At 30.8% G+C, this 124,035-nt stretch overlaps 1 protein-coding gene across 4 annotated transcripts; it reads right to left on the bottom strand.

Annotated features, from left to right (window-relative positions):
• Window positions 1-11,361: 11,361 nt before the first annotated feature.
• Window positions 11,362-120,282, bottom strand: LOC145326952 (band 7 protein AGAP004871-like). 4 transcript variants are annotated; one of them, XM_080170404.1, is made up of 13 exons: window positions 120,198-120,282; window positions 84,424-84,517; window positions 83,920-83,961; window positions 83,413-83,488; window positions 74,090-74,199; window positions 67,018-67,048; window positions 64,668-64,783; window positions 53,234-53,287; window positions 51,911-52,060; window positions 47,229-47,363; window positions 45,366-45,452; window positions 29,550-29,649; window positions 11,362-12,787 (listed from the first exon to the last, which is right to left on the bottom strand). In XM_080170404.1, the coding sequence occupies exons 2-13, from the start codon at window positions 84,472-84,474 to the stop codon at window positions 12,783-12,785; spliced, it is 957 nt and encodes a 318-aa protein (XP_080026530.1). In that variant the 5' UTR covers window positions 84,475-84,517; window positions 120,198-120,282; the 3' UTR covers window positions 11,362-12,782. The 4 variants fall into 4 exon arrangements, with proteins under 4 accessions (XP_080026530.1, XP_080026528.1, XP_080026526.1 ...); XM_080170402.1 differs by lacking the exon at window positions 45,366-45,452 and adding an exon at window positions 45,228-45,314; XM_080170400.1 differs by lacking the exons at window positions 45,366-45,452; window positions 64,668-64,783 and adding exons at window positions 45,228-45,314; window positions 64,489-64,604.
• Window positions 120,283-124,035: the final 3,753 nt, after the last annotated feature.

The following is a 124,035-nucleotide window of genomic DNA, read 5'->3' as shown; positions in this document are numbered from 1 at the left end:
ACCCAAAGTTTTATACTGGTACCCAAAATTTTATACTGGTACCCAAAGTTTTATACTGGTACCCAAAGTTTTATACTAGTACCCAAAATTATATACTAGTACTCAAATTTTATTCTGGTATCCAAAGTTTTATTCTAGTACCCAAAGTTTTATAGTAGTAATCAAAGTTTTATACTGGTACCCAAAGTTTTTATACAGGTACCCAAAGTTTTAGACTAGTACTCAAATTTTATTCTGGTACCCAAAGTTTTAAACTTGTACCAAAAGTTTTATACTAGAACCCAAAGTTTTATACTGGTACCCAAAGTTTTATACTGGTACCCAAAGTTTTAAACTGGTACCCAAAGTTTTATACTGGTACTAAAAATTTATACTGGTACCCAAAGTTTTTTACTGGTACCCAAAGTTTTATACTGGTACCCAAAGTTTTATACAGTTACCCAAATTTTATACTTGTACCCAAATCTTATACTGGTACCCAAAGTTTTATACTGGTACCCAAAGTTTTATACTGGTACCCAAAGTTTTATACTGGTACCCAAAATTTTATACTAATACCTAAAATTTTGTTTTAATATTGGTACTCAAAGTTTTATACTGGTACCTTAAGTTTTATACGAGTACCCAAAGTTTTATACTGGTACCCAAATTTTATATTGGTACCCAAAGTTTTATACTGATACCCAAAGTTTTATACTGGTACCCAAAATTTTATACTAATAGCCAAAAATTTATTCTGGTACCCAAAGTTTTATACTGGTACCCAAAGTTTTATACTAATAGACAAAAATTGATTCTGATACCCAAAGTTTTATACTGGTACCCAAAGTTTTATACAAGTTTTTTAGCAGTAGGAATTTATTTCAACATCTTTAGTTATGATGCAGTACAAAGCCTATCAACTCCCAGACGACGAGCCGATGCGCTACATGTTGAGCCACGGTCGAGGGTTTCTATGACATTAACTCAAGGTCCAACAACCCTGGATAACTAAGGGGAATTATATCTTTCCTTTGCGCCTGTTCATGTTGCACACCTAGCACCTAGGAACTATTTAATGTCTTCAGTTATAACGCAGTGTCTGCGCGAGATTCGAACCTATTACATCCCTGATGACAAGCAGATGCGCTACTTGTTGAACCTTGGGGAACCAATTCTTTCCTTTTCTGTATTAGTTTATGTGACATCTATCCAGCAACCAACTTTTTTTATTGAACTATCTGCCTGAAAGTTTTATGGTAATGAGTTACGCCTGTTTATGAGCCAAGGAAATCCTCCTACTCCAACTTTACATGTTGCACACCTGCCATAGCAGCAGTAAGAACCATTTAATGTCTTCAGTTATAACGCAGTGTCTGGCCGAGATTCGAACCTATTACCTCCCTGATGACAAGCAGATGCGCTTCTTGTTGAACCTTGGATAATTAAGGGGAACCAATTCTTTCCAATTTAAGTGACATCTATCCAGCAACCAACTACCTGCCAGAAAGTCCTATGGTAATGAGTTACGCCTGTTTACGAGCCAAGGAAATCCTCATACTCTAACTTTACATGTTGCATACCTGGCATAGCTGCAGTAGGAACCATTTAACGTCTTCAGTTTTCACGCAGTGTCTGGCCAAGATTCGAACCTATTACCTCCATGATGACAAGCAGATGCGCTACATGTTGAGCCATGGTACGCAGGTTAAATTTGTCTTAAAAATAATCGTCTTTAAAATACTTATCATATGTACACTTGCAATAAATGTATTTGTCATAAAAACTTACCTCTTATGAAAAATGTTTTTTTTACGAAAGTGCTTTTTATTACAATTATTCATGGGTATAATTTTTATGACTAACTTTTTATGTCACATAATCTTAATGACAATGTAGTTATGAAGTTATTACAAAAAATACTAAACAATAGGTACTGGAAAAAGAAGAACTGAATTAAAATAATTTTTTGGGGGGTAGGGTGATTTTTATTGGGTGGGGAGGGCCGGGGCGAGTAAATCCCATTTTTAATTTTGGGGTGATGTTTAATTTTTTTTCTAAGGCAATTTTTTTCTGGTAGTGTGATGGTACCCTCCCCCAAAATAGTTGTAAACCTTCCCAGTACCTATAAGAAACTACCCTGAATAGGAGCACCATATCGGTTTAGTAGTTAGCGAGATCCTGTAGTACAAACATATAGACAGACAAACAAACAGACATCATAATACTTAATGATCTAAAAATAAGACAAATTTTCATTTTGAAATATTGGAGCTCTGATAGCTTTTTGGTACGGTAACAGCTTTGAACCATCTATCATCCGGGTTCGAATCCCAGAAGAAAAAAAAATTTGGGGGGATGAAGGGTGACTTTTATTATTTTTTTATGGGAAAATAGGGGGGAGTTTGGTTGAGCACCCACCAGTTTTAATTTTAGTTTTTTAAAAAATTCAAAAACTTGGAAAAGGCAATTTAAAAAGTTTTCATTAGTTCAGTAGTTATCGAATTCTTAATCTACAGACAAAATAACTCTCCATACTTTATACAAGGTTTTAGAAATAATCATATGTAATTCTTGGTGGAATTGAACAGAAAACCTTTCTTACACATTATGGTGCACTAACCCTTAGAACATAGGTGTAAAGCAATTTTATATTAAAATTTAGTTAATAATATTACAAATAAAGTAAGTTTACCTAGAACAAATCTCCTCTAATCTTTTTTTACACATTATATCCACCCTCCTTTTAAAATTTTTTTTCAACTTGAGAGGAAAATAACTAAATATAAATGAGAGGAAACAAAAATTATTGTCCATTGTCCCAATGTCCATAGCAGAATAAAAGAATACTAGTGGCTGCGCCCCTAAAACCTCTAGGAATACTTAAGGGAAGCAAAAATAATTTATTTTGAGGGTCATCTTTTTTTGGGAGGGAAAAGATACATTTCCCCCAAAAAATTATAAACTTTCCCTGGATCAATAAGAAGCTTCACATTACCATTTTATATAATAGAATATGTGGATATATTAAAAAAAAGAAAATTTGCTAATAAAATTATGGACCTCATTTATTGGCAAGTTCATTTATATATCCCATAAGAGGGGAGAGATGGATTAAAGGGGGTGTATGGGGGTTATTGTTATTTTAGCCAGCTGAGATTATTTCTTTATCAGAGTACATGAAAATATGGACAACATCAAAGTAATAATATATCGATTCATGTATTGCTTATAAATTCAGAAATTGTATAACATAATGATAAAGATAAAGAAACATTTTTTTTATAATAATTGCAGTTTCGAAAATAAAATCAATTTTAGTAAGCATCTTTGTAAAATAAACAAAATTGGATGATATATAATAATCATTTAACTATTTCAATCTATCGAGTACATAAAGATTATGTAGATTTTTTTGCATATTATACAGGACAATTTATTGCATTTTACAGACCTTTTTTTAACCAACTTTAAAAAGTAAAATACATCGCTGTTTAAATTTTTTTTGTTAGAAAACATATTAGGATAATTTGTGTTCAAAATAAACACACACACACACCCTCCCCCCTCCCCAAATCTTAATTTAATTATTTTCATTAATTTAAAAATACTATGAAAAATGAAATATGTATAAATCTTTTTTTTTTGCATAACTTTTTCAGTGTCTCTCATCAACCACAAAGTATTAAATACATTTAAAATTGAAGAAATATCTAAGTAGTAGAAGCTTAATTATATAGAACAAGTATTGCGTACCTAAACGGAAAAATGATAGAGAAGCTACTATATAACTTGAGTATCACAAAAATTGATTGCCCCCTGTGAGGTTTGAACTCACGGTCCCTAGTTTACAAGACGAGTGCTCTACCATTGAGCTAAATAGACCACTTGTACAAGAAAAAAAATTTAAGATAATACAAATTCATAGTGAATATTAAGTAAATTCTGAAAAATTTGTATCTTTTAAAAACAATAAAATTAGGCAAACGTACGTCAGTAGGGCAGTTACCCTATAAATAGTATTCAATAATATTCATAAGTATCAACGTTCAAAAACGTATTGCTCCTGGTGAAATTCGAACTTATAACCCCGGCATAACAGTGTAGAAGAACCGTGCGCTAACTGATTGCACCACTGGAGCTCTTACATTACAGGTTCAAACTTTTTGTAGTTGTTCGAGATGGTAGTTTCTATGTTGTAATTTTAAAAAAAACTTAAGATAAAATTTTTATAAAAGAATATAAAAAAATTTAAAAGTATAACATTTACAAAAAATTATTTTTTGGCGATGGAAATATCTGACCCCCACCCCAAAATTAGCTCAAAACCATCCAATGTCAATATATATATAACTAGCGGCTACACCCCTAGAGGCCTCTAGGGGGCACTTGAGGAAGAGAGAGAGTCAAATTTAATAACCCAATTTCTTATTTTAAATTTTTAAAGAAAAGTAAAAAAAAAATTTTTTTGGGGTGGGGGAATTTTTTTTTTTAGGGGGGGGGGCCTCCCCCCCTCATTTTTAATTTTAGTTTAAAAAATTTTTAAAAAATTTTCTTTTTTTGAGGGGGGGGGGATTTTTAATTTTTTGGGGGGTTGGGGGTGTCCCACCCCCAAAAAAATAGTTATAAACCTTCCCAGGACCTATGAGAAGCTACCCTGTTAAGGAGAACCCGATCGGTTCAGCGGTTAGAGAGATCCTTCGGTACAGACACACAGATACACAGACACACAGACATCCTGTTACTTTAGTAAAAGGATTCCTGAGAAGGACAACATTGTCAGTTCAGTGGTTGCTGAGATCTTAAGCTTCAGACAGACAAAATTAAATAAAAATTAAGCCCCGCGGCTGAATTGACGGCTGAGGCTTGTACTAATTTAGCACCTGCGGCTGCGGCTGGGGCTTACAATATCTCAGCCGCGGGGCTGTGTCAAAGCTGCGGCTGAATTTAAAAAATTAAGCTGCGGCTGAGGCTGCGGCTTACAAATATCAAGCCGCGCGGCTGCGGCTGCGGCATAATCATAACTTTGAAGCTGCGGCTGAGGCTTTCTTGAAGCCGCGCGGCTGAGTGCGGCTGCGGCTTCAAATTATTAACAGCCGCGCGGCTGAGTGTGGCTGAGGCTTATCCAACTATAAGCCGCGCGGCTGATTGCGGCTGAGGCTTAGAGGGGCGTTGGCTGAATGAGGCTTAGTGCGGCTGAGGCTTAATGTGGCTGAATTGGAGTTTTGTGGCTGAGGCTTACAGTGGCTGAGGCTTACAGTGGCTGAATGCGGCTGAGGCTTACAGTGGCTTATGTTTTCTTTAAGCCGCGCGGCTGCGACTAAGGCTGAGGCTTATTGGGTGGCTGAGGAAGCCGCGCGGCTGATTTTGAGGCTTCTCGTAAGCCGCGCGGCTGATGGTGGCTGAGGCTGAGGCTGCGGCTGCGGCTTCCGAACCCTGATATAATGTTTGTGTCAATTTAAATAATTTCCAGTATGTCTTAGAGACCGACTAATATCCGCCGGATTAGAACTGGTTCTGGCCATCCTGAATAATTTTGTATTGTATCGTATTACAGACAATTTCTACAAACAATAAAATGAAAAATCCTAAAATTATAAATGTTGTCTTCAGCCCCTCGGGGCTAATATAACTTTTCATTATAATATCTGCGGAATGTTGTCTATAATACGATGCGATAATAAATACATATTACTAAATGATCCATATAAATTACTAGTCCCTCTGTTTTTTTTTCTATAAAGATCCTAATATAGCATTTAACAAGAACAATTACATTCATAATTGGCTAAAAAAAAAAGCTGACACAAACTTTGTTATAAAAAGAACAGTTAAATATTATTCAGTAAGCTAAAAACAATCATAAGAATTTTTACTACTTATTTTCAATTAATCACTACCATTTTTGCTGATAAAACATTAAATTATCTACTTTTAAACTTTTAAAAATCTGTCAACTATCAAAGAAGATTGTACGTACATATCTTATTTTATGTTATAATAGTAACTTTATATAAGATTGATTATATTATGCTTAATTATAACATATTCTAAAGAAAATGCTTTTAGAATCTTAAATTTATTTGTTTATATCAAAATATTGTAAATTATTGTTTATTAATTTTTTAAAATAACTACTTATTATAGCCCACTTAACATTGATAAAAATTACTAAAATTTGGAACATTTAAAAAAACATTGACAAAACCTAAATTATTATTGTGTTAAAATCATAAGATCTTGAAAATTGAATATTTTTGGTTTTTATCAATGTTAAGTGGGACATCAGAAGCTCTAAAGAATATGTATTTTGCACTTATATAATTTACTACGCTGGACGTTGTTATCCTTGTTTTTCAACTATGATCTTTTTTGGACGGGGGACAATATTTGCAATTTGGAATCGCGAAAATATTACTTTTTAGAAGCATATCTCTAAAATAATTACTCTAAAGCTAACTATAGGCCTTAGGATGATTTTAGACTAATGGACAAAAAAATTTAACAAAATTTCACGATTCTAATTACAAAATATTTATCCCTAAATTAGACAAATCAATATTATTTAAAATAAATCCGTCCATTAATTAAATTTAAATATTGTTATTGTAAATATGATTTCACTATTATAAGCATTTCAATTCTAAAATAAATACACTGCCTAAAATTATATTAGGAAATAAATAAATTAATCTTTTGTGTGTTCTTCTTGTGTTATGACTTTATGAAGAAACAGCAACTCACTACTATGCACAGTTAGGACTTCTCAGGCAAAGATCGTGCAATCAAAGGGTAGTTTTTCTGATGGATGTTACTTAACCTAATATCCTTGGGTGTAGAGTATCGCATCCCATAACACGCGGATTATGATCTGGATTCTCTAGATGATCACTTAAATCGAAGAAGAATCCCGCCCTTATGAGGTAATGGTAAAAATCCTCCCTCAAAATATTTTATAATTCTCTATAATGCGATGCAATACATGCATTGTCAGTATGGCTCAGATCCGCTTCTAAATCCAGCAGACATTAATAGGTTTCAAAGATACTTTAGTAAAAAGGAAGCAATAATGTTCTAGCCGTTATTGAGATCTTTTGGTACAAGCATAAGGATAGACAAACAATTATTTTGCCTTTTAAAGGTGCATTTGCTCCTAGACTCCTTAAAATGGAGCATTATTAACCCATCTCCATTACATAATTGAAGATTTTTAATAGCCCTCCTGATCAGAGTTAATTAAGAGCAGTTTGACTTTAGTGTGGCGTTTAATAGTACACACAATTGCGTTATTGTTATCATTTATTATCTATGAATTATTTTTTAGCTTTGATTTCAAAAATAGGGTTTTTAGTTTCATTTTGTAGGAATACAGAGATATGCAAATGGAAAAATGATTATTTTTTTCTACAAATTATCAGTAGAAAACTCTTAATATATCGTTAGCCATTTTCCCCTCCCTCCCTGATTATATAGTATTGTGTTACATTAAGCTCATTATAGAATTCGGATATTTTAATTTTGAAAAATAAATAGATAATCTATAACTTGGGAAAAGGAAATATGTTAGAGATTTTTATTTATTAAAATAATGTTTTTTGTTGAACTGACTGAGGATGCCTGACTTAAAGCCATTATAATTTTCTGAATGGCATTAGCATTGAAAGTATTTGTAGCCTGTTGTTGCTACGCTACATATGGATTTATTTGTCTTAGACTGATTACGTTACATCTCTTATTCTTGAAGCTATGAGCTGACTTTTTTCAATAAATAATAAACTTTAAATTCATGGCCATTGTTAAAAGCGAGGTATTTCTTCATTTAAGGCCCGTTTCTTATATTTAATATATGTATTACCCTTGATAACCTATCAAACACAAAAATCCGTCAAACTGAAAAATAATTTTTTGGCATTTGAAAACTCTGCTTATATTTAGTCAAATGATTCAATCTAATATGATAAAATTTCATAAAGCTAAGTTTTATCGTAATAAATTCATTTATTTATTGCTGACTTAGTATACAAATGAAATGAAAAAAATAACGGCCATTTCGTACTAAAATGTGTACACTTTTTATCTAATAATTTGATTGACTTTTTTACACTCTGTTTATATATAATAGGAATCTAGTCCTTATATATTTATTTCATAATTGTTTTATGTCATAAGATAATTTGCTAGGATAGATTAAGGATATACGGTTGGTTTTTAGAATAACATCGAAGTTTATTGTCTGAAATACTATGCAATAAATATTCATTTGTTTTAGTTTTTATAAATTTTCACGCAACCTCTTTTTCTTAAAAATAAACAGCAAACTGAAACTTATCTATAATACAAAGTAGAACGATGTCTGTCTGTCTGTCTGGTATCTCGCTAACCACTGAACCGATCGGGTTCTCCTTAACAGGGTACTTCTTATAGGTCCTGGAAAGGTTTATAACTTTTTTGAGGGAGGGTACCACTACTCTCCCAAGAGAAATCACCAAAAAAAAATTTTATGTAGAGACTTGAACGCAACAGAGACATTTAAAGTGCCACTAGAGGCCTCTAGGGGCATAGCCGCTAGTTTAAAATAAAGAAAAAATAGAGAATATTGTTAGATCTATATATGAAGGCTAAATTACACGTAGAATTTAATACTGACAGACAAACAAGCACACTCGTCGATAGATGGTGTTAGTTATTTTTTTAGCTAATTGCAAAAATGTCCGCAGGGCGGCGTTTTATTTTTATTATTTTTTGTTGATTTTTCTGGGGAGGGTGGTGGTACCCTCCCCCAAAATAGTTATAAACCTTCCCGGGACCTATGAGAAGCTACCCTGTTAAAGAGAACCCCATCCCCTCCCCTCCTACTGGATTAACGAACTGACCAATAAGCAGGTTCCATGTTAGCAAGCTAAATTGACGAAAATTTCCCCCCTCATCCATTAATACTTACATATATATATTAGAATCTTGTGAAGATTAATAAATTATCTATTTTTCTTTCTCTCTGTATCTTAAGGAGTAAATAACTAATTAATTATCACTGATAGTGGTTAATTAATCAATTAATGTATTTCCAATGTTAATTAACAGCGCAGACTCTTTATACCTAAGGTTTGTACGTTTATAGATTGTTAGAGAAATTCAGAGTATACGTTTATTTATGCACTATTATATGTTTGTGGGTTGGGTAAGGGGGAGTTGTGGATTTTTCTTTGAGGGGGTGTCTTAACCAACAACAAATGGCCTTTGTTTTTTTATTGTCCCCATTTTCTGCCTAACGGTTAATTTTATTTTACTTTTTATCCAGACTTCATTTATTGTGTAACTCTATTCTGTTTATATTTTCATGTTTGATTTATTGAGCTTGGTCTTCTTATTCTTGTTGTTTGTATCTAATAAAACTTACACATGAATGGATGTAGAATATACGTGAATGTTATGACAGGGGAATAATTATTGTTAATTTAGGTTGCTAATAAGGGCATTACTGAATGGTAAGTTCGTTCATTCAGAAGGTGGGAATGGGATAAAGGGGTTGGGTGGGGTAGATAAAGCCAGCTACGAGTATCACTTTATTAGAGTTCATGATAATCTGGTGTAAGATCCAAGTAATAATTAATCCATTTACACATGACCTCTACAATTAGTTATTTATCACTAATTATTATCAGGGACTCAAAGGAATAAGACAATGGCCGATAAATTCATGTACATTCCCTATGATGGTACATAAAATTACCCCTTCTATAGAATACAATAAGTGTTTGAAACGAGACAGCGTTAAGTGGCACCAAACAGACGTCAAACAATAAAGTTGGCCAACGAGAAGCCAGTATACACTGTAATTGACCAATGGTAAAATTTATACTGGCCTCTCATTGGTTATGACGTATGACGTCATTTTTATTGCCTCTTTACGCTGTCTCGTTTAAATGTTTTGTGAACCAACCAACGAAAATTTAATAAAAAGTCCCCAAAGTTTTGAAGCCAACAAATAAGAAAACCTTTATATAAAACATTGGGGACCAGTGTAATAAAAACCCCAATGTCCCCTCCCCCTTTGAAAAATCAGTATACTAGATGTATATAGATATGAGTAATTTTCGCAAAATAATCAGCCTTCTATTATAAATTCACGTTTACCCCAAAATGTTTCTGACCTACTGAAGGACATAACAAATTAAGCCTTACTACAAAAATGAAGGAGAAAGTTTTTATGGACACTTTTGATAATAACATAATTGAATATCAGCGGCGGAAAAGTTTTGGGTTTTACACCAAAACTATTAAGACAAAACATAAAAATAACAAGGATATTGTGTCCATAAGTAGCGCAGCAATAACAAAATTGATATATTATTCATTTGATGTTGTACCAGATTTTGTGTACTCTGATGAAGTAACAATTGCAGCTAGCTAAAATTACGATTCCTTTACCTTATACCGTCCAACCTACTGGATGAACTAACTGACCAATAAATGCGGTCAATAATAGCCAGCTAAACTGACGGCAAATTTCCCCTATCAGAAAATTCACTTATATCCTATAACCATGAATAACAAGCTAAATAGGCATTTCTAAATCTAAAAAGATGAGAACAGGAATTTTCAATGTAAAGACTATTTATCTACATAGTTGTGTGCATAAGGTTTTTGTAAGTTGGATGGAAAACCTTGAGGCTGAGGGGGTGAATAAAGGGGAAGGTGGGTCTTCCAAATTTCAATTTCATGTGGGAAGTTGACTCCCCTTTCTACATCCTTCATTGCCGGAATGATATGACCGTCATGTACCCTAATCATAGAGAAGCTTCGCTAATAAAAATAAAAGTCATAGAAAAATAATTTGATTTGTTGGGAACAACTTTCATTTTACAATAAGTGAAGCTGCTCATAGCTTTTATTTCTCTTTCTTTGTTTATTGAATTATTGAAAAAAAATTTCACATATAGACACCAACCTTGTCGTTTAATCAAGTTTGATTCGCCCCTTTGACTGTTACTGTAACAGTAAAATGAAGAAAGCATGGCATTTATTTGTCGTTGGACGAAAAGGAAAAAGTTTCAAGTGATGCATCTCTATAATAAAGTTTAAAAGTGACCATACCAGGAATCCCCTTTTTGAGAAAAATATAATATATTAAATATTTTATTAAATTATAATTTTCTTTCTTTTGTACGACTGTTTGATTTAATAAGCGTTGCTTTTAATGGATGCTAATGGAGGCTTTTAGGCGCGACTGCCGAGCCCTGCAAAAATGTATTCCAAAAAGCATGTTAATATTAAAGTCAATATAAACCCTTAAACTTTCGATAAAAAAATTACATTTTTAATGTGACCTTTACGGACTTGATTACTTGTAGAATAGCAGCGCTACTAAAAATAAATTAATAATGATATATCAATAATTTTATTATTATTTACTGAAAAAAATGTGCTTACAATATTATGATAAAATCAAATATTTCAAATAGTATTTATTATACATTTCTAATACAAAATTCAATAATGTAAATAAATCTAATATTGATATAATTTCTTAGAAATAAAAGTTATGAAATCAACATACTTTTTTTATTCAATTTAAAACAAAAATAAGAATTAATTAACAGATTGTATAAGAAAAAATATTGTACCATTAAAATTGTTTTTAAATATTTTTATTCAATATCATTGAGACTAAAAAAGTAAATACAAATATTTATTGCAGATATTTCAATTTTATTATGGCAGTTTAGTTTGGAAGGGTTTAAAGTCAGATAATCATGGATAGGACAATGAATAATGAATCTTTCCCAAAATATGATTATCAGAACTAGTTGGGGGAAAAAAGAGCAGGGGGGGGGGGGTTGGTAAAGAATAAAATAATTTTGTATTTTTTGTATTCTTCCTTTTTCATAGATAATTCTAGGTTACTAAAAGCAAAAACTATTTTATTAAGTTTTAGGAAAGATTATTATGTAAACAAATATCCTCTCTCTCAAGTGGCTAAAGGAAAAATGTATTCCATATCTGTTAGAATTTTTTTTTATCTTTTAGGTTTGGTTAAATATGGTACAGAAAAAAACGTCTTACTGTTCTGTAATACAGAATTTATAAATAAAACTGTTTTATTTAATTGAAGAAAAATAAAGAAACTTATTTTACAATTCCTTACAACAAACAAATTATTTTAAGCTTAATAATATTCTTAATAAAAAAGATATGATTTTTAATTATAAAATAATGATTTTGATTAAATTGATTTAGTCTAAAACATTTAATTAATCAATTAGCTATCTAGAAATTTTACATTATTATCAAAAAGATTTATTTGATATTTAATACTTAGATACTTCTATTTATTTTTAAAATTTCACTACATAAATTCATAATTTTACACACATTTATAGATATTTAAATATTGTCCTAAATTTAATCTTTTTTCATAAAAAGATAAATGCTAGACCAAAATGTATTGATTCTAAGGCTGTTTACAAAATTTTCTAGCATTTTAAATCAGCCTGCAATTCAAAATCTTTTTAATATAATTTACTTCAGAAAGTCACATAAAATTTTCAGAAAAAAATTGAGATAAAATTTTGAAAACAATTTCCCTATATTATAACAAAACAAGTTTATAATGATAAAAATGCTTCTTAGTACGAAGCTTATATTTCTAGCCAAAAAAAGGCTTTAAATTGTAACAACTGTCTTTTTTCGAAGATATTCTTTAAGATATTGGAAGATTTTTTATTCCAATTTTTTCAACTCCACATTATGAAACTAAAGCAACCAGTGCACTCGTTCTTTTCTTCTATATTCTGTCATTCAGCTTAGCCTGAATTAAAAAAAGAAACAATTAGTAATCTTTTCATGTCCACTGCATCCCCACTACCTGTTTAATGCCTAAGGAAAAAATATTTTTAGACATTAAGGAAACCTTAACGCTAAAAAGTATGCTTGTTGTCTAAATTGAATGTTAGAAAAACCGCCAAATTACAGAACTTGTTAATTATAACGCTTAAAACAAGGATAATCTAATTCATAAGTAGAACAGCTATAAAACAAACACATATAGAGAAGGTGCGCTACCTAGAATAAAAAATTGATAGTTAATATTTTATTGGTATATTTCTTTTCAAGATGCACTCAGAAATATGCAACTTGTAAAAGTAAAAAGGATGAAAATCTCCATAACTAGCAAAGCACAAAAATCATGCATTCACCAATGGACAAAGAAAGTTATTGAATGCCAGTTCATCGTTCAGTGCAGTGGCGTGCCAAAGAGGGATGTGTAAATACCCCCCTTAAAATCAATATAGGAAAGGCTTGACTTTCCCTTTTTTCACCCCTATGCTTTCACACTCCCGTAGTGAATCGCTGTGCAAAACACTGCCTTCAACATTAAATCAATTCAACTCGCTTGAAATGACGAACTTATCCTTTTATATAAAGAAGAAAGCTTTTTTTTGTCTGTGTCAAAGGATCTCGCCAACCACTGAATCAATATTTTTCTCCTTTGCAGGGAAGCTTCTTATAAGTCCAGGGAAGGTTTTATACTATTTCTGAGAGGGGTATCTCAACCTTTCCAATAAAAATTACCCTATTCCCCCCCCCCAAAAAAAAAGAAATTGTATTAGCCTTACTTTATAAAACTCAAATTTACAATTGGGTGGGGGTCGACTTTTCCACCCTCCCAGCTTGAGTGCACCTAGAGGCTTCTGGGAGCATACCCACTAGCACAATTATATAGAAGCTTTGATAGTAATGCTAGTAATTTTAAAGAATGTATTCAACACGTGTAAAAGTTGATTTTGCTGATAAAATAACTTTTTAGTAGAATTTACTTTTTATCCTTTTCCAATATTCTAAAATTTTACATTTTTTTTTGCATATAGTAAAATGTAAAAAGCTTCAAGTGGCCATTTTACATGTTTTTATCTATCTATTCAAAGTAGCAAAGCTACTAAATATGTATTCTTTTATGGTTTGTCATGTGGTCTGTCATACTGTAATTTTGTAATACAAATGAAACGTATAATTTTGACTCAACACACTAGGGGCGTAGTAACTCAATGGTAACGCACTGAGTTACGGTAGTGAGAGTTCGAGTTCAACCCTTTGGCTGTGTAATAAGGGGGATTATTGAGTAGTTCGGATACTCAATAGTCACGTATATACCATTACCCAAAGCTCCTCTGCGGAGGGCGTAATTCAAAACGGTGACTTAATTTGGGATACCTGACATACTAGGCTATTTGTCCTTGTGGTCGCTTTTATCTATCAATCATTCTTACTTTCAATATTTTAAAATTCAGCCAAATTTTGATATCAAATTTATGCTATACAAAAAGATATTAAAACAAAAATGACAATAAATAGATAGACAGGTAATAGGGTCTGTCATTTAAGCATAGATGTTTCTGTTTAGCTAGAAAAGTTAAATATAGATTGACAGTTAGGTAGCTAGTTGTTTTTAGATAAATATAGAAAAAAATACAGTAAATAGTTTTAGTTGCTTAGTTAGCTGTGATAAATATAGATAGAAAGTGCAGTATTTTATTGTATTTTTCTAGATAGCAAGGATAACTATAGAACTATATTTAGGTAGATATTTGAATCTGTTTAGCTAGCAAAGATAAATATAGAAAGATAGTTGGGTAGTTTGTTGTACCTGTTTAGCTAGCAAAGATTAATATAGATAGATAGTCATGAAGTGAGTTGTATCTGTTTAGCTAGCAAAGATTAATATAGATTGGTACTCAGCCAGTCGGTTTTAATTGTCTAGCTAGCACAGATAAATATAGAAAGATAGTTAGGTTAGTTTTTCTACCCAGAACAGATAAATTTAGATGGGATTGTTTATCAATCTATCCCAACTTAAAATGATATAACTCTATTGACCTTAGATAAGAAAGTGAAACAAAAATCCTTTCTGAAGTTATAAAATTCTTAGTATCACAATAAAGTTTCAATATTTATTAGTCTATCAATGTGCTGTATTAGTAGTATATAATATGTCTTTAGAACCTGATAGAGATGAACTCTTTAAGATTTTTAATGAAAACTTTTATATTTATACAAAATAGATAAATTTATCTAGGTTTTCAAAATAATTTTTAGTAAACAATTTAGAAATAGATGAAACTTTACTTAGTTGTGCTATTGATGTTTATCTATACTAGAAATAAGAATAATAAAGGATAAAACATTTAATGTATAACCCCAATTATGATAAACAAAACTTCAAACTATTAATGCTAAAGTTACATACACAGCTGGTATTTGCAACTTTATCAAGATTTAATTAAACCCATAACAACTTTAAGCCAACGAATGCGAGTGGGAGTGGTATAATTTTGAATCCTATGTTGCTTCCTCCTCCTTTGTTTAATCATCATTTTTTATGCTAAATTGTTAAAACACTGGAAAAGTTTAAAATTTGAAATCCTTTTGAAACTGAGAAAAAGAACTTAAGATTGCCAAAATATAATGAAATCAATCTTAATGTTTTCACTAACATAGATAGATATTTAGCAATTTGAATTAATTTAAAGTATTTAGTTTGTTTTCTAATTTTAACCCTTTTCTTTTAAATGTGATCGTTAACAGCAAAGCTTTACTATATTTGAAGTATGTACGTTAGTGCAAGCATGCATCTTCTCTCTCAGATGTACCCACAACTGAAGTAATTGGAAGAAAAAAAATCTTTAAATGTTCTTTCTATCTGTCACCAAATATATCATTTAGATTTGTATCGCTTATTGACTATCCTTTATAAATAAAAAATAAAATAGTAGATATAACTTCAGTTTCAAGCAAAAGATTTCGAAAATATCTGGTCTGATTAGGATATGCTTTCTAGGGAAGCTTTATACATGTCATGGGATGGTTTGAAGCCATTACCAAGGCTTTTCCCTATGAAAGCACCTAGATGCTAAGCAAAGCCGCTAGTAATAGATAACATAAATAAATATTGCACATATCATTTTTGTTTTAAGAAAAAAAAATATTTTTGTATGCATTTTATCCTATAGCATCAATATAGGTTTTTGTAGAAGCATAAATATTCTACAAATTTTTTAGTCAGTCATAATGCATATCGCATATTATTCATTGTATATATTCGCTTAATAGATTATTAAGGTTAAAACATTGCAGATCTTTGGTAGAAATTTTAAAAATCCGTCAACAAACAAGAATGTTTTGTTATTAACCCACAATATACATGACAATAAATCTAAATAGTAAGGTTTGTTCGTAAACATTAAGTGAGGGGATAAAGTGGCTCAAAATAATCTGACGTCATAAAAATATGGGATGAAGAGAGGAGGAGTGGGAAAGAAAACCCCTGAAAAAGGGATGGATAATCCCTCATTTTTATGACGTCACAGGCTGATTTTTTGAGCCACTTTGTCCCCTAACTTACAAACCACTGAACCAATTGTCTTTTCAGTTTTATGGAAGTTTGACATTAAACCCTGGATGCTTTTAGGCTATTTAATGTTTAATTTATAATTCAATATCTTAGGATGTTTACATTATAATTTACAGCCCTAGATGTTATTGGCACAGCCTATAATTTAGTAACACAGTATTTCAGCTAAAAAAAGATGAGTAAACTGTTATACATAAAAATTAGACGTTCTTGTTTTGTTGTTATTTTTGTCATATATACAATAATAGGATGTAACCTACTTTTTCTTCTTTCCTTATGTATGTTTTTTTTTTACATATTTTTGTATAATATATTCATAAAAATATAAATATTAAAAAACTAACAATATTTTGCATCCAAATAGAAAAACAGGGAATTTATATCCATAAGTATCACAGCAATAACAAGCTGATAATTTGTTACAGAATTGCACTCAATTTCAAGCAGTTTGTGTAAAAAGCATGGCTCGGCAGTCGCGCATCAGCATAAAGGAAATCAACCTTTTACAATTCTAAAAATCAGCTGGAAGTCTATATACTACCCAAATATGACAATCCCTCCTTAAAAATATATTCTAAGCATCCAAAAGGGTTTAAATTTGAGGCTTAGTCCCGGCTGACGCGCGGCTGCCGAGCCCTGATAAAAAACAAGGTATTTTAAGGATAAGACAATGGACAATAAATTAATGTACATCCGTTCCAATGATTATAAATATCAGACCTGGACGTTTTATCAAATATTAATTTATGTTTTTAGGTGAGAATAAAAAGTATTTTGTTTATTCTCTTTTTCATCTGTCAGTCAGAAAATGCACTTTTTCAAACGAAAGAGAAAAAGTAATAGGTTTAAACAAAAAAAAAATTTAAATGTAAATTTATCTAGTAAGAACTTTTTTAGAGGGTTCCAGTACCGATTAATATCCGCAGGATTAGAACCAGTTCTAAGCCATACTGAAAATCATGTATATTATCGTATCATATCCAGTTTTCTACAAATAATGAAATAAAAGTCATAATATTGAAACCAGTTTTTTTTTCTTTTATATATCCGCAGAAAGCTGTTTATGATACAATGCGGTAAATAACTATTCTATTATCATTCGTGAGTCAAGAACTTAAGGTAACCCTGTCAAAAAAATAATGCACACTCACAATAAATGATTTGGGAGATGTTTCATTACAAACCTTTTATCTTAAATATTTATGCTACCAGATTGACAAATTATGTTTGACACATTAATTAGGCGCAGAACTGATACCTCAATCCGTGAACAAGATATGCAACAAAAGAAAAGTGAAAGAAAACATATTCAAATAAAAACATAAGATAAGTATTAGGAAAAATAATTAGACATTTTAGTAAAATTTATGGAATTAAGCCACCCTCCACTTCAAATTAAATTTTTCAGGGGTTCTCCATGTAAAACTTGAATAATAACCTAAAACTATCCTATAAACAGCTACATAGAACAGGGAGACTAATTAGTTTAGCTCTACACGAGACCCTAAAAAAGAATACATACATCTAGCTAGCTTAGAATATTAGTATATCAGCCTAAGACTTTTTTGTTGTTGAAAAGAATACAAAATATCTTTTACACATTTAAATTTTGACCTTTATGCAAGCACAGCATTAGATAATATTTAAAGCAGGTTTTGTTTCTGTTAGAAGTGTAGAAGTTTGGCCTATTTTTAATAGTTATGTTTTTTTTGGTGTGGCAAAGCTATTCTAAAAGATTTGGCTGCATCACATAGGATGTAACTTTATCTTTCTTGTTTATTGGTGGATTTTAAAATAATTAATCAATGTCCCTAAAATTGAATTGGTCTATGGTTTTTCAAAATCAAATAAGATTAATTCATATCTAATTTTTTAATAGCCTTAAACCATCTCTGGATCAATAGAAGGCTTCCTAATATGAGCATAACTTATTTGGTATAGCTATTAAATTAGCTTATGCTAAAAATTACAATTATTAAGTTTTTTTGTTTCTTTGATAAGATCTTGTTAACCACTGAAACGATTGATTTCTCCGTTTTAGGTTTTGTAATTCCTGGAAATTTTCTGCCCTCTCCTTCCCTTTCGAATTAAGGGCTTCTATGTGCCTGAGGCTAGGCGCAGCCGTTAGTTCAAATTATATAATGTCTTTGATAATGTATAATTCCTAGAATTTTGTATTTTTGGTTTAAGTAGAAATTTACAAGACTTATATGTCTAGTAAATCAACATATAAGATATATTAGATTCTTTTGTTATGAAGAAAGTAGTTGGATGCTTGTATGTATGTGTGTTAAATTTTTCAAAATTGGTTGGTTTTTATTATTGGATTAAATCAAAGTGCTTAGACTGAGATATTAGTGGCATATCACTTTTAAAATATTTTTTCTTAAAATAAAAATACTTGCACGAAAGAATGACTTATCCAACATGGAAAATATAGAATTGTCCCTCTATTCTAAAACCTGTTGTACTTAGAGCTTCATTATATTCATATTAGCAATTTTATTGAAACTTTTTGATTTATTTGTCTGTCTGTCTCCAGGGACAGATACAGACATTAAAACATTTAATTCTCATTTAATTTTAATTCTTATTACACTTGTCCCAAAAATTTTATAACGCTTTCTTATTGGCTTAGAAACTTTGGGGAATAAAGTAAATTTTTATTGGTTGGTTAATTAAGTTGAATATTCAAACCGTTTCAACCACTAATTTTAATATACCACAAGGGTAATTTTGTATATCATTATTGGGGATGTACATTAATTTATCATTCATTGTCATATCACTTTAGATTCATGTTTAGTTCTTGGTTTTTTTAGGGAAATTTAACTTTTTAAAGATTTTATTAAGATTTTACCGAATTATTATACAATTTACAAAATTAATGATTAAAATTTATGAGAAAAAAAAGAATTTTAAAATCATGTTAGTCTATGTTTTAGGGTCTGTGCGTTCATTAAGATCTTTGAACGGCTATACGTATAGATATTGATACTAAAAGAAAACTATATGTTGGTTTAAAGCTTTTAACATGTAATAAACACCCAGAAACGTACAAGCCTTTCCAAGTTTTATAAGAAATTTAAATTACATAAAAACAATTTGGCCAGCTAACTCAACTTACTTATTAAGTGATCTTCTTTTTTACCTCGTAACACTATTATTAAACTTCCTATCGACATTAATGTCCTTGTCCTTATACTATTGAAGTAACAGGAAGTTAGTCTGTCTATCTCTGTGTAGCAAAAGATATCACCAACCCCTGAACCGATATGATTATATTTTCCAGTGAAGATTTATATTGGTTCAGGAAAGGTATATAACTATATTGGGGTAGGGTAACCTAACACTTCCAAGAAAAATCACCCCTAGAAAAAATGCATCCCCCAAAATTTAAGTTGAAAGTGGAGGACAATCCCCCCCATTTATGTGCGTAGCCACTTAGGGATATAAAGGAATAAGACAATGGCCGATAAACAGCCCATTGTCCCCTCTCTCTCTTGTACCTGCTAGCTTCATCATAAGATGAATATTTCTTTAAATTCTAAGAAATCTACACATTACACATTAAAAATTTAAATTTCCTTTGGTGCGGCTTACAATTTAAGTGGAATTAATTTTCAATGGCTTCCATTCCCTGCTAGGGTTATATAGTACACAAAGAAAAATAATGCTAGTCATTTTCTTTTCTGCCACTTGAAAATTGCAGTTTGATTTTGCACTATAGCAGGCTGCAATTGTTATCATCAATTATTAACGGTCGCCCCCCCATCCAGTTTTTTCTATCTTATTTTCTGTGTGTGAAAGATAAAGAGCCCAAACTGCTTGACTTTTTAAGTGTGGGTATGAGACATAACTGAGAGTTGAAATTTTTTGAATATCTCCATCCTGGCGGGCACAGGATGCCAGCAAACCTGGCAGGGTCATCCAGGTAAAGAGCAAAAATATTTTTTTTGACTTAAACAAAGCATTTCATCTTACCAAAAATCCTCTAGTAGTACATCCTCATATTAAATACAAGTGTTCAAGTTAATTTTAGGTTCCAGGTATGATCCTGCAGGTCCTGATCCTCCAGGTCTCCAGAAATCTTAAAAAGGCTCCTGTGGCCGCAATTTTTGACTTAGAGACTCCAAATTTCAAACTTAAGCTTATCTTACATGTTAACATAATGTATTAAAATTTCATAAAGATCCACCGCCGTTCTCCCGCCGACCGCCGACTGCGGCGGCTGGCAGCTGCCAAGTACAGCTGCGGCCGCTGAAATTATATTTTAATATTTCAAATATAAAATTTACATAAAGATAAACATTTTCTGCTAAAAAATTTTTATTCTAGCTTCAAAAATAAAAAAATTACAGCCGTTTGAAATTTATAAGTAAACAAGGATGACAACATCCATAAGTAGCGAAGCACAAAAAATTGTGGATAGGAATACGTATAAGTAGATTTAAAGTGTATTTATTAAAGTCAAGAATAGATTTATTGGAGAAAATAAACACGAAACCTTGTTTTATTTTGTATGATGAAGACGGTTAAAGTAAATTACATACTAGATGCACATATCAATGGGAAAAATATTTTGAAACTGTTAATGCAAAAAAGTTTTAGAATTTTTAAAAGATATGGGGAAATATGTCAAACATATAAAAATAGCCAAAAAAACCTGCTAAAAGGCAGTTTGGCTGCCATTGTTTATTTTCTTAAAACGCCAGAAATTTGATTTTAATATCTTTAACTGAAAACTTTTTGAAAATTGGACCATAAACACCAAAGATATGGGGGAAAATCTGAAAAATATAAAAATAGCCAAAAACCTGCAAAAAGGCAGTCTGACCATCATTGTTGTTTTCTTCAAACGACAGGAAATTTAATTTTGATATCTTTAACTGAAAACTTTTTGAAAATTGGACCATAAACACCAAAGATATGGGGAAAATCTGAAAAATATAAAAATAGCCAAAAACCTGCAAAAAGGCAGTCTGACCATCATTGTTGTTTTCTTCAAACGACAGGAAATTTAATTTTGATATCTTTAACTCAAAAATTTTGAAAATCGGGCCATAAACACCAAAGATATGGGGGAAAATCTGAAAAATATAAAAATAGCCAAAAACCTGCAAAAAGGCAGTCTGACCGTCATTGTTGTTTTCTTAAAATGACGGGAAATTTAATTTTGATATCTTTAACTGAAAAAATTTTGAAAATCGGACCATAAACACCAAAGATATGGGTAAAATTTGGAAAATATAAAAATAACCTAAAACCTGCTAAAAAGCAGTCTGACCGCTATTGATGATTAAAGGGACTGTGAACGTAAATTTTTCTCATCTTAATATTAAATCTTAACATTATCTCATTCATAATATCTCACAGATAGAGCAAAAAGCGCTTTTGTTTGCTTAAAAAACGGCTTTTTCCGACGATTTTTATAAGGTACGGGGAAAGGAAGAAATTTTCCGTATTATATAAAATGTGCATTAAATTGCTTTTTTCTCCCATTATAGCTAAAATTAAACTTTTTCACATAGTTCTAGATTTTTCCTAACAGTTAAGCTGACTTTTAACATAATCCTTGCTTTAATCCAATGTATAGTTACTTAGAAATTGATAAAATAAGCAATATTTTTTTATTGAAAACCAAATACAATAACAAAGCCAGAAACAGGTTTTTTATTAGTATCCAATTAACTTTAAATGGCCCATCTCTCGCCCACCTTTAATTACAAATTTGTAAATAATAAAGACGCAATATTTCTTTATAAACAGTCTGATAAAAGTGTAAACTAATTCTCCAAAGTGGGTTATTTATTGTTCAACACAATAAAAAAGGATATTATTATTTTATATAACCTATGAGATTCAACCCTTTGTAGACAGTGAGGTATTTTTTTGGTCAATAATACGAATTTAAAATATGTCTTTATTACCTAATTACTACGTTATAAAAAAACGAATTGGCAATTTTATAGCATAAAATAAATCCTTAACAGTAAGTAAATTGTTTCAACTATATATGACAAGTTAAATATCCCTACAAACATTATAAGAAACAAAAACGTTCAGATTTTCCCTGTTTTTTCCATTTTCCCTCTCAAAATACCATAAAATCAAGGCATTATTTCTGGATATTTTTGTGAATAGGACATTTTTGGTTGATCAGTGTAGTGAAATGTGCTTAGTAAATGTTAAGATTTGATAATCAGATGAGAAATTTTTACGTTCACACTCCCTTTAAGAGTTAATTGTGCTTCTTAATAATGGGAATGTTGTCAAAAAATTTCAGCTCTCTATCTTTTATATGAGCCGAGAAAATCACGTTTCCCCCAATTCATTAATTACGGACGGACGGACGGACGGACAGACGGACGGACGGACAGACGGACGGACGGACAGACGGACGGACAGACGGACGGACGGACATTGTGAATTATAGAGTAGCTTCGCTACTAAAAAGGATCTAAAAACAGAGGTTGTCAAATAAAAGGGTGAAGGAAGCGAAAATTGACCTTGACTTACTTAAGGTCGGAAATTCATCATAACACAGGGGACTAGCCCTCTAGCTCTAATAGAAACTGAGATAATAGGGGGGGGGCGTTCAACGCCCCCCCCCCCCACCCCGACTGATTAAGGTGCGGCAAGGGGCCCGACTGTAAGGGTTTAAGAATCACAAAACCTTTTAAAAATGTATGATGGTCTTTTTAAGCATGAAGCTAATAAGAAAAACGTTAAAATCAATATTCGTTTTAGCACCCCAACCAACAGTAAGTCTTTATAAGACTTGATCAAAATATGTAGAATAATGACTATTTTAATCACTAAAAATTCCACCCGCTTATCTTGAACAGAAGTTCAAAAACTTTAAAAACTAGGAATCGATCTAGCACCACAACTAATAAAGGTATCGTAACAAAACTTGATGGAAATATGTAGAGTTTAAACTTATTCAATCCCTGAAAATTCCAGCCATTCATCTTGAACAGGAATAGAGAAAAATGCAAAAACGTAAAAACTAGGAATCGATCTAGCACCCTAATTAATAGACAAGGATATTATATGACAGGGGAAAATTATATTTAATTTAGTTTGCTGACATGTAACTCGTTTATTGGCCAATTCCTTTATCCAGTAGGAGGGGAGGGGACAGGGTAAAGTGAGTGGAAGGGAGAATCTTTTTTTAAAGTCCGCTACAATTTTCATTTCATTAGATAACATGAAAATCTGGTGTAAGAACCAAGTAATAATAAATCCTATAGAAGAAATGACTTTAGGTCATATGATAAGTAAGGTTAAAACCTTACTTTAGTAAGTTCTATAGTCTTCTGTTTAAATAAATAACACCATATTATCTGGCTATTTGAGTTAGTTATTCTACAGTCATATTAAAAGATTTTAGTCTAAAGAAATAGACTTTCATGTAAAATATCCCTTTTCATAGATATCAGGGATTTAGGGAAATGTTAATTGAATTTAATAGTATAATTTTTATGTTATAGATGCATTTGTAATAGTTTTTTTTTTATCGATTATGTATTTTAGTACATATTATCACATTGTATTTATTATAATAATATACTATCTATGTAATCTTTTATGCCCCTTAATTTAATTACCCTTGATTCCACAAAATCTGGTAATGTAGTAAACATGTCTTATTGCGGGATTAAGAGTAGTGGAAATAAAGAAAAATAGTAAACTAATAAGTGGAAGGTAAGTTATCCCTTGTTCCCTGAGAATTAATGTGCATGTGTATGTTGTGTATGTGTTCCTAGATTATTAGTATCCCTTATTCCCTGAGAATTAATGTGCATGTGTATGTTGTGTATGTGTTCCTAGATTATTAGTATCCCTTATTCCCTGAGAATTAATGTGCATGTGTATGTTGTGTATGTGTTCCTAGATTATTAGTATCCCTTATTCCCTGAGAATTAATGTGCATGTGTATGTTGTGTATGTGTTCCTAGATTACACTCGGCAAATAATTTACCCATTACTTCACAGTGAAATTTTCCCAGATTTTTTATGAAAAAAATAAGAAAATTGTATGAAAAAAAAAATATTTTTTTTTATGTAATAAACTATCTTACATAAATATACTCATTTTAAATGCCTCTATTATCTGTTTGAATGTCTCCCTTTATTGAAGTATAAAGAGGAAAGTATTTTTCTGAATAAATTTTATTAAAACTTCTACTTTTTTTCCACTGATAATATTTGTTTGTTTGTTTACTCTGTTGATTTGTATGATAGATATGATAGATTAATATTTGTGCAGATTTACCTATATAGTACATATTATAATAGATAGATATATGGATAGATATAGATATATAGATGAGTAGATAGATAGTTATATAGTTACATTTATTAGTAAGTGCACATTTACCTTTATAGTATTGTTTACAATTTAGTTTTGTATATATCTTTGGACGGTTTTAGGCTATCACTGGCCTTTACCGACCCTCCCTAAAGGCCAGGGGTGATTAAACTAGAATTACATATAAAACATATATTATAGATAGATAGATAGATAGTTGGATAGATGTGATAGATTAATATGTTGAGATTTACCTTTATATTATAAATACATAAATAGATAGATAGATATATATATGGATAGATAGATAGTAGAATAGATGTGATACATTGATATGTGCATTTACCTTTAGCGTACATATAAATAGATAGATAGATATATGGCTAGATATATAGTTGCATTGAAGGATGGACAGTTACATATTATACTTGTAGATTTTTTTTCTTCAGATTTACCTTTATGGTATATATAGATAGATAGACATATTAATATCAATCTCTCTATCTATCAACATGTAAATAGATGGATAGAAAGATAAATAGATTTAAAGATATATGGATATAGATATACTGCAGATTTTACTTTTAGACTTTTATGTGAAAGGGTTAATATAAGTACACTTAGAGTATAAGAAACTAAATATTAGATATAGAGAATAAATCATCTTTTTTTAATAGAATTGAAAATGAGAAAATAAGAAACAAGGATGACAACATCTATATGCATCATAAAATAAATGGTAAAATTCATAATGAATCTTTAGACAAAATTTAAGAAGCCTATCTAATAAAGCGGCCTAGATAATCCCAATTCCCTTACAGATTTAAGTTATTAATCTCTTTTCCTAATAACTCTATAAATATAAAGGGAAGTACTCATAAGAAAGGAAATCAAAGAGGGTGAGTTTTCATCAAAGGGATTCAGGAATAGGTCTTCAGGAGAGAAATGAATACATCCTTTAAAACCTATAGTTTTCTATGATAGAAAGACAGTATCAACAATATAACTATCCATTTATAGTTATCTATGATAGATAGACAGTATCAACAATATAACTATCTATTTATAGTTATCTATGATAGATAGACAGTATCAACAATATAACTATCTATTTATAGTTATCTATGATAGATAGACAGTATCAACAATATAACTATCCATTTATAGTTATCTATGATAGATAGACAGTATCAACAATATAACTATCTATTTATAGTTATCTATGATAGATAGACAGTATCAACAATATAACTATCCATCTATAGTTATCTATGATAGATAGACAGTATCAACAATATAACTATCTATTTATAGTTTTCTATGATAGAAAGACAGTATCAACAATATAACTATCCATTTATAGTTATCTATGATAGATAGACAGTATCAACAATATAACTATCTATTTATAGTTATCTATGATAGATAGACAGTATCAACAATATAACTATCTATTTATAGTTATCTATGATAGATAGACAGTATCAACAATATAACTATCCATTTATAGTTATCTATGATAGATAGACAGTATCAACAATATAACTATCTATTTATAGTTATCTATGATAGATAGACAGTATCAACAATATAACTATCCATCTATAGTTATCTATGATAGATAGACAGTATCAACAATATAACTATCTATTTATAGTTATCTATGATAGATAGACAGTATCAACAATATAACTATCCATTTATAGTTATCTATGATAGATAGACAGTATCAACAATATAACTATCTATTTATAGTTATCTATGATAGATAGACAGTATCAACAATATAACTATCCATCTATAGTTATCTATGATAGATAGACAGTATCAACAATATAACTATCTATTTATAGTTATCTATGATAGATAGACAGTATCAACAATATAACTATCCATCTATAGTTATCTATGATAGATAGACAGTATCAACAATATAACTATCTATTTATAGTTATCTATGATAGATAGACAGTATCAACAATATAACTATCTATTTATAGTTATCTATGATAGATAGACAGTATCAACAATATAACTATCTATTTATAGTTATCTATGATAGATAGACAGTATCAACAATATAACTATCTATTTATAGTTATCTATGATAGATAGACAGTATCAACAATATAACTATCTATTTATAGTTATCTATGATAGATAGACAGTATCAACAATATAACTATCTATTTATAGTTATCTATGATAAATAGACAGTATCAACAATATAACTATCTATTTATAGTTATCTATGATAGATAGACAGTATCAACAATATAACTATCTATTTATAGTTATCTATGATAGATAGACAGTATCAACAATATAACTATCTATTTATAGTTATCTATGATAGATAGACAGTATCAACAATATAACTATCTATTTATAGTTATCTATAATAGATAGACAGTATCAACAATATAACTATCTATTTATAGTTATCTATGATAGATAGACAGTATCAACAATATAACTATCTATCTATAGTAATCTATGATAGATTGAAAAATCCAACTACATGGCTATCAATCTATAGTAATCTATGACAGATAGAAAAATCCAACTACATGGCTATTAATCTATAGTAATCTATGACAGATAGAAAAAAAACAAGTATATGGCTATCCATCTAATTTTATCTATAGATAGAAAGATGAACAATATTACTATCTATATTTAGTAATCTATGACAGAATAAGCTTATAAATAGCATCTATTAAAGAAGCGAAATCCCATCTACATGGTTATTCTTCTGTAGTTATATATGATAAATAGATAGCATAAACAACTATATTATCTATCTATAGTCATCTATGATAGATGGGAAAATCTAGTTCATGGCTATACAATACATCTATACTTGTTGTCTTTGATAGATAGCAAAACAAGCTACATTGCTATCTATCATTTCTATCTATAGTAATCTATGACAGATAGAAAACCATGTACATGGCTTTCTATCTAATTCTATAGTCAACTATGATAGATTGACAAACCAGCTACATGGCTACCCATCTATAGTTGTCTATAAAGCTTGATTATAAAATATCTATCTATTCAGTTATTAATGAGGGTAACTAAATGAGTAACCCCTCCCCCTAATTATATATGCATTTTCATAACATTTACTTTTATACTATCAACTTCTTGCCTAGATATGCATTTTTAGTAGCGAAACTACTCTATAATTCGAAATGTCCGTCCGTCCGTCTGTTAGAGACAAAATGGGGTAAATATGATTTTTTAAAACAATATTTTGGATGTTTATCAATTCCTCGTCTATGGTCTAATCCAAAAAATCCATGATAGATAGATAAAAGAAGAAATATGAAATCATTTTGGATAAACAGACTGAAAGAAGACAAACAAGGAAATAAATAAATAAATACCCAAATGGTTTTTAAATGTATTCTCATATAAAAGTAACAGTATTTCTGTCTGTATGTGTGTACCGAAGGATTTCGCTAACCGTGGAACAAATATGGTTCTCCTTTACAGTCTAGCTGCAAAGGTTTATAGGGGAGGGTAACACCATCCTCCTAAGAAAAATCTACAAAGAAGATGTTTGCACTTAATCTTTTAAAAAATAAAATAAAAGACGGGGTCGAATCCAACCCAAAAGTACCCCTAGAGGATTCTCGGAGAGTAGCCGTTGCTAGATAGATACACTGAAGGAAGACAGATAGGGAATATTTATATGGGCAATCAGGGAAACAATTAAATGATTTCATCATTTAGATGGATAGAGGTAATTAGACACGGATATGTTTGAGGAAAAATAAAAATAGCAAGGACGTTCAGACTTCTTGCTTTGGGGACAGGGTAAAAAGTGTCAATATAGGGGGGGAGGGGGGTAATTTAACATTTGGAGCATTAAATTGTGCACGAAGCACGATAAACATTGTTCACTCCAGAGTAAAGTTTACATGGATTTGGGGTAATACCCCTCCCTAAAGTTTTGTGTGTAAAAATATCCAAAACCGCTACTCGACTTATAAATAAATACTTCAAAGTTTTTATAACCTCCCCTCGAATGTTTTGGGGATACCTAGGCCCCTTAAAAATGTTATTCATAATTGTACGAAGCCTAATTTAACGTCTATTATTCTATACCTTTATCCCGTAATTATTAATTGATGTATATGGTTTTTTTTTCTCCAAATATTTGTTTGTAATTCATCTCTTTCTCCCTGGGAGTGAAAGGGGGAAATAATAGGGAATTAATGAGGGGAGGAAGAGTTAGGCACAAGTCAAAAACAGAGAGAGAGAGAGAGATATGGGGAGAGAGTTAATGTAAGAGAGAAAGAAAAGAAAGATTTTGAAAGATAATTCAGTATAAAAATAATAGGAAATATAAGAAGAAAGTGGAAAGAGAGAGAGAGACAGAGAGACAGACAGAGAGACAGAGAGAGAGAAATCAAGAGATAGAGAAAGAGAGAGATTTAAATTCAATGGTAATATGCTCTGATTAAAACAAGGATGATAACATATAGTAAAGAGAAGCTCAAAAATGGACTAACGTTGCAATGTTTGGGTTATGATTAAAGAGTATTTCTGACATCTAATTGATAAAACAATTATAAAGTAAGAATCAACCAAATTTTGACTTTTATTTGAGCAAACTTTAAATGGAAAATTTTAATAATTTGAATCTCTTTGACGAATAACGTAATTAATTTGGAACGTTTACAATCGTATCAATAAATAAAAGGAAAGATAGAAAATTGAACATAAACAAAGATATCAAATAGATATCTTACCTCTGGATACCATTTTGGAAATGATATCTGAAAGATATACATTATTATAGGAAGAAAGAAAGGTATAAAAAGGATATCTTACCTCTGGATACCATTTTGGAAATGATATCTATAGGAACAGGGAAGACAATTGTGCTGTTGTTCTCAGCTGAAATACTGCTCAGTGTCTGGAGATATCTCAACTAAAATAATTATATATGTCAGGAGTATGATATTAATACTAGTTCTCAGCTGTAATACTGCTCAGTGTCTGGAGATATCTCAACTAAAATAATTATATATGTCAGGAGTATGATATTAATACTAGTTCTCAGCTGTAATACTGCTCAGTGTCTGGAGATATCTCAACTAAAATAATTATATATGTCAGGAGTATGATATTAATACTAGTTCTCAGCTGAAATACTGCTCAGTGTCTGGAGATATCTCAACTAAAATAATTATATATGTCAGGAGTATGATATTAATACTAGTTCTCAGCTGTAATACTATACAGAGTGTGTAGATATCTCAACTAAAATAATTATATATGTCAGGAGTATGATATTAATACTAGTTCTCAGCTGTAATACTATACAGAGTATGTAGACATCTCAACTAAAATAATTATATATGTCAGGAGTATGATATTAATACTAGTTCTCAGCTGTAATACTATACAGAGTATGTAGATATCTCAACTAAAATAATTATATATGTCAGGAGTATGATATTAATACTAGTTCTCAGCTGTAATACTATACAGAGTGTGTAGATATCTCAACTAAAATAATTATATATGTCAGGAGTATGATATTAATACTAGTTCTCAGCTGTAATACTATACAGAGTATGTAGATATCTCAACTAAAATAATTATATATGTCAGGAGTATGATATTAATACTAGTTCTCAGCTGTAATACTATACAGAGTGTGTAGACATCTCAACTAAAATAATTATATATGTCAGGAGTATGATATTAATACTAGTTCTCAGCTGTAATACTATACAGAGTGTGTAGATATCTCAACTAAAATAATTATATATGTCAGGAGTATGATATTAATACTAGTTCTCAGCTGTAATACTATACAGAGTATGTAGACATCTCAAATAAAATAATTATATATGTCAGGAGTATGACTTTAATTCTCAATCCTAACTGAAGTTCAAAACACTATAATTGTCTTTTAAAAATGTAAATATTATACTTAAGCCATAGGTATCAAGAATACAAAGAACAGATGGCAAAAAGGCGTGTAATCAAAGAGTTGAATGTAGGATATTCATTAGGTTGCTTAAAATTTTAGATTTCTTTTTGTACATGCTATTAAATAAGACAGAATTTCAACGCAGGAAGTAAGGGAGGGGACAATGGATCGAATATTCAATCTTTAGGAGTCTCAGGCTTTGGGGACTGGCTTAAAGGGAATGTGCAAGAATTTAGCAGTTTCTGACTGAGTTTGGGGACTTGCGCAAGAAATGCCGTTACTCGCTATGTTAGTTTTGAATATATATAGTTTTGCAGACAGAGAGTAGTTCAAATATAAATACACGGTCCCCCTCCCATACTATATTTCACTCCCTTCATCCCCACTTCCTTTTTAAAAGTAGACGAGAAAGGGAAATGGAGAAGGGAGGTGGGGGAAATAAACAGGATAAAAAGGGGCAGGAAGGCGTGCGGGTCATATACTTGCCCATCCAGCTACACGCCTGCCTGCCCCTTTTTTCCGTGTTCACAACACTGGCCCCCAAATCTCTTTTCTCTTTCCCTGTCATCTGAAGAGATCCAGGGAGATATTTCTAGTAATTAATTACCGAATGGTTATGTCAGTCTGTAATACTGGTAATCTTATTTTCAAATGATTGCTTTTTTTCTTGGAACTTTTTTCTTAGTTTATGGTTTTCTAGATTTAATCAACAATCACTTTACAATTTCCACCATATTTTCGGGATTATTCTGGTTTTCATGGCCTTTCTTCAAAAACACTCAAATTGAATTAATTGCCCATTGTCCCCTCCCTTACTCCCTGATTTCAACGGCTATTATTCAAGATATAATGCTGGTACTTTTCTTGAAGATTCCTCTGACAACATTGTATAATATGTTTATATATTTGCCTTTATATGAAGCTCGATAAAGTGTCCAAAAAATGAACCTTGTGATGTTATAAAAGGGAGAGATATGAGGAGAGGTGGGAAAAGGAACCCCTTAAAAAGAGATGGATCTATTGACGTCACACGGCTTGTTTTTTAAGACTAGAGTCTCCCATTTTTATATATTCATCTTCCTATTCTGTTATCCATCTATCTATTTATCTTATATCTATTATATCTAACAAATGTCTTTCTGCCTATCTAAGTTGTATTTTTGTCAATCTATTCATTATATATCTATCTTTTTCATCTATCTATCTATCTATATGTCCATCTATGTATCTATATGTCCATCTATCTATAAAACGGGACTCTATCAATCATGCCTAGCACACACCCCACTCAACAAAATTAAATAAAAAAGTTTTTTTTTCTCCTAACCAAAATGTTCATGTGGATAGAATTATGGATAGATATGTATTTTTCATATTCTAAATATAGATATTTATTTAGATTGATTGATTGATTGACTATATTTACAATGTTGTTCATAGACTATTTCTGATAGTAAGGGAGGGAAATCATAAAATTATTTTCAAAATTTTTTCTATACATTTTTCTCATACATAAAAATTTACTCAAGCTTGGTTATTTGGTTCAGATTAACAACGGCGGCCAAGTCTTCCAATAAGTAATTCATTGATATACCTAAGTAATTTCCTTATAATTTTGCATATATATTTATTTATTGTTGATTATCTTATCCCTTAAGGTAACTGCATTCATATCGTTAAAGAAGAAAGTACAGAATGACATAGAAGGACAGAAGGACAGATAGACAGACGGACATACGATCACTTGTAAAGAAGCTTCGTTCCTGAGAGAGAAAAAGAATTTTTTTTTTCTACTAATGAAAATATAATATTATCGTAGAAACATACTTTTGGCATACAGACTGAAAACACTTCAAATAACTGGCAGATTTTACATATATTTATTTCGGTAAATTTTGAATTTCAACAACAAGTGATTTGTTAAGAATAAAATAAGGTTCTTTAATTATCTTAATCAAATTTATTAAAAAGATTTATAAAAGTTACAAATATCGTTCATCAGTGCATATGTCCGCCCATCTTTATGATAGTAAATTTTAGTGGAAAACATGATTTTCTCGGCTGCTAGTTAATCTTTGTGGATATCCGACCGACAAATTCACATTAAAAATCTGCAAAAATCCTATGTTAATAACACTTTTATGATTTTATTTAATTTTGTATGTGATTTTGGAGGATTTTTCACAAAAACAATTTTGCCTCACCAGCGAGCACGGCGACTCAATTTTTTTAAAGAATCCATCTCAGCTCAATGTCCCCTACTCCCTGGTTTAATAGCCTTAACACTTTTTTTCACTGATGAGGTGATGGGGAATAATTGTAATTGTCCTCTTCAGTTTGATTTCATTACAACACCTCTTCAACACAGAAAAAGAGTTAGCAGCGTAGCTCTTTTATTCAAATGTCAGTCCGTAAGTTAGTAAGTGCTAATTTCGGCTATTTCCATGACTAATAAACATTTGCCTTATACAACTTGCTTCCAATGTTTTTTTTTGTTTAGGCTTTTGTTTGGATTCTAATTTGATTATTGATTCAAATTTGGATTAATAGTAACTTTTTATTCATTAATGTGTCACAACTTTTGTAAATTTTGTAAAAGGCTTAACAACATGGATAAATATGAGTTTTTTTTTAAATCTCTTCTTATACATTTAGTTTTGGTTGAATGCTAGTATTCCTACAAATGTGTATAACACGAATATTAGCTAATCATATTAGCAATTTTATTAAATGTTGACTTTTTCCTTGGTGTTGGAAAAAAACAGCAAACCTTAAGTATGTAATTTTAATTATTGAGTTATTAGTGTAAAACAATAGATATGGAAGGGGTAGAATAAGTGGTTGTCGCCACCCTGAGAATCCTGTGCCGACTTTCAATTGGGTCTTTGAAAATCAACCAATAGTGTCGGGAATTTTAACACAGCAAAGTCGCTACAAAAGAGCATAAATCAATTTGCTAGCAGACAGAAAAGGTCCCCAAAAGGGAGATCCAGGTAGTTGTCAGGTGATACATCTATATTTATACATTTATTTTTGAGTTTCATAAAAACATAGGTTGCAGCATTTTAGTAACACCCACACTTGAAACATTTTCTGAACAAGATAATTTTGGCAAAGTATATCTCTTCAAAAATATTCCTGTCACTTAGAAAACAGGAGATTGCAATTGACAGTGAAAAAAAACACAATAGCAAAACATCTGAATATCTATTTATTTTTAAAATCATATCCCCTATTCTTATCTTTACGACCTATTCTAGCTACCTGGCTACTCCTCTATACTTATCTTTACGACCTAATCTAGCTACCTGGCTATTTCTCTATATTTATCTTTACGACCCAAGCTAACCACCTGGCTATTCCTCTATAATTATCTTTACGACCTAATCTAGCTACCTGGCTATTTCTCTATATTTATCTTTACGACCCAAGCTAACCACCTGGCTACTCCTCTATACTTATCTTTACGACCTAATCTAGCTACCTGGCTATTTCTCTATAATTATCTTTACGACCCAAGCTAACCACCTGGCTATTCCTCTATAATTATCTTTACGACCTATTCTAGCTACCTGGCTACTCCTCTATACTTATCTTTACGACCTAATCTAGCTACCTGGCTATTTCTCTATATTTATCTTTACGACCCAAGCTAACCACCTGGCTATTCCTCTATAATTATCTTTACGACCTAATCTAGCTACCTGGCTATTTCTCTATATTTATCTTTACGACCCAAGCTAACCACCTGGCTACTCCTCTATACTTATCTTTACGACCTAATCTAGCTACCTGGCTATTTCTCTATAATTATCTTTACGACCCAAGCTAACCACCTGGCTATTCCTCTATAATTATCTTTACGACCTATTCTAGCTACCTGGCTACTCCTCTATACTTATCTTTACGACCTAATCTAGCTACCTGGCTATTTCTCTATATTTATCTTTACGACCTAATCTAGCTACCTGACTATTCCTTTATAGTTATCTGAACATGTGAGCTAGCTACCTGATCATTTCTACATATTTATCTATGCCAGCTAAGCTGGCCAGTTAGACAAAAAATAACTAGGAGACTATCTATCTATAGTTATCTGAGCTATCTAGACATAACCAACTACATGACTTTCCATCTATATTTATCTATGTTAGGTAGACATAACCAACTTCCTGACTATCCATCTATATTTATCCATGGCCCTACTCTGATTATATTAGCCTAGGTTGAGTCATAAAGTGGCAAATAACGAATAATGGGGCACAGAGGTGGAGAGCCGTACTAATGAATAAAATATGTGGATATATTGACAGGAAAAATTTTGTCCTTAACTTATGTTGCTAATATGGACCTCATTTATTGGTAATTTCGTTCATCAAGTCTATCCAAGTAATAATATATGGATTTCTATAATTGTAATCGTGAAACGTTTTTTTTGTTACTTTCTTTTGCTCAAGTCTAAACAGACAGAAGGTAAATCATCATCTGAAGGAAAACTATTTAACCTAAATTTTTGCTAACTTTTTCTTGAAAATATTATTTTTAATTATACATTATTTATATAATAATGGTTACATACTTATAATATGCTGACAAAAATGAATTAAGATGAACCATCCCTTACTCCTGAGTCTAAAACATGTTCTCAATCAATAGTAGCTGTTTATGGGATATTACTGAACATGTATATACATATAAATTTACATGCTTCTATAGAAAATAAAATGTATCAGGTTCCTAAACACTGCCAAATAAGTTGATAAGAGGAAAAGGCATACAAGGGGAGAAATAAAGGTTTGAAATAAATATAATGGTAAGAGGTACTATACTATTCAGCTGGTACATAGGGATAAGACAATCAAGATACATTTTCTTCCCAATTTTATAATCATTTCTGTAAATCTACATTATTGGTGAAAAAAATCCCTATATGTACTATATAGACTTTGTCTATAGTTTATGAAGATACGTGCATTAAGATTTTGTATACGGCTTAAAGTATTCAATGATAAGCTTAATATTAATCTAGAACAGGTTTTAGGCTATTTGGTAATAAAAGTCAATTGTCCTAAGTGACATTTAAAAAATTAGGGGGAATAGACATCAATCTTCATTCTTAACCATAGTACCCCCAAAACAAAATTTCACATAATAATTACTGGGGGGAGGATTAATTAAGCGTCCATTGTCTTTTCCCTGGTATTTATGTGGACAATAGAGACAAGTTTTACAATGAGATCACTCGTAAAATTATTATTTATGGAATCACCAGGGATCTCAAAGGATAAGAAAATTTATAATAGATTGATTATACATATTATTACTCAGTGTAACCTATTCTGTAGATTAAAAATATTGATTTAAAAATTCTTACATTTTTGGTTTAAACTAACCAATCACCAAAGGCGTTTTTTGGGATAGGCGTTTTTGAGATGGGCGTTTTTTGAGATAGGCGTTTTCTGAGATGGGCGTTTTTGAGATAGGCGTTTTTTGAGATGACCCATAACGATTTTACAAAAAAAACCTAAAGTTTTTAAGTTAACGTTTCAGAGAACCTATAAATAAAACTTTGGGTACCAGTGTAATTAACAGTCCAATGTACCCTCCCTTCTTTTAAATCACTGATAGGAGAGATGTAAAAGAACAAGGATGACAACATCCATAAAAGCGAAGCACTGAAACGATAGGACAAACGGACACTAACACTTGTAAAGTGTCAGAACTGAATAATCAGAATATAAATGTATAAATGTCGAAGCAAAATTGTAAGTAAAATTGTTGAAAAACTGCTTGATACAGAATAATGTTTATTGACAATCTAACATTTTTAGGACTTGATTACAGAGTTGATTCGCTTATAATATTGTACTTTAATGTCCCAGGAATCAGTATACCAAAATCAGATCAATCGGTTAATTAGATCACATGAAAATTTGTTGTTAAAAAAGAAAAAAAAATCAACATGTTTAAAATGGACGTACGGACATTCTGGTAATAATTATAGAGTTGCTACGCTTTCTAAATCGTAACTAACTACTACAGGAATCACCATGCAAAGTTTGAAATCAATAGGACAATTCTAACATGCCTAAATTAGCAAAAAAAAGTTATCTGTTCCGGACGGACGGACGGACCGACGTACGGACAGACCGAGCATAATTATAGAAAAGCTTCGCTTTTAAAAATAAGGTTGATTAATTCCATAAGAAGCGCAGCAGTAGTAGTTAACAATAGCTTATAAACTGTTATCTCAAAATTTGTTAATATTAATAAAACTTTAATGTTCATTATACTGGTCCTTGCTTTTTGTATAACACGTTTTTTTTACATTTGTACCTTGGGTACTTTAAAAAAAATAATTGTAATCTACAGCTGGTAAAATTTAGTTTATCATCATTTGGGATGTACACCAATTCATCGTTTATTTTAATTATCCCCTAAAATCATTGGTCATTTTAGAAAAATAAGGTTGACAACATCCATAAAAGCAAAGCTCTGAAATGGAAGGACAAACGAACATTTACACTTGTAGAGTGTCAGGACTGAATAAACTGAATATTAATGCATAAGTCTATACAAAGTTATAAGTAAATCTGTTGCAAAACTGATTAAATACACAATACTGTTTAATGACACAATTACGTTTTAGGACTTGATTATAAAGATGCTTCGCCTACAACATTGTACCATGTTGTAATAGGAATCAGTATTTTAAAAATCAGATGATTAGGATAATATTAATATGCAAAAATTTGTTGTCAAAAAATTTAAAATTGAGCCTGATTTATATGGACGTACATACTTTCTGGTAACGAGTATAGAGTTGCTGCGCTTTCTAATTCGTACCTAACTGAAATCTACAATACAATCATAACCTGTTTAAATTAACGAAAAGAGCTAACCGTAACGAACGGACGGACCTACCCTAATTATAGAAAAGTTTGGCTTTTAAAAATCATGAGAACTTATTCAAAAGAAAAATCGTCATACATTATTTGATTAATCAAATTTACTTAATATTTACCCATGGTAAAAACTGAAAGTTGTGCTATAATAATAAAAGGTTAATTTGGGAGAATCACTCAAGTCTTTTGTGGATAACAAAATCACTTTTCCTATATAATTAAGTTAATGTACATTAAACATTCATACATTATTACATATAGGTTAGGTTAGGTTATAGGCAAGAGGCCGAGCGCCCGCGGCTAGGCAGGCCAGGGGGCCGAGCTCTGCGGCCATGACCTTCTAGCATTACAATTTTTTGTAAACGTTGGTCTTTTGTAGAGTTGGTCTTATGTAGCAGTTGGTCTTTTGTAGGCGTTGGTCTTTTGTAGAGTTGGTCTTTTGTAGCAACGCCATTAGAATGCTTATATAAAAATTTCTAATTAGTAATTATCCTTCCTAATTTATATATCTTATTTATCTACCTATCTATGTTCCCCTTCTGTCTATCATACTTTATACCTTTTACTCTAACAATTCAAAATAATTATTACTCGTACTATATAAACTGTTAAAAATACAAGCAAATTTAAGATTATAGAATTATTCTGTATAATATTAGAAACCTTATTATTATATGCATACTTTTAATGGTGTCAAATCACTTCCCATATTAGTAACTAGCACATTTGAAAAAAAGACTCAATGGCAATGGCAAATTATTTTTTTAAAATTCTACTTCAGGATAAGATTTAAGATGGTGGAGGAGGGAGTTAGTATGAATAAGATGTATTTAAAACCTTTTTAAGGTCCATGTATCCTGTGTTAGTAATTTGACAAAGAAAAGTTAATTACATCCAATGCAGTGGTAGAAAAAATACAAAATTAATTATAGTTTAGATCATAAGAATTATTAGGAGAGGATTTTTTCCGTATTCATTCGAATCCGGTGGATAGGAACCGGTTCTCATCCATACGAAAAAACTATGTCTAGCATCGAATTATATCCAGCTTTCTACGAATATAAAAATGTACAATCACAAGATTAACACCAGTTTTTTAAGCCGGTGCCTTCGGCACCTCGGGGCTAAAAAAACTGGTTTTAATCTTATAATTGTACAATTACATTCTATATCCGCGGAAAGCCGTTTAAAATACGATTCGAGAAATAACTATTAATACCAATTTATCTATCCTTAAATTCTTAACACTATTGACTTAACTTGGTCAAAAAAGTTAACTCTTTTCCGCAGTGGATATAACTTAAAATAGGGGGAATCATTAATGTATCCTCTATTTACCTATCACTGTTTCTATATTTGCTTCACAGGCTAGCCGCATGATTAGAGCACACTATGTATAGGTTCTGCAGGGTTAGAGACCCATGCAGTTGTTATGCATAGAGAAAATAAAACAGGTATCTAAAGGGGTACGCCAATAGCCAATAAATTGATGCACAGTATACTCCCCCAATGATGATACACAAATTTACCCCTTGATAAGATTTGAAACCTTTGGACACTCAACATAATGAACCAACAAATCAAAATTTAAAAAAAACTCAAGGTTGTCAAGCCAGGTTGTCAACAAGAAAACATATTTTTATAATACTTATAGGACTAGTGTAATAAACAGGCCAATGTCACCTCCTTCCCTGGATAAAACGACCCTCCCCTGAAATCAAATTATTTTAAAATTAAGGGAGGAGTTGAATTTCTGGGCTCATATACAATACTAGATGATTCTGTTTTTTTCTCCGAAAATTGTTTACATCAAAAAATGAAATACAAACAAATTCCTGTCCATCTAGCTCAATTAATCTTAAATTAATAAAAGGTTGTAAGCCTCACCAATTCATAACTTGAAGTCTTTACATATCCTCTTATCCATAATAAGACTGTTATAATAACTTGGTCAAGAAAAGTTAAGTCTTTGGCGCAGTAAAAAGTAAAAACTTGTTTATAAGTCAAAACAAAACAACACCAAAAAACAAAAGGAGGCAATAAATAGTTTGTTTTCGGTCCATCCATCTCTTATGTATCTATTCAATTAACCTATTTGTACATTTATCTATCTTTCTATCTATCTATATCGCATAATATTCTTCTGTTTAAAATATTAAACGGTATCACTAGGTTTTATTTCATTGTTTTATTCACAATTTTCCAATTTTTCCTCTATTTTTTTTACAACAAATACAACTGAATTGCTTCAGAATAAAGAGATTGTGCCAATTACAATGTAATCTAAGAAATAAAAATATATTTTCCAGTATGACTTCGAAACTGATTGATATCCGGTGGATTAAAACCAGTTCTTAGTCATACTGAAAAATCATGTATAGCATCGAATTACAGAAAATACCCTACAAATATTAAAATAAAATAAAAATAATACCCTACCAAAACTGATTTATCTTATAAGTTTTCATTTTACTATCAGCGGAACGCTGTCTATAATATGATGCGATAAATAACTATTCTATCATCTATCTGATTTATTTTGTATCCATTATTTATCCTGTATCCATGAAGATATCAAGTACCTGGTAACTGACATGTTAAGAAATCTGGCTCAAATTTATGCCCCCATCAACCCAGGATAATTGTCAAGGGCGTGCTCATACATTTCATTTTCTGGGTGGGGGGGGGGGGGTGAAATAAAAACCATTGATCCTCCACTGAGAGGAGGATGTCTATTGTACAACCTTCCATATAATAAGTTATAACACGCAGGGAAGGGGGGTAGAACTCACCATGGAATTTATCATAGGGGAGGGGGGAGGGGGTTGCTATACCTAGCACACCCCCCCCCCTTAATGTGCACGCCTATGACAGCAACCCAGGATAATTGTAGAAATCACAACCCTTTTATTTCTTTATACACACAAAATATGCATAAGCGGAGTATTTAGGTCAATTCAATATATACAGGATTAAATAGTTTTTTTTATTGCATCGTATTATAGAAAGCTATCTTTGGATATTAAATTGAAGCCTCTCGGTATAATTTTATCATTTTTATCCTGATATTCGTGAAAATTTTCTGTAATTCAATGCTATATATGATTTTTCAGTATGGTTTAAAGCCGGTTCTAATTCAGAGGATATTATTCGGTTTCGAAGCAATACTGGAAAACAAAGTTCCTATTAGTAGTATAACTATAATATAGCTAGGGTTTATCATTCCGTCCGTTTAAAGGTTGTCACTAAATAGACAATAAATACTATAATTTACAAAGTACAACTCTCTTCATGAGCTATTGACACTTTATCTACATTTCGCTATCTAATTTCATCGTTCATATATTTTTCTGTGATCCGAAAGAACACGAATTATCCGAAAGTAAATACAATCCTTTCTACATATTTCCTATATTTATGCATTTCTAAGATTTTTTTATAAAACTATTTAAAGTTAGGTTTAAATCAGGTAAAAACTAGGTATGAGTAAATAAAATATATATAATATCGTCAGTTCCTAGGAAGGATGGGGACATTGGATTGAAAACTATATAGGTACCCAAAGTTTTGTGATCATAATTTCTTATTCCTTAGCTTAAAAACTTTGGTTACTTTTTAAAAATCTTGATTTTTTGGTTCAAACCAATAGTGTTTAGTAGTGTTAAGATATTTTGATCTACAGAAGATGTAATATATTTATCATCATTGGGAATAAACATGAATTGGTCGTCCATTGTCTTATTTCTTAACATACTTTCTAGTTTCCCAACCTATATGTAAATTTAACTTGTAATGAATGTCGATTTTTGTGCAACGGCTATTAAAAATAATTTGAAATACAGTTGGGACTGGGAGAAAAAATGTCCTCTAATCGTTTTATCATTTTCTTAAATAAGGCATGAAATGCGTTTTTAGTAGCGAAGCCCTGCTTTAATTATCATGTGTTAGTTTGTCATTATGTATACTTAAACATGGATAATATTACTCAAAGGGGACAATACATACAGACTCAAGCAAGGTGATGCTAGGGATGAGGCCACTAGTATTCTATCCTATAAAGAAGTAAGAGATTTTTGTATGAAGCTTAGGATCTCAATAACTACTGAACCGATTGGGTTCTCTATTTTAAGTGAACTTCAAATAGGTCCTGTGATGGTTTTAGGATATTTTATTTTCAGATTTAAGTCTTGGGGTAGTTTTAAGCTATTATTAGATATAATTCTTTTAAAAACAGAGCCCAGGATGATAGGGGTAGCCGCTAGTATTAAGTCATAGAAAAAATTTAGTAAACATGTTTAAAAACTAATAGGATAACATTAGGAAAGCAGTAAAAAAAACAAATTTACTATTGAAATATAAATATGCTTACATTTGTATTTCCTATCAGGCTGGGACAAGGGATAGTGCAAATCATTTAATTCAATTAATATCCAACATTTTTGCAGGAAGGAGAAAATTTATCAAATTAATCATCTTCTACCAAAATAATCTTAACTTCTCAACTACTTCACAAACAATAATTTTAAGGAAGAATAATTTTTAATGAATTATCTTTATTATTGTGTGTGTCTGTCGGTATAAAAGTAATAGGTTGTCTATCCAAATATCTGTGTGTGTGTTTGTATGTGTGTGTGTGTGTGTATGCGTACCAAAGAATCCCGCTAATCGCAGAACTGATATGTTTCTTTATTGAAGTGTAGCTTCTCATAGGTCCTGTAAAGGTTTAAAACTATTTTGGAGGAGGGTACCTCCAACCTCCCAAGAGAAAACACCCCCAGAAAAAAAATACCACTACTTTTTTATAATTTTTCTTTCGAAACCAAAATTCAAAGTGGTATGTGGGCGACTTTCTCCCTCATGTGCCCCTAGAAATATTGGTATAAATAGAAATTAATAGACAGAAAGACAGATTTGATAAAGTTTACAGAATATTGTTTGAGTAACTAGTTAATAGCTGGATATTAGAGGATAATGTATCTCAACAAAAAAACTATTTTGTATACAGAATTATAGTCAGCAAATATACATTGATTCAGACAAAATGAATTATTTTTATAAAAAGACACAAATTTTAACCAAATAAGCCCTAAACTAATTTTTAAAGAGGCTATGAACTAATTAATCTAACCCATTAAATTTATGAACCTGTTTTTTGCATTTTGAAGCTTATGTTTAAGGATACAAATTTTCAATTTTATCCCAAAAATTACTTCTTTTTCATAATCTAAAAAAATTAAAACATCGTCCATTGCCATACCTCTTTAAACCTAGGAGTTACATAATTTCAAACATAATTTCATTTTCTAATTCGAATAATTTCAATTTAGGTTTGTTGGAAATAGTCAGCTAGATAGATAGATAGAAAAATAAAAGCAAAATAACAAGTAGAAATAAAGCCAACTGATAAATAGATAGAAAAGTAGAAAGAAAAAGAAAATAGACAAATAGATAGATAATTGATAGGTAAGTAAAAAGAAGAAAAAATATATGCAGCTTTACTTAAAGAGTTATAAATAAGCCAATAAAAAATAAAAACTATATAAAAAGATAGGAACTAGAAAGAATATATAAATAGAGAGATTTCCATAAACAAATCAAAATGGAAGGCATTTTTACGTTACAAAAAAAGATAAATTAAAATGTAAAGCTGACTTGTAGAGTAGCTTTGTTTTTTAAAAATTAAGATTTTTTTATTTAATTAATTTGTTTTATATTCAAAATCAAAATAAAGTAAAAACTAAAATTTTACTTTCTTAGTCTTTTATCGCATCGTATTAGTTCTGCGGATAGTAAAAAATATAACAATAACTCATGTATTGTTGGCCCAAGATTTTTAATGAGGGTTAGTTTTTTTATACTTGTCGATTTTATTTATTCTTGATAGTGGACAATTTATTGCCACGTCTCGCGGTCGTAGCGGTTATGCGTCATATTTGAAGGGAGACGCAAATTTCAGATCTCGTTTTCGCTGATTTTTCTTCATAAGATAAAAGCGATGATTGCAATATTATTTAATTCGCTATAATATAATTAAAGATAATTTTTTCTCAAATCGCGAAATCATGGATCTGAAATTTTCGTCACCCCCCAACCTGAAAGTGGGGAAGAGAATAAGGGAGGGGGTAGAACCGTTTATAATAATGTTTTTGTTTTCTTGACTTTAAATTATTTAATTTATTGAAGACAACCAACCCTTTGATTGCAAAACTTTGGATGGAAATTCTTTCGGTGCATGGAAATGGGATTTGCTTGTTTTTTGTTTTTTTTTTCTTAACTAGAATGTCTTGAAGTTTCAATTTTGTAGTTTTTAACATTTTTCTAATGACATCATTTGACCAAACCTTCCACCTCCTAAAAACGGTATAACTAAATTTTTATGAAAATAAAAAATATTTTGAAGCTGGCAACTGTTTGATAAAATTGTCCCAAACTTGATCTAACATTTCCCTTTTAACTCATGAACTAGCTGAAAAAAATAATTCTTCAAAGTTTCCAAATTATCTGGGTGTTTCTGTTATTAAGCAAAATATAAAAAAGTACAATGTCATAATTATTAGGCATTAGGTAAGATAAAACCTAATAGACCTTTGTCTAAAAGTCCTAACTGTGCATGGTATCTCATCAACAAGCGGCCACTACAGGCCTCTAGGGGCATTTTAGGTGGGGGATGGAGAGAAAAGTCGACCCCCCATCTTTAAATAAAACATGTGAACCAAACCATTCTATTTAAAAAATATTCCTGAACATTTTAAAGAAGGTTTTTACATATTTTTCAAAGTTTACAAATTTTTGTTGCAGGGTTTGATTCACACTTTAAACTTTGTCTTTGATGCAGTCAGGAGCGGGAAAATCATTCTGTCAGTTAAATCATTCAATATTTGTGTTCAGAGGTCTAAAGGGATAAGACAATGGCCCATCCCTAATGATAAAAAACAAAAAATTACTACTTAGTGGTTGAAACGATTGGACACTCAACATAATGAAACAACCATTCAAAATTCAATAAAATTCCAAAGATTATTAAGCCAACGAATAAGAAATGATTATTTTAAAATTTAGGGGACAAGTGTTATAAACAGCTCAATGTCCCCCTTCTCCTTGTCTTTAAAAAGTCACGTAAACAGATGTAAAACAAGGCCAATAATATTCATATTTAGTGCAGTAATAAGTACAGTAAGAAAATTATACTTCAAAATTATTTGTCAAGAAACAAGATGCATATTAAAAATTAAAAGATTAAAATTGTTTAATATATGTTACTGTCCTTTGATGCAGTATTTAAAGGCTATTTAATGTCATAAAAGTTTTAAAGTATCTATCTATCTATTCATCTTTCTATTCTGTGTTGATCTTTCCTGTAATAAAAGGTAGTAGGGTTTTTTTGGTTTATTAGGATTTTGTTAAACACTGAACCGATTGAGTTCTCTTTTTAGAAAAGCAGTTTACAGGTTTAATTCCTTTTTTTTATATTTATCTCTTGGAATTATTTATGGAAATTTGTCTTCACAAGGTTATTTTTTTCAAACACTTCAAATGAGTGCTTTTATTTTATCTGTTGTACAGATTCATAAATTCTGTTTTTTTTTCTTGAACGTCGGGGCGTAGCAAAAAATATTGAACAATTTTTGGCGCGAAATGTTCACCCTTTGCATAAAAATTTACCTGGAGAGCCGCTGGACTGTCAATAATAACCTCGGCAGCGTGTCTCAACGCGCGGCTAGCTTTATGCTCACCTTCGGCGGCAATAACCTGAATAGAAACCGGTTTTTAGTCGGCTGTAAGAACAGAAGTCGAACCAACCTGCAAGGCGGCGGGACTGTCGGCAATGACCTCGGCGGCGTTGCGCAGGGCGCGGCTAGCCTTGTGCTCACCCTCCGCGGCTATTACCTAAAGAGAAACTGGTTTATTATTTGGCGGCTGACAGAGTTCGCTAAAGACTCCCGTTGTGTCTTAATAAACCTAAAATAGAACGAGTAAGATTTACATCAAATAAAATCTACTTTAGAATTTACAATAAAACAAGAATGTATACGGCCATAACAAACAAAGATTAAAAAGAAAGAACAACAATGCTCAATAGATTATTTAAATTTTTTAAAACAGTATAGTTGAATAATACAGTAATATGCCTTTATCATTAGACTATAAAAGTTTTAAAGATTTTTAATCAATATAATAGATTTGAAATCTGCATAAAATTTTAAGGATTTTTTATAAAATTCGTTTTTTATATAATTCTTTATTTAAAGGCGCAAATACGATTTAAGTTAATAAATTTTGACCAATAGGATAGCTGGATTGGAAACTACCTACGCTCTAATTGGTTGAATGATGTACGTCACTTAAGCTTCTCCAATCAGAGCGCAGATAGTTTTCAATCCACCAATCACAGATCTCAAAATTATTTAACTTAATTTGTATTTGCGCCTTTAAATAAAGAATTATATAAAAAACTAATTTTATAAAAAATCCTTAAAATTTTATGCAGATTTCAAATCTATTATATTGATTAAAAATCTTTCCAACTTTTATAGTCTATTTATCATCTTGTAAAGACTGTGAAGTAAGTCAGGGAGTAAGGGAGGGGACAATTGATCGAATATTCAATTTTTAGGAGTCTCAGACTTTGGGTACTGGCTTAAAGGGAATGTGCAAGAATTTAGCAGTTTCTGACTGACTTTGGGTACTAGCGCCTAAAGAAAATTAAAGGAAGCCTGCAAGAAATACCACGCTTTAACTGCTAAAAGACTGCCACAAGTAGACCAAATACCCCAAATTTGAAGCCTTCAGCTTCTATAACAAAAAAGTTCTAGGCATTTTAAAATGACATTTTATGTACAATGAAAATTTTGAAAGAATTGCAATGCTCATGTTGAAAACTTTGAAATTAAACTACGTGGCCTAGAAACAAAATTATAAGCTTATTTTTGTCATAAATTTAGGTTTCCAGTAACTTATTATTTTTTTACAATAAAAATTCCCATTTTTATAGTCCAAATCATTAAAAAAAATTAAGTTTTACTTGCGTTGTACCAAATGTACTGTAGCCAATCAGAAGGCTGAATCAGCTTAACAACCAATCACAGCTAAGCTTGTATTAGTTTACCCCTTTGTTTCCGCTATGATTTTCGTTTAAAAATGCAATTTAAATCGAATTTTTTTCACAGATTTTGACTATGAAATGTGGTGGTTTTATTGTAAAAATGTAATCAGTTACAGGCAATCTAAGTTTCTGACAAAAATAAGGTTATAATTTTATGTCTAGGCAACGTAATTTAATATTGTTTTTTCTTTTATGAGCATTGGAAATCTTTCAAAAATTCCATTGTACATAAAATGCTATTTTGAAATGCCTAGAACTTTTTTGTTATTGAAGCTGAAGGCTTAAAATTTGGGGTATTGGGTTTTCTTGTGGCAGTCTTTCAGCAGTTAAAGCGTGTTATTTCTTGCAGGCGTCCTTTAATCTTTCATATATAAAAACAGACATACAAAGTGTAGGCTAAACTTTATAGAACATGCTCTGTGATTTAAAACAAACATAATTAATATAATCACTTTTAAAATATGATTTTAAATATTTGGAAAAAAGATGTTACTTTTTACTAGAATAACATGTTGCATGGTCTTCAGACATAACAAATTCTTTAAATATATATTACTAACCTTAGCTCTAGCCTCTCTAGCAGCTTCAGCCTCAGCAGCCATGGCTCTCTGTAGCTGTTCAGGAACTCTGACATCCTTGACCTCTACTCTCTCAACCTGGACTCCCCAAGGCTCTGTTGCTTCATCTAGAGTTGCCTGAATAAAAACAAATGTATGAAAACTGCTAAATTGAATGATAACTTTGTCTATGACACCTGCCTTTCTAAAAAGTTATAAGAAAGATGAAATAATGAGGAGCTCTCGAAGAAAACTCTGCACTGATGAGATTATGTTGAATGTTATACGTTCATTGTCTTTATTTGTGTAAATATAATGTAAATAACTACCTATCTATCTTCTTTACACCAATTTTGATATCCTACTTTCATATTAAGAAAGTTTAAAAAAAACCTAAAGTAATATTTCATTGTAACATGTCCTAATTTGTGTAAAATAAATACTTAACTATCCATCCATATAACTACCTAACTAACTATCTAGTTTTTTCTATACCAAATGGGCTATCTAAATAAATTACAATTTCTTCTGTACAATGTATTTTTTGTAACCTTTATGCCACTAAAGATGCTATCTAAAGTAATGTTTAGCCATTCTACAAATCAATGTTTTATTATAACATTAGAACCAACAATCCCTGTAACTACTTAACTCACTATCTCTCTCTCTATACCAATTGTGCTATCGAAAAAATTACTACTCCTTCTATTGGATGTTTCTATATATCTTTCAATACCAATTGGGGTAAATAAATAAATTACAAGAAATTTAAGCACTTCTGTTTAATGTTTTATTGTAACATGTCTTAATTTGTAAAAAACAAATACTTACCTATGTCTAACCTTCCATATAAGTACCTAACTTACTATGTTTCTTTCTATACCAATTGGGCTATCTAAATAAATTACAAGTCCTACTTTAGATGTTTTTCTGTAAAAGATAATTTTTCCAATTATATATAAAAAAGTTAAAACCCTAATATTAATATTTCATTGTAACATGTCTTGATTTGTATAAAAAAAAATACCTACCTAAGCATCTATGTAACTACCTAACTAACTATCTAATTTTCTATACCAATTGGGCTATCTAAATAAATTACAAGTCCCTCTATAGAATGTTTTATAGTAAATGACCTTATTCATGTAATCTTGCTGGTTGCCAATAAGAAATCAGCCACTTATACAACAAACAAAAAGAAAAGTATTTTCTAACAAAAGCTGAAATATTTTACATTCATATTTTAGCCCAAATGAATGTTTTTTTCTAATATGACTTTAATAAGAGTTTTGTTATAGTATATTTCAAAGAAGGATTTTCAATGTTTAAGAATCTTTATATTTTTTCATATACATTTTAGTCAATAACTGCAATAGGATGAAATTTGATATTTCTATCAAAAGTACCTTTTTTGGTGATATTTAAGATATACTTGCTTTTGTAATTCTTATGCGTCTTTTCGTTGTATAGGTAGGTTAGGTCATTAGAGTTGTTTAATTTGTTATAGCAGCCAATGTTTAGCTTTTGACATTTGCTAGGGTTAGTGATACAACGAGAGTAGGATTTAAAGTGTTGGAAAAAATGCATACCATGCTATAATTACAATTTTTTTATCAATTTTGAATGACAACCTCATCATAATAAATTTACCCCACAAATGACAGGACAAAGGGATTGGTAAATGAACGATTAAGTGATCTTCACAAATATCAAGGTGTTAAATGATACCTCTGTTTGATTAAAGCATATTTGTAGGGAAAATTTTATATTAATTAATTTTTTGATATCGTTATTGTCCATACTTCTCTGTGCAAATGGCTTTGTAATAAATTTGATTCCGTCAATGAATAGTAATACTGTCGTCATTTATACTGACAAGGGACATATTTTAACCAAATTAATTTTGTAATTTTAGTTTGTATTGTGTAACAAGATTGAACAATAGTATACTAATGGATTTATTATTACTTAGATCTTGCACCAGATTATCATGTACTCTAATAAAGTGAAACTTGTAAAAAATAACTATAAAATAACAACCCCCCCCCCCCCCCCCCTCCTCCTACTCCACCTTCTTTACCTCATCTTCTCACCACCTACTAGATTAATAAAATGCCCAATAAGTGATGTCCATATTAGCAACCTAAAATGACAACAAGTTCTCTCCTGTTATAAAATCCACGTATAATCTATATCAATTAGTATACTAGTTAACAGATTAAATTATACTTGGGACTTAGGTTAGGATATTTTCTGATAGATTTTGAACAAACTTCACGCAAATCTATAGAAACTAGTGATGGCAATCCGTCGAATTTTTGGGCCGGATTCGGATTCCGGCCCAAATTCATTTGGGGGGGGGGTTATCACCCATTTACCCCCCCTTGGACGTCTATGGGAGGACAGATAGACAGACAGACATCGTTTTACTTTGTATTATAGATTTTGCTTCGCTACTTAAATATAAGAACAAGAAACCAATAATGAAAAGTTGCTCTTAAAGAAAATAACCTCGTTTGAAAGAGACAAAAATGTCATGACTTTTCTTGTTAAGATCCTGGGACAATTTCCATTCCAATCTAAATGAATCTGGAAAACCTCTTAAAGAAAGGTATACTATATGATCTTTGTCCAGGTTAACTTTAGAGGACAGGCACAATGAAGATAGTTAAATTTGATGTATCTGAACCTGATTAACCTCAAAATTAGACAGGCACATGGTAAATCCTTTTTTCCGATTATATATATAGAATAAGCACGCTACAAAGTTCTTAATTTATTTTACCTGAAATTAAAAACCTGATACACTGAAAAACCTTGAATTATCAGCCAGGAGGAGGTTGCTACTCTTACTATTAATGTTAACCCATATAGTGTGCTTACTTGCTATCGGGAAGGTATAAGGTTCAAGTCTAGTCCACACCGTGTCATACTAAAAACGTAAAAAATGGTATCCACCAGTGCAATTTGACAAGTAACACTAATATTGAGAGAAGGGAGAATGCCTTGGCCCATAAACAGGCCCAACTCCTTAGCATGCACAGTTAGGACATACAGATAAAGGTCGTGCTATAAAAGGGTTAATTGTCTGTTAGATGTTACTTAACGTAAAATCCATGGGTGTTAGAATCTCGTATTTAATTACAAGAGGATGATGTTCTGGTTTCTCTAGATAATCACATAAAATCAAGGATAGGGTTTACTATTAATGTTCACGTGCCTGACATAGCAGCAATAAAACCAATTTTTATTTGACTAGCATTACCCTAAAGACAAGAAAAAAAATAGGGGTTGGGAATTTTGTTATTTTTCCGTAGTCAGAGAAACTGCCAATGATTTTGAGTGATAAGTAAGGTTAAAAAGCCTGTGAAAAGTTTTAATAACACCAATTATAAGCTCACACAAACTTTTTATGCTCACATCAACCTACCAAAGTTAATAAATGTCAAAGAGGAAGGTTGTCTAATTGTTTGTCTGTTACTTAAGTTCTCTAAAGCTATACCAATTCATGATTATTTTTAATAATCAGTAATTCAGTAATGCGAGTAAGGTCCATAGTTTTAGGTTTATTGATAAGCCTAATCTAAATCTTTGAAAATGTAATTTTGTTTGGCTCCAATGATGGATGGTTGAATAAAAAATGTCTTATTTGTCCTATTTATCTAAAAATAAACCAAACAAAATTGGATTAGCCTCCTATAATCAACTAACTAATAAAATATATACTATTATTTTTGTACATTTTTGTGAGAACATAAAAAGTTTTTTTTTACTTGTATAAGTTTTGTCCGTGTCATCCAGTGACTGTAAGAACACTTTTTATGTAGGCTTATGTAAATAATGATTATTAGGGCTCGACAGCCGCGATCAGCGAGCAATAAACTGCGGATAAATTAACGCTTAACAAATATTTAAATAAGCTGGATCAGAAAAAAGCAAAAGATTTTTAATGATCTGAATATACCATAAGATTTTTTGATATTTCACCATAATACCTGATAATGCCAATGCTTAAATTTATCTTTAAGGTGTCTGCCATAACTACTTTTTGTTAAAGTCATAAACTGGAAGTAAATATTGAATGATGATGCACAAAAATTATTCTTTCTGTAGATTACAATTAAGGGTTGACACGTTTTGACCCTTTATGAACCAGTCAGTTAAAATTCAACAAATGTCCCCAAAGTTCTTGATCCAACGAATAAGAAAATGTTATTAAAAAATTTTGGGGACTAGTGCAATAAACAGCCCAATGTTCCCTCCTCCCTGGGGTACAAGTGTCATGTTTTTATTGAAATAGTAAAAGTGGTAGAAATTCGATAAGTAAACAACAAGTATATGATAATCCAAAGAAGATTTTCTGTATTTTGATTAATTAATTGATTATCTTCAATCGCAAATGTACCTTGAACTGAATTGTTATACCTAAATCTATACTGTATTCGAAAGAGTAAGGAAAGTATAAAAATAGCATATATCCAAACTTAAAATTATTAGATATAAGAATTCAATAGCTTAAAACCTTCAAGGCACCTAAAAAAAGCTTCTATAAATTAAAGAACTCAATAAGTTGAGTAGTTATCGAAATACTAGGCTAATATCCAAATAATTCCTATTACGTTAGGATAATAAGAACAACTTCTGTTTGTCTGCCGTTATAATATTTGATGATTTAGAGACATTACCTGCATTTCCTGGGCTATAGACTCTCTCTCGCTCAGAATATCTCCCAAGTTACGGGTACCAAGAACGTTTCTGAGGGTGGTAGCGGCCAACAGCCGCGCTGAGCCGCCATAATCGTCCACATTTGCGACGGCAGATGTCGCGTCTTTTACCTAAATAGATAGATGGATAATTGGATATACAAAATGGATAGAAAGACAGTTATTTACTTGGTAGCTGCACTCTTTTTCCAGCTAAACCCGCTGCAAAATTGAATAACCTATTATTTAATCCTAGTTTTTTTCTTTTACTTCAAAATTATGTGTTTTTACATTGTTGTAAAAATTACAGAATTTATTTATATCCTCAATAATTATACACAAAACTACCCCTTCTGTAGATTACAAATATTAGTGGAGTCGTTTGAACTCGTTTAAAATTCATTAAAAGTCCCCAAAGTTGTTAAGATACCAAATAAGAAAACATTACAATAAAACATTGGGGATTAGTGTAATAAACAGCCAAATGTCTTCTCCCTCCCTGTCTATTAGATTTACTTTCTTTTTACATGTTTATTATAATGCTATATTTTATTGATTTAAATACATAAAAGGAGGCCTTTAAATTGCTTATTTTTAAATCTATGAAGTTTGGATATGTTAGGGGACAGACAGACAAACATACTTTTACTTGTTATTTTTTATTTGCTGTTTCTACGGGACACAATTATTGACAGTGTGGAAAGAAACTGCAATTCTCGTAGCCGCCAATAGGTCAACTAGGACATTCCGGAGAAAATAGGTAGATATATAGATTGATGGGTAGATGAAAAGATTGATAGATAGATGGATATTTTGGTAGATGAATAGATTGGTTGTTGTATAAATGGATATTTTGGTATATGAATAGATTGGTTGTTGTATAAATGGATATTTTGGTAGATGTATACATGAATAGATAAATTGATAGAGAGATTGATGTAAATATGAATAAATGGATAGTTTAATAGTGATGGATAGATGATTGAAAGATGGAAAGATTGATTGATAGATGAATATATAGGTAGATAGATTGATTGATAGATAGAGAGATTGATGGGAGATATTGTTAGATGGGTAGTTGAATGGATTGTTGGGTGCATAAATTAAAAGATGGATAGATAGACGAAAAAATGAAAAGACTGGTTGATTGAAAGATGGATGTAGAGTCTGATATAAATAGTAATTGACATATATTGAAATTTTAAACATCTGCCTATAGGACCTATTCAAATAAAATGTCATTAAGTATATACACAACACCCCACCTAAAGAGAAGCTTATCAATTTAAACAAAAACAAACTTACTTTATAGTACATAATAGCATTTACAAACACCGTCACGCTGTCTTTTGTCAGGATCTGAAAAAAATATAACGAAATTAGATTTTTAAAAATATTTTCTACTTTTCAAGGACTAAGTTAGTTTCAGCTATTCTTTTTTGATTTGTTTTTTGGGGGTGAAATCTTAAAAATGAATTTTTTAAAGTAAAGAGTTAAAGACATTTATACAAAAGAAAACAATCAAAATAAGTTAAAAGCGCTGAATCTATCTTATTTCTTTGGTGCTGTTTAGCTTATCATGAAGTAAACTAGATATTTATCATTTATCTATAATATACCATTTTTAATACAATATTCAAAATTTATATATATGTATTTTGAAGTATATTTATTTTAAAAGCGAAGTTTTTTAATAAGGCAGTGTCTTTGGCCATTTGTTCTAAACTTTGTTAAAATCATCTTTTCACTTTTGTGCCGTTAATACAAATTTCTATTAAAATATTATCTTTAAAGCATTTTCTTGTAACTCTTTAAACATTAACAAAAAGTCATAATTTAAACACATTGATTTTAAAACCAGACGGAATTTTAAAACCACTATTCCTAATGTTAATGTCCAATTTTAAAAGCGAAGCTTTTCTATAATTAGGGTCGGTCCATCCGTCCGTCCGAGACAGATAGCTTTTTTTCTCGTTAATTTAGGCATGTTAGAATTGTCCTATCGATTTTAAACTTTGCATGGTGATTCCTGTAGTAGTTAGGTACGATTTAGAAAGCGTAGAAACTCTATAATCATTGACAACAAATTTTATGTGTTATAATTATCCGTTTGATCTGATTTTTGGTATAATGATTTCTGAGACAACAAAGTACAATATTATAAGCGAAGCAACTTTATAATCAAGTCCTAAAACGTAAGTATGTCCATAAACATTGTCCTGTATCAAGCAGTTTTTCAACAAATGTACTGATAATTTTGCTTCGACACTTATACTTTTATGTTCTGATTATTCATTTCTGACACTATACAAGTGTTAATGTACGTTTGTCCTACCATTTCAGTGCTTCGCTTTTATGGATGTTGTCATCCTTGTTTTTGTTCATCTTCGCCTTTATGGATGTTTTAATCCTTTATTCTTTATCAAATACAAGATTAAATAACGCTCACAGTTTCAAAACAAGAAAAAAATATAAATAAATAAAAGAAGAAAAAGGGTAAACAATTCAAAAAGGATTCTAAGGCAAACCTAGAACTGTACAAATAATTAAATTCAGTTAAATGACCCAATACAAAACAAAACTAATGGGGGTATTTTTGGCATTTTCATTTTTTTCAGAGGGTTGGAAGGGGGGAGGTGGGTAACACGGGTGGGTAACACCCCAACCACGCCTCCCCCTTATTATAGGTCGTCCTTGGTTCCAATATTTCCTAAACTGATTTCAGTCCAAATTGAGTTTATGAGTTGGGGATTTTTATATTCAAAGGATAGAAAACAACTTTGTCTGTAAAGGTTGCTTTGTAATTTTCAATTATTTTAAATCTTTACGATTTCTATGTATTATGTTTTATTTTATAGTAGAAATGTCCAATAAGATCTTAATTACAATTTCGTAGAAGCTTTCTATTAGTATTAGGTTTTTAGTATTATAACAACTTTTAATAATGTAAAAATTAAGAAAACTTATGGTTTAACTTCTGGATTTAATCCCTAAAATATACACTTTATTTCCAAGACTATGAACAAAATTGTTCTGATTTTGATGTATATGTTATCATTTAAAAAAAAAAAAATAATGAATGTCCAGTATGAAGTATTCTAGCTGCACCCCCTCCCCACCCTCCCCCCCCAGTTCTCAACTCCAAACTTTTTTTCTATAAAAGCAATTCACTGTTAACTTTCAATATCTGTCACTATTTGCCTTTTATAATCCACATAATACTGCAAAAATAAGTTCCTTTAAACACGGTTTTTTTACTGGTCGAAAGATGGAAATTAAGCTTTTCATATTGCCTATAAAAATGACGTCATACTGGCCTATCTTTGGTCAATTATAATGTATACTGGCCTGTCATTGGTAATTTAGTCTGTGTATTGGCCTTTAACTGGTCATTTGTATTGTATGACGATAATCTTTATTATAAACTGGTTCTCTTTTGTTTACTAAACAGTTAAATTGCATTTTTAAAAGGTAATTTAATAAAATCATTATGTTATAAAAAAGTGTATTTGTTACATTATAAAATATCTTCACATTAAAAGAGAGACAAGCAAATAAATATAATATCATAATAATAAATATATAAAATATGTCCAATATTTTTATATTTAGCTTTTATATGTTCAACATTTTTTAGGAGCAAAAATATATCCTATTATATAAAGTAGTAAGGTTTTTGTATGAAGTTTAAGATTTAGATAACTACTGAACTGATTAAGTTCTTTTTCATTGAGAAGCTTCACATAGATCACAAGATGGTTTTAGGCTATTCAGATTTTATTTTTAATCCTTGGAATGGTTTAGGCTATTTTTCTGTCCCACCTAGATTCTAGGGGCGCATCCCCTAGTTGAATACTAAAGTTGAATTAAGATTCATGTGTCCAGTAAGATCTTTAAAAATGCTTTACAAATCATAAAGTTGAATTAAGATTCATGTGTCCAGTAAGATCTTTAAAAATGCTTTACAAATCATAAGGTGACATGTCATTGCGTTTTAACTAGAAAAGTTAAAAATTCTACATACTGCTGCCATGTCAGGTGTGTAACAGTAAGGGAAATGCTTTGGTCAAAAACAGTCTCTAATCATTACCATTCACAGTTTAAATTTTCACACAAATGTCGTGCAATTAACGGGTTCCTTGTCTGTAGGGCGTTTGGTCTTAAAACTATACATTTTATCATCAAGATTTGGTTTAGAGATACACCAAAAAAGTATACAACAAAAAGTTATCCAGATTTATCATGCCATCAACAATCACTTTTATAATTTATAGAAAGAACAAGGACAATTATGACTATTGGTAGCGCTGCAATCAAATTCTAACACAGTATTTTTGAAGGCTGAATAGCCATCAAATAGGTGTTGCTTCATAAGGCCTATACTCATAAGACTTACACTAACAAGACCTACACTCACAAGACCTATACTAACAAGACCTACACTAACAAGACCTACACTCACAAGACCTACACTAACAAGACCTACACTCACAAGACCTATACTAACAAGACCTATACTAACAAGACCTACACTCACAAGACCTATACTAACAAGACCTACACTCACAAGACCTATACTAACAAGACCTACACTCACAAGACCTACACTCACAAGACCTACACTCACAAAACCTACACTCAAAAGACCTACACTAACAAGACCTACACTCACAAGACCTACACTAACAAGACCTACACTGACAAGACCTACACTCACAAGACCTACACTCACAAGACCTACACTCACAAAACCTACACTAACAAGACCTACACTCACAAGACCTACACTCACAAGACCTACACTCATAAGACCTAAACTCATTAATTGTTTTTAGTCCACTTATTGTAACTTCAACTAATGTACTCTACTCATTTATAGAGTATTTTTTCTACCAAAATATGAAAATGATAAAAGAGAATGGAAAAAAGTGTTCTAAATAGTTTCTCATAAATTATGTCGCAAGGCAATGAATAATATCGATTTATGTATTTTTCCTCTCTCACTATTTATCTATTTTATTCTTTTTTTCTTTTTGACTGGTTAAAAAAATTGTTCTTAATAGCCTTCCCCTAAATATTATCTATTGAAACAAATTGTAGTTAAGATAAACAGGTAATCGATAAAATTACATTCAAAGAATGATATGACGTTAATATGTCATCTATGACTACTTTAAATGCATACATTATTTTTGAATAACAAAACTCTCAATATTAAAAAATGTATATAACCCATAGCAAGTTTTATTTTCGGTTATGTAAAAATAATGTTTTTGATGAAATAAATTGATCATAATCTAGGGCGTTTAAAATATTAGAAAGAATACTTTTTTTCAATTTGTCTTTCCCTGTATCAAAGGAATCTCTATCGTTTTTGATAATTTGGTTAAATAACTTTTGGTACCAGTGTAATTTATAGTCCAGTGTCCTCTCTCTCCCTGCGTTTTACAGTCTTTCTCTTCTTCTTTTCCCTCCTCTATAAACCTTGATTTCCTAGGTTTTCCCAGTATAATAACTCCTACACAAGACATGTAAAACAAAACTATAGAGTTGCTTTGCTACTACAAAAAAAAATATGTACATACAACCTACTGAAATGAATGAAAAATTATACTTAGACATGCAAAACCAGGGACTTGGGGGAAAGGAAAAAAAACATTAAATTAATATTTTCTTAGTAACTTAGATTGTTGGGGGGAAAATTGTATCCATGAATATTAGTAACAGGCTCTGTGTCTGTCTGTCTGTAACAAAGGATCTCGCTGACCGCTGAACCGATATAGTTCTTCTTTACCGTATCGCTCTCATATGTCCTTTGAAGGCTTATATTTTTTTATTACCCCAGAAAGAAATGACCCCCCCCCCCCTACCCCTCCTAACAAAAAATAGTTTTACTTTTTCTTTTGTAAACTAAAGTTGAAAGTAGTGGGGTGTCAACTTGCCCCCCCTCCCCGCCCCCGCTCCACAAAAGTGCCCCTAGAAATGTAAGGATGAATCTGCTAGTATTTATTAAATCAACACTTCTCCCTATCTCTGTTTAACAAGCTCTTGTTTGTAATAAAACTTTCTAAATACTTTTTGTTTTGAAGATATAAAACTGTGTTCTTATTTTAAATATTTAGGTTTAAATTTAAATAAAATTGTAGAATTTCTATAATAATTTCTGTTGGTAGTTCCATAAGGGATAGGTCTGATTGTATATTTAGTTAAAGTTAAAGATTCATTTAGTATAGCAAAGCATTACGAAAGCATAGTAACTATACGTTCATTACTATAAGTCCATCAGTTAATTTTTCACAATAGTAAATCCTAAGATGGTTAGGGATATTGATATCCGTCTAGTAACGCTTTAATGAAAGTTCTATTTCTTGTGTTTAATCCAATAAAATGGGAGTTTTTCTACAACTTATATTCGATAAAATATTATTTTACAAGAATTTAAATTCTTTTTTGGGTGTAAGAGACCCTCACACCCCCACCCCCTCCCCTACATTAATTTAAAAAACACATAAAACAAGCAATGTAATAATGGATATAGGATATACGTGGATATATTGACAAAGGAAAATTTGTCGTCAATTTAGCTTGATATTAGGAATCGCATTTATTGGTCAGTTCTTTCTTAAATTAGGAGAGGGAATGTGGTAAAGGGGGTAATGGGGAGGGGGAGGGGCTTATCGTTATTATTGCCAGCTGCAAGCCAAAATCCATGTAGATATATATCGATTGTAATAGAGCAGCTACTCTGTTAACTTGTTCGTCCGTAGTCATATAGTTTTTACGTTTCAACATTGTACATATGGTACTTATGGACATAGACATCCTTGAAAAAGAAGATGGGGTGGGTACATACATGGTCTATGTAAAAAAAAATACTGGAAAATTATTAGAAAAAAGGTAAAGCTAAATTATTGCTTGAATATGGACAGCGGTGTGTCATCACTTCCGCTATAAAGAATAAATTTAACAAGTCATCAAAACCGCAAATTCACAAACTGCCCCTTTTTCTCGTATCATTTATGCACTAGCTTAATTGCTATATACTAAACCTTTTATATAAATGGACTTGTTAGAATTGCCCTATCTATTGCATGATGATTCCTATAACAGTTTGGTACTTTTTAAAAACCGTTGCAACTTTGTAATCGATTTTTTACCTTTTTAAAACATTTGTTTGAATAATAGAGTTATCTTATTTATCTGATTTTTGCAATAATGATTGCTAGGACAACAAAGTATAATACTGTAAGCGAGGAATCTCTTTAAACAAGTCCTAAAAATGAAGGTAACCCCTTTTTCTGTATCCTGTATTTACGCAATGTTGCAACAAATTATGCATAATTTCGTTTAGACTTACAAAATAATATTCAGCCTATAAAGTTCTGACACCGTACAAGAGTTAGTTTTTCGTTTGTCCTTCCTTCTGATTTAGAGCTTCGCTTTTATGAATGTGATTATCCTTGTTTTACATGTTTTAAGGACTTTGCTTGCTGTATTTGAAATAAGCGGAGATGAGCGAACACCACGTCCACAACTCCAACATGCATGGAACATAAAAAGATAGGAGCCCAGGAAAAAATATTGTCAGTCATAATTTTACTTTTGTGCAATTGATTGAAATTATTTCCCCTCTATCCTTACACACACACACACACACACACACACACACACATACAGATACATAAATCCAGGGAGGAAGAGGACATTGGACTGTAAATTACATTGGTACCTAAAGTTTTATAACATCACTATCTTATTCGTAGGTATACAACTTTGGGTACTTTTGTAAAATATTTATTGGTGGGGAAGTATATAAATGTACTGACCATAGTACTATTCCCTTAAGATCCCTCAGAAAATCTATTTTTAGTAACTTTGCAAAGCAAACAAATCTAATTCCTTTTTAATAGCAAATTTCTTGTTTATCAGTGGATTTTTAGATTTTAAAAGCATAAATGTCTTTTTTAATAATCTACTAAGAAAACTCCAAAAAAATCTAGCTTTGTATTCTTTACATATTCTTGAGAGAATAGCTATTTACCACATCGTATTATAGACAGCTTTCTGTGGAAAAAAAAAAAAAATAAGATTAATACCAGTTTTGTTAACCCCTAGGGACCGAAGTCCAAGGTAACAAAACAGGTAACAATCTTATGATTTTTATTTTCATATTTGTGGAAAAAGAATGGCTGAAAACTGGTTCTTATCCAGCGGATATTTATAGGTTTCTTAGCCATACTGGATAATACTTTCCGAATTTTACAAAAAAATATTTTTGCCTAATATTGCTCCGCTTTATAGGTCTATTTATCCTTGTTTAATTATTTCTTGGGGTAATTGGGTGTACAAATATTCAATTTAAACAGTTTTAATGCACTTTCCTAATATCAGGGCTTAGGACAGGTTTTATTAATTTTAATCATGTTAAATTTTTGTTAATTCTTCTATCTCTAAAATACATTCAAAATTTAAATGATAATAAGAATTAAATTTTGTTGACTATCCTATTATATAAAGTAGTAAGGTTTTGTGTCAGAAGCTATAGATTGCATTTATTGCTCAGCCGATTTGGTTTTCTTTTTTAGGTAAGCTGCATATAGGTCCTGTGATAGTTTAAGGCTATTCATTAAAGTATCCATAGCTATTAAATGTTTACTGAAGTGGATCAAAATTGTTTCATATATTAGTATCTATCCTTTGCTATAATTAATTGAACAATTTGCATTTTGTTTTAAAGAAAATTTAAGCCTAATTAAAAAAGGGCTAAGTAGAGCTTAAATTAAGTATATTCGATTCAAGGATGTTAGGGATTGGGAAATATGATTGTACTATTATCTCAAAATAGTCAATTCATAGGTTAGGTTAAGTTGGGTTAGTTAATCTTTAATTATATATAGGTTAGGAAAGTCATATAAATGAAGTAGAAATTGGATGGCTGTAGTCACAATTCCATTTTCCTAGTACATAAAGAAGTTCAAATAAAGTGAACTTTTCAAGGAAGCTTAATATGCCTTTGGGTAGTTTTGGACTACTTTCCTGACCACCTTCTCCCTTTTCTAAAGGCTTAGGGCGAAGCAACTAGTAATAGGAAAATGCCACTAGCGGCTTCGCCACAAGCCTCTAGGTAGTTTTCAAAAAAAAAAATTTAAAAAAAATCTGGTGCTCCGAACTATACTCTCCCCCCAATTTTTTTTTTTGAGGGGGGGGGAATTTCATTTTTTGGGGGGTTGGGGGTGTCCCATCCCCCAAGAAAATAGCTTAAAACCACCACAGGACCAATAGGAGTAGAAGAGTAGAATCCGATCGGTTCAGTGGTTCTTAAGAGATCTTAAGGGACAGACGGACGGACGGTAAGACAGACAGACGGACGAACATACATCAAGCTACTTTGTATTATAGATGCTATAGTCGACATAAAATAAGAAAGTTGCTTTTATTAAAAATCTTTCAGTTTCCATCCCTGCTTCCCTGGCAAGTATGCAATGTATATATGTGTGTGTGTGTGTGTTTGTTGTGTGTGGCTATTTAAGTTGCACTTTCATAGTATTTTATGAATTTAAAAGCTTATAATTTGCCCATACCACTAGAAAGAAAATTAAAACAAGAAACGCAACATCCAAAACTAATTAAGCTTTAGGAAAAACCTGCTAACACAATGATTTTTTTAAGATTTAGATTTTCTGGGAAAAGATTTAAAGTAGAAAAGTGTTGGTAACTTTTGAATGAAAAGCTTTCCTTTAATCAGAGTCAGTCTGTACGTAAATGTTAACTCTTGTCGTATATTTAAGCATGTTAGAATTGTCCTATCAAATTCAATTTTAGTATGATGATTCATGTAACACGTAAGGCATTATTTAGGAAGCATAGCAACTCTATTATCGTTACGAGAGAGTCTGTTTAAAACATGCTGAATTTTAACATTTTGACAACATATTTTGTATGATATCTTAGACAGTATTCTGTATTGAAGTAATTTTTTATTACTATTATCATTATGTACAAGTTTGTTTAGACTTGAAAATTAACATTCTGCTTATTAAGTTGTGAAACAAACACATCTCAATCTTTTTATTAATATAAAAAGTTAGACACTGACAAACCATCCAGATTTACAGAGTAACTACGCTATCAAAAATTGCATATTTAGGGTCATTAGATATGCTGCGAATTTAAATTTAAAAAAAAAATAAGAACGATTACAACCAATGGACTAGATGAAAGTGTTCATAGCTGAAATAATTTATAATTAACATGATTCACGTCAAAAGTTGATATGATAACGACACAAGCATCTAGAGGCTCTATATTTGAAGGGATATAGAAGGTCAGAGAAAATAGCCTAAAACGATTGCCATACTTATCTATTTGAATATAGTAACTTAAAACTATCACAGGACCTAACAGAAGCTTCACAGTAAAGGAGAACCCTCTCGGTTCAGCGGGTAGCGAGACCCTTCGCTAAGGACAAAAGGAGCTTGCTATTTTATATGTTAGGATGGAATGAAACAAGTTCATGTAGGAAGATTAAAAACATAGCGTACAATATTTTAATTATATTTTATAAATTAAGTGTGCAGGACATGTTGTAGCTAAGCTTATAATGTCTATGATAAACTTGCTAAATAATGAAGTTATTATTCTCGTATCATTCGAATCCGGTGGATAGGAACCGGTTCTCATCCATACGAAAAAACTATGTCTAGCATCATATTATATCCAGCTTTCTACGAATATAAAAATGTACAATCATAAGATTAAAACCAGTTTATTTTGCCGGTGCCTTCAGCACCTCGGGGCTAAAGAAACTAGTTTTAATCTCATAATTGTACATTCTATATCCGTGGAAAGCCGTTTATAATACGATGCGAGAAATAACTATTCTTTTATTTTGCACCAACCCTACATACTAAAACCAACTTTGGCCATAAATAATTTGTCAAATTAGAAACATAAACCCTTCAACAGTGGTTTTGTGCAGGGATCTAAAGGGATACGACAATAGAGGGATAGAACGATGTACATCCATAATGAGGTTACAAATAAATTATCCTGTAGATTACAATTAGTATTGAAACGTTTAGACCGTCAATTTAATGAGCCAACCAATCAAAATTCTATAAAAATCCCCAAGGTTGGTAAGTCAATAAATAAGAAAACAATTTTACAAGACTTTGGGGACTAGTGTAATAAACAGTCCAATGTCCCCTCCCTTCCTGGAATTTGTGGACTTTAATTGAGATACTTGAGCTAGAGGGATAAATTGCGTTTTGGTAGCAAGACTACTTCACAAGTCTTAGAATTAGTTTACCTGTATATTTATAGGACAGAATACTTATGGTTTATTTCAGGATATTTCTTAACCAAAAATTAATATCTATGGACCAAACAGTAATGCTTCAAAGAAAGGATCATTAAGATATTTGATCAACTCTCTATTTTGAAATACCAATTGTTTGATGAAAATGCACAAAATTGTTATGAATTGGGTTAGTAAAATTCAAACAAAAGTAATGAGTTTAAGCCAGCAAGAAATGTGTAATTATTCCTTCAAAACTTGAGATATAATTATCAACAGCTTTCTTCAAATTTTCTTTAAGTTTTTGCACATTCTCTCTTTTTCTTCTCTATGATATGACAACTGGAAATATGCTCTTTAACTTTCTTTGTCCGTTTGTCCATTCTGTGGTTTATTAATTTTTGATTTTTATTTGTATTTAGTTATCTTAAACTCATACTCTTTTTAAAATTTTATATATTATTGTAAATACTCAGTTTGGTTTTATCTCTTAGCATCATTTTAGATTTAATAAGCAAAATACAGTTTTCTAAAATTAAAATTTCCTTAACTTGAAGAAAAATCACAATAAATAAGTTAAAACATACAGGAATGAAAGCTGTAAAGATATTTGATATGTAAATTATCAAAAACATAAGTTTAGAATATGATACAAGTTATTTTTAATGATAAATTGACATAAATTTAAAACATATAATTGGCTTTTTTCAGATCAAATTCATTATCAATCATGCATTGCATTACAAACATAATTTTAAAGATCATAAATTCCAACTCCCCCAAAATTTCTAAAAATATCACATTATTAAAAACTCTTTTAGCATAAAAAATGAGTTATGCAAAAAGTAATTGTTTTTTAAAACACAATTTTAGATAGATGATAAAATTGCGCTAGGTAAAGTGCAAAATTTATTGGATAATAGGATTAAATATTTAAAATTCTCTCAACTAAAAAGAAAAATGTAAAAAAAATATAAATACCTACCTGTGCCTTTATATAAATATCTAAAAACCTGCATCTACTATAAGAGTGCAAAGAATGGGCACTTTAAAATTCTATATTAATAATAAATATGAGAATGCAAGCAGAAATTTTAAAAAAAAGTTAGTATATATGATAATAAAGCATATATCTAGAACAGGTCAATTCAGAGCAGGTCCCATAGTATTGAAATGACTTGTTTTTTCACAAGGCAAGGCTTTTGAAGCAGCTGAAGACAAAACTGCATGCATCGATCATTATCACAGCATCATTGCCGCTTACCTCTTGCGGGGGAACGTCAAAATTTTGCACTCTCATATCAATCTTTTCATAGATATCAACACATGGAATAATAAAGAATACTCCAGGCCCCCTTGCTCCGCCGGATAGAAGGCGACCTTAATAAACGACGACATTTAGGTAAAGTGTACACACAAGTGTGTAGCGGGAATGTAACATACCTCTTGTGGTGGTACGTCAAAGTTTCTGACTCTGATGTCAATCTTTTCGTACACATCAACACAGGGTATTATAAAGAAGACGCCAGGCCCACGGGCACCTCCAGATAGAAGTCGACCTAGTAATTATAATTTTTTACATTTATTTAGTTCTGTTTCAGGTATCTTTTTATTCCATTGTCAAGTCTTATTTTCTATTGTTATACTACTATAACTATAAAACTGCCCCAAAGAGTGATAAGTTAAGGCACAGTTTGAGCTCTAATTGTAATTTAATTACACTTTGCTGTCAATTTTTTTGTCAATATTTCTGCAATTTCTCAATAGATATACTGTCAAAATCCTTATTTTGTTAGTAGACCACAAGGCAACCCCCCTATATGCATACTTTTCAAAATGAAAAAAAAATGTGGTTAGACAATAGACAAGAGAATATTTTCTATAAAAGAAACTGGATTTGCAGATAAATTAGTCAGTTATAATTCATGATAACTATACCGATTTAAAAACAAGTTTTTATTGGTTTTTTTTTAATTAGTAAGCCTTCTGTCAATATGTCACTGATTTTTAATAAAGCATTCCGATGGTTATACTAACTTAATGACAAAGCTTATTTAAAAATTCCTGAAATAAAATAACACATCAATTAACCTGAAAGTAGTAAAAATTATAAATTAGTCTATAATTATATAATTAAAGTTTCTTTATATTGTTAATCTATAGCTTTTACTGTATTAATTATCAATAATTAACTTATTTGCTAAATAATTATTGATTTTTCTTTAGTAAATAGAAATTCCTGAAAGGCCCTGTAATAACTTAAATTGTTCATATTATTTATCAAAAATAAACTGTTCTTTTTCTTATTTGTTGTGATTTATTAATATAATTGTCCTTTAACAAAAAAAATATATATTTTTGTAATGTGTTTATAGGAAAACCAAATTTACGTATTTAGCATAAAGGTTAAATATTAAAATAATTTTCTAAATAAATAAAAATCAATAAGCTCTTGGTATAACATCAAATAGTTTCAGCGGCTGAAAATAGTTTTACTCGCTTCAAAAAATATTGTTTTCAGTGGTAAAGTTACTCTATAAGTCTTTAAATTAAGTAGGTATCCACCCTCCTACACCCTCTCTTGACAAGTTCCAACACCCTTCTAACAAAACCTACTTAAAGCCAAGAGGGGTGACAAGTCAAAAAGTCACACACCAACCCCCCCCCCCCCCTCCCTTTAAATTTAAGGTGAGCGTGAAAAATTTGTGTGCTTTGTGCAATAAGTCACTAGTTTGAAATGAAGTATTTTGACTGTGTAAGGTTGAGTATTCTACCCAATAAAATTAAATTACAACCCCTATTGTATTTTTTAGACCTTCCTCGATTTTAGGGGGTGTCAAAAATCATTAGATTTTATCAAATTTTAGAGAGCGCTTCGCGCATTCTCTTGCAAAACCCTGTGCACGCCACTTCTAATTAATGAACCTATAAATATAGTAGACATTTTACCATATTAATTAATCATACTTTTAAAAAGTTAGAGGGAGAAAAAAGTATGGGAAAATAGTAAGGTTTTAAGTAAACTAAGATGTTTTCAGCCTCATATTAGCAAAATATTGAAAAATAGTGAATAAGGTTATAATAATATTATTTATTAAACTACGTTTAACTTAGTTTTTGTAAAAAAAAACATAAATTAGAAGGTTTCTTTGGTGATGAGTGAAAAAGGAAGCTGTATTAAAATTTTTTATGCTTAAATGACGTAATACATTTAAACAGTAAATATAAAACTCTGCTCTTTTAATGCTTTAAATATGAGGGGGTAAAATTGGATCTAGATGCATTAAAAGGCATCAATAAGACAAAAATTTCTTATATACACTCCTACATGTTCGGATTAGATTATAAAGATGCCTAACTTAGGAATAATAATACAGTATACACAAAAACTTAATGATTTAAAGTGATTAAAATAACAGAATATCATACAGTAAAAACGAACAAAGTAAGTTAAAGAGCAAAAGTTTAAGGGTTATTATTAAGATAAAGAAAGAAAGAGAAAGATACCTTTTTTTTATTGTTATGTAAAGGGAGAAAGAGACCTTTAAAATAAAGCTTAGACTGACTGACCAAGTAAGTTGTATATCGGATACCTTGTGAAAACAAGGTTAAATTTATCTCAAAATAACAGCAGTCTTAAATAACAACTGGATAATCATCTCCCCCCATAGCAGACTGACAGGCGAACGGGTGGATAAATTGAATTATAGAGTAACTTCGCTGCTAAAAACAAGGATAACACTTAACGTAAGTAGCACAACCAGTACTAAAGATAAATAAAAACTGTACATACCAAGACGGAAGATAACTGCTCGTTCATACTCCTAAAATAAATTTATTGTTAACTTTTATCAAAATGCTTGAAGCTTAGCCTAAAAGTGTGATTTATTATAGCTTAATTAAACCCATGTAAAGCTAAAAAATAATAGCAATTATAATGTAAGACCTCTTATTTAATAGCAAATACTATATTTTAAAGAACCCCTGATTATCTTGAATGGACGTACTCTTGTAACCCCTGGTAAATAAGCTATTATAATTATATTGTTTTTGATGTATAACTAGGATAATCTATATATTATGTTGCTTTATGCGAAGCTACTCTAATAGGTACGACCTTCGGATTCTCCGACAGCCTCTAGGGGCTTTGATTCTCAAATAAGACTTTTGGACTATCTAAGCATAGCATAAAAGTAGCTCGAGACCCATTGTTTTGGTTCAGCAATTTGGGAAATCTTTATCTTCAAAAAATATTATAGTATTGTTAGCTTGTTGAACTACTATTAGACAAAATATAGGTTATTATTGTTTCGCTACTTATGACTATAATGATACTAGTTGCGTATATATAAATACCTATATTGTTCCAACATGATAATGGCAGAATGTCACTTTGTTTTCTGTCATTAACATATTTTCTTACAATATGTCAGTGTTGGGGATCTGAGGCAGTGAAGTTTGGCGTGGGATTGCCATTTACAAAAAAAAGATACCCATCAGTTTGTGCGTTATGGGATCTTTAGTAAATTCAAGCATGTTAGAATAGACTTATAGATTTCAAACTTCCAATGAGCAAGTATTTATGTATATAGGGATAAGACTATTCACGTTAAATTTTTATAAAATTCAAATGATGATAAACAATATACCCCTTCTGTTGATTAATATTATTGGTTAAAAAGTTTGGAACTAACAAAACGCAATTCCAAACTTTTGAGCCAATTCATAAGATATCGTAATAATAAACTTTGTGGACATATTAAAACACAATTATATAATACGAATATTTACATAGGTATATTGTTTATATAGTTTTATTTTATTTTATTTATTTTAATGCACAAAAATATCAAATATGTTGCCTAGTGGCAGGACCTGACACAATGTGTAAATTTTTTTTATAAAGTGGATTATTAATTAAACAATAACATTGTGATCATGCGGTAAATATTATTAAACAGTATTTGATAAAACTTACAAGCTTCTTATTGCTACAAATAAATAAAATGATAATGTGCCTAATATTGCCAACGCTTAGCTATATTATCTCAGCTCCCTAGCTTGCAAATGAATATTAACCCAATAACAACTAAGTAAATGTGTATATATCAGCTTTACTATCAACCATATACATATATTTGCAGGCAGAGAGGGAACATTGGACTGTTTGTTACACTAGTCCACAAGGTTTTAAATGAACGTTTTCTTATTCGTTGCCTTAATAACTTAGAGGACTTTTGAATTATTTTGATTGGTTGACTTAGTAAGTTGAGTGTCCTAACTTGTAGACCACTTACGGTAATCTACAGAAGGGTAATTTTGTGTAGCATCATTTAGGATGAACATTAATTTATTGGCCATTGTCTTATCTCTTTAGATCTATTAACCATATGCAACATATGCATATGAAAATAGGTAGGTAGATATTTATTCCTTGGTTATAAATTGTAAAATATAACATATCAGAATCATCTTGCAGAACCGATTCTTTATTTCTATATTAAAATTCTTTGGGTGGTTTTACGCTATTTGTCACCCCACCAATCAAATATATAGATCTCCGGGATACTAAAAGCTAATTTAAAGTAATAAGTACATAATAAGATTTTAGCCTTCCAAAAACTTCAGGACAAACAGCTTTATTTATTAAGTAAGATCCTTCAATTCCCTTCTGTAAAGACTGACAGACTTTCTTTATAACTTTAGTTATAGAAGTGGCTCAGCTGTTGAAGTTCTAAAATGAAAAATCATTATGCTTACTAATTGTACTTTTTCATTTGTTTTTTATTATCAGTAGTTCTCTTCATTCATAAAAAGCTACTTAAAAAAACAATATCGTTTTTTTCAAGTGAAGCTACTTCACAACTAAAGTTTGTCCGCATGGAATTCCAATCGTCCGTAAAAATATCACTTACAACTGTTTATTAGTAGCGCAGCAATAATAAGCTTTTATCATCTTTGATGTAGTTCGTTTATCCAGTAGAGGGGGAGCGGATGGGTTAAAGGGGGTGGAAGGGGAGGAGGAGTAACTTTATTTTTGCTGTGAATATCATTTTATTAGAGTACATGAAAATCTGATACAACTTTTAGGTAATTATACAACAATTATTGTTAAATACCTCAATCTGTTTTAAGTATTAACAACCAATCCTTGAATATGTAATATTTTTCATATAGACCATTGAAGTTGTACTGACGGTATTTAGTTATAGAGTAGCTGCGCTACCAAATTAATTTCCTATGACAATTTATGGTTAGGCTAATGATCTAAACACATCCATTTTTACTGTGCATTCAGTTCCGCACATGTGTTATTATCAAAAGCAGCTTATAGTGCAAATGGCGTTATTTTGTATTAGGCCCTATAAGCTGCTTTACATTATTAGAACAGAATGCCTCTCTATTGTTTTGTGTGTGTGTGTAGTTTGCAGGTTAAGTTGTCTTATAAACTACATTTTTGCTTCCTACCAAGACAAATTCCAACCCCCCACCCCCCCTACATGTTAGATTATAATTTAATTTAAGAATAAGAAATAGTAAAATAATGGTTGGTGGGGATATTTTAACTTTCTTAGTAATCTAGATCTACAATTTCAATTAATAGCTTAAAACCTGTATGGGACAAGAATCCTTTTTTTTAACTTTTAAAAACTAGTCGTATCCAACAAAATGACTTTTGAAACCACCCCACTGTCCCCTATACTATAGTATCAACCAATCATAAAAATACCTTTGAATCTAATTAGAGTAGGGTCCGATTTTCAGCAAATTAATTCCATTATAAATTGCTGAAAATTTGGATATTTTAATGGCGTACAACTAGTTTTGTACTGTAACTAAAGGAAAGTGGGTTAGAAAGGAGGGAGTGGGTTGTGAGGGAAACTTTTACTTAGAATTCTTTGTCAGAGTCCTTATCCCTGAATTAGAGTCAAATTGGCAGACACTATATCCCTGAAAATTGACTAAATGTTGACTCTTTTAAAAGGTTCCACTTTTCTAGACTTCCAGAATTTTCCATCAATTCATTCTTAGGATTTTACAATAAAGTTATTACACTTTTTTTTCAACCTCTGCTTAAATTTAAGGTAAGACTTGCTTTACTTGAAACTCCCATTTGCTGTTTTTTTTTTGTGGGGGGGGGGGGGGGGGGCGGGTGTATACACTTGCCAAAAGAGTGTACAAGGGAAGTTAATGAAACCTCTTTTCCTTGCTTCTGGTCTAGTACATGTTTCAGCTTATTGATGGGGAGAAATGGGAACATCCTTTCTCTAAAAAAAGTATCTACGAGAAAAAAACCCAAAATCTTCTTTAAATTTTATACCTTTATTAAGAAGAGCATTTGAAAATTTAACATTAGCATAATATTTTCAATTTATGCATATATTATGTCATCGCATTTAGGCATGCTCATATTATAAATATTTCTAGAAGCAAAGCTGATCTATACATCTATCTATAATTCTGTCTGTCATTTGTTTGTCATTCTGAAATACTGCTTTCTATTCGGTTCTCTAACACAATTAATTAGTTTAGTAGTTCAATCTCTTTATATTTCTCTCTCCATTTCTCATTCTCAGCATTTATTAATTCTTCTGAATATTGTTAATATTGCAGTTACTCTTTAACTAGGGTATGTTTACAATTTGCGTCAAAGCATAGCCCTAGCAGAATGTATTTATTATTACTTGGACCTTACACCAGATTATCATGTATCTAATAAAGTGAAACCTGCAGCGAGCTAAAATAACGAACCATCCTTCCACCCCCATTCCCATTGGATATAGCAACCTATATTGACGACAATTTTTCTCCTGCCATTATATCTACGTATATTCTACATCAATGCTTAGCAGAGATACTCTAAACGTTTATAGAATTGTACATTTTTTTTACCTTTATATGACTTTTTAAAGTTTTATTTTTGCATTTATTTGAAAAAAGAATATAAAAGTGTAAGACTATGCAAAATGCAATGTAAATATTAAAATGTGAGGGATCAATTTTCAATTGTGAGAGAGTATCTTGTCAAATAAAATTTAAACTTTACCATAACTTTCAATACAAAGTTGCTGGTGTGTCCTGACAAAAAAACCTTTAACTATTCTATCATATTAAGTCGTAAGATCTCAATAAACGAACCCAGTAATAGTGTTGGACTGATTATGACGTAAAATAAAATTAGCCAATGAGAGGCCATTATTGACCAATGGTAAAATTTATAGTGGCCTCTCATTGGCTAATTATTTTTTTACGTCATAATCAGTCCGACACTTTTACTGGGTTCTCCGGCAAGTTACACAAAGGTCTTATGAAGGTTTTAGGCTATTTTATTTTCAGTTTAAATCGATTTTGCTCCTTTGAATACAGAGCTAGGGTCGTAGCTGCTAGTATAGTCTTAAAGTCCTTTGACAGGGTATATATAAGTAGAGTACCTACGATATGAAAGCCGCTAAAAAGCTACATATTTTTTGCAGTCCAACGGCTGAATTATTATATTAAATACATGTATTCAATTAGGTTTATTGTCGTATTAGATCAAAATACTCTATCATTTATATGCAAGTGAATGTGTGTGATGGAAAGTAAAATTGTTGGTAATTTTACCTTAATTTAAAAAAAAACATAGTTTTAAGCAGTGACATGGACACTGGACATGGGTAAATATCAGGGGTTAGTAGTAGATCCTTTTCTAGGGTAGTATAAAGAGAAGCAGGGGTGCAAAACACTTAGTTTTAAATCATCCTATTAAAGAAGGATGATAACAACAAGAAGGTCTACTCCACTCATACTATATAAATAATTGTTATGAAAATCATTAATTAATGTAGGTTTGACATTAGCAAAACGTTTGATTGTCGATAATGTTTGGGTTTTCTATCATATAAAGTAGTAAGGTTTTATTTTGTCTGAAGCTTAAGATATAAATTACTACTGAACTGTTCTATTATGACCTGGCATGGTTTTGGGCTATTTTTCTCCCCTTCCTTAACCCTTTTAATACAGAGCCCTTTATTGCTAGGGGCACAACCACGGGCGTCCAAGCTTTTTTATTTGAGAGGGGGGGGGTGGAAATTTTTTTAATGGGGGGGGGGGTAATTTGTTTTTTCCGGGGGTAAAATTTGCTTGGGCGGGGTAATTAATTACCCCCCCTGAAATCTGTTGGCTGGGTTAAATTTTTTTTGGGGGGGGTAATTTAATAATGTAAAAAGGTACCCACTTTATTATTAAATACTATTAAATATTTAGTAGTAAATATGCGCGCGAAGCGCGACAAAAATTTTTTGTTTAAGATTTTTTTTTTTTTTGGGGGGGGTATTTACCTTACAAAAATTATTTAGGGGGGTAAAAACATCCTCCTAAATGGTTAGGGGTGCCTGCCTAAGGCACACCCATGGTAGGGGTAAATTTTTAATTGAGGGGGGGGGGTAATCACTCCTTTAACCAACCCCCCCCCCCCCTTGGAAGTCCTCGGGCGCAACAGCTAAACAATTTCAAACAGCCACAATTTCATATAATTGTTGAAAGTAAAATTATTTATTTAAAATAATATAGTAAAAACTATATTTTTTATTGTATGATATTCATACATTTTGATTTTTGTGTGTTACAAAAATAACACGTACTATAAGCAATTTTTTCTGTAAGTACAATTCAAATTTTTAAAAATGAAAAGCATGAGCAGATCTGAGCAAGAGATGAAAAACATTTTTGAAACGTTTGACCCACATAAATGTAAACAAGGATGATCATATTCACTGGTAGCTAAGCAAAATAAAAATTTAAAATTTATTTCTCGCATCGTATTATAAACAGCTTTTCGCGCATATAGAATGTACAATTATAAGATTAAAACCCGTTTTTTTAGCCTCGAGGTGCCGAAGGCACGGGCTAAAAAAAAAGTTAAATTATAAGATTAAAACCAGTTTTGTTAGTACGGGTACATTGTATGATTGTATATTTTTATATTCGTAGAAAGCTGGATATAATACGATGCTAGACATAGTATTTTTAGTATGGATGAGAACCGGTTCCTATCCATCGGATTCGAAGGAATACGAGAAAAAATAAATTACTTGCTTGCAATAAAACATGTTCTTAGCTAAAAATTTTAATTCCCACCTGAAATTACAGGGAAGTCGGCAAAATGATTCTGAAATTTTGGGAGAAAGAATTGCTTTAAAGGCTAAGGTCCACGGGTCCAGCTTGAAAATGCCTTTATATTGGAAGGACTGATCGAGAGAGTATCCATGAGATCCTAGGACCTTATAGAATATACAGAGAAACAGACTGATTCTATTTAGGGTTTTGTATGCATTCATTTTAATTTTTTGCTAATATCCTATCCTTATAATAAAATAACAGGATGTGTGATTGTCTGTCCGTTTGTCTGTACCGAAGGATCTGCACGTAAAGTAAAATAAGAGTGGTGTTATAATTACAAACATACCAAAATGGGCTAATTGTCGAGTAGCTTCGCTACTAAAAATTTTCATTGTACTGAACATGATAATGTATACAAATTTAATTTTAATGTTCGTTTAAAGAATGAATTTAGGGAATGCGAGAGTAGCCAGGCATGGAGGGCACGTTGGGCTTTTTATTACACTAGTCCCCAAAGTTTTTTAACAACATTTTCTTATTGGTTGATTAAGTTAAGTGTCCAAACGTTTCAACCACTAACTGTAATCGACAGCCGGGGCAATTTTGTGTATTATCTTTGGGGATGTACATCAATTTATCGGCCATTGTCTTATCCCTTTATATCCCTGGAGAGAAGCATACTTTCATCATTTTTAATGTCACCAGGGAGAAAAAGGGACTGTGTAGACCAAAAAATTATACTGGTACCCAAAGTTTGAACTAACCTGAACGACTTTAACAACAAAGCATAGAGAAACTGGTAGTGTGGATACTATGAGAAGTAGAGAGAAAACTGTTAACAAATGTGCACATATACCGGGGCCTTCTTCACATACTGAAAAAAATAAACATATTAAAAGTAGTAAGGTATTTTTGTCAGAAGCTTAAAATCTTTATTATTACTGTACTGATTGAGTTCTCCTTTTTGGAGAAGCTTTATTGAGTCCTGGGAGGGTACAAGGCTATTTTTCTGCCCATTCTATACGCCTCTGAATACAGATCCTCGAGATATATCTATAATACAAAGTAGCTTGATATCTGTCCGTCTGTCCTTTAAGATCTCGGTAACCACCGAATCGATTGGATTCTACTCTTCAGGGAATATACATACTGATCCTGTGGTGGTTTTAGGCTATTTTCTCGGAGGTGGGACACCCCCCCCCCCCTTAAACCAAAAAAAAAATCCCCCCCATTTTTTTAATGTGGTGGTTGCAGCACCAAAGTAGAAAGATATTTTGCTTGTTAGTTATTATCTCGCTAACTTCTAAACTGATTAAGTCTCCATTGTAGGGAAGATTTACATAGGTTATGGGATGGTATTAGGCTATTTTTATTTTAAATACAGGTCTTTTGTTAGTTTGATATTTTTCTAAAACATTATAAAAGTTATTTTGATCTGTTTTACACTTCTGCGTTAATATTAAATCTACACTTGTTCCTAAATACAATTAGTAAGTTTTAATTATTCACAGATGAGAGTCAAATGATAATGTATTTTTCAACACAATAGACAGTTTTTACACAGCTAATATCCATTATAACATCTCAGCTTTTAGCAATTTCCTTACAAGAAATAATCGGGACTCGCAAACATACCCCCCACCCTAAAAAAAAAGTTTATGGGGGGGGGGAGGAGGCTGTTTAAGAAAGTAAAAGCAACTATACCTCTTCCGAATAAGTTTAAAAATTAGCTGAGGGAGGGGGAAAGGGGGTGTCATGAGAAAAATACACTGTAAGGGAAAATGTCCTGCTATTTTCTTAATTGCCTGAAAAGGCATAAAGCTAATCTACATTTGTTTCTTTTAGTGCTTTAAACAGGCTTGTATATTTTTAGTAGCGAAGCTACACAGTCACAAGAATATGTCAGTACGTCCTAACGGCGTTACTTTGTAAAATTAAAGTTTAACATTGTTTAAGGTAATATTGATTACTGTCAAATGAAGTAATTTATTGACAATGCATGCAAATATTATTCTTCTATCTGTACAATCTGTATAATACTTTACTGTTTTAAATCATTCTTATTGTTTCGCTACTTATGGTCCTAAGTATCCTTGTAGCTGTTGTATATTTGTACTAACATTAATTTTAACATTAAGGCCATAGCAAGATATTTGCCGATTTCTATCATGTTACATTTGGGTGTCTTTACATATCACCTAAATTTTAAAATTTTACAAGCAACAGTGAATGATTTTATTTTAGACTCTACTAGCGGCTTTGCCTAGAGTCCTCTAGGGACCCCCCATATTTTATTTTAGTTTTTGGAAAAATATACAAAAACTAAGATTTTAATTTAGACTTTTAAAGTGTTAAATTATATTTAGTTAAATGATTAACGTACGGACGTAATAAACAGGCATCGCATACTGATCCTATCTATAAAGTAGCCGCTCTACTTAAAATGCTAACATTGAGTGAAAATATAGTGCATAATGTTAATGAGACGTTTAGCTCACAAATTTTTGTTCCAAATTTCAGCAGCAAAACTTTATAAAAATCACTACTAGTAACCTGATTTTTAATAGCCGTTTTAAATCGTGGAACTTTTTTTCGGTATCGCTTCGAAACCGATTAAAATCCGCTGGAATAGAACCGGTTCTCAGCCATAATAAAAAAATATGTATATTATCTATAATATCCAGTTTACTGCGAATATTAAAATATACAGTAACAAAACCAGTTTTAATCTTATAAATGTAATTTTTTTGTAACCGCTGAGAGCTGTTTATGATACGATGCGATAAATAACTATTCTAACATTTTTTTTCTCATTTTTATAAAGGTATAAAAAATAAACGTTGATAATACTATATGTAGGTAGTAATACTGTTATCAACAAAATAAGACCATAATATTTCTTTAATTATTGGCTGAAAATTCAGTGAAAAAAAAAACAGCTTTATTGATCATTAAATTATTAGCCATATTATTTGTTTTAAGCTTTGCTTTTAAACCTGTTGCATCCTTGTAGCTGTTTTGTTTTTATTTTAGTTAATTAAGGATTAACTTAACCGAACAATTGATTGTTATCTACTTGTTTTTCTAAATGTAAGCTGATTTTTTTTTCAATTATTATCTTTGTCTATCATAATAAATGACTAAAAACATGTACTTTAAAGCGTTTTTAAATTGTCTATAGATATTTATGAAAAATAATTCTTTACAAAGACTTAGTGAATTACGATTATAAAAGATTAATACAGCAAAAAATAATTTAAAAAGTTTTGAATTCTAAGTTAAAAATAGTTTTAGCATGTTAAATTAGAAATGTATGTATAAAAAGATGTTTAATATTACTTTTACAAACTATTTGTAATCAAATCTTCAAAGAATCAAGTGTAATTATGTACAAAACAAGCAAGAATAAATTGTGAAAAAAAGTAGTTCAGCAATAATAAAGCTTTTTATTGTACCAATAAAAAAAATGGCGTCATACTGGCCTACAATTGGTCAACTAAAATATGTACTGGCCTGCCATTGGTAATTTAGACTGTGTATTGAATTGTCATTTTTTAAAGACACTATAAGGAGCTACAGCAAAAATAATCAAGAAAGAAATACTGTAATACAGAAATACTATAAATATAAATCAATAGCTTAAATTGTTAATAAATCTGAAATGGGTAGTGAAGACTATTAGTGGCCTAACATTAACTCTAATTCCTATAATCTACAAAAGGGGTAATTTTGTTTATCGTAATTGTTATCTCTTATATTTCCCAGTAGCTTCTCAAGAAAACAAAAATGTTGCTAAAACAAGAAAACATAAGTTGTAGAGTAGCTTTTCATCAAGAGAGGCTAAGAAAGAGTAAACAAGAGGGAGGGAGAGAGAGAGAGAGAGATAGAGATATATATAAATATATATAGACAATGTTAATAAATCTGGAATGGGTAGTGAAGACTATTAGTGTCTAAACATTAACTCTAATTCCTATAATCTACAAAAGGGGTAATTTTGTTTATCGCAATTGTTATCTCTTATATTTCCTAGTAGCTTCTCAAGAAAAAAAATGTTGCTAAAACAAGAAAACAGAGTAGCTTTTCATCACGAGAGGCCAAGAAACAGTAAAGAAGAGAGAGAGAGATAAAAGGAATAATTTGAACATAAAGACAAAAAAAACTTGTTAAATTAAAAAGTTGGTAGCTATGCCCCACTATATGCCATTAAACCACCAATAGTTCTACCTCCAAATTCTCAATTTTCAGAAGCAGAGGTACTCTATAACTATCCATCTTCGTTCTACTGTCTATCCACATGTCCATATGTCCGTCTTTCCAGAAGGTAAATGTGATTTTCTAGTAAGGCTGATTTTTTTTGTAAAAATTTGATCTAATGAGGGTATGTTGAAAAAATAAAAATTGGTTTTGGGGAATGTAAAGTGCGTTTTGCCTATACGAGAAAAGTGACGTGGTTTACTTGTTCACAAAAAGGGATGCTAACAAAAAGTTTTGTAATATCATGTCCTTTAATATGTATTATGTACAAGTTTCTGGGAATAAGGATACAAATTTGCAAAAAAAAATATTATAAATTAATGTTTAGAACATCTATTAATAGACAGCTTTTCGCAGATATTAAAATACAAAAATTATAAGAGGACCGAAGGTCAACAAAACCTTTATTTCAATTTTTGTGGAAATTCGTCTGTGATACGATGCTATACACGATTCTTCAATATAGCTGAGAACCGGTTCTAATCCAACGGTTAGAAGCCATGCTGGATTATATATTCTTAGGTATTTTCACTTTAAAAGGGTTAATAATATTACTGTTATTTCTAAGAATCTTAAAATTGCAAATAGACAGACAAACAAACTGCTTCTTAGGCAAATAGACATTCATTAACAACAGTTTTAAATTTTTAAGCAATTTTTTAGAAACACACAGAAATAAACTTTTTAGAAACCAGTGTTTTAGATGTGTTAATGACCATACAAATGACAATCTTTTAGATAAGCCAAAACATAAAAATAAGTTTGATATATGGGAATTAAAATTTAAAAAAAATACATATATTCATTATTTAAGATTAATAGTCATTGTCCTTGATCTATACTTGGAAACTTTGCGTTGTAATTTGTTTTCTTCAATATCCTATACAATAGTGTTAAAATTCTGCTTTGTTTGGCGAGTGACATATAATATAAGATAAAGAGGAATGCCTTGTTTTTTTTAAGTTCTTATTTTAAATAATGCATTATTGTTTTCGTGCAAACAAAGTATTGGTATTAACTGTTAACACGTGACCGAATAAACAATGGACTGTTAATTGTATCAGTACCTCTCCCTCTTTTATTATGCCATTCGTCAACTTGCAAGATTTAATTTTGATTGGGTTGTACACATCAACAGTGTCCAATCTTTTGCACCAATAATTTTAAACTACATTATGAGTAATTATCAGAAATTTAAAGGAATAAGATTATGGCCGATAAATTTATGTACATTGTACATTCCGAATGATGATACGCAAAGTTGCCCAATAGAGAACATTTAGTGGTTAAAACGTTTGAACACTCAATTTAATTAACCAACAAATCAAAATTCACCAAAGTTGTAAAGCTAACGAATAAGAAAACTCTATAATAAACGTTTAGGAACTAGCGTAATTAACAGCCCATTGTCCACTCCCTCTCTACGTAATTATGCGTATCATAATTGGGGGTAACTGTAATGCATCAATACTATAAAATCTCTCTTGCTATTAAATGGAAAATTTTGCTGTATGTAAAAAAAATGTTGTTTTATTTGAGCATAAGATTTTGTTTTGTCGTTAATTCTCTTTTTTAATTGAATTCTTTCTTCTCAAAGATAAAAAAAAGTTTCAAATATATCTCTTTTACAGTAACTTTTCTAGCCTCGGATAGCTTGTTATGGCAATGTTATGATACATTAAAAGTTAACTTTAGGATTGGTATTTAATTTGTCTCATTTTATAAGAATAAATTGCTACTTTAAAGTAATCAAACTTAGGACATTAGGTTTTAAGGCTCCACTTTTTTAAGTAGCACAGCAGATCTATATTTAGTGTACGTACGTCTGTCCGTACTTTCATGATTTTTTTTTATTTTTATCGCAGTTTTTCATTAAACCTTTATAAGATTATCGGCTTCGCTCTTAGTTGCTTTCAGTGGCACTTTAAATATCTTTTTTATATTTCCGTTCTAAATAAGAACCATATCGGTTCAGCGGTTAGCGAGATTCTTTGCAACACGCAGACTGATAGACATAACTAGGAGCAAAGGGAGAAGAATAATCTTTCTCTATTTTACTGTTATAGCAATGCCTTTTATACCTTCAAAATAGAAAAGACAAAAAACCTAAACAATAAAGCTCCTAAAGTCAAGATGTTGGAAATTATTCATGTGTTTATTATCATTGCATTAGTGATTAACCAACCGAGCGAATGCAACTCCTGTCGAGGAGCTACGCTTCTTAAAATCTGTAAAATAGTTTTAATAGTTGATGTTTTAAGTTTAGGAACAATTAACGGGCTATAGACGAAAGAATTTGGACCAACTACAAAACTGCTTTTTACCCGCTTTCCTTTCCATATTTTCTGGGTTTCTCTCTCTCTCTCTCTCTTTTTCTCTCTCTCTCTCTCTCTCTCTCTCTCTCTCTCTCTCTCTCTCTCTCTCTCTCTCTCTCTCTCTCTCTCTCTCTTTCTCTCTCTCTCTCTCTCTCTCTCTCTCTCTCTCTCTCTCTTTCTCTCTCTCTCTCTCTCTCTCTCTCTCTCTCATTCTCTCTCTCTCTCTCTCTCTCTCTCTCTCTCTCTCTTTCTCTCAATCTCTCTCTCTCTCTCTCTCTCTCTCTCTCTCACTCTCTCTCTCTCTATATATATATATATATATATATATATATATATATATATATATATATCATTCTCAATCTCTCTCTCACATACACTCTCCCTTCCTCTCTTATTCACTATTATAACACTATTTCTCTCTAATTATATCCCTGCCCTTTTCCCTTTTATTTTTCATTAAGTTTGTTTTCTTGTTGTTACTGTGTAACAATTTACTGTTCTTATTTTGTCTAAAATGTGTTAATTGCCCTATCCGACGGTTTTTTTCTGAAGTTAAAATTTAGTTGTGCCTAGTAAAAATTTGTCATGTCACATTGTTGAAAATGTTTAACTTGCTACGCTAGATTTAATTTACAATTTTCATCTAGATAATTTTTAGATATTCTGTATTCAATATGTTTCAATAAAATCATTTTTGTATTTTATTAAAGATTAAAGACATATTTTCAGCATAATCTTACATTAACACATACCCATATGGAATAGTTCTGAAACACTTACACATATATTTGTGCCTGTTTTTGGCCAAGGCATTACCCCTACTCTAACTATTTATGTAGCGAACCTGACATAGCAGCAGTTGGAACAGTTTTTAGCATTTTTAGTTATCATGCGGTGTCGGGCCGAGATTTGAACCTATCCTCTTTGCGATAACGAGTAGATGCGATGTTATTACGCCATAGTAGCGGGTTTTAACGAACTGACTAATACTATCCTACTGCTTAATCACCTACATTTATTGGACATGTTATCAGGCTATCATAATTCTGTATATTAGGCGTTTTTTTTAAGTTTGTTCCTTACCACGCTACCTATAAACATGATCGATCTTGTTTTTTAAGTATATGTGTCACTAAAAAATTAGCACACTTTTATTTTGCAAATTTTATTTAATTCATTAGTTTTAAATTTAGCCAGTACTTTCTGTAAATAACAAGGATGACAACATCTACAAAAGTGATGCTCAGAAAATCGTACTAACAAATATTAACAATCAAAGATTTGCTACGCTGAAAACATTAAATATTATCATTTTAAAAAAACGTTATAACATCCTATAAATTCGGTGTACAAAAAAATACACTTATAAGCAAAAAAGGAGGTTCAGACTTTCTAATATAGAGTATAGAGTTGCTACTCTTTACAGGCAAACCCCCAATTGTTACAGGAGTCAGATCATGCAAAGTAATTTAAAATTTGTCCTTTAATTTCGTAATCCTAATTATACATAAAAAAATAAGAACGATTAAGTTCAATAGTAGCAATTACATCAAGAGGACAATGGCTTATAATTTTAAATCTATAATATATTCTTCGCTCCATTCTGTATGGCTACCACATCAAGAATTTCGCACATACATGATAATTGGGGAGACTATCACATGTCGCCCATTGTCCGATCTCTATATTAGGAAGTATATAAATAATACAAATTGTTGTGCTCCTAGGATCTAAAGGCTCTCTGGGCAGAAAATAGCCTAAAACTATCCCTAAACTGTAAAACTACGCCTCTAGGGGCACTTGAGAAGACGGGAATTGAATTGAATAACCCAGTTTCTTATTTTAGATTTTGAAAGAAAAAGTAAAAAGATTTTGGGCAAACAAACAAACAAACATCCTTTATCTTTATTATTAGGATGTATCTATCTATTATTGCTACATATAAACAGAAAAACAAGCACAGACTGCTTATAGAGAACCTGTGTTTGTGGAAAAGTAGAATTGTAATTTATGTTATTTTTCTTTTAACAAGAATAACAACATGCATTTTTATTTTTGTGGCCCATCAAAAGTTTTGAAAAATATACTTTATGTATCTGGAATCCCATTTGCAAGGTTTTAAAATAATAGAATGTTTCTGATAATCCAAAAATACTTCATTTTATCCGGAATCACATTTGCAAGGTTTTAAAACAATAGGACGTTTCTTATAAGCCTAAAGTTTGTGGACTAGTGCAATAAACTATAGTCCCCTTTCTTCCTGATAACAAACTATTACAGTTACAACTATAGAGTATTACCGATACGGATAAATATAATATTTTGTATTTAAAAACATCGTTTATTTATTTATTTAACATTTTTTTTCGCTGTCTACAAACTTAAGGACATTTTCCGTTATAGTGAATTAAGCAAAATGACCCCCTCCCCCCTTCAATTTTTTTGATAAATACACATTATTTTTTAATAGATATCTTTTTCTTTCTCTTTATCTCACGCTTTCTCTCTCTATCTCTCTGTATACATCTTTATTTCTCCCCCTCCCTTTCTTCTATCTTTTTCTCTTTCTTTCTAACCTATTTTCTGTCAAATACTTTTAAGAAATATTTGTCTATATATACAAGTTGAATTTGCTTCTAAATGAGCTTAAATTATAAGTTAACATATTCCCGTAGTGTTTTAGCTCCTTAATAAACATAATATTTATATATGGGGTGGGGGGGGGGGGAGAACATATCTTACTTGAAAAATACGGAAAATAACCGAAACTTCACACAAAGTAAAACTTTTAGCATTATTTTTTTCTCAGTATTTCACATAAGTATATAACAATTGAAATTTGAAGAAGAAAAAAAGTTTATTTATATAGATTTGTTACTTTAAATCATAAAACTGTCTTTTATATAGTTACTTGAGTACTTCATTACTTTTTTATCTCTAGAAAATAATTTATAATGTACAGATTTCAATTAATAGTTTCTTTAATATTTCAATTAATATTTACTTATTTTAGCGAAGCAAAAAGAAGTAATGGAAAAAAAAATCTTTAAATCTAAGGTTATGTATTATGAAGCATGAGAGACATACAGACTGACAAAACTATGTATAGACAAGATCAGCATATGACATATGTATCTTCACTGAACAGTTTACCTGTCCATCTACAATAAAAGCAGTCTTTTTGCAAAAAGAAGCCAAGAAAATCACATTTCCCCCAGAGTGTTACTGTCTGACAGACAGACAACGTTTGAATCATAGAGTAGTCTTGCTATTGTAAAGGTTGTTACAATAATTTTGGTATAATACTGAGCTCAGGATACACACAGGATATATGCAGGGTAGAGGATGATACAGAAAATAACCTCTTCATTATCATAATTAGTGGTTGAAACATTTGGACACTCTAATTAATCAATCAACTACTCAAAATTCAATAGAAGTCCACAAAGTTTTAAGCCAATAAATAAGAAAACGGCGTTATAAAACTATGAGTACTAGTGTAATAAACATTTCACCTGACTCAGCAGTCTCTAGTCCACCCTTTCCTTTTGCCATGGCGCTGTGCTCAGATTCAGAATCTCCGCCGTTTATCTAAAATAAAAACAGAGGTAAATTCTTTAAAAAAAACTTTTGCCTCACTAAAATCAGTTTGCCCCCAACTACAATTTTTGTGAGGCAAAATTATCCCCTTTAAATTTTTTCATTGAGTTAGTGAGGCAAACTGATTTTAGTGAGGCAATTTTTTTTTAAGAATTCACCTCAGGTGTCTCGCCAACGGCGGGAAAAACAGCCAGCATGAAAAGTCTGAAAGGATAAAGAAACTAATATCTAGACACCCATGACACTTGGTTAAAGTAACAGACAACCAACCTTTTGATTTTAGGACAGTTGTACTGTATGCGCATAGTAATGAGTTAAGTTTAGCATAGGCCAAATTATTCCCCTTATCACTTTTTGTGATACGCAAACCATTTTAACGTCTTTAGTTTATTTTTTCTATCTAAAAATAAAATAAAAAATACCTGTTTCTTTTTTCTTGCCACGCTATTAATTTTGATTGGCTCCTAAAAATGCAATTATAAATGTTAGAATAGTTATTAACCGCATCGTAGTATAGACAGCCGAAGGCCCGGGCAAAGAAAACTAGTATTAATTTTATGATCTTTATTTTAATATTAGTGGAAAATCGTCTGTAATACAATGCTAAATATGATTTTTCAATTTGACTGAGATCCAGTTCTAATCCAGTGGATATTAATCGGTTTCGAAGCCATACTGGAATCAAAGCTACTCTATAAATTTTCTATATTGTTTGGTCAGACTGTAATTCCTATTTGGGTTGTTATTATATTATTTGTACTATAAAAGTTCATAGTAATATTTATATTTAAAAATTATATTAAAATGAAATTAGCAGTAATTAGTGATATAAGTTTCTGTTAAATAGACAAAGTGAAAACCAGACGCACTTACTTACCCTAGTTGAAGCGTAGCTGCGCTACAAAAGTAAAAAGATTGTCTCCTACCTCAGTCAAGGATTGAACGGAAGTGAGAAGCGGAGTTTCTGTTTCAGACATTCCTGGTCATGTCAGGTGAGAGCACCATCACACTGGAGCTACCCTAGCATAGATAGATAGATAGATAGATAGATAGATAGATAGATAGATAGATATATAGATAGATAGATAGATAGATAGATAGATAGATAGATAGATAGATAGATAGATAGATAGATAGATAGATAGATAGATAGATAGATATATAGATAGATAGATAGATAGATAGATAGATAGATAGATAGATAGATAGATAGATAGATAGATAGATAGATAGATAGATAGATAGATAGATAGATAGATAGATAGATAGATAGATAGATAGATAGATAGATAGATAGATAGATAGATAGATAGATAGATAGATAGATAGATAGATAGATAGATAGATAGATAGATAGATAGATAGATAGATAGATAGATAGATAGATAGATAGATAGATAGATAGATAGATAGATAGATAGATAGATAGATAGATAGATAGATAGATAGATAGATAGATAGATAGATAGATAGATAGATAGATAGATAGATAGATAGATAGATAGATAGATAGATAGATAGATAGATAGATAGATAGATAGATAGATAGATAGATAGATAGATAGATAGATAGATAGATAGATAGATAGATAGATATATAGATAGATAGATAGAATAAATTTCTGTGCTTAATACCAAACTAATGTATAAAGCTAAAAGCCAAGGTGAAGGTTACAATATGATTTTTCATTTAGGTTATTATCTTTCTATCTATTTTCACGAAGGGTGCCCAAAAAAATAAACCATAGAAATTAGAAGAAAAAATACTCTTTAGTTGCCAAAGTTGCTAAATTAGTTTGTTTCTTAATTATAACTTTAAAATGTCTACTTTTTAAACTTAATGTTTTCTAAAGTCAGTATTTCAGGTCATATTAAAGCAATGGCGCTAAAAGTCCTTATAATAATAAAAATTCCTTTTTATCAGAAAAATAGAATATTAGGTTATATGATTACGATACGGAGTGATGGGTAGATGTTTATAGTAGCTTCACTCCAAATATTTCTTTCTCTGTTTCAACAGTTTAACTACTATTGGACTTAATTATCCTATTTTATGAAACACCCTGTAAAAATGTAAAAGGTTGGGTATGAGGAGAATATTACTACTACATGTATTGACACAATATGTATGTACAGTTGGGTACTCCAATATATTACTCTGTTTTGGGACAGATAATGCAGAATTGTCTTTTGTAAACCCGCAACTGTGGTTAGTTAGGTTATTAGAACAACCGCGTCATAAATGAAGACGTTAAACTGTAACTGTATAAGGCGTAAAAAAAGGCGTAGAGTATTACTAAGGTTAGGTCATTATACTCCCAACACATAGTTATGTAATTGTGTATCTAACTGATGTACAAACAGCCTTATTTTCAGATGTGATTCTCCCAATACACAGTTTTTGTAATTGCGTACCTAACTGATGTATAAACATCCATTTCTTTCAAATATAATACTCCCAATATACAGTTGTGTATTTGTGTACCTAACTGATGTATAAACTCAAATATGTATATTGTGAATATGAGTAGCCCAAGGCACAATGATTTATATTCATTTTTTATACATTTTGGTCTTTTTTTACTTTAATTAATTTTCATATTTATAATAGGAAATTGTATTGTTTGGCCGTTTAATCTGTTTTACGGGAGAGCGGAAAGTGTCACGTGTGACGTCATAAAAATACTTCTATTATCCATTTTTTTTGGGGTATCCTTTTCCTCCTCCTTTCATCCCTTCCTTTCAAACGTATTTTATGACGTCACACATGACACTTTAAGCTATCCCCTGTTTTACAATATACTGTTCCTTTATCATTTATTTTTTTAGCTAAATGTTGCTGCTCTACATAATTGTCCTTGTTTAAATTTAAATGCACCTCAAAAGAAACTTTGTTTGCTCAATAAAACTTTTTTCTAATCTGTTACAACCAAACCTCCCTATAATTATAATATTAAATGCTGGTATGTCATTATTTACTTGTGACGTCAATAGACACGTGACTTTGCCAACACATACACAAACAAAATGATAATTTGTAAGAAAAGCAAGATTAATGGCCATTTAAATATCACTTTTAATGAATACGTTATATTTTTCTAACATTTTACTATATTCTAGTTTCTTTCCTGTTTTTCTCTAGATATTACTTTCTTTAGATTATTATCTTATTGTATTTTGTCATACTTGTTTTATGAATCTGTTTCATGTAGTCTAATGATTTACCCTGCTCTTTTTTCCCTTGATTTTCCGCGACAAATACTCATATACCCATAATACCCCCCCCCCCCATCCCCTTCCCATAATATGTTTCATCTCTTTCTTATTATACAAAATAGTAAGGCCTTTTATAAAAGCTTAAGAGTCAATAAATAATGAACCGATTGAGTTCTCCAGTCTTTCGTATACTTTTGTCTGAGAAGTCCTCATTGTGCATGGTTATTAGTTGCACGTGTTTTTTGCAAAGCATACCCCATATAAACTATTTTTTTCGAGCACTTTACATTAGTAGGAACTATTTTTAAAGTCTTTAATTATGACGCAGTGTCTGGCGGATACGCCAGATGTAACGCCACATTCGCAGGTTAAATTTGGGAGGTAGGGACAAACTGACAACAAAAGGAAATTGGCTAAAACTTCTTCAGCAAATAATACGTTTCAGTTCTTTTATCATTATACATTTGCAGTGCAGTTCAAATAAAAATAATTTTCAGTGAATTGAACATATTTCAAAATATCATTATTATAAGCGTAGCGTTAAATCTTTTATGTAAGATGTAATTAATCTGGGAGGGAGGGGACATTTGACTGTAAATTTTCTAGTACCAAAAGTTTTATAAATATATTCTATTGTCTTGATAGTCTTTTCGAAATAACAGTACTTAAAGTTTTGTCTATGTATTGTCTATTGTCTTATCCCCTAAGATCCCAGAAAGTTGCTGCGCTTCTTGTGGAAAAATTTTTCTTTGTTTTTACATGAGTAGTAAAATATAGAGAGGTGGATTAATCTATTTTTATTACTTATTTTCCAGCTACCAGAGACAAATATCCAGAAAGAGAGGAGGTAACAGTCCCCAAAGTTTATAATAATATTTTCTTATGCGTTGGCTTTATAACTTTGGTGTATTTCGATTGGTTGATTCAATAAGTTAAGTGTGTTCAAACGCTTCAACCACTAATTTTAATGTACAGAAGGGGTAGTTTTGTACATCTTTTTATCGGTTATTGTCTTGTTTTCCAGCTACCAGAGACAAATATTACTAACAAGGATGATAACGTGATCCAATAAATGCAAAGCTTTTTAAATAAATATATTAAGTGGTATATGGAAGAAGGGGGAGAAAAAAGAAAAGTAATGTTAAAAAAAAACAAGATAAACACTAACGCCTTTAAAACATCTATAGTACACTATTTCATCATAAAATTGTCTAGGTAAAATTGAAGCTCTTTATAGTGCCAATAAAAAAGGAATAAATTAAAAAACTCGAAGTATTCTACATGATGTCATATCAGAATAGTCCATTATTACAGGAAATAATAATACAATTCTACAAATTCTTTAATAACAATCCTTGTTCTTAATTTTTTACAGTGTAGGGGAAAGATCGTAAAGATTAGTTAAAGTGTAACATCTTAGTAAATCTTTTGACGGGGAGTAAGATGACATTCGACAGTTGTTTGTTACATTAGTCCCCAAAGTTTTAAATATCGTTTTCTGACCCGTTGGCTTAACAATTTTAGAACTTTTATTTTATTTCTATGGGTTGATTCAAGTTGAGTATCCAACCTTTCATATACTAAAGTTAATCTACAAACGGGGTAATTTTGTGCATCATCATTGGGATATTCAACAATTTTCAATTTTGAAAAAGCTTTTTATTCGGGGTTTTCTTTGAAAGTGTCAGGCTTTTTTCATTTAGAGGTTTAATTTTGTTTATTATGATTAAGTTGGTAAATAAATGTATCGTCCATTGTCTAATCTCTTAGATCATTGTTGATTTGTGATTGGTTAATTGTTATCTAAAGTATTTAATATTATCTTTATTTAGAGTCAGTTTAACATTAGTAAAGTATTTGATAATTATTTGAAGAATCTGAAAACAGTGGATTTATTATTACTTGGATCTTACACTAGATTATCGATTACTCTAATAAAGTGAACTTGTAGGAGCTAAAATAACGACCCCCTCCCTCCACCCTCTTTACCCCATCCCCTCTCGAAAAACTGGATGAACAAACTGCCCGATAAATGACAGGAGACATAGCAACCTAAATTGTCGACAATTTTTCCCCTGTCATAATATCCATGTATATTCAACATCAATTCTAAAAGTTACACTAAGGACAATTAGTGTGGAGATGCGATCCCCAATTTTCAAAATTCTTTGAACGTACGAATAAGACTTTTACAGAAATGCTTCGCATCTAGTCTATCCACCTATGTTTAATATAAATTTTACACCATATAAAAGTAGAATCTGAATATTTGATTGACGTGCCACGGCAATTATCAAGCGCAACTCAGGCACGAGATACAATTACTCTAGCTAGCCCCGAGGCACCTTTTGTATGCTTTTAAGTATTTATTAGCCTATCTTTACCAATATAATACCATATATGGGTAATGCTAGCCTAATCATGGTAAATTGTATGTGATTTATTATTGTTATATGTTTATTAAAACATTATGTTTATTGTTAAAGTAACTATGTAACCACTTAGTTCAAGTATGTATGCCTACAACCATAGTTTGATTTACGTCACAAGTTTAACACTTAATTAAACAGACAAGTGCTTAGATCCTTATTACTAGTTGATGTTATAGCTTGCACTTCTTAAAATATCTCAGTTATTTATTGACTCTCTAACCATCAAGTTCTTCTGGCTTTAAAGGTAATGACTTAGTTGTTTGGCATGCATTGTAGTTTAAATTTAGGACCCTCAGTACTTAGCATTAATTGAGCTTAGGCCTTATGTTAGAACTCTAACACTTAGCACAATTCAATGCTTAGGACTTGGGGCACTTTTCTGTCCTACACTACTTATGATTATTATCACTTATCCTGTAAATATTTTCATACTTAACTTATTCACTTGTAATGTAAATACACTTTATAAAAACCATCTTCCTTCTTGAGTGCTTAATATACTTATATAATACAGATCGAATACCATAACCAACCATTTATTCTTAGTTTAAAGCAATATAATACCTCGCGTGGGTCTTTGTTGAGCTACCACAGGCTCAACCAAATTCGTATTATACTTGTGGGAATAGAGGGATAAGCATTCTAAAATGACGAACCGACGATGAGAATGTCTATGTGTATTGCAGTAAAAGTAGGATTTTTAGTAGTACTCATAGAAGAGCGATCTCCATACCATAATATTGGACAAGCGCCCCATTCGCACTACCAAGTGTGAAATAAAAGAAGAGAGAGAGAGAAACAGACGGAGAACAAGAAAGAGAAAGAGAGAAGGGTAGAATGAGAAAGAGAGAGAGAGAGAGAGAGATAGAAACAGAATGGAAAGAGAGAGAAAAAGAAAACAGAATGTGAGAAATTGAAAAAAAAACTAGAGAAGGTTGAAAAGATATTTAAATAATTTTTCCGGAAAACTAGGCTAGAATTTTAAACAGTACAAAATACTGTTAACCTTCTGAACAAGAACATTTATGTTCTTATGTAGCATAGCTCTTTTCAGTGCTCGACAGCTGCGACTTAGCCTTAAACTTAAACACATTTGAATGATTTGAATTTTTGTATTTTTCAAATGGATTGCCATATTTGGGTCAGGTTTAGACTTCCAGCTCATTTTTTTAAAGAGGGGTTCCGAATCCTGACCATTATATTCTAATCGCATGGTGAGTAAGAAAAATTAAGTATCAAACATTAGTTCTTTCATAGGAAAATTTTTTTTTTTTTTAGTTAGTAAACGCAATTGTAAAAGATTGTTATTATATGTACATCTTTTGATAGAAAAAAATACTCAAATTATATTTTACTTCTTGATTCTAAACTAAGATTTAATTTGTCCCAAGATACATATGTTTTAATAATGATAAGTACTAATTACTATGCCCCAAGAAGGGGTTAGATATCTCTCAACAAGCGTGAGCATTCCTTCTTTTTTTAAGAGGGAGGGAGGAGGCAGTAGAGCGGTAAGCGAGATCTTAATTTACAAACAACATCCTACTTTGTATTATAAATCTGATCATTTTAATAAAATGAATGATATAAAAATTATTTTTGAAAATTTCTTTCCTTCCTGTCCTTATACAAAATTCTGATTTTATAAATTTTAGTAAAATAAATATGTAAAATATAGAGGAAACAAATAGAAAGTGACATTCTGCCGCCACAGGTAATATAAATGGCGGCTGATTACAGCTTACAGCAGCGGTAAACTTTAGTTTTAACATTATTGTTGAAAAGCCTTGATCTCATTTTTATATTTTCCTCTTTCTCTCTCTCTCTCTTACTCTTTAACTATTTCTCTCTCTCCCTCTCTCTCTATTTCTTTCTCTCTCTATTTCTTTTCCTCTCTCATTTAGTGTTTCTCTATTTTTCTCTTCCTCTATCTCTCCGTCTCGCTCTCTTTTTTAGTTTAATATTAATGGAAAAAAATTGGCAGGCAAGAAAGTTTTTGATCTAAAAAAGATCACGCTAGATTTGGAAAAATTTATTTATACCTTAATCTTATACTTTAATTCTCCTTAAAAAGCAGCTGAGCAAAAAATTTACATAATTTCATTTTCATTCAGTTTTGTAACATTTATTATCAATCAAATTTTATCAAAGAAAATTTAACTAGAAAAGTAAATATGTATAAAGACTGCATTTCTTTACATTAAAGCTAAAGTATTGCTATTAACATAGAAAAAGCTCAAAATTTTAACAAACACATACATAAAAGTTTCCCTAAAAAGCAAAACTCAATTGTTCCAGTCATATTATATACATTTTGTTTTAAAAAAAAATTAATTAAAGCTAGAGTTTAATAAGCATAATTATTAGATTATTCTTGAAGATGTTTTGTTTTCAGTTTATTATACATTTTCTCTGACATAATAGTACAAAATTAGCTACCTGGCTTTTCCTCTATTTCAATATATGTTCTAGGAAGAACTGCAACGGAAAAGCTTTTAAGTTGATTTCCATATTTTGTGTTATACATCTTACTTGAGTATTATTTATGTAAGAAAAGTTATATGTAATATATCTTCTTTTATATTTGTCTTTTAACACAAAAACTTTGTTCTAACCTTTATCTATCTACCTATATTTCTATCTGTATACTTATCAAATTTCCTAAGTATATAAAAAATAAATATTTATTTACTTAACTACCTGTCTTGACTCTTGATATCTATCTAAAACAATAAACTAACATGCTACTTACCTACAATATTACCTACCTACCATGTTACTTACCTGCCATACTACCTACCTACTATCTTACTTACCTACCATACTGCTTGCCTACCATAGTACCTACCTACCATATTACTCACAAATACTAGCCCTTATCTTCCATCCTTCTTACCTATCATACGTCCTACCATCCTACTTACCTAACATACTACCTACCTACTATCTTACTTACCTACCATACTGCTTGCCTACCATAGTACCTACCTACCATATTACTCACAAATACTAGCCCTTATCTTCCATCCTTCTTACCTATCATACGTCCTACCATCCTACTTACCTAACATACTACCTACCTACTATCTTACTTACCTACCATACTGCTTGCCTACCATAGTACCTACCTACCATATTACTCACAAATACTAGCCCTTATCTTCCATCCTTCTTACCTATCATACATCCTACCATCCTACTTACCTAACATACTACCTACCTACTATCTTACTTACCTACCATACTGCTTGCCTACCATAGTACCTACCTACCATATTACTCACAAATACTAGCCCTTATCTTCCATCCTTCTTACCTATCATACGTCCTACCAACCTACTTACAAACCATACTAGTTTTCAACCGCCCGTCCTACATACCATACTGCTTACTTACTACTTTACTATAAATGTTTCTAACTATATACCAATTTATCTATCTTGTAACTGCCTCTATTTCTATCTAACTATCTTCCTTTATATCTAAATATCTCCCATCTTATATGTTTACCTATCTAAATAAGTATATAACTTTAAATCTATTGTAATATAGGTATATAAATTTTTGTCCACATTTTAATCTGCATATAAGTAAACCCTAATGCCTTAAAAATAACTACCTATTACTCTATATTACTATTTAAATCTCTTATCTATCTACCTTCCTAAATAAGAATCTTTTTGGGGCTTCTATGTGTCTACACTATCTGTGTATCCAATAAAATGCAACTGCACAAGAGTACTGACAAAATTGATAATTTTCAAAGGGCAAAGTAAATTTTTATTTTAAGGGCACCTTCATAGAATGTATAATTTGTGCATTTTTCCACAAAGATCAAGTAATAAAAGTAGAGAGATAGAGGGAAGGTGGAGAGAGTGAGAAAGAGAGAGAGAGAGAGAGAGAGAGAAAAATAAAGAAAAAAAGAGAGTAAGGAGAAAAATAGAGAAAGAGATTAAAAGAGATAGAGAGAGATAGATAGAGAAAAAGATTCAAAGGGATAGAGAGAGAAAGATAGAAAAACAGGGTAATGGAGATGGATAGAGAAAGAGAATAGAGAATAAAGAGAAAAATTTACAAAGAAAAATGAACAAAAAGGAGATAGAAAAATAAAATAAAAAGATATTGAGAAATAATATAGATTACTGATCAAGTCTCCCTGTTTATAATTTGATGTTTAAGCAAAATTGCCAAAAATGTTAGCTAAAATATAAGATTACATATAGAATATAAAAAATTTCTAAGACACATATCAAATATTTATTGAGTTAACTGAATTAATAGTGTCTAAACTTTTCTACCAAAAATTATAATCTTTACAAAGACTATTTTTGTTTATTGGGATACAAGATTTATATAAATTTATCATTAATATATGTCAATGAATGATGGTTTTATTTTGTGAATAAAAACAAATTGTTGTGGTTCTTTTTGAACACCAACAATTTGTGTGGTGAAGGAGAGAAATTTATTTGTCTCCTAAATATCTTCCTGTCCACAACTCAAGGTGTCACAGATATAAATATAGAGATAGTTAGATAGATAGATAGATAGATAGATAGATAGATAGATAGATAGATAGATAGATAGATAGATAGATAGATAGATAGATAGATAGATAGATAGATAGATAGATAGATAGATAGATAGATAGATAGATAGATAGATAGATAGATAGATAGATAGATAGATAGATAGATATATAGATAGATAGATAGATAGATAGATAGATAGATAGATAGATAGATAGATAGATAGATAGATAGATAGATAGATAGATAGATAGATAGATAGATAGATAGATAGATAGATAGATAGATAGATAGATAGATAGATAGATAGATAGATAGATAGATAGATAGATAGATAGATAGATAGATAGATAGATAGATAGATAGATAGATAGATAGATAGATAGATAGATAGATAGATAGATAGATAGATAGATAGATAGATAGATAGATAGATAGATAGATAGATAGATAGATAGATAGATAGATAGATAGATAGATAGATAGATAAATAAATAAATAGATAGATAGAAAGATTGATTGATTTATTAATTAAAAGAGTTAGGGAGTTGAAAACCCCGCCTCCTCTTTAAAGTGCTCTAAAGAAATCGTATATGAGTAGATGAACAAACAATTCTGATTTTCAAATATAATACACTTGTAATAACAAAAGATATTTTTTTCTTCTCCAAAATGTGTCACACCTTGTTTTTTACTCTTGTAATATGGGCGCCACACCAAGAGCCATTATATTTTATTTGTGTGTACCTGACAGCTACACACACATAGATATTCTATCCTGTTCAACTTCTCTGCTGTTATCATAGCAACATAATACACAACATAGTCATGGATTACAGAGATTTAAAGGGATAAGACAATGGTGAATGAATTTATGTACATAACATGAGATGATATACAAAATACCTCTCTTGTAGATTACAATTAGTGGATTAAACGTTTGGACACTCAATTTGATGAACCAACCAATCACAATTTACGTCCCCAAAGATGTTTAGTCAACGAATAAAAAAACGTTAATACAAACTTTGGGGACTAGTGTCCCCTTCCTCATCGCATGAATTTAATTTAGGGAGTAAAATATATGGTAGATTAAGGTATAAAGTTGTTATGGATGCATGCCTAAATGTAAAAAATGACAAGTATTACCAATTTTGATAGAAAAACTTGCTAATATTGACCTAACATATTGGTCAGTTCGTTCATCCAGTAGGAGGGGAGAGGTTGGGGTCAAGCAAGTCGAAAGGGGAGTATCATTATTTTAGCCAGATGCAAGTATCTTTTTATCAGAGAAAACATAAAAACCTGATGCAACATCCGGTGATAATAAATCGATTACCACTTGAATTGTATGTCAGCAAGTGCAACCAGCCTATCAGGGTAAGGTTATCTTGGTCAAGAGGGATCAATTCAAGATCTCATACCTTGGACAGAATGTCTTTTTAGCCCTCCAATTATCACTACAAAAGATTTGCTTTAACATCATTATAATATAACATATTTCTATCAAAAGCGAAGCTTTTCTACAATTAGTATGTACGTCAATAGGTTTTTTTGCATTCTATGCGTTGTGGAATTTTTATGAAGCTCATAATTGCAAAGGGACAGCGGAAAGTTTCATGTGTGACGTCATAAAAATAATCTATTATCCATCTATTTTTAGGGGTTTCCTTTCCCACTTCTCCCGTATAAATGTCACACATGACACTTTCCGTTGTCCCGATTGTAAAGATTATGGAACACAGTAATAGTGTCTGACTGATTATGACGTAACAAATAAAATTAGCCAATGAGAGGCCACTATAAATTTTACCATTGGTCAATAACGGCCTCTCATTGGCTATTTTTTTTTTGTAACGTCATAATCAGTCAGACACTATTACTGTGTTCAAGATTCTGCTGACCAATGCACATCTACCTAATATCTTACTTTGTCTGTTTGTCTTACAATTACAATTCTATTTTGTTTTAGATTTTTTATTTGTATGTGCTTCGCTACTCATGAATGTTGCCATCCTTGTTATTTACTTATTACTGAGAAAGGTATTATGGGATTAAATAGTTTATTAATACCCTGTAAAATATATTTAAGTAAAACTTTAGAATGCATTTAGAGTCTAGACAATGCAGGACTACTTGTTATTAACAACTAGGGCATTTCTACATTAAGTGTCGGTCAGTACGTCTGTCAGGATTAGTTCTGAACGAAAATCTTAGCTTGCTAGATAGTTTAATAACTGATTTAAGACCTAGCATGATAATTTCTGTAATCATGAGTAAAAATTTTATATGGTACAAAATATGAAGAAAAGGCGGCAAAACTGCGGCATTTCCGCCAATTTTTTTGCTTTTTCTCGCTGAATTAAGCACAAATTACTTTTTAATAAAGTTGACCTGAAACTATTGCCATTAAACTAACATTAAAGCAACTGCAGTGCCAAATTTTCCTTTATGGAAAATACTCGAAAAAATGACCCATTTTATAATAAAAGCTGAGAATATCTCAACTATGACTTCTTCTAAGTGTTATGAATTTATTGTAAATTAGTCAAAGTTTGCTGTTATGGATTTTGCGATACATGTTATATATAATATCAGGAAAAGTAAAGTTTAATTGTTCTCCAATATACTTTAGGATTTATTTAAATTGTTATTTATAAGAGGACAGATGTACCACAATGACATAATTATTATTTATGTATGATCATTTGATTGATATGGTCGAAATCCTTCAGACAACCAACCTTATGATTGCCTAGTCTTTGTCTAAAAGTCCCAAATGTGCATAGTAATTATTTTTAAAACATTTATTAATTTTGATTGGTTGGTACAAACTAAAAGTGTACAAACTTTTCTAGCAATAATTTTATTCTACAGGAGAATTGTGCGTTCCTTGTCTTTTCCCTTCAGAAAACAATGAATTTATTATTACTACGATCTTACACCAGATTATCATGTACTCTAATAAAATAAAATTTGTAGCTGGCTTAAATAACGCTACCCCTATCCTACCACTTTACCCCATCCTATCCCTCCTTCTGACTGATTTAACAGACCAGTAAATAATGCCCATGTTTTATATAAATTAAGTAGGTTTAAAATGGTCAAAATGCATTGTTTATCAGAATGCTGGTCCTTTGTCCTTGGTGTTTCCAATAAACAGTTTTTAAATCTATTTCCTATTTCTAGAGATTTTTATATCTCAACTCATTTGAGTTGTATAAATCTATTTTAATATGTGCACATTCATTTCTTTTTTTTTCTTTATTTGTTCAAAATTGTTATTTTATTTTATCTATATTAATGGATATAGGATATACATGGAATATTTGTCGTCAATTTAGCATGCTAATATGGACCTCATTTGATGCTGTGAGTATTGGTTTAAAAAATATGACGTAACAAAAAAAAATTAGCCAATGAGAGGCCGTTATTGACCAATGGCGGCATGCGTAGTGGACTCTCATTGGCTAATTTTTTTGTTACGTCATATTTTTTAAACCAATACTCACAGCATCACCTCATTTATTAGTCAGTTCGTTCATTCAATAAGAGGGGAGGGGATATGATAAAGGGGTTGAATGGTGGTGGGGTATAGTAATTTTAGCCTGCTGCGAGTATAACTTTATCAGAGTAAATGAAAGTCTGGTGCAACATCCAAGTAATAATATATCGATTGCTTTACAATTTCATGAATTATCCATCCTTGTTGGAGCAAGGAGCTTTACAATGTGGAAATTGGCAGTTATGACATTGAGCTGCCATGTCCCCTCTAGTGCCAAAAGGGACATGGCACTAGTGCCAAAAGTTTTATAATAACGTTTTCTTATTCTTTGGCTTATAAACTTTGGGGACTTTATTGAATTTGATGGGTTAATTCATTAAGTTGAGTGTCCAAACGATTCAACCGCTAATTGTAGTTGTAATTTGTGTATCATCATTGGGGATGTACAGTACATCAAATTATCGGCCATTGTCTTATCCCTTTAAATCCCTGGGAAATTGGTGAATTTCACAGAAATAGCTTCAAGTTGCAAAAGAATGACAAACTTTGACAAAACTTGCTTTTTTATTGAAATCCCTCCACACATTGAGAAAACTTTGGCGTCCTCACACTTCCACATAAGATTATATAATCAAAATGCCAATCATCCTTATAAAAAAGTAAAAGGATCTCTGTGTGTCTCTTTAGACCTTGGAAGGTTCATAACCATTTTGGGTGAATGTACCACTTCCCTCCAAAGAGTAATAACCACCCCAACAAAAATACCTCTTTAAAAATGTGTTTTAATTTTTTATTTTTAAAACTACAATTTATTGTGGTGGGTAGGTAGACTCCCCCCCCCCCGTTTTTTAAGGGCCCCAAGAGGCCTCTAGGGGTTTAAAGGAAGTTTTTTGTTTGCTAACTACTTCATTGATTTATTTCTGCAAGAAAGCTTCACATGTGTACCAGGATGGTGTTAGGCTATTATATTTTTAAATTCAAGTCTTAAAGTGGTTTTAATTTTATTGATAAGCAAAAAGTGAAGCAAAAAGGAAGGACAATTTTTGGTGTATTAATTTGTTTTTTTCTTATCATATATGCAGGGAGCTAAAGGGATAAGAAAATGAATGATTAATTGGTGTTCATCTTGAATGATGAATTAGGTTATTGTTTGAAAAACTAATTTGAAACAACCAATCAAAAGTTTGTTAGCTAACGAATAAGAGCGCACGTCTATAAAACCAGTATAATTTACATTCCAACGTAGCCTCCCTCCCTAGAATTATGTGACACATGTGTGGAAGGGATGGCACACCAAAGAAAACTTTGCCTTTAATTATTTTCTCTTTCTGTTAAAATCCTGCAGCTCAGGTTTACTTTAATGGCAGCTTGCACAAATTAATTTTATTTATTTTGTTCGAATATATTTATCTAATATTAAGTACCTATTTTTATATTATAATAGTAAAATAAATAAAGTCCGTATATCCAATGGATATAATATTACTTGCATAAGACTCTTATGTTTTCTTATAAAGTGAAACACGCAGCGGGCTAAAAAAAACTATTCCTCTTTACCCCATCCCCTTCCTTTCTAATCGATAAACAAACTGACCAACAAATGAGTTCCATTTTAGCAAGCTAAATTGGCAATAAATTTTCCCATGTCATAATATCCACGATTATTCTACATCCATTGTCTGTCTGTCCGTCCCAGTTTCCAATTGACGCAAAAGATTTATGAAATCGCATAAAATCAATTGGGTTTTGTTTTTCAGAAAATCTTCCTATTAGTAAAAAAAGTATTTTTAGCCATTCATTCCATAGGGGTTGTTGGAAGACTTGTCTTAATATAATAATCAATGAGTACATTTTAGTATTGAAGTGGGATCTACTGCAGTTCACGGTAAATTATTGCTGGTAACGAATATTGCCAAAAATCTATTAATTTTAAAGGCTGCTAGCTGCCAAACAGCTGAACGTACAGTTCATACCCGCACACCATTTTAGGCGGTATAAGAAGGCCTACAAATAATCCGGAATAGCCAAGATCCAATGATGCACAGGGAAAGCTTCACTGAAGAAAAAAAGCGTAAAATAGGCCTTTTCGCGCATTTCTCTGCACTTATCTTTATAATTAAGTTTCTCATAATATCATAATAAATGTACTTTATCGGTCCAGCGGGTGAAAAAAAAATTTTGGTACAAACGCTTTTTGCATTTATATAAGATTCAAATTCTACTAAAATGTTTGAATATAGGAAAAGATTTTTTCAAGTTAAATGGCAGTAAAAATGCTCCTTGAAGATTTTTAATTACAATTAAATAATTTGCCTTTTACCTTAATATATCTACTTATGGATTCTACTAAAGCATTATAGCAGTGAAATAAAATTAACAAATACAAATACATACAACATATGTTTTATTAATTTTACATTAACTAATGCCTTCATTATTGCAATAAAAACCTGGACTGACAGAATAAATAATTCACAACAAGGACTAGTAAACATAAGTAGCGCAACAATTAAAAGATAAAATAGACAATTATTATACAGTAAAAATATATATGTCACAAAAAAATATATATAGTTTTGACTACTAAATTTTTTAATTATGGTCAAAAAAGCACATGAACTGACGTACAGACATGACCTAATTATAGAGTAGCTGCAGTATTAACAAGACAATTTATCAAATTTCTTTGAAGTATAAAGCATTAATAAACTTTTATAGCTTGCAATTTAATATAAATTTTAACAATATTAAAAATATTTCTTGGTTAGTGCGAATTGTTTTGAATATAATTATGAAAATAATAAAAAAGGATGAATCTATTTTAAATACTCAGATCAAAATAAGTCAAGATAATCTTATGATTTTTATAATATCAATTACGAAAAATTAATTTAACCTATTAAAATTGTTTTTTTATTCAAAAGGTTAAACGTCTAAATAACCCTTTTCTAATAATGATAACGACTAAAGAGTAGCTTCGCTTTGAAAACAAATAATAAAAAGGTCATTTCCAGAAATCATTAGCATTGTTTTGTCCCAGTATAAATGGCTTTGACTTCATTTTTTGTCTTCAATAATTTTTTATTTATCAATTTATGTTTGTTCTAACTATGCTTATAGTGGATGCGGCCTTAGCGTCTAGGGGCCTCTTATTCTAAGGAAAAGGGTGAGCAGAACAATACCCTTAAACCATCCCAGAACCTATGTGGAGCTTCCCTAAATGGAAAACCGAAATAAGTTCTGTATTTATCAAAATAATAAGCTATAAACCTAAGACCTTACATACATATAAGGATATATTTTCCTAGTTTAAATTTGTTAAAAATTTTGTTTTTGACAGAGCTTACCTTACATAAAATGTTTTATGTTAATAGTAGCAAAAATTGAGTAAAATATGTTCTATAAAGCATAGTTTCCATAACTCTGTCAACATAATTTGGCTGTATTGGTAATACGAAATTGTTTATTTAATATGGCAATATGTGGAAGTGAAGTTACATCCCAAGGTTGATATTAAATGACTAATGGCTACTCATGTTTGTTTTTATCATAGACCATTAGAAACACAATAAAAATGTTTGTGGTTCACTATTTTCTTATAAATATGAGGTATATAATATTCTTTTAAGGCTATTGTAATGAGTAAGTAAATAGTTTTGAAAATCCTCTTAAGTTTATAAAGTTTAAAATCAATTTTTTGACCTCCAGAAAAGAAAACACCAAAATAGGCCGATTAATAATGTTATCCTGTTTTTTGTCCCATAGTGTATTGCATTTATTTTGATTGGTGTACAATCATATCCCCAAAAGTTCACAAAAAGATATAATAGCAATACATTAGAAGAAGTGCCAAACTCGGCAAGGGTAAGGTAATATTGAGGAGCTTGAACGTAGAGCTTGAGCTGGCTCTAGTAGCTATAAAAAAAAGTGTCTCAACCTACTCCTTGGAGACTTAGGTCCGAACACTAAGAAACTAGAGTTAAACAAAAGAGAAGTGCCAGTTTGTAATATTGTAATAATATGCGATTGTATTAATTTAGTAATGTAAGAAATGCGCGGAAATGACTGCACACTATTTATGATAGATGAGCCATTTTTTGCTACTTTAATTAAGTACCCTTTACCTCTCTAGGTTTGTTTGTTTGTCTTTTACAAACAAGAAAGATTTTGTCATGATTTTGAAAAAATAATATAAATGTTATAAAGTCAATATAAAGGATAATAACAAGTCTTTAAGTGGGGCAACACTTTTTTAATAAATAGGTCAATCAATAAGGAAGCACTAGTCACTATTTCAATAAGCCACGTTCATTGACTGACGTGTAGACATATAATTAACTATAAAGAAGCTGATCTTCTAAAAGAAAGCAAAATTACTTAGATTTCTAGTTTTGTAGGTATCAAATATTATATAATAGCATAATTTCTATCTTCAACTGTGCTACTGTTACCTATAGGCATTTGAAAACATATGTATTCGGGGATAGTATAATGAACGATAAATAAATCTCTCCCCATATGGTATATAGGAAGTTCTGCTTGTATAAAAATTAAATCATAAATGTCCATTCTCTCCCTGACTAAAGGTCATTAACAATGGGAGCTTTTTATCCAGAACTATTTCAAGTTTTTTAGACTATTTTATATTTGCTTTAAAGTCAAAATATGGAAACAGTTGCCCTACTTAAATATACCCTACATATAGAAATGTCTTAATTTTAATAAAATTAATTGTTGTATAATTACAAGTTACACGCTTCTATATCAAACAGACTTTCATCAAAATATCTTACACCAGACAGTTCATTAGGCACAAGAAAAAAATATTATATTTTTCTGGGGAATTAATCATACCAAAGACATGGAATTCTAACTCTACTTTCAGGTCAAACATGTAAATGATATACTTGGATATATTGACAAGGGAAAATTTGTAATAGATTTAGCTTGCTAAAATGGAACACATTTATTGGTCAGATTGTTTTTCCAGTAGAAGGGGATGGGATGGGGTAAATAGGGTAAATGGGAGGTATCATTATTTTAGCCAACTGTGAGCATTACTTTATCAGAATACAGTAAAATCTTGTGCAACATTAAAGTTATGATTTTGTTATATTCATCTAAATTGTCTTTTAAAAGAAATTAGCTGTCGAAAAATTTTCAAAATTGTAAAGTTCAGTTAACTTAAATAACCAAAAAAAGAAAAAGTTAAGATTTAAAAGAATCTTTTAAAAAGATATAAATGTTTAAAAAGTCTCTTAAGGTTTTCTGGTTTCCTGGACATAAAGTTTCGGATAAAGATTTAAGAAGTTGGTGAGTTTTGTCTAATCCTCCTTCAGGGAATTAATATGGCTGCCACACAATTTGGCAAACTTTTATTTTATAAATTTTTCTTTATTTTTATAAAAAAAAAATACGTGAAATTTCAAACTATTCATAGAACATACAAAATCAAAGAATGTTAGCAAAAAATTTATATTTAGAAAAATTTGATTGAGGCTAAATACCTTATATTTAGTCATGATATTAAAGTTACAAAAAGAATGTAAATCAAAAACATTTTATAATAAAGTTATCTTTGAATTATATCAGAATATACTTAATTCTTTTCTTAAAAATTTATTTTGTTAATAAATAAACCAAATTAATTACTTCTTCGTAAGAGAAAAATGTAAAATATGTTTAATAATACCACAGCCAATTAGGAATAAAATAATATTTGGAAGAATTTGTTTTCTTAATTAACAAGGTCCTGATCAAATTAATATACAATTTGTTTTTACTGAATTTTTGCTCTTTGATTTAATGAAAATTTTTTTAGTTGAAATAAAAGGATACTGACTTTGGGGTAAGAAAGTTTTAAAAAAGGGAAAGATTGATATCAAGAAAAGGAAAATGGAATGAAAATAGACTTTTATAACTATTTCATATCATAGTGTTTGCAAACAAAACAAAATACTCATTTCTTTTTTTTATTTTAGTTTTAAACATTGAATAATTGAAATTGTTTGATATCTATCTTACATTAATAAATATAATTTAACAAAAGAGTAGAAAAATAATTTATTCACAATTAAGGTATAATTGAAATTTATAATGTACTGTTTTTAGATAACAATGAAAAGTATTATTTAAAAATTTTTTTTAATAGCATTTTTTTTGCTTTTTTTGCATATTCAGTACTTACAAAACCAGTACTGGGGATCATATAATTTCTTTAGTGTACTAAAAATCTAAGACAACAATTAAAACTATACTATCAATTGTCATTGCCCAAGTGTACATCGTACTATAATGTACAACATTTAAACTTGAAGAAAAGACTTTTAACAACCAATCCCTTAAACCTTGAAAACTTATATAAATTTTGAAATTAATTGAATGATTGAAGAATAGTTTACATTCTAATCTTTAGACCTAAGATATGGATTAATGAACTAGGCTAGTTGTATGTAGTTGACTCTGTGTCTTGAAATGCAGAACTACTACATCATATCTTCATAATATATCTATATATATGTTTATGATGCATCCAGCTTAAAAGCAAATAAAATTAGCTTAAAATATATTAAATTATCATAGCAGACTATCCAAAATGTATATTTAAAATAAGTTATTAGAAATAAAAAGACAATGAAAGAGTTATCTGATAGATAAACCAAAGCAAATGCAAAGTCTATAGGCCTGGCTTGAAATTATTTATTAGTAGACAAACTTTTGTATATGATATACAAGATACCACACCATATATTTTGATAGATGGATAGATCAATATATCCTCATCCCCTCAAGATATTTGTTTTATAGATAAAGTTTTAGGAAGCTATGGTGCATTTAATGAACTAACAACACTTATGAGAGATAGGTAGATACACAAATGTAAGAATTATGGAAGATACAAATATAAACAAATAAATTGTTATTTTGTTTGAATATGAACTGATTTATGGATTGATGAACATATAAAATAATTGATGGATTAGATTTGATCAAATATTGATTCATTCCTAAAAGTTGATTTATTGAAAGAGTTATCATTGAATGAAATATCAATATATAAAGATTATAACATCATTGATAGATAAATTTAGAAATTTATTGACATATTGATGAATGTTTGATTAATAGATCAATTGTTAGATTGATTGATAGATAGATCAACTAAAATATTAATTTATAGATTGAATCTCATACCTTTATACTAGATCATTGATATATTGAATAATAGATTGATTAATAATTATATTGATTTCTTGATTGTGTATCAATGTACATGTTTCAAGATTGATAACGAAATCCCTGAACACAAAGTAAGAAAAAAGACATGCATCTCAAGACAAAGTATTATCAACCGTAGAAATGTATCAGCACCCCTGAGAAAAAGTCTGGGGGCAATGTAGAACAGATAACTTTTTACTCACTCACATCTTATGTTAGAACTCAAGAGAGACACAATATTGAAAGATAGATAGATAGGAAGATACACATATAAATAGAAAGAAAGACACATAAACAGAAATAAAAAACAGATCTTTAACTCTTTTTTTATGTACTAGCGGCTTCGCCCCTAGCCTCTAAGGGCTTTGCACCAAAAGGTGATTTAAAAAAAGATTAAGTATTTCTGGTGCTGCCATTTTTTGTGAAGTAACTGCCTAAAAATAATAATTTTTTTTGGGGGGGGGAATTTTCATTTTTTGGAGGGTTTGGGGTGTCCCAGCCCCAACGAAAAGAGCATAAAACCACCACAGGACCAATAGGTATATACCCTTAAGAGTAGAATCCTATGGGTTCAGTGGTTACCGAGATCTTAAGGGACAGACGGACGGACGGACAGACATCGTTCTACTTTGTATTAATGATATTTTTACACTTTTTTGAAGTAACTTTCTTTATTATTCACTAGCGGCTTCGCCCCTAGCCTCTAGGGGCTTTGCCCCAAGAGGTGATAAAAAAAATTAAGGAATTTCGCCAAAGGACCAAGGAAATCTTCTACAAAACACAAAGGACCAAGGAAATCTTCTACAAAACATAAAGGACCAAGGAAATCTTCAGCAAAAAAAAAAAAAAAAAAAAAAAAAAATTGGGGGGGATTTTTTGTTTTTTGGGGGGTTAGGGGTGTCCCACCCCCCAAGAAAATAGCTTAAAACCACCACAGGACCAATAGGTATATACCCTGAAGAGTAGAATCTGATCGGTTCAGTGGTTACCGAGATCTTAAGCTTCAGACGGACAGACAGACGGACGGACAGACATCAAGCTACTTTGTATTATAGACTAGCGGCTTCGCCCCTAGCCTCTAGGGGCTTTGCCCAAAGAGGTTTGATCAACTTAATTTTTCGTATTTTAGATTTAAAAAGAAAAAGTAAAAAAAAATTTTTTTTTTTTTGGGGGGGGTATTTTCATTTTTTGGGGGGGTTGGGGGTGTCCCACCCCCCAAGAAAATAGCTTAAAACCATCACAGGACCAGTAGGTATATTCCCTGAAGAGTAGAGCCCAATCGGTTCAGTGGTTACTGAGATCTTAAGCTTCAGACGGACAGACATCGTTCTACTTTGTATTATAGTTAAACTGATAATCTTACTTTCTTCAAGTTTATTGTTACACATATTATATTATAGATGAACGCTTTCTTCTATTTAATAATTATTCTATCTATAACTTTATTTATCTATTAACTTTTTATCTATGCTAACATGAATCTATCTATCTATATGTCTATGTGCCACAATAGACACATTAATAAATCCATTATTATAATTATCCATCTGTCTATCTTAAAATCTTATGTCACCATAAATTTGTAATGTCAGTTTTTTCTCTATAATCTCAAGAAATAAGGACATGTTTTCATAAAAGCAAAGAAAACATGTTTTCATAAAAGCAAAGAGAACATGTTTTGATCAGCTAAATTCAAAACACTAAATTGTTGATTAAAGTAAGTAAAATAGCTTTATTTAATCATTTTTAGGTTTTTATACTTTTCAATAAAGGGTGTAATTACATAAATTACATAAAAAAAACTGAAAAGAAGCTTCCCTTATTTTAAAAAAAGCCTATGAATACATGTTAAGAAAGATCTTGTAAACGGCTAGACTGTTCAATAAACAGTTTTCTAAAATGCTTAGTATTTTTCAATGTCATATTTTAGGCTAGTTTGTTGTTGTATATGAAACCTGGGTAGAACACAAGTTCCAGGGGGCATCCTAATAGTCACTTTTACGGGGGGCGTAAAATGTACCCCCCCCCCCACCCCTGTCCAATCTTTGTCAAAAACTATAAGATAAATCTAGACACACTCAAAAGCAAAGTTGGTCGTTTTTAAAATTTACATTGTTTACAGTATCTCTCCCCCCCCCGCCCCCCCCCCCCATGAATATAGTATTTTTTTAAAATAATGGTAGGGGGAGGTATGTACAATTTTGTGAAACTCTGTCCTTCTTTCTGATAATCTGTATGTGTAGTTAGTAGCCAGAAGGTATTAACCTAGGATGTGTGTTCACTTCCACTGCACATGTAACATATTAACAGTTGTGTCTTTTTTATCAGCTTTTGTGTCCTTTTTATATGCGAAGCTACTGTCTTATTTACTTTTTCTGTCCATAAGTGCTATTTTTAAGCTGCTTTGTAATTTAAATTGTTGGTTTTTATTGTAAAGATATCCCATACAAAAGAGCAACTTACATGATCCGTCAGTTTGTCGGTTTATTTCACATTTATACATTGATCTGTTAGGGTTTCATATTTTTTTTTATTTATTATCTTTTCCTTCATTTTTTTCCTTTGTTCTCCCTTTTTTCATGATGAATTGACATATCTTTATCTCACTTGGTCCATTTATCCAACTATAATTTTGTGCTTTGCTACTTATGGATGTTGTGATCCTTGTTATATAAAGGGTATGTGAATAAGATATTAAGCGGACATGGATGGACACCTAACCTAGAGATTATCGAGACAACACATTGCCAACGACAGTCTTGACACTTTTTTAAAGCATAGCTTTTCTTCATTTTAGGCATGTTAAAATAGTTCTATCAATATTAAACAATGCATGAAGACAGTATATGCGTATATGTGCGTATTTCCTTTTTTTTATAAGACTACAAGGAGTTACGCTCTTGGTAGCCTCTAGAGGCTTTAAAAGAAATGGAAATCAATTTTAAAGGGAGATTGAGTATGGACCCCCCCCCCCTCATTCTTTAAAAATACAAAAAAAAACTTCTTGTGACCTATAAGAAGCTTCGCGCACGGTCTTTTTCGGTACAAACATCAAGACGGTACAAAGCATGCCTTTTAAGGATATCTTTCAACAAATAAAGCAAAACAAAAATAGTACAATTTTGGGAAAATCAATTCATCTTTCATATTTCCTGCATTTATTCTCATTCAATGATATAAAGTATATAATGAAATTATTATTCCATCTAAAGTTGCAGAATTTTCTTTTAAAAAACAAAGCTAGTTTAAACTGAACAATCAAGATTTTGAAAAGTACCCAAAGTTATTGCATTGTAATCCACTTGATGAGAAAACATGTCTAAACTTTGGGAACCAGTGTAGTTTAAAGACCACTGTCCCCTTCCTTCCTGATATACAATGGAATTATCTATTGAATAAAGGCCAGTCTTTTGTGCTGTATTAATAAAACACTGCTTATATAGATTGAATGAAATCAGGGGAGGGATATTATTTATTATTTCTTATTGTTATTATTATGTTTTGCCTATTTATTTACATTATCCTATAAATATGGATAATTTATGCAAACATTATCCGACATTCAACCTATGAAAAAAAAATAAAAGCCGCAGCCATCAACGAACTTTTATATTGTCAACAGCCATAGCACCCCTAAAACATTATGGTTTGAATATAAAAGTATACCCTGTACCAAAAATGGGATTCTGCTATTTATATAACTATTGGTTAAAATTGTAAGGTGCGTTTAGGGGTCATTTCAGTTTTAGATAGAAAGTAAAAAATATTTAGGGGGAGTCATTTATCTTGAGAGGGAGGTAGTACCCTCTACCAAAATAATCTTAAACTTCCTCAGAATCTTTGAGAAGATTCATTGTAAAGAAAAACCACATCGGTTCAGTGGTTAAACAGATCCTTTGGTACAAACAGACAGACAGACATACCAACATCCTGTTACCCCAGAATATAATACACTAACATTATAAGATTCAGATTGAATCAAAACTATGAATAAAAATGCCTGTCCGATGTTCAACGTTGATTGTATAAAGTAATAATTGTAATATTATTATTATTATGATTTCTATATTATTATTTGTTATGGTGTCTCATCACTGCAACCAAAAAGTCACTTGATTAATTTCTTAGTGGATATCACCAAGGGATATTTTATACCAAAAATTAAATTTAAAAGAAAACAGCATTAAACCTTCCCTAAAATGAAGAACTCAACCAATCAATTGGTTAGCAATAAGTGGAAGTCTGGGCACACCATATTATTATTTGTTATACTATATCTTTCTCTAGGGAATAGTGTTCATACAATGTAGAAAAATTATATTGCACATTAAAAGTGCCTGCATGTTCATCTGTCTATTTATAGCTACGTTTAGATTTTGAGGGGATATGGGCACAGGGCAGGTTTTAGGCTATTTACGGTAAACTAGAAAATGAAACCAGTTAAAAAACGGTCTACATAGCATACTTCTTTGGTTAAGTCCTTAGTTTCAGGGATCTAAAGGGATAAGACAATAGCCGATAAATTGATGTACCAGTACATCCCCAATGATGACATATCAAATTACCCCTTCTGTAGATTGAAATTAGTGGTTGAAACGTTTGAACACTCTACTTAATAAACCAACCTATTAGTAAAAAAAACCAAAGTTGATAAGCCAACGAATAAGAAAACTAGTGTAATAAACAACCCGTTGTCCCCCCTCTCTCTGCCTTATTTTAGCCCTTTTGTAAGCACTATAATGTTTACAAAGATTCTTGTTGTTTTGTACAAACTTTTTATTGTGCTTGTCCTTGTATTATATTTTCAGTTAACTTTTCACAGGGAGATTCCAGGATAAGGCAATAAATGATAAATTCATATACGACCCCAATGATAAAGGACAAAACTAACCCGAATATAGATTAAAATTATTAGCTAAAACGTTTGGACACTCGACTTCATGAACCAACCAATCGTGCTTAATTAAAGTACCCAAAGTTTTGAAGCCAACGAATAGAAAAACTTTGAGTGCAAGTGTAATTAATAGTCTAATGTTCCATTCCTCCCTGAGTTAGCAACTTTTTATATATTTTATTTATAACTTTTTATTTCTACACATAACATTTTCCTTGATAAAAGCATACCTGTTTATTGCATCGTATAAATACGGGAGGGTACCCAAATTTTTATAACCACATTATCTTATTTGTTGTCATAAAATTTTGGGTACTTTTCTTGAATTTTGATTGGTTGGTTCCAAACTATTAGTGTTCAAACTTTGCAAACAATAATTTCAAACTACCAAAGGGGTAATTTTGTTTATTATCATTTTATGAATATTGCAAAACCAAAGCTTTCTACGGATTTGGATTGGCAGCTTACACGTTCAGTTGCCTACCCGTAGATAACTCACTTTAAATAAAATAAACATATTAAATTGAGACTTATGATAGCTGGTGCAACTCTAAATTACTCTGAATTCATTTCATATTACTCAAAATAAATTAAATCAAATCCCTTTGAATCATATATCAAACTAGGTGGGCAGTCACTTCCGCAATAGTATTACAACACAAGTGTAATTACCCCTTTGCCAGAGTATATATTAACAGGGGAAAATTTAGGTTGTTAATATGGTACTCATATATTGGTAAGTTCTTTCGGTCAGAAAGAGGGGAGGGGATTGGGTAAATGTTTGAATTGGGGGTATCTTTATTTTAACCAGCTTTATTCAAGTAAATTAAAATATGTTACTACATCCAAGTAATAATAAGTCAATCCTTTGCTTTACTTTATCATGAATCATCTACCTTAACTAGTTTATTTGCTGTTGCTTCTTTTTGCGATTATGAACAGTGGTTGAAACATTTGGAAACTCGACTTAATAAACCAACCAATCCTAAAAGTTGTTAATCCAGCGAATAAGAAAAGGTTATTATAAAACTTTAGGGACTAGCGTAATAAACAGCCAAATTTTCCCTCCCTCCCTAGATTATGAAATACTTTGGGGATATAAAAATGCACGGAACTGAATGTACATAATCAAACTATTTTAATTTTAAAAAGGAAATTTTATCCAAAAAAACCATACTGCCTTGAAAAAAATACTTTATCAAGCATATAACCCGAAAGAATCATGATAATGTATTTCAATAATTGTTTTGTCGATGTTATTCCTCTTATATTCATTATGTCGAAAGAAGTACCATGTTGATATTAAAAACAACAAAAAAAAAGATTAGCAAATAATATAAAAAGATATATTTTTTTCATTAATGATCCTCTGTAAATTACTAAGAATTTGTCAAAAGTAAAGCAAAATAAAATATAGGTATTAAATATATCATACTTATTGGTATAAGCTAAAGGTTCAGACATTATATGTCTAGCTATAGCATGGAAAAAGATTGTATATCTTATATAAATTCTGGTTTATAAAATAATTTAGCTTCATGATTTTCCAGAAAAAAATCATCTTTTGATTTAAAAAGCAGTACATCATTTTTACTCATTCAAGCATCATGTCTTTTTATTTGTAACCAACAAATATTTGTTTAAATAATGAAACACTGTATATTGTATTTATCAAAAAAAAAAAATTGTTAAATAAACTGTGTTAATAACTCTATCTATAATACAAAGTAGAATGATGTCGGTCCGTCCGTCTGTCCGTCTGTCCGTCCCTTAAGATCTCGGTAACCACTGAACCGATTGGATTCTACTCTTCAGGGAATATACCTATTGGTCCTGTGGTGTTTTTAGGCTATTTTTGGGGGAGTTGGGACACCCCCAACCCCCCAAAAAACAATTAAATCCCCCACATTTTTTTTGTTGCTGAAGATTTACTTGGTCCTTTTTTTATCACCTCTTGGGGCAAAGCCCCTAGAGGCTAGGGGCGAAGCCGCTAGTGTTATATAAATTAGTAAGGTTTTTGTCTAAAGCTTAAGATCCCGATAACTAATAAACAGATTGGGTTCAACATTCAAGGTAAATGACGTCATGTGATGGTTTTAGGTTATTTTGTTACGGATTTATTTTTTCAGATAGTTTTAGGCTATTTTTCTGCAATTCCATACCAATCAAATACAAAGCATCTAGATACTAGGGGCAGAGCCGCTAGTAAAAATTTTTAAGTAACTGTACATGACAAAAGGCTTTATTCCATGGAAGTCCTCACTATAGAAATATATTTTATAGTATTTCAATTTATTCATAGTTCAATGAAGAGAATAATATAGAGTACCTGTACGAGATTGAACTCTAAACTCCACTAAAGTGAAGTCATAACCTCCACTAAAGATGGCTATAAAAGTTAGGTTTAAACCTCTAAAATAGGAATAATATAGTCTAAATATCCTATAAACTTGGAATATGTAATATTCATGACTATGAGACACTCCTTATTTATATTTTATTTACTCTGATTTTTTATAAAAGTATTTTCGATGTTTAATGTATGTATGTAATTTGAATAAGATTTTGCCGTTTTTTTAGTTTTCTTCAATAGGTTTTATGCTATTTACTCCAAACAACAAGAATAATAATATTCATAAGCAGTAAAGTACAAAAAGTAAACAAAGTCTAACATAAGAAGTTAATAACATACTAAATTCTTGATAGCCTTTAAAGAAAAAGAAGTAGAATAAAGTTTACATTTGAACAGATTTACAGACGAACTTAAAAACAGACGTTGAAAAATAAATGAAGTATCTAGGTTCCTTTTAAGTGTGTGATTTTAGTTGACAGAACACAGTTTGAATTATATTTCTTCCTGGGATCTAAAGGGATAAGACAATGGCCGATAAATTAATGGACATTCCTACTGATGATACACAAAATTACTCCTTCTTTAGATTACAATTGGTTATTGAAACATTTGTACATTCAACTAAATGAACCTAACAATATAACAATATGATTCAATAAAAGTTCCAAAAGTTGTTAACCAAACGAATAAGAAAATGTTATTATAAAACTTTGGGGACAAGTGTTATAAACAGCCTAGTGTCCCCTCCCTTCCTGTATTTCTTCCAAAAGATACAGGGATAGAACAATAGATGATATATAAAGTTTTTCCCTTAATTTTTACTCTTTTGCAGCTGGCAAGAATTGAGAAAAAATTGTAGATTTTTAAATTGCCATTATACTCTCAATTCCTAACACAACTTCTAAGAATCTTTGGCATAACAGTTTATATCGTTAGTTGAAAAGATTGTCCCCCTCCTCTTCAATTAAATAGCTAGTAACTTCCTACAATATAGCCTAAAACCTTAATAATCAATCCCATTCATTTATTTTAAGGGATAAGACAATGGATGATAGAACGATGTACATCCCCAATGATGAAGAATAAAATTACCCCTTTTATAGATTAAATTATGAGTTGAGTATGGACACTGCTAAATAAAAGAAGTTAAAAGTAATCATTTTTACTTCAGCAAAAGTTAGAGCATGTTTTTAAAACTTTGGGTACATTAAAGGTAACCAGGGGTTTAAAGTGCCATCCCTCCTGGAATGTCCATTTAAAAAATTGAATAAGACATAAGACAAGAGGAGGGGGGGGGGGGTTATGTTCCAACCTCTAGATATGGAAAATTTTCGTAATTATCAATTGACTTTAACCGCGACATCTTTTTATCGGTGACCCCTAAAATGGTGGGTCTGGCTCTCTGACATATCTCAAATTTGGCGAACTTAAAATTTTGCAACGCATTGATAGAAACAAATAATTTCTACTTATATTTACATTCCATATTTAAATTTAATACAAATTATTAAAGAATTCAATTTTTATAGCATAGATTATAATTTTAAAAATTAGCGACGGTATCGCAGATTTCTTCGCAGGAAACTAAATAAAAATTTTAATCAATTCTAAGATGACTTTACAGTTTATTTTTAGTAGCGAATTTTATGTTTAACCTTTAACGGTTGGTCCCCTTTATTGACCTTAATAGGTCGAGGGTAGGAGAGGAGGGGGGGGGGGCGATATTGAACGTTCACTCTGTTATCTCTGTTTCTAATGTGCATGTCCCCTGTTTAATATTGAATTTCCGACAATAAGTGGATCAAAGTAATTTTTACTTTTTTATTGAACAACCTTGTTTTTAGGTCCTTTTTTACTTAGAAATTTCAAAAGGCTGTAATTTCTGTACTCTTAAAGCTAGAAGAAGATTTTTTCAGAAAGTGTTTACCTTTATGTATATATAATATTAGAAATCTTGAATATAAATTTCGGCGGCGGCAGCAGTACTTGGCAGTTTCCGGACGCTGCAGACAGAAGTCGGCAAGAAAACAGCGTTGGATTTTTATGAAATTTAAATATGTCATGTATACATGTTAGAACAGCTTAGGTTTAAAATTTGAAGTCTGTAAGTCAAAAATTGCGGTCACAAGAGCCTTTCAAAAAAAAAGTTCATGAATTCAAAGGGTTTGTTGTTTGATTGATATGTGGGGGGGGGGGGGGCGATCTGAAACTTTTGCGTAACCATGGAGTATAGGCCTTGTCTTCAGAGTGAGAGGATAGGTTTTTTGGGAAAAAAGTTTAGTTTTGGGGTGTATTTTCCTCATACAGTGTGTTTTTTTTATGAGAACTTTTTTGAAAGCCAATTTACTCCACTTATAGTTATCAGAATTTAATGATTAATGGCTTATTTTCTTCGTTTTTTAAGGGAAATTATGAAACAACCAAAAAAAATTACAGTTTTTGTTGAAAAAGTACAGTAAAGTTGAAAATTAAAAACTTAGGTGACCACTTCTAAAAATGGTTTTAGCGCATTTTTCTTATGCTCAAATCTTCTACCCTTTGCAAGAAAAAAATTGTATTTTCAGTAGTCGACTTTGGGGGGCCAGTACTTTCTCCCTGATTGAGATATGGCCTTCTAACTTTGACCTATTCTAGTACATGTCCCTAATAGTATCTGTATAAATTTATAGCTCTATATCTCAACTTTGAAGCGTTTTGCAGCCATTCTTGCAAAAGGTAGAATATTTGAACATAAGAAAAATGCTCTAAAACCATTTTTAGATGTTGACACCTAAGTTTTTAATTTTCAACTTTACTGAGCTGGATCTTTAAATTGTTTATAGGTGATTTAAACCGGGGCGATTCATTCAGCGCGCCATCAAATTATTAAATACCAATCTTTAAATAGAAATGGCATGGGCGATTCAGCGCGGTCAGTTGCGCCGAACCGGCGCAGCAATGCCACTCAACGAGTGGCATTGCCGCGCTAAATCTGGATGATTCATATTTAATAAATAAATATTTTTTTAAAATTAGTTTAATATTTTATTGCAAAACTATAGTGAAAACATTTTTATAGTTATTTTAAAAATAAATTATATATTTTTTTATATAAAACACCGTACTGACCCATTTTAAGTTATAAAATTGTACCGGCACGTATGGATATGTTATTGAGTGTCGCCAGCGATCTAGCAACACCGCGCCGAAAATCTTTTAAAAATCCCTGTTTTATAGGCGAGCTGTGGCTAACCACCAGCGCAGCTACGGTTCACCTCTGAATCGCCCCAATTCAGCGCACTATAAAAACGATTTAAAGATCCAGCTCTGTACTTTTTCAACATTTTTTGGTTGTTTCATAATTTCCCTTAAAAAGCGAAGAAAATAAGCCATTAATCATTAAATTCTGATAACTATAAGTGGGGTAAAATTGCTTTCAAAAAAGTTCTCATAAAAAAACACACTGTATTTAAAAATTTTTTGATAGGTCTCCAGGTTAAGGTGCTGCAGGCTGGAAGGTCACTTCTGGACAGGTATAAATGAAAAAAAAATTAGTTTGAAGAGTTAGAGATAAACTTATTAAACTAAATATGCATATTTTTGGATTTTATGAGCATATATGAAGAAAAAATAAAAATCAGCCTCTAGATTCAGGTCCTGCAGGCCTCCAGGTGGATCCTGGACAGGTAGAAATAAAAATTTTCACTTTTAAAGTTAAAGCATAACTTCTTTAACAAAAGTTGATACTTTATGGATAGTATTAACTAATTTGAAGAAAATTTTGAAATTGGGCTCCAGGTTCAAAATAAGTTATGCCCTAACTTTAAAAGTGAAAATTTTTATTTCTACCTGTCCAGGATACACCTGAAGGCCTGCAGTACCTGAACCTGGAGCCCAATTTGAAATTTTTCTTCAAATGAGGTAATACTATCCGTAAAGTAGCAACTTTTGTTAAATAAGTTATGCCCTAAATTTAAAAGTGAAAATTTTTAGATTTTACCTGTCCAGGATCCACCTGGAGGCCTGCAGTACCTGAACCTGGATCCCGATTTCAAATTTTTCCTCAAAAATGTTAATACTATCCATAAAGTAGCAACTTTTACTAAATAAGTTTTGTTCTAACTTCAAAAGTAAAAATTTTCAGTTTTTACCTGTCTAGAATTTATCTGGAGGCCTGCAGAACCTGAACCTGGATCCTGATTTCAAATTTTTCTTCAAATTAGTTCATACCATTAATAAAGTAGAAACTTTTGTAAAATAAGTTTTGTTCTAACTATAAAATTAAAAATTTTCAGTTTTTTTTGTTCTAACTATAAAATTAAAAATTTTCAGCTTTTACTTGTCCAGAATTCACCTGGAGATCTGCAGGACCTGAACGTGGAGGCTGATTTTTATTTTTTCTTTATATACGCTCATAACATCCCAAAAGATGCATATTTGGTTGAATAAGTTGATCTCTAACTCTTCAAACTATTTTTTTTCATTTATACCTTTCCAGAAGTGACCTTCCAGCCTGCAGCACCTGAACCTGGAGACATATAAAAAAATTTAATAAAATATTAGGAAAATACACCCAAAACTAAACTTTTCCCCCAAATAACCTAACCTCTCACTCCTAAGACAAAGCCTATACTCCAAGTTTACGCAAAAGTGTCAGATCCGCCCCCCCCCCCCCCCCCTTAAGTAATATATCTAATACAAAACAATAAGTATACTAGACATTAACCCTTAATAGTGAGGCCCCTTGCCGCACATTTGGAGGTAGGGCTCAACCCCCCCCCCCCCCCTATTATCTCAGTGCATGTCCCCTGTTTGATAATGAATTTCCGACTAAAACTGAGCCTAAGTCAACTTTCGCTTTCTTCTCCATTTTATTTAACAACCTTTGTTTTTAAGTCCTTTTCTACTTAAAAATTTCAAAAGGCTGTAATTTTTTTTATCTTTGAAACAAGAAAAATAATTTTTTTCAGAAAATGTTTATATTTATGTAAAATTTATATTAGAAATCTCAAAACATAAATTTCGTCGGCCGCAGCTGTACTTGGCACCTGCCAGCCGCCGCAGTTGGCGGTCAGCGGGAGAACGGCGGCAGATCTTCATAAAATTTTAATACATTATGTAGACGTAGAAGAAAAGCGTAAGTTTAAAATTTGAAGGCTCTATGTCAAAAATTGCGGTCACAGGAGGGTTTTAAAGATTTCTGGAGACCTCGAGGATCAGGACCTGCAGGATCATACCTGGAGCCTGAAATTGACTTGAACACCTATATTTCATATAAATTAACCTATTTTAAAGTTAGTATGTTTTTCAACCTATTTTTTAAAAAATACACTATTCTAAGACATGAAGATATATTTCGATTTTAGCATTCATTTTCAATTCATTTTGTCTTAAAAAATATAGGTATGAGACATATTAGATAACAGCAAATATGATCAAAGATATTAAACATACATTTATATAGAACAATGTCACAAATTATTTTGAATCTTAGGTATGACGACTGAAAAAGTTTTAAAAAAAAGATTAAAACATTGGTTTTTTTAGATAGGAGGAGTAGGGAATAATTCTTGGCCTTGTTTGAGTTATGGGGCGGGGCATAGTTTTAACCAGGATAGCTAACTGTCCCATAATAATAAACTCACATACAGACGGACAGACCCTAATTATAGAAAAGCTTTGCTTTTAAAAAACTAATATTTATTCACTCACTAACAAAATAAAAATGTTGGCAGATAAACACATTTTTAAAGCAAATCTACTCTGTAACTCACTTTGTTTTTCTACCTGTTAATCAGTCATTCTGTTTGAAAAGCCATGAGGAAAATACAAAAAAATTAAAAATAAAAGCAGAAAAAATGTTACATAGACAAGCTGACAGACATTTCAAATTATAGATAAACTTCGCCAACAATTTCAAGATCCATATTTCAACTCCATTTATTCATGCAAACATAATTTACTTTCATACGAACACATTAAAACACATGCGACGCATGCAAATTAATTGATACTTTATCTGAAGTCGCTTGTAAGCATTCAAATAAAAGATACTAAGGAATAGAATATATTTACGTATATAAAATACATTAAAATACAGATTTTTATTTTTGTTTAAATTTTAATTATTGGTGGTGCATAAACCACCACTTTTTTGAACGCCCCCATAAAACGTTCCCATGTATAAATTGAAGAATTATTTCTCTTAAAGAAAGGGTATTAAGTACAAAGATAAATCGTTTTCTAGTAGCGAGGCTACTCTATTACTTCTAATATTAGAGAAATTTTACATGAGTATTAAAGTAAATATTATAAGATTAGCACTAGTTTTTATAGTTAAGGCATTCGGAACCTTGTTTTCACTTATTATCCACGGAAAGATGTCTATAATATGATGTGGTAAATTACTCAGCTAAATTTATTTAGAATCTAAAATATTTTTATAAACAAGATACAAAATATATTTATATATCTTTTATTTAATGAAAAAAAAATAATTTCTTTTATTTCACGAAAAAAATATTTTCTACTTTACATCCCTTTTGTCCTTGTTAACACCGTACAAACTTTGTACAGCAGAGAAAGAGTGGGCAATGACAATAGTACCCAAAGTTTTAAAATAACGTTTTTTCATTAGTTGGCTTAACAATTTTGGGGATTGGGTCAATTTAAATTGGTTGCTTCATTAGGTTGATTGTTCACACTTTTCAACCACAAATTTTAATCTACTGAAGGGGTTATTCTAAGTATCATCATTGGGGTATATATTAATTTATCGGCCATTGTCTTATTATCTTTATCCCTTTAGATCCATTATACCCACTACTGTATACCCCTTCTAATTTAATTTGCTTTTGTGTATTGATGAAACAATATGCTGAAGTGATAGCATGCGGAAATGAACGCCCACCGTTGAATTGGTACTTTCCCCCCCAACTAATTTGTCTAACAACGCCTCCCACAATACAAAACTGTATAAAAAGTCGTAAGAAATTAAGACGGAAAAAACTCAAGATATCTGTCATGCACGTAATACGTGGACCCACCATTTTAGTAGTCACCTTTTTATCAACATCTTGAAGCCTTAAGAGTGTATAATGAGTGTTTGAAGAGACTCTTAGTGGGTTTTAGTTTTTGTAAATACTCTATTTAAAATTGGTTGTTTAAGTTTCTTTTAAAAGCGAAGCTTTTCTATAATTAGGGTCGGTCCGTACGCTGTCCATCCGTCTGGAACTGTTAGCTTTTTTCATTAATTTAAACAGGTTAGAATTGTCCTATCGATTTTAAACTTTGCATGATGATTCTTATACCAGTTAGGTACAATTTAAAAAGCGTAGCCACTCTAGAATCGTTATCAGAATGTCCGTACGTTCATTTTAAACATGTTGACTTCTAACTTTTTTTAACAATAAATTCTTATATGATAATATTATCCGATCGATCTGATTTGTGGAATACTGATTCCTAGGACATCAAAGTATAATGCTATAAGCGTAGTATCTCTATAATCAAGTCTTAAAAGTTTAAGTATGTACTTAAGCATTATCCTGTATTTAAGCCGTTTTGTTTAGACTTTTATACATTTATATTCTGCTTATTCAGTTCTGACACTCTACAAGTGTTAATGTTCGTTTGTCCTACCATTTCAGAGCTTCGCTTGTTATATTATAAATACTACTAGCTTCGTCCCAAGCATCTAGGGAATTGAGAACTATAAAGTAGTCTAATACCACCCAATGAAATAAAATAGTTTAAAACCTAAATAAACCTATTACAAAAACCATTAAACACATCCATTCTATATTTTTAAGAAAGCTTTATATACATATAGTACTAGTCAAATCACAATACTATATATATGGAAAAAAATAAAAATATGCTAAAAAGCAACAAAAAAAACAGAAAAGTTGTTAGGACCTCTGTATTGCGACAATAAAATAATATTTTATATTTGACATGAAACCTCACAAAAACAAATTCATTCAAATAAATTTACTATTAGTTAGAATCAAGGCTCGGCACCTGCTGTCACAGTTTAGTCGCAGTATTTTTTAATAAGCCGCTACTTAACTAAACCAGTTTTGAAATATCTACAGCTAAAAACTTCGACAATATCGACTGAAAATCCATTTTCGATAAAGAAAAGATATTTTTTTCCCCATCATTAAAGATGTACAGACGCCTTTTACAGCCGCAGTCGCCGTAAAACCACCCTAACAATAGACAGCTGAAGAGCCCTGATTATAAGGAACATCATGAAATACTTAAAGTTTGTTTACAATCCATTTACAAAGCAAACCTAGAAAACCAAGGTATGTAAAAAAAATGAGTTATACGATCATTTCCGCCTAAATTTCACTCACAAAATGTATAATATCGCCAAAAGTATTTAGGCCAATTTGATGTTATACGTCAATAATCATAAAAAAGTAGGGCTAACAAATTTATACATTAATCTTTAAAGTGTTTTAATATTTTCATCCTTGTTATACAAAATTGTATAAGCTTTTTGTATAACCTTATTTGGCTGCGTTAGGTGGAAAAAAGAAATCCGCAAATGAATAATCAACCTACCTTTTAATGTTTTAGTTGAACACTGGTATTCAAATCATACAGTCACATACAGTTCACTCAACTCAATACCATATTATTTAAATCTGAAAAATGATTTCTTTAGATTAGGTTGCATCATAATTTTATCACTTATACAAGAGAAACTATATCCAAATGTAGCGCAACAATCCTTATACTAAAGTAACAGGATGTTTGTCTGTGTGTCTGTCTGTGTGTACCGAAGGACCTCGCTAACCGCTAAACCGATCGGGTTCTCCTTAACAGGGTAGATTCTCATATGTCCTGGGAAGGTTTTTAACTATTTTGGGGGAGGGTACTACCACCCTCCCAAAAGAAATGACAAAAAAATTGAAAATTTTCTTAAAATCTGGGAGACTTCAGCGTCAAATAAGGTGGTATCGTACATAAAAAATTAACTTTAACAAACAAAAACATTTAAAGTGCCACTAGAGGCCTCTAGGGGCGTAGCCGCTAGTAATATATAAATAAATAACAATAAAAAAAAACAGATGATTTTTAAAATAAACAGAAAGGCTTTCAGCTAGTAGTAAGTATTAATACTAAGTAACTAGCGGCTACAAACCTAGAGGCCTCTAGTGGCCCTTTAAATATTTTTGAAAATAATACGTAACCTTTCTATGTTGCATTAAAGTATCTACATAAAAAATCGATTTATTTGTCATTTCTCTTGGGAGGGTGGTGGTACCCTACCTCAAAATAGTTATAAACCTTCCCGGGACCTATGAAAAGCTATCCTGTTAAGGAGAATCCGATCGGTTCAGTGGTCAGCGAGATCCTTAGGTACAAACAAACAGACAGACAGACAGACAAACACACATCCTGTTACTTTATAATAAGGATATAGTAGATAATACTTTTGATTGCTTAACCCATATCATATTCACTATAGGGCAAACAAAAATATAAATGTATACATAATACAATAATTAATGGGTTGGTTATGTAATATAACAATTTATCCTAAATGCCTTGAGTTAGTTTTAGGCTATTTTAATTACATGTGTCCTCCCCTAGAGGCTAGGGGTGAGGCAACTAAAATAAAGTAAAGATTTAAACTTTTCTAGTTTGAAAAAATTAATTTATTTTACTACTAAATCGAAGTAAGAATCAAACCAAAATAAAATATATTTTTATTTACTTATCCGCGGACACTATCTCCCTGGCGAATATATTATTCTGTTAATGAAGCTGTGTAGTTGGGTTCTCATTGGTTATTGGTAAACCTGCGTATAAATATCAGTTGGGCAAGTCAAGATAATATTTTTTTCTCTTTAAGTAACATAAGTGAAAGTGGTAGCCCTCTAGCTTTTAGTTTATGTTATGTTTTTAAAAAAGTTTTATCCCCACCTTCCACACAAAAACTGCTTTAACAATAACAATCTTCTTGGAAAACAGTAGAATGATTGGTTATTATAGCAATTAAAAGCTACCAAGATTTGGAATAAAAAGAACATGAAGATATAGAACAGTAACACTATGCAGGGATCTAAAGGGATAAGACTATGACCGATAAATTGATGTACATTCCCTATGATATCCTTCTGTTGATTACAATTTGTGGTTGAACTGTTTGAACACTTAACTTAATAAGCCAACTAACAAATATTCAATAAAAGTCCCCAAAGTTGTAAATTCTACGTTATTATAAAATTTTGGGGACTATTGTAGTAAACAGTCCAATGTCCCCTCCCGCTATGGAAGAAACGGGCATTTCAGACAGACAGAAGGACGTGCAGTCTTATAAAGTAGCTTTACTAAAAAATGAACACAGTAATAGTGTCGGACTAATTATGACGTAACAAAAAAAAATAGCCAATGAGAGGCCACTATAAATTTTACCATTGGTCAATAACGGCCTCTCATTGGTTAATTTTTTTTTGTTACGTCATAATCAGTCAGACACTATTACTGTGTTCCTAAAAAATACTTTTATAAAAAGAAATAGTTTGTTATTTGCCTAACTAAAGATAATATACAACAAGTATACAATATATCCGCCACAAATAATAGGTTTTCCTCATTCTAATAGACAAAAAAAGCACTGCATATTGATAGCATTTCCACCTCTAAAAGTATCAAATTGCAAATTTGTTTGATCAATGTTCATGAAAATTTAAAATTTATTAATAAAAAATATTAAAATACTTTTAGAAATGATAACTGCTCTTTTGAATACAGACACACAAATTCCATAGAACGGCTAAAAAATATTTTCTGATACTTTCAGCTCGAAAATACGTCATATGAACATTTTTAGAAATAAATTTTTTAAACAATGAAAAGAAAGTATTAAAATTCAAATTTTCGTAGTAGTGGAAAAAATAAAAAATCATAAAAATCGAAGATTTTTTTTACATATTTAGTAATTGTATGTTTGTATTTTTATTAGCAAGACATATAGCTATATTAGAATCGTTCAAACGACTTTAAATAGTAGATTCCTGTAACTACAATGATTGTATTCATACATTATGTGTCACTGACCATTTATAACAGGTCTATTTCTAAACTATTTTGGCATTTTATTTTGATGATTAGGAATAGCACAAAATATGTCACTTTCTTTTCCCTGACGGACGTTAAAATAGCCCAGCTTAGCTGTGCTTAAAAAAAGTTTCTCTATGATAGAAAAATGCATTGATATTATTAAATTTGAAGATGCAATCCATATATTATTATAGAATAAAGGCACGTAGTTAATTCAAAATTTGGTATCATAATCAAAAAAACTTATTTTGAAAAATTTTCAAAGTAGCAGATTGTTTGTCTTTATGTCCAGCAAAAACGTGTAAAAGTCTGGACAAAGCGATCAACAATTTGCAAGGAAGTTTATTATTAATTAGGACAGGTTTAAGGATTTTTTATAAAAAGAAAATATCCAACTAAAAATTAAAAAAGACGTTTAAACTAACTTTTCTTAATGTTTTTACTTCATTTCAACATTATTATTGTAGTACTTATAAACATATTTTTCTTTGTTTAAACATATATTGATAGTCTATTATTGCTACGCTAACATTGTCAATAGTTGATCTTGTTATTATTCTATGGCGCAACATTACACTAATCTTAGAGTAACTCAGGGAGGGAAAGGACATTGGATTGTTTATTATAATTGACCCAAAGTTAAATAACCATCTTATCATTTTTTTGGCTGCAAAACTTTGGGCACCCTTTGTTGAACTTTGATTGGTTGGGTACACAACTAGTAGTATCCAAATTTTACAACCAATAATTTTAATCAACATAAGGGGTAATTTTGTTGATTAACATTGTAGATATACATCAATTTTTTGTTCATTGTCTTATCCCTTACGGTCTCTGGAGTAACTGAAATTTCACTGTTCACGAAGATAAGAAAAATTTCTCTGCACTTTTTGAAGATACAAAAAAAGTTATAATTGATTTTAAACTTGAAATCCTCTTACTTTTTTTGGATGCAGTATTTCAAAAGAAAGGAAATTTACTTTGTTTTATTTTGCTTTTAATAGAGTACATTCCAAACAAAAATGAAGGCTTTAAAATATATAATCTTAAAAATGTCTTTATCGTTCAAGGAATTACCATTTTAAAGATAAAAAGGATAACAATGTTATCATGTATAATTCAATGTCTAAAAAATTCAACATGTTTAGAATTCTACCTCATTGTCACATGAATTATTATGAAACCATATATACTATCCGTTAAGAAAAAACACGCTATATTTGTAAATAAGCGCTCAAAAAGTATTAATATCATCAAATGGCTGAACTTTCTAAGACGATTCTATAATGACTAACATAAACTATGAAAATTTCATTTGCAAGTTTGTTGT

Source organism: Acartia tonsa, chromosome 8 (genome assembly GCF_053477335.1).
Source record: "Acartia tonsa isolate MP-2025a chromosome 8, ASM5347733v1, whole genome shotgun sequence".
NCBI classification, from domain to species: Eukaryota; Metazoa; Arthropoda; class Copepoda; order Calanoida; family Acartiidae; genus Acartia; species Acartia tonsa.
Note: the sequence above shows the minus strand (reverse complement) of the source record. Positions and strands in the feature narration are given on the sequence as shown.

Bases quoted from the DNA above. Each gene is read 5' to 3' on its own strand.
- LOC145326952 (XM_080170404.1), bottom strand. From the start codon at position 84,474: ATGTCTGAAACAGAAACTCCGCTTCTCACTTCCGTTCAATCCTTGACT. The intron at 52,061-53,233 runs GTAAGTTTGTTT...CTATCTATTTAG, and splicing joins ATGCTATTATGTACTATAAA to GTAAAAGACGCGACATCTGC. The intron at 29,650-45,365 runs GTTGGTTCGACT...TAATTATTTTAG, and splicing joins ACAGTCCCGCCGCCTTGCAG to TTGAGATATCTCCAGACACT.